This window comes from Lepidochelys olivacea (assembly GCF_965140295.1).
Source record: "Lepidochelys olivacea isolate rLepOli2 genome assembly, chromosome: 24".
NCBI lineage: Eukaryota > Metazoa > Chordata > Testudines > Cheloniidae > Lepidochelys > Lepidochelys olivacea.
Window position 1 is genome coordinate 16,198,833 of NC_140434.1, and position 144,179 is coordinate 16,343,011.

The following is a 144,179-nucleotide window of genomic DNA, read 5'->3' on the forward strand; positions in this document are numbered from 1 at the left end:
CCCTACTTATACATCCCAAAATGCCATTGGCCTTCTTGGCAACAAGGGCACACTGCTGACTCATATCCAGCTTCTCGTCCACTGTCACCCCTAGGTCCTTTTCCGCAGAACTGCTGCCTAGCCATTCGGTCCCTAGTCTGTAGCTGTGCATTGGGTTCTTCCGTCCTAAGTGCAGGACCCTGCACTTATCCTTATTGAACCTCATCAGATTCCTTTTGGCCCAATCTTCCAATTGGTCTAGGTCCTTCTGTATCCTATCCCTCCACTCCAGCGTATCTACCACTCCTCCCAGTTTAGTATCATCCGCAAATTTGCTGAGAGTGCAATCCACACCATCCTCCAGATCATTTATGAAGATATTGAATAAAACCGGCCCCAGGACCGACCCTTGGGGCACTCCACTTGATACCGGCTGCCAACTAGACATGGAACCATTGATCACTACCCGTTGAGCCCGACAATTTAGCCAGCTTTCTACCCACCTTATAGTGCATTCATCCAGCCCATACTTCCTTAACTTGCTGACAAGAATACTATGGGAGACCGTGTCAAAAGCTTTGCTAAAGTCAAGAAACAATACATCCACTGCTTTCCCTTCATCCACAGAACCAGTAATCTCATCATAAAAGGCGATTAGATTAGTCAGGCATGACTTTCCCTTGGTGAATCCATGCTGGCTGTTCCTGATCACTTTCCTCTCATGCAAGTGCTTCAGGATTGATTCTTTGAGGACCTGCTCCATGATTTTTCCAGGGACTGAGGTGAGGCTGACTGGCCTGTAGTTCCCAGGATCTTCCTTCTTCCCTTTTCCACCAGAGATCCACCAGGGGTTTTTCCCCCTTCTTCTCCCAGTCATCCCTACTCCAGGTCCAGGGGTCCCCTCACTCTCCTCCCATACAGCAGCTCAAAAGGGAAGAACCCTGTGGATTCCTGGGGCACTTCCCTGTACCACAGGTGGGGCAGGTTCTTGTCCCAGTCCTGCGGATGCTGATTCATAAAAGTCCTCAGCATGATCCTCAGTTTCCCATAAAATCTCTCCACCAGCCCGTTGGACTAAGGGTGATATGCAGAGGCCCCGGTGGGCCAGACCCCACATTTCTCCCACAAGCCCTAGAGGACTCAGTTTCCCTGGGTGTTACTGCTTTAACAAGGAGGGGGAGGATCGCCAGCCTTACTTCTCCACTGTTCCCAGCTCCACCCACAGCCCGGTCTGTGTTCATGATACGATATGAGTCTGCTCAGACTCAGCTCACCACCCCACCTCAGTGCTGTCTGTGCCTCTCAACAGCTCTCCCCTCGTAACTCCCCAATACATCCTCACAGGGCCTGCCCCATACGCCCCCTCACAGACCCCCAGTGTCCCCCCTCAGGACCTGCGCCATAAGCCTCCTCACAGCATCCCCTCCCCCCAGTGTGTCCCCACAGGACCTGCCCCATACACCTCCTCACAGCCCCCCCCCAAGCGTGTCCCCTCAGGACCTGCCCCATACACCTCCTCACAGCATCCCCCCCCCAAGCGTGTCCCCTCAGGACCTCCCCCAAACACTTCCTCACAGCCCCCTCCAAGCATGTCCCCTCAGGACCTGCGCCATACACCTCCTCACAGTGCCCCTCTAAGTGTGTCCCCACAGGACCTGCCCCATACACCTCCTCACAGCCCCCCCTCACCAGTGTCCCCCCTCAGGACCGGCCCCACAAGCGGCCTCACAGCCCCCCAGTGTGTCCTCAAAGGATGTGCCCCATACGCCTCCACACAGCCCCCCAGTATGTCCCATCAGGACCTGCCCCATACACCTCCTCACAGCCCCCCCCCCCGAAATGTGTCCCCTCAGGACCTGCCCCACACACCTCCTCACAGCGCCCCCCCCAAGTGTGTCCCCTCAGGACCTGCCCCACACACCTCCTCACAGCCCCTCCCATTCCCTCATTCTCCTCGTCCTGTCCCCCATTCTCCCTGCAGACCCTCGAGATCCCTTCCTCGCTCCTCGTGTCCCGCCCCGGGACTCCCCGTGCCGCGGATACACCAATCCCTGGCGGGCGGGCGGGCGAGGACCCCGCCGCGAGGCAGCGACCGTGGGTCTCGCGCGCCCCGTTTCTGCCCCGCCCCCTCCGCTCAGCCCGGCACGCGGCGGTAGGCAGCGCCGGCGGGGGGGGGGGCGGGAAGGGGGCGGAGCTTTGGAAAAGGCGGGAAGAACCGGGGGCGTTTGCGAGTCTGCGGGGTGGGGAGGAGACAGCGCGAGACGTGGAGAGGAAGCAACGGCGGGGGGGGGACGATGGAATGGCCTCCTGCTCCTCCCCGGACCGTTCAGTGGGCGGGGAAAGGAACAGCCCCGCCCCCTTTCAGGAAGGCTATTGGGAGGCTTAGCATGGGGGACGCATTAGAACAGACTCCTTCTGCCCCCTCCAGACGTTTCAACCCTCTCCTGTCTCCTCATGTAGCCCGGGGGGGCGCAAGGGAACAGCTCGCTTCTTCCAGCCTGGAGGGAGAAGTCGCAGGGGGAGGGGTAATGGAACAGCTGCCTCCCCACTGCTCCCCTCCCAGCCTTGGGGTGGGGGTTAAAGGACCAGCTTCCTCCCTTTAGTCCTCTCGCCACACAGCGTGGACAGAATTGGTGGGTGTCACCCCCATTGCCCTGCTCTCAGGGGGAGGGGTCACAATACCCTCTGAACCTGGGGGCTGAGGGGGTTTGAGTCCCCTTCCCGCAGCAAGGAGTGATGGGATTGGAAGGTCTTTGGTCACCAGAGAAACCCACCTCCATGACTGGACTCGGCACCAGGCCTCCATCGTCCAGGCTTCATGTCTGGCCTCTGGTAGCCTGGGGTCCACGGGGGGGCCTAAGTGTTTTGTCTCTGGCTTCAACAGCTGGACTCAACACTTGGCCTCCTTTCCCTGCCTTCGGCATCTGGACTTGATACCTGCTGTCGGTGTCTGATTTCTGTCTCAGCTTCAAACATCCGGCCGCAGCCTCTGGTCTGAACATCTGGCTGAAACATCTGCTCTCTAAGCCACCCGACTGCAGTCTGCATTTGACCTCAGCATATGCCATCGACATCTGGCACAGGTAGATCAGGTTTTTTAGGTACATTTCTTTCTTCTGCCTCTTTTTAACGAGTTCCCGGGAATACTCTGGTCTGATATTGATAATTGGCTGAGGTGGCAGCACTTTTGCAATCTCCTGCACCCTCTAATCTAACAAGAGTGAGGCATTTACATTTTCAGATTAGTGCACCCATCACCCCATTATTTACATTACAGCACTGAATAATCCTGTACCAACAAATATTTTCCACCCGCACCTGGTAGCGAGCAAAGCCTACTGCATGTCTAGAAAGTTTTTGGCCTCAGCACATGGGAGGAAAACGTGGTTGTTTGTTGTTGTCTTCCCTAAACTTTATATCAGAGTTTAGGGCATGGGTTCCCACACTTTTGACTGGGACGACCCCATTGTAATGAATTATTTCCTTTCGGGGCCCCAGATAGCATGGAGGACACCATTTTGGAGAGCGAAATGGCATCCTCAGCACAGTGTGACCTCACGTGTATGGCGCATGCGACATCACGCCTCGTAGAGGATGCCAGTTTTCTCTACCAAATGGCATCTTCCATGCTGAATGACCTCATATGTGTGGTATGTGCAAAGTCATGCTGTGTGGAGGATGGCACATTGTAGAGCAATATGGCACTCTCAATGCCTCATGATTTCGAATGTGTCATACATGTGAGGTCACGCTGTGCGGAGCAAAATGGGTTGCTGGAACTCCATCTGCTGATGGCTGGGGTCGAGACACACAGTTAGGGAACTGCTGTGGGGAAGATTGAAGGTACTTTTTAGGCCAGGGACTAATGGGCTGCTTTGTTCGATTGATTGATATGGGTGAGTTAATTCATTCTCTTTATGTGATTGTCCTGCTTGGCAGCCATCATTATGTGATTGAAAGTTGGGGCACCAGGAGCTTTTCCTTTGAGCATTTGTTTTATGGTTATTTAAATATATTTTCAGAAGTGACTTGTGATTTTGGGAGCCCAACTCAAAACACCTTGTGCAGAGCACCCAACCTGTGAAAATCAGCTCTCTTTGAAGGCTTGGGCTCCCCAGAATGGCTAGTTCCTTTTGGAAAATGTTGGCCTGATTATTAAGTTCTATAAAGGGCACTTTAAAATGCCTTGCTTATGTGAAGATACCTTGTAAGTATAAAAATCACAATTCCATGGAATGTCACCGACAATCAGCCCTTTAGGGTACAGTCTTCATTGCTGTCCAGAAAATCTAAATGAAATGGTTTGAATTGTAACTTGGATATTTTCTGACAGGGATATGCCTTAAAATGGCTGGGAATTTAGGGCCAAATATGTCACATAACCTCTAATGCTGCGTTACTGGAGCCAAAAATCATGTTGGCAAACCTGATCTAAGCCCTGCAGATGATTATTGCATCCTAATGGGTGATGTACATATTGCCATTTCTGTATGTATGCAGAACCACGAAGAAGCCTGCTGCTACCCAGTTTGTTCGAGCCATTCTTGCCCCATTGTGCCCTACGCTTACACAGAGCAGGTCTGTGCTCCTGTCTGGTGGCTGGAGTTTGAGCTAAGAGACTCTGAGCTAAAGAATCCTAAAATAGGGGATTCATAAACTGCTATATGTGGACTAACCACGAGGGGGAGCCGAGAGCCACAATGTCTACTAATGGTGGTAACAGTACCCCCATCACCAAGAGCTAAAAGCTGCCCTCGCAGCGAAAGCTCATCCCAACTTTCAGAGTTCCATTGCGGCTCAAATCCTCATATGGACCATCTCTTCTGACAAATCTCACCTGGGAAGGAGCCACTGGGGGGGACTGAACCCTGGCTAGCTACATCTGAAATCATGCCAGAGCTGAAAGGGTTATATTTGTTTGCGCAAAGTCAGTTACTGACTAATACACCTGTACGATGTCCTGCTGCTAGAGGGCACACAGCCACCCAGGGGAGGTATGGGTTACACCTTCATTTTTTTTTAAGATTTGATAGTGGACTCTAGCCTTTGTAGGCACATTTTTCGCGTGGCTTCTTGATGATTTGGGAATCTGCCCATGCAGTTCATGAATTCTGTGTGAGCTTATGAACTGTCCATCTGTATCTTTATTAGATTGCAAACTCCATTTTGAATGTGTGTGTGTGTGGGGGGGGGTCTTCTCTGTGATCTTGTCTCCATGGTAGACTGAAAGTCTAAGGTGTAATGATACAGCACTGACAGTAGAGGGTCATTAAATTGGGATGGCCCCTATTGAAATAAAGACTGGCTCCCAACCTGGGGGATCAGTTTGTCAGGGGAGTGGTCCACTGGCAATGAAATTGCCTGAGGAAACAGATCCAAGAGTCACCTGACGGGGATGGGAAGATTAGGAAGGCAGGAGTTGATCTATTTGGGGTCTTTGGCTGTTGTCACCAGTTCAAGCCGAGGGGAAGTGATGCAGGAGCCTGATGAGGCTGGGGAACCCTGCCTACCTGAAGTCGGAAGGTTCCCAAAAGATTCCCAAGGGAAGGGTGAGCCAGAGTGAGAGGCAATGTGTTTAGGATGTTTGTGGGTTTAGATATGAGCTGTTCTCTCTGTGTATTTCTTGTGCTTAAGTAAAGTGCAATAGTATTTGAGAATCCTATGCAAAGTGTCTCTCTCCATGTTACATATTTCACCTCATCATGGGCCCCCTGGGAGAGTTAAACTGGAAGGCTCCTATCTTCAGTGGGATTCTGGAGGAGGGTGAGTTTAAGCTACAGGAGAGTCAGAGGAATCAGCACTGATTCTAGCAACTGGGTGGTTGGACCCCCTGGCTGCAACTCTCAGGACGGGGTGCTAGATAGATCAGCCCCCTGGGAGTGTGCATAAGGACTCCAAGACAGAGCCAGTGTCTGGTCTCATGTGTATTCAGACTCTGGAGGCTTGAAAGACATGGAAACCAGTGTCTGGGTCCCCTCACAGCAGTCTGGTGGGGCAGTGGATCAGAGCTTTGACAGCTTCCTAACAGGTTGTTTGGAAGTGGCTGCTTCTGTGGTCACAATCCAGTCGAGTCATGAGAACGTGGAGAGGGGTTCAGGAAGAGTTGCCACTTTTATTTCTAGCAGCATTTGACATGTTAGTGGAATGAGCAAAAAGAGCAGCCCTGCTCCCATCTGCTTTGCAAAATATTGCTCTGTTGCCCTAGGTTGGGATTTTCAGACAGACCGAAGGAAATTAGGATTCTTTGCAAATCCCAGCCCCAATGTATTTTGGGGAAGAGATTTTGTGTCTCACATGAAGGATAGAAGGTGACGGTCCGGATGTAGGGAGCTGGGCTGGATGAGGCTGAGAAGCCAGTGGAAGGGGCTGAAGCCCAAAATAATTAAGAACAAATTAAACCTTCTCATGAATTTATCTGTAATCTGTGTCCTTTGAAGAAGCAAGATTGTGGTGCAGTTTATGGGTGGTTTTAATGGGAGTGGTTTCTTGTCCGATGTTCAAGCCAAAAGAGCATAACTGTTCTGGAAAGGGATCGTTTTATGGAGTGCAAGGAGGCACCTCTAGATTTTTGAGGATTATGTGCTGGAGCATCTACCCTGAAAGGAAAACTTGCCACATGTTCTCTAGCCCTGGTAGTGTAGTTCTGTAGCTCAGTTAACGGATACTCTTCCCTCCTGCTCTTCTGGATTTGTGAGCTACTCCACTATTCATTTTTCCCAGTGCTTCTGCTTCCCTGGTTTCACCACTGAGGGAGAGAGAGGAATACTGGAGAACAGTGTCTTCCCCCACCCCCCATACAGTAATCATTGCCTACAACGAGTTTAGAAATGACTCACAGTCGTGTCAGCGTTTACAGAGGAGCGAATCCTATCCCAGCCTGGAAGGAAATTTAATTTACTAAAACGTAAAAAAACAACAGTTACTGAACATTTTTTGTGCGTTTGTATTTATTTTAATTTTTGCAAAGCTCTCGCAATCCCCCAGGGCAGCTGCGGGACAGAGCTCAGTGTCCCTCCGCTCCCTGTTACATCAAAAAGCATAAAAATCAAGGACTGTCACAGTAATCAGCTAGAGGCCCATTCAGTAGGATTCATGATTTTCAGTCAGCATTTGATTGGTGGAAGAGTTGTGAGGCAGCAGCACGGGGAGCGTAATGGCAGGTGTCATCATCGAAGTCAGCCAATCCGGTTTCGCCAGCGTTTGAGTTAGTAATTCATAATTCTTAGTCCTGGGGAGAGATGGCAAATGGTCATTATGGTCCCAGTAACCCACAGGGAGTCAGACAAGAACCCTCCCGCACTCCCTGGAGGAGTTTAGTCCCTTTCTAGTCCCCTACAGCTGTGTGCGACCGCCAGCATTCCACTTCCAGTATTGTGCATTGTACAGCAGTGCCCTTTACAAACTGCGATTGATGGCACTGGATGGGGAAATGAGGGAGGAGAGGGCCAGGGGAGATTTGGGAGGGCTGGAACTGAGCTCTTGGATTTGTTAAAGGGAAAGGTAATTTTAGAAATTAAAACTTTCTTTTGGGGATTTGAGCTGCCACTGGGATTTATGCTCTGGTTATCACACACTCGTCAAATCCCTGCCACTGTGTCAGTATTTACCCACACAGAGTTTATTCTGTCTGCCACGGGAATGCTGTGTCAATGAGACAGCATTGCATTTCCCAGCATTGCATTCAATGGAGAGGGTGACAGGAGGAAAGGGGAAGAAGTCTTGCGTGCTTGAAGGGGGCAGCTCAGTGATGTTGAGAGTAGCCCTCTGCCCTGCTCCTGATCTGTGGTGCATGATCCTGGTGGTGAAGTGGCTGCTGTGAGATCAGGAAAAGTGGTTGTGGAGAGGAAGTATGTCACAAAGCCAGTGCTGCTACCCGGTAGATTCTTCCAGGTTTGGCTAATGGAAGCCCCAGAGCACCCATGGAGTTGGCGCCTATGCTCCTGAGAGTCAACAACCACACTGTTCCCCAGTTCTTTTGGGCCCCTATTCTAGGACCTCCACACCTCTGGTGATTCTCCATCCTTCTTACCTCTCTCCTCCCGCAGCCCTCAGTTCGGGTCTTCTGTGAGAGGGCTCCCCACAGTGTTCCACTCTTCAGGCCCCCTTGCCTGTGAGTCCTACCCCTACTAAGCAACATCTCCTGGGAGCCTCAGTCTAGAAACAACCCTCTGCTTCTTGGCTCAGACTGACAGGCTAAGTAGCAGAACTGCAGAAAAGGACCTGGGGATTGCAGTGGATGAGAAGCTGGATATGAGTCAGCAGTGTGCCCTTGTTGCCAAGAAGGCTGACAGGATCTTGGGCTGCATTAGTAGGAACACTGCCAGCAGATTGAGGGAAGTGATTATTCCCCTCTATTCAGCACTGGTGAGGCCACATCTGGAGGATTGCGTCCAGTTTTGGGGCCCCCACTACAGAAAGGATGTAGGCAAATTAGAGAGACTACAGCGGAGAGCAATGAAAATGATTAGGGGGCTGGGGCAGGGGATTTACGAGGAGAGGCTGAGGAAACTGGGCTTGTTTAGTCTGCAGAAGAGAAGAGTGAGCGGGGATTTGATAGCAGCCTTCAACTACCTGCAGGGGGGTTCCAAAGAGGATGGAGCTAGGCTATTCTCATTGATGGCAGATGACAGAACAAGGAGGAATGGTCTCAAGTTGCAGTGTGGGAGGTCTAGGTTGGATATTAGGAAACACTATTTCACTAGGAGGGTGGTGAAGCACTGGACTGGGTTCCGTAGGGAGGTGATGGAATCTCCATCCTTAGAGGTTCTTAAGGCCCGGCTTGACAAAGCCCTGGCTGGGATGATTTAACTGGGGATTGGTCCAGCTTTGAGTAGGGGGTTGGACTAGATGACCTTCTGAGCTCTCTTCCAACCCTAATCTTCTATGATTTTATGACTTTTGCCAGCGCAGCGATGTTGTAAGGAATCAAACTTCTTCACACCCCATACGGATCGAGCTATGCCAGCAGAAGTCCATATTGTAGACATGGCCCCAGACAGCTCTGCGATGGGAAACCGTCCCCCTATCCTTGCTTCTCAGGGCAGAGATTAACCTGGAATATGGGAGCTTCCTTTCGTGACTCTGATCCCTCAAGATAAGAAATAGAGATGATCAACGTTTTTCGTAATGAATTTTTGCAAGCAAATTGTCACTTTTTTACCAGAAAATTAATCACTTCTTTTTTTGACAAAATCAGAAATGAAAAGGTTTTTATTTTTTCATTTTTTTTCCCCCTTTCTTCTTTGATGGAGCTCTTTGAAAAATTATAAGTTTGTTTGTGGCAAATTTCCAAGAAAAATAGCATTGGAACACTATTTGCAAATAGGACTCTGGGGAATCAACAAAATTCAAAACATTTTTAGTTCTATTTTTCTTAATTTTCATTGGAAAAAAAATCTTTCTTGAGTGGCAACAGCTAATTCAGATCCTATTATTTTATATTATAGTTGGGATTTTGTTTTCCCATGTGCATTACTTTGCATTTATCAACAATGAAGTTCATCTGCCATTTTGTTGCCCAGTCACCCAGTTTTTGTGAGATCCCTTTGTAACTCTTCGCAGTCTGCTTTGGACTTACAAAACTGCTCAAGATATTTATCATCTGCAAATTTTGCCACCTCACTGTTTATCCCTTTTTCCAGATTGTTTATGAATATGGTGAGTAGTACTGGTCCAAGTACACATCCCTGCAGGATACCACTCTTGACTGAAAATTGACCATTTATTCCTGCCCTTTGTTTCCTATCTTTTAACCAGTTGCTGATCCATGAGAGGACCTTCCCTCTTCTTCCATGACATCTTACTTTGCTTAAGAACCTTCGATGAGGGAGCTTGTTAAAGACTTTCTGGAAATCTAAGTACACTATATCCACTGGATTCCCCCTTGTCCACGTGCTTGTTGACCCCCCTCAAAGAATTCTAGTAGATGGGTAAGGCATGATTGCTCTTTACAAAAACCATGTGGACTCTTCCCCCAACAAATTGTGTTCATCTAGGTGTCCGGTAATTCTGTCCTTTACTACAGTTTCAACCAGCTTGCCGGCACTCAAGTTAGGCTTACCAGCCTGTAATTACCGGGATCACCTCTCGAGTCTTTTCTAAAAATTGGTGTCACATTAGCAATGCTCCAGTCATCTGGTACAGAAGGTGATTGAAATGATAGGTTACGTACCACAGTTATTAGTTCTGCCATTTCACATTTGAGTTCCAAGAGAACACTTGAGTGAATGCCATCTGGTCCTGGTGACTTATTACTGTTTAATTTTTCAATCTGTTCCAAAAGCTCCTCTAATGATACCTCAATCTGGAACAGTTCCTCAGATTTGTCACCTAAAAAGAATGGCTCTGGTTTGGGAATCTCCCTCACGTCCTCAGCCGTGAAGACCGACGCAAAGAATTTATTTCGTTTCTCCGCAATGGCTTTATCGTCCTTGAGTGCTCCTTTAGCATCTCAATCGTCCAGTGGCACCACTGGTTGTTTAGCAGCTTCCTGCTTCTGATCTACTTCAAAACGTTTAGCTGTTACTTTTTGAGTCTTTTGTTAGTTTTTCTTCAAATTCTTTTTTGACCTTCCTAATTGTATTTTTACATTTCACTTGCCAGAGTTTATTCTCCTTTCTATTTTCCTCAGTAGTATTTAACTTCCACTTTTTAAAGGATGCCTTTTGCCTCTCAGTGCTTCTTTGACTTTGTTTCGCCATGGTGGCACTTTTAGGATTCTCTAATTATGTTTTTTAATTTGGGGGATACATTGAAGTTGAGCCTGCATTATGGTGTCTTTACAAAGTTTCCATGCAGCGTGGGGGATTTCACATTTGGCACTGTACCTTTTAATTTCTGTTTAATTGACTTTCTCATGTTTGTGTTGTTCCCCTTTCTGAAATTAAATGCAGCTATGGCGGGCTGCTGTGGTTTTTCTCCCACCCGAGGGATGTTAAATTTAATTATATTGTGCTCACGATTACCAAGCAATCCAGCTATATTCACTTCTTGGACCAGATCCTGTGATCCACTTAGTAGGAAATCAAAGATTGCCTCTCCTCTTGGGGGTCCCAGGACTAGCTTCTCCAAGAAGCAGTCATTTAAGGTGTCAAGAAACTTTATATCTGCATCCCATCCTAAGATGACATGTACCCAGTCAATATGGGGATTGTTGAAATCCCCCATCATTACTGAGTTGCTGTGTTGGTTTTGTTTTGTTTTGTTTTATAGCCTCTCTAATCTCTCTGAGCATTTCACAGTCACTATCACCATCCTGGTCAGGTGGTGGGTTGTCTATGGAATTACTATCCATAGAGATTCTATGGTACAGTTTGCTTCATTTAAGATTTTTATTTCATTTGACTCTGGTTTTTTTCACCTCTAGTGCCACTCCCCCACCAGTCCGACCGGTTCTGTCCTTCCAATCTAAAGAAATAGTATTTTTCAATTCACCTCATACAAGTACTGTCATGCAATCTCTTTCATGTGAAAGTGAAACTTTCAAAGGTAGATTTTATTTTAAAATAACTGCACTCAAAAACAAAACCATGTAAAACTTTAGAGCCTACAAATCCACTCAATCCTACTTCTTGTTCAGCCTGTTTCTAAGACAAAGAGATTTCTTTTCATTTACAGGATATGATGCTGCCCGCTTCTCACTTTCAGGTGACATTGTAAATAAGAAGAGGCATTCGCATGGCACTTTTGTAGCCGGCATTGCAAGGTATTTACGTGCTAGATATGCTAAACATTCGTATGGCCCTTCATGCTTTGGCCACCATTCCAGAGGATATGCTTCCATGCTCATGACACTTCTTCAAAAAAAAAGAAAATGCACTAATTGAATTTCTGACTGAATTCCTTGTGCAAGATTGTATGTCTCCTGCTCTGTGTTCTACCCGCATTCTGCCACATATATTTCACATTATAGCAGTCTAGGATGATGACCCAGCACAAGTTAAAGAGGTACGGATTGGATGAATGGACTATAAGGTGGATAGAAAGCTGGCTAGATAGTCGGGCTCAACGGGTAGTGATCAACGGCTGGATGTCTAGTTGGCAGCCGGTATCAAGAACACTTTCGCTGCAGATTTGACAAAATGCAAAGAAGGTACCAATGTGAGGTTTCTAAAGATAGCTACAGCACTCAACCCAAGGCTTAAGAATCAGAAGTGCCTTCCAAAATCTGAGAGGGACAAGGTGTGGAACATGTTGCTCTTTTAAGACTTCTGACAACACTCCAATGTGGAAACTACAGAACCCGAACCAAAGTAATTTGACAGCAAAGTAATTTTGAGTACTCACCAGAGGAAAACGTTTTCCAGCTGGATGTTTTCGAAACACCTGTAAGGAAACAGAACAGGATCAAGAAACTCCTTCTCCAATATCATTTCAAGGTTGTTGATTCCTCACAATGGCAATGGCGTTACCAACAAGCTCTACGCTAGGAACGCTTTGCCAGTACAGTTCTCCCAGTACACTCGTGTGCTTTTGCTGGTATAGCATATTCTCCTCGAAAGGGAAATGAGGCCATGTCTACACTACAGAGCATATGCCTGCATAGTCCCTAGAGTACAGGCTGCATATGCTGACTTAAGGACTTGTTCCGACATAATAAGACCACTTCCCCACTTGATGTTCAGTAAGCTGAGAGACTCACCCTTCTGTCGGTCTAGTTGCCTCTATCCTGGGGATTTTTCAGCATAGCGTTTTTCACACTGCTAGCTGATATAGAGACACTGGCCGAACACTGAAGTGTACACCAGGCCCAGCAATACCAGCAAAAGCAGTTTTGCTGGTTATAACTGCAGTTACAATAGTCAGGCCTGACCAACCTGATTGCCTTCTATGATGAGATAACTGGCTCTCTGGATATGGGGAAAGCAGTGGACATGACATATCTTGACTTTAGCAAAGCTTTTGCTACGGTCTCCCACAGTATTCTTGCTAGCAAGTTAAAGAGGTACGGATAGGATGAATGGACTATAAGGTGGATAGAAAGCTGGCTAGATAGTCGGGCTCAACGGGTAGTGATCAAGGGCTGGATGTCTAGTTGGCAGCCGGCATCAAGCAGAGTGTCCCAGGGGCCGGTCCTGGGGCTTGTTTTGTTCAATGTCTTTATTAATGATCTGGATGATGGGATGGATTGCACCCTCCGCAAGTTCAGAGATGACACGAAGGTGCGGGGAGAGGTAGATATGCTGGAGGGTAGGGATAGGGTCCAGAGGGACCTAGACAAATTGGAGGATTGTGCCAAAAGAAATCTGATGAGGTTCAACAAGGACCAGTGCAGAGTCCTGCACTTAGGACGGAAGAATCCCATGCACTGCTACTGCCTGGGGACTGACAGGCTAAGTAGCAGTTCTGCAGAAAAGGACCTGGGGATTGCAGTGGATGAGAAGCTGGATATGAGTCAGCAGTGTGCCCTTGTTGCCAAGAAGGCTGACAGGATCTTGGGCTGCATTAGTAGGAACACTGCCAGCAGATTGAGGGAAGTGATTATTCCCCTCTATTCAGCACTGGTGAGGCCACATCTGGAGGATTGCGTCCAGTTTTGGGGCCCCCACTACAGAAAGGATGTAGGCAAATTAGAGAGACTACAGCGGAGAGCAATGAAAATGATTAGGGGGCTGGGGCAGGGAATTTACGAGGAGAGGCTGAGGGAACTGGGCTTGTTTAGTCTGCAGAAGAGAAGAGTGAGCGGGGATTTGATAGCAGCCTTCAACTACCTGCAGGGGGGTTCCAAAGAGGATGGAGCTCGGCTATTCTCATTGATGGCAGACGACAGAACAAGGAGGAATGGTCTCAAGTTGCAGTGGGGGAGGTCTAGGTTGGATATTAGGAAACACTATTTCACTAGGAGGGTGGTGAAGCACTGGACTGGGTTCCGTAGGGAGGTGGTGGAATCTCCATCCTTAGAGGTTCTTAAGGCCCGGCTTGACAAAGCCCTGGCTGGGATGATTTAACTGGGGATTGGTCCAGCTTTGAGTAGGGGGTTGGACTAGATGACCTTCTGAGGTCTCTTCCAACCCTAATCTTCTATGATTTTATGACTTTTGCCAGCGCAGCGATGTCGTAAGGAATCAAACTTCTTCACACCCCATACGGATCGAGCTATGCCATCAGAAGTCCATATTGTAGACATGGCCCCAGACAGCTCTGCGATGGGAAACCGTCCCCCTATCCTTGCTTCTCAGAGCGGAGATTAACCTGGAATATGGGAGCTTCCTTTCGTGACTCTGATCCCTCAAGATAAGAAATAGAGATGATCAACATTTTTCGTAATGAATTTTTGCAAGCAAATTGTCACTTTTTTACCAGAAAATTAATCACTTCTTTTTTTGACAAAATCAGAAATGAAAAGGTTTTCATTTTTTCATTTTTCCCCCCTTTCTTCTTTGATGGAGCTCTTTGAAAAATTATAAGTTTGTTTGTGGCAAATTTCCAAGAAAAATAGCATTGGAACACTATTTGCAAATAGGACTCTGGGGAATCAACAAAATTCAAAACATTTTTAGTTCTATTTTTCATAATTTTCATTGGAAAAAAAATCTTTCTTGAGTGGCAACAGCTAATTCAGATCCTATTATTTTATATTATAGTTGGGATTTTGTTTTCCCATGTGCATTACTTTGCATTTATCAACAATGAAGTTCATCTGCCATTTTGTTGCCCAGTCACCCAGTTTTTGTGAGATCCCTTTGTAACTCTTCGCAGTCTGCTTTGGACTTACAAAACTGCTCAAGATATTTATCATCTGCAAATTTTGCCACCTCACTGTTTATCCCTTTTTCCAGATTGTTTATGAATATGGTGAGTAGTACTGGTCCAAGTAAACATCCCTGCAGGATACCACTCTTGACTGAAAATTGACCATTTATTCCTGCCCTTTGTTTCCTATCTTTTAACCAGTTGCTGATCCATGAGAGGACCTTCCCTCTTCTCCCATGACATCTTACTTTGCTTAAGAACCTTCGATGAGGGAGCTTGTCAAAGACTTTCTGGAAATCTAAGTACACTATATCCACTGGATTCCCCCTTGTCCACGTGCTTGTTGACCCCCCTCAAAGAATTCTAGTAGATGGGTAAGGCATGATTGCTCTTTACAAAAACCATGTGGACTCTTCCCCCAACAAATTGTGTTCATCTAGGTGTCCGGTAATTCTGTCCTTTACTACAGTTTCAACCAGCTTGCCGGCACTCAAGTTAGGCTTACCAGCCTGTAATTACCGGGATCACCTCTCGAGTCTTTTTTAAAAATTGGTGTCACATTAGCAATGCTCCAGTCATCTGGTACAGAAGGTGATTGAAATGATAGGTTACGTACCACAGTTATTAGTTCTGCAATTTCACATTTGAGTTCCACGAGAACACTTGAGTGAATGCCATCTGGTCCTGGGGACTTATTACTCTTTAATTTTTCAATCTGTTCCAAAAGCTCCTCTAATGATACCTCAATCTGGGACAGTTCCTCAGATTTGTCACCTAAAAAGAATGGCTCTGGTTTGGGAATCTCCCTCACATCCTCAGCCGTGAAGACCGACGCAAAGAATTTATTTCGTTTCTCCGCAATGGCTTTATCGTCCTTGAGTGCTCCTTTAGCATCTCAATCGTCCAGTGGCACCACCAGTTGTTTAGCAGCTTCCTGCTTCTGATCTACTTCAAAACATTTTGCTCTTACTTTTTGAGTCTTTTGTTAGTTTTTCTTCAAATTCTTTTTTGACCTTCCTAATTGTATTTTTACATTTCACTTGCCAGAGTTTATTCTCCTTTCTACTTTCCTCTGTAGGATTTAACTTCCACTTTTTAAAGGATGCCTTTTGCCTCTCAGTGCTTCTTTGACTTTGGTTCGCCATGGTGGCACTTTTAGAATTCTCTAATTATGTTTTTTAATTTGAATTACATTGAAGTTGAGCCTGCATTATGGTGTCTTTACAAAGTTTCCATGCAGCTTGGGGGGATTTCACATTTGGCACTGTACCTTTTAATTTCTGTTTAATTAACTTCCTCATTTTGGTGTTGTTCCCCTTTCTGAAATTAAATGCAGCTATGGTGGGCTGCTGTGGTTTTTCTCCCACCCAAGGGATGTTTCATTTAATTATATTATGCTCGTGATTACCAAGCAATCCAACTATATTCACTTCTTGGACCAGATCCTGTGATCCACCTAGTACTAAATCAAAGATTGCCTCTCCTCTTGGGGGTCCCAGGACTAGCTTCTCCAAGAAGCAGTTGTTTAAGGTGTCAAGAAACTTTATATCTGCATCCCGTCCTAAGATGACATGTACCCAGTCAATATGGGGATTGTTAAAATCCCCCATCTTTATTGAGTTGTTGTCTTGTTTTTGTTTTGTTTTGTTTTATAGCCTCTCTAATCTCTCTGAGCATTTCACAGTCACTATCACCATCCTGGTCAGGTGGTGGGTTGTCTATGTGTGACGATGTGACTCAGCAGGGAGGGGGGAGTGTTGACCTGGGAATGTGCCCTGGGGATGGGAGACCTGAGAGCCTGTCCCCTGAGCCAGGAGGGGGAGGGGGAGGTAACACCTCTGTCCAGGAATGTGAACAGAGGCTGCAGCAGGGAACCTGCTGGGTGGGTTTAGTTTCAGTTTGGGGCTGGGTGGAGGAACACAGGGAACCCCAGGGCTGGGGTCTAAGCTCCCTGCTCCCCCAGAGGGACGTGATTGAGGGGTCCTGGTTGTACCCACAAGCTCTGTTTTGGACTGTGTTCCTGTTGTCCAATAAACCTTCTGTTTTACTGGCTGGCTGAGAGTCTCAGTGGATCCCAGGAAGAGGGGTGCAGGGCCTGGACTCCCCCACACTCCGTGACAACTGGTGGTAGCGGTGGGATCTACTGCACCCCGTGAACGGCGCTTCCTGCAGTAAGTGACTGGGGAGCAGTAAAAGGAAGGGGAATTGACGGGGACCAGGCGTGCTGAAGATCCAGAGAGAGACGGTTTCGGGGGGCGGTTAACCCCTGGGAATGTGTGACCAGAGAGAAAGACTTTTGCAGTAACAGGGTCCCCCGGGGGATTGCAGCGAGCGGTCCCAGGGGCGGAGGAGTCTGGAGCTCGACCCTGGAAAGAGTCGGTGACCTCAAGAAGGACTGGCACACGAGGGGCTTTTCCTGGAAACCGTGGGAAGCTGCCCGGCCTGCGAGTGGCCAGCAGGGAGATGTACGCTAAACGCCTTAAGAGCGACCTGGTGGAGCTGTGCAGGCAGAGGGGGCTGCGCATCGGGAGGTCCACCAAGGAACAGCTGATTGCCCAGCTGGAGGAGAGGGATCACTTGGATGACCCGATCCCTGTCCCTGAGGGAAGCTGCCCGGGGGACGCAGCGTGGGCCCTGGGGCCTGACCGGGCTGGGAGGGGTCAGACTGCTGCCGAGGACATCCCGAGACCCTTCCTACCTATGTCTGGGGGAGGGGTTGGGGGAAGCCCAGCGAATACCGAGGGCACCCTGACCCCGGCACCCAGCAGGGGATCCTCCCAGCGGAGCTCCCCATCCCTGGAGCGGAGGCGGCTGGAATGGGAGAGGGAGATGAAAATGAGGGAGCTGGAGGATCATGAAAAACAACGTCAACATGAGGAGAAACAACGTCAACATGAGCAGGAGGAGAAGGAGAAACAACGTCAACATGAGCAGGAGGAGAAGGAGAGGGAGCGTCAGGAGAAGGACAGGGAGCGTCAGGAGAAGGAGAAACAAAGACAGCATGAACTGGAGCTGGCCAGGCTGAGAAGCAGTGGGGCCCCGGCTGCGGTGAGTGCGGGGGGACCCAAGACTGCAAGGAACTTTGATAAGTGCTTCCTGGCCCAGCGGAAGGAGGGGGAGGACATAGATAGCTTCCTGACGGCCTTTGAGAATGCCTGCGAGCTGCACAGGGTTGACCCTGCGGACAGGCTCCAGTTTCTCAGCCCCTTACTGGACCCCAAAGCCGTGGAGGTGTACAGCCGGATGACAGGGCAGGAGGCAGGGGACTATGAACTGTTCAAACAGGCCCTGCTCCGTGAGTTTGGGCTGACCCCCGAGATGTACCGGAGAAGGTTCCGGAGTCAGCGTAAAACGCCTGAGGTCACCTACCTACAACTGGCCAACCGGATGCAGGGGTATGCCCGCAAGTGGACAGCTGGGGCCCGAGCTAAAGAGGACCTGCTTGACCTAATCGTACTGGAGCAACTGTATGATCAGTGCCCGTCCAGCCTGAGGCTGTGGCTGGTGGACAAAAAGCTCGAGAACCCCCAGCACGCAGGGCAGCTGGCCGACGAGTTTGTGAACAGTCGGTCAGGGGGTAGCCGGGAGGAGTCCCAAAAGAACAGGCCCCCCCCGATGCAGAGAGAGGGTCACCAGGGGGCCTCCCAGCGGGGAAATAGGGAGAACCCCCTCCCAAGGGGAACGCCTAGCGTCGGGCCCCTCCGACCTGCTCGAGGGGACCAACGTGACCTGAGCTGCTATCACTGTGGCCAGAGAGGCCACGTACGGTCCCAGTGCCCCGGGCTCAGGGACAAACTGAGCAGACCCAACCTACCCAGGGTTAACTGGGTAGGGACCCAGCTGGACGAGGGGCAGACGACCCAGGAAAGGGGGCCTACCAGTTTACCACCGGCCCCGGAGGGAAGAGTACCCCAGGCCAGCTCCACCAGAGGGCTGGAGGCTCTGGACTCAGGGTGCTCAGTTTACAGGGTGGGCGCGGGGCTGTCCCTCCGGAGAGAGTGCCTTGTTCCCCTGGAGGTTGATGGGAGGAAGGTCAATGGATACTGGGATATGGGCGCGGAGGTGACGCTGGCCCGGCCCGAGGTGGTGGCCCCAGATCGGGTGGTGCCCAACACCTATCTGACCCTGACAGGGGTGGGCGGGACCCCATTTAAGGTGCCCGTGGCAAGGGTACACCTGAAATGGGGGGCCAAGGAGGGCCCCAAGGATGTGGGGGTACACCACCATTTGCCCACTGAGGTTTTGATGGGGGGAGACCTAGAGGACTGGCCAAGCAAGCCCCAGGCCGCCCTGGTTGTGACGCGTAGCCAGAGCCGGCGAGGGGCACTGCGCCCTGACCTTGGGGAGGGTATCACACCGGAGGCGCAGGACCCTACCCTGGGGGGGAGGGAGCGCCGAGGGGCACGGCTCAGAGAGGTGGAGGCCTCAGACCCGGCCAATGAGAGGGAACCGGGCCCCGTCCCTTCCCCAGCCGCTGAGTTCCAGGCCGAGTTGAGGAAAGATCCCTCCTTGCGGAAGCTCAGGGACCTGGCCGACCTCAGGGTGGGACGGACCATGAGGAGAGGCTGCCAGGAGAGGTTCCTGTGGGAGAAGGGGTTCCTGTACCGAGAATGGGCTCCCACAAGGGAAGTAGAGTCCTGTGGGATCAGGAGGCAGCTGGTGGTCCCCCAGAAGTATCGCCGCAGGCTCCTGTACCTGGCCCATGACATCCCCCTCGCAGGGCACCAGGGAATCCGGCGCACCCGGCAGAGGTTGCTACAGAACTTTTACTGGCCCGGGGTCTTTACCACGGTCCGGCAGTATTGCCGATCCTGTGACCCCTGTCAGAGGGTGGGGAAGGCCCGGGACAAGGGGAAAGCGGCTTTGAGACCTTTGCCCATCATAGAGGAGCCTTTCCAGAAGGTGGCCATGGACATCGTGGGGCCTCTCAGCAGGACGACCCGGTCGGGGAAGAAATACATTCTGGTGGTGGTAGATTTTGCCACCCGCTACCCCGAGGCAGTGCCCTTAGCTTCCATTGAAGCCGACACCGTGGCCGATGCGCTCCTGACCATTTTCAGCCGAGTGGGGTTCCCCAAGGAAGTCTTGACAGACCAAGGCTCCAACTTCATGTCGGCCCTGCTCCGGTGCTTGTGGGAGAAATGTGGGGTCCGGCACGACTGGGCCTCAGCTTATCACCCCCAGTCCAATGGGCTGGTGGAGAGGTTTAACGGGACGCTAAAGATGATGCTGAAAACCTTTATGAACCAGCACCCGCAGGACTGGGACAAGTACTTACCTCACCTGCTGTTCGCGTACAGGGAGGTGCCCCAGGAGTCTACCAGATTTTCGCCTTTCGAACTGTTATATGGCAGGAGGGTGAGGGGCCCCCTGGACCTGATGAGAGACGAGTGGGAGGGGAAGGCCACTCCCGATGGAGAGTCAGTGGTGGAGTATGTCCTGATCTTCCGAGAGAGACTGGCTGAACTCATGGGCCTGGCCAGGGAGAATCTGGCCAGAGCCCAGAAGAAGCAGAAGGTCTGGTATGACCGCACAGCACGGGCCCGTGCCTACGCCACCGGGGATCAGGTGATGGTTCTCATCCCCGTGAGAAAGAACAAACTACAGGCCGCCTGGGAGGGCCCTTTCAAGGTCGTCAAGCAGCTCAATGAGGTAAACTATGTGGTGGAGCTGTCGAACCGGGCGCACCACCGCCGGGTGTACCATGTGAATATGATGAAGCCATATTATGCCAGGGGGAATGTGGTGTTGGCCGTGTGTGGACAGTGGGAAGAGCAGGGAGATGACCCTTTAGTAGATCTATTCCCTGGGACCAGAGCTGGTTTCCCCCTGGAAACAATTCCCCTCTCGGATCAGCTAACCCCTGCCCAGCAAGTTGAGGTCAGGGAGGTGCTGCATCCGTACCGACAGCTGTTTTCCAACCAGCCTGGACGCACTAATCTGACTGTCCACCGGGTGCAGACAGGGTCGCACCCGCCGATAAGATGCTCCCCCTTCCGAGTCACAGGGAAAACTGCTCAGGACCTGGAAAGAGAGGTCCGGGACATGCTGGCTTTGGGGGTGATCCAGCCATCTGCCAGCCCTTGGGCCTCGCCGGTGGTGCTGGTCCCCAAAAAGGACGGGTCGGTCTGGTTCTGTGTGGACTATCGGAAGCTCAATGCCATCACTGTATCTGATGCCTACCCCATGCCCAGGCCTGACGAGCTCTTAGACAAGCTGGGAGGAGCTCGGTACCTCACCACCATGGACCTTACAAAGGGCTACTGGCAAGTGCCGCTGGATGCAGATGCCCGACTGAAATCGGCCTTTATCACCCCTCTGGGGCTCTATGAGTTCCTGACCCTGCCTTTCGGCCTCAAGGGAGCGCCGGCCACCTTCCAGCGCCTAGTGGACCAGCTCCTGAGGGGGATGGAGAGTTTTGCCGTGGCGTATATTGATGACATCTGTGTCTTTAGCCAGACCTGGGAGGACCACGTGTCCCAGGTTAGACAAGTGCTGGACCGACTCCAGGGGGCTGGGCTGACTGTAAAAGCGGAGAAGTGCAAGGTGGGGATGGCGGAAGTATCTTACCTGGGCCATCGGGTGGGGAGCGGCCGCCTAAAGCCGGAACCAGCCAAGGTGGAGGTGATCAGAGACTGGCCCGCTCCCCACACCAAAAAGCAGGTCCAAGCCTTTATTGGGATGGCAGGATACTACCGAAGATTTGTGCCCCACTTTAGCGCCATCGCCACCCCCATCACGGAGCTATGCAAGAAGGGGAAGCCAGACAAGGTGGTCTGGACCGGGCAGTGCCAGGAGGCTTTCCGGGCGCTGAAGAAGGCTCTGGTCAGTGGCCCAGTTCTGGCAAACCCAGACTTTGACAAGCCCTTTGTGGTGTTCACCGACGCCTCCGACACGGGACTGGGGGCGGTGTTAATGCAGGAGGATGAAAAGGGGGAGAGACACCCCATCGTGTACCTGAGCAAGAAGTTGCTACCCCGGGAGCAACACTACACGGCCATCGAGAAGGAGTGCCTGGCCATGGTGTGGGCCCTCAAGAAACTAGAGCCCTATCTCTTCGGACGACACTTCACCGTCTACACCGACCACTCTCCCCTGACCTGGCTGCACCAGATGAAAGGAGCCAACACCAAGCTCCTGAGATGGAGCCTGCTCCTGCAGGATTACGACATGGACGTGGTCCACGTGAAGGGAAGTGCCAACCTGATAGCGGACGCGCTGTCCCAGAGAGGGGGCCCTGAACTTCCCCAGGTCACTGGTCACAGTGACCCCGCTCAGTTCAGTCTCGAAGGGGGGAGAGATGTGACGATGTGACTCAGCAGGGAGGGGGGAGTGTTGACCTGGGAATGTGCCCTGGGGATGGGAGACCTGAGAGCCTGTCCCCTGAGCCAGGAGGGGGAGGGGGAGGTAACACCTCTGCCCAGGAATGTGAACAGAGGCTGCAGCAGGGAACCGGCTGGGTGGGTTTAGTTTCAGTTTGGGGCTGGGTGGAGGAACACAGGGAACCCCAGGGCTGGGGTCTAAGCTCCCTGCTCCCCCAGAGGGACGTGATTGAGGGGTCCTGGTTGTACCCACAAGCTCTGTTTTGGACTGTGTTCCTGTTGTCCAATAAACCTTCTGTTTTACTGGCTGGCTGAGAGTCTCAGTGGATCCCAGGAAGAGGGGTGCAGGGCCTGGACTCCCCCACACTCCGTGACACGATGGAATTACTATCCATAGAGATTCTATGGTACAGTTGCCTTCATTTAAGATTTTTATTTCATTTGACGCTGTTTTTTTTCACCTCTAGTGCCACTCCCCCACCAGTCCGACCTGTTCTGTCCTTCCAATCTAAAGAAATAGTATTTTTCAATTCACCTCATACAAGTACTGTCATGCAATCTCTTTCATGTGAAAGTGAAACTTTCAAAGGTAGATTTTATTTTAAAATAACTGCACTCAAAAACAAAACCATGTAAAACTTTCGAGCCTACAACTCCACTCAATCCTACTTCTTGTTCAGCCAATTTCTAAGACAAAGAAGTTTGTTTTCATTTACAGGAGATAATGCTGCCCGCTTCTCACTTTCAGGTGACATTGTAAATAAGAAGAGGCATTCACATGGCACTTTTGTAGCCGGCATTGCAAGGTATTTACGTGCCAGATATGCTAAACATTCGTATGGCCCTTCATGCTTTGGCCACCATTCCAGAGGATATGATTCCATGCTCGTGACACTTCTTCAAAAAAAAAGAAAATGCACTAATTGAATTTCTGACTGAACTCCTTGTGCGAGATTGTATGTCTCTGTGTTTTACCCGCATTCTGCCATATATATTTCATGTTATAGCAGTCTCGGATGACGACTCAGCACACGTTGTTCATTTCAAGAACACTTTCGCTGCAGATTTGACAAAATGCAAAGAACGTACCAATGTGAGATTTCTAAAGATAGCTACAGCACTCAACCCAAGGCTTAAGAATCTGAAGTGCCTTCCAAAATCTGAGAGGGACAAGGTGTGGAACATGTTGCTCTTTTAAGACTTCTGACAACACTCCAATGTGGAAACTACTGAACCGGAACCACCCAAAAGGAAAATCAACCTTCTGTTGGTGGCATCTGATTCAGGTGATGAAAATGAACATGTGTTAGTCTGCACATTGCTTTGGATCATTATCGAGCAGCACCAGACAGCAAAGTAATTTTGAGTACTCACCAGAGGATAACCTACAGGGGGATGTTCTGGAAACACCTGTAAGGAAATAGAGCAGGATCAAGAAACTCCTTCTCCAATATTATTTCAAGGTTGGTGATTCCTCACAATGGCAATAGCATTACCAGAAAGCTCTACACTAGGAACGCTTTGCCAGTACAGTTCTACCAGTACACTCGTGTGCTTTTGCTGGTATAGCATATTCTCCTCGAAAGGGAAATGAGGCCATGTCTACACTACAGAGCCTATGCCTGCATAGGCCCTTGAGTAGATGCTGCATATGATGACATAAACTTTTTCACACCCCATACAGATGGAGCTATGCCAGCAGAAGTCTGTATTTTAGACATGGCCCCAGAGAGCTCTGCGAAGGGAAACAGCCCCACATCCTTGCTTCACAGGGGTGAGATTAACCTCCTGAATCTGAATATGGGAGCTTCCTTTCTTGACTCTGACCACTCAAGATAAGAATTAGAGCTGGTCAAAAATTTTCCTAATGAATTTTTGTTTAAAAAAAAAAATTCTCAAACTTTTTCCAGAAAATTGATTAATACTTTTAAGAAAATCAGAAATGAAAGCTTTTTGCATTTTTTCATTTACTTTCCCCCATTTTTTTCTTCTTTTCTGGAGCTCTTTGAAAAATTATAAATGTGTAAATTTCAAAGAAAAATAGCATTTCAACTCTATTTGGAAATTGGACCCTGGGGAATCAAATAACAAAATTCCAAACTTGTTTTGTAAAAAGAAAAGGAATACTTGTGGCACCTTAGAGACTAACAAATTTATTAGAGCATAAGCTGTCGTGAGCTACAGCTCACTTCATCAGACGCATACAGTGGAAAATACAGTTGCTAGATTTTATATACACAGTGAACGTGAAACAATGGGTGTTACCATACACACTGTAACGAGAGTGATCAGGGAAGGTGAGATGTTACCAGCAAGAGAGAAAAAAAAACTTTTGTAGTGATAATCAAGGTGTAAGGTCATGTCTGCATTACACTGCATTGCCCCTGCGGAACATTCTGTGCACGCCAACAGAAGGTCTTTTTCCGCCAATATAGGCACTCCACCTCCCCGATGGATGTTCGGTATGCTGATAGACTCACCCTTCTCTTGGTCTAGTTCCGTCTATACGGGGGATTCTCCAGGAAAATAGCTGAGTTGCCCAAGAGGGGTGATTTTTCCACACAGCTAGTTGATATAGCTGCGCTGGCAGAACTTTATAGTGTAGACCAGGCCCAGCAATACCAGCAAAAGCCCAGTTGTGCTGATTACAACTGCAGCTACAGTAGGGAGAGGCTTTTGCCAGCACAGCCGTGTCAGTCAGGAATCAAACCTCTTCACACCCCATTCTATAGAGCTGTGCCAGCAGAAGTGTGTATTTCAGACATGGCCCCAGACAGCTGTGGGATAGAAGACATCCCCTCTACACTTCCTTCTCAGTACTCAGATTGACCCCCAGAATCTGGAATTTGGGAACTCCCTTTCTTCAGTCTGACTTTTCAAGATAAGTATTAGAGCTGGTTCAATTTTTTCAAAGTGAATATTTGTTATAAAATTGTCATTTTTTTTCCAGAGAACAAATTCATTGTTTGATAGAATCAAAAATGAAAAAGTTTGACATTTTTTCATTTACTTCCCCCTCCCCCCGCTTCTTTCTTTTTTACTGGAGCTACTTGAAAAATTATAGAAACTTTTTGGGATTTTTCAATGAAAAATTACATTTCAACTCTATTTCCAAAAATGGATCTTGGGAATCAAATGACACAACTCAGAACTTTTTTGTTTTAGTTTTCATTTATTTCAATAATGTTTTAAAATGCTCGAGCCCGCAAAGAATGAGACCTCCTGAATCACTGACCACTGCTGCACTTGTTGGCCTAAATGTGGAAGGACATGGCAGAGTAAACTGTTGTCAGTCAGTGAGAGCCTCTCTCTGTCTTCTGCACACAAAACACTTTTAACCATACATGTACACATCAAGTCTGAAATTTGGAACAAAAGCTGCTTTTGAGATATCTGAGCACAATAACATCTAGACAGTTTTCTTAATATGTGATGAAAACCCTTCAGCCTCCTCCCCACCCCCGCTGTTACTCAGGATCTTTCTACACTTAAAACGCTACAGCAACACCGTGCAGCGCTAAATTTGCACACTGAAGCACTTCAGTATAAACACTCGCTACCGTGACGGGAGGGGTTCTCCTGTCGCTATAGTTAATCCACATTCCCATGGAGCAGTACCTAGGTTGAGTGTAAAATTCTTCCGGCTAGCTAGCACTGTCTGCAATGAGGATTAGGTCGGGATAGCTGCTACTTTCAGGGGTGTGGATTTTTCATGCTCATGAGAGACATCATGCATCATGCTCATGAGAGACAGAGATATCAATGTGAGTATTCAGGATAGATGGGGCCTCAGACAATTCAAGCTCAGCTACAGGGAATGCCAAGAGATCATCACAGAACAATTCACCATTGGGTAGAGAGAAAAAGGAGACATTTATGTTACTATATCACAGAGAAAATCATCTTTCTAATATAAAGTATTAATCCTAGTAGTACTTTCACTTTTACCAGCAGAGCTTCTACCGGCAAAGCACTGCTTCCCTTTCGGTAAAGGGTGGAGATGGGGGTAAAGGCAGCCATGATTTGGAGCTTAATGTTGGTTTCTGTTTGTTTCTTCCGATTATGAAATCCGCTTTCAGGCTGGGGAGGTTTAGCAGCTCCATTGATACCATGAGTCGTCTATGACGTTACAAGCCTGATTGCGCAAACCCAACACCTTGTTTGTTAAAGAGACCAATGGCCTTTGTCAATGAGGAACGGTCAGAGTTGATTTACCTCCCGGTGTAATATGGCTATATACTCTCCCTAGAGTTTCTGAACATAGTTTTTATGGTGTGGATGGGGTCTGTAATCATAAGTACATAAGAATGGCCATCCTGAGTCAGACCAAAGGTCTATCCAGCCCAGTATCCCATCTACCAACAGTGGCCAATGCCAGGTTCCCCAGAGGGAGTGAACCTAACAGGCAATGATCAAGTGATCTCTCCCCGGCCATCCATCTCCACCCTCTGACAAACAGAGGCTAGGGACACCATTCCTTACCCATACTGGCTAATAGCCATTAATGGACTTAACCTCCATGAATTTATCCAGTTCTCTTTTAAACCCTCTCATAGTCCTAGCCTTCACAACCTCCTCAGGCAGGGAGTTCCACAGGTTGACTGTGTGCTGTGTGAAGAACAACTTCCTTTTATTTGTTTTAAATCTGCTGCCCATTAATTTCATTTGGTGGCCCCTAGTTCTTATATTATGGGAACAAGTAAATAACTTTTCCTTATTCACTTTCTCTAAACCACTCATGATTTTATAGATCTCTATCATATCCCCCCTTAGTCTCCTCTTTTCCAAGCTGAAAAGTCCTAGCGTCTTTAATCTCTCCTCCTATGGGACCCGTTCTAAACCCCTAATCATTTTAGTTGCCCTTCTCTGAACCTTTTCCAATGCCAGTATATCTTTTCTGAGATGAGGAGACAACATCTGTATGCGGTATTCAAGATATTCTCCGTCTTATTCTCTATGCCTTTTTTAATGATTTGTTTGCTTTTTTGACTGCTGCTGCACACTGCATGGATGTCTTCAGAGAACTATCCACAATGACTCCAAGATCTTTTTCCTGATTAGTTGTAGCTAAATTAGCCCCCATCATATTGTATGTATAGTTGGGGTTATTTTTTCCAATATGCATTACTTTACATTTATCCACATTAAATTTCATTTGCCATTTTGTTGCCCAATCACTTAGTTTGGTGAGATCTTTTTAAAGTTCTTCACAGTCTGCTTTGGTCTTAACTATCTTGAGCAGTTTAGTATCATCTGCAAACTTTGCCACCTCATTGTTTACCCCTTTCTCCAGATCATTTATGAATAAATTGAATAGGATTGGTCCTAGGACTGACCCTTGGGGAACACCACTAGTTACCCCTCTCCATTCTGAAAATTTACCATTTATTCCTACCCTTTGTTCCCTGTCTTTTAACCAGTTCTCAATCCATGAGAGGATCTTCCCTCTTATCCCATGACAACTTAATTTACATAAGAGCCTTTGGGGAGGGACCTTGTCAAAGGCTTTCTGAAAATCTAAGTACACTGTGTCCACTGGATCCCCCTTGTCTACATGTTTGTTGACCCCTTCAAAGAACTCTAAGGCCTGGGCTGCACTGGGGGCGGGGGTTCGAACTAAGATACACAACTTCCGCTACGCTATTTGCGTAGCTGAAGTCAAAGTATCTTAGTTTGAGTTACCTGGCCGTCCTCACAGTAGCAAGTCGACTGCGACAGCTCCCCCGTCGACTCCGCTTACTCCTCCTGCCGAGGTGGAGTACAGGCGTCGATTCAGGGATCTATTTATCGCGTCTAGACGTGATTTATCGCGTCTAGACGTGATTTATCGCGTCCCCGATAGATCGATCACTACCCGCCGAGCCGGTGGGTAGTGAAGACGTGCCCTAAAAGGTTAGTAAGACACTATTTCCCTTCACAGAAACCATGTTGACTTTTGCCCAACCATTTATGTTCTTCTATGTGTCTGGACACTTTTACTTTTTACAATTGTTTCAACTAATTTGCCCAGTACTGACGATAGACTAACCGGTGTGTAATTGCTGGGATCACCTCTAGAGCTCTTCTTAAATAGTGGCATTACATTAGCTAGCTTTCAGTCATTGGGTACAGAAGCTGATTTAAAGGACAGGTTCCAAACCCTAGTTAATAGTTCCGCAATTTCACATTGGAGTTCTTTCAGAACTCTTGGGTGAATGCCATCTGGTCCTGGTGACTTGTTACTGTTAAGTTTATCAACTAATTCCAAAACCTCCTCTAGTGACACTTCAGTCTGTGACAATTTCTCAGATTTGTCACCTGCAAAAGATGGCTCAGGTTTGAGAATCTTCCAAACATCCTCAGCTGTGAAGACTAAAGCAAAGCATTCATTTAGTTTCTCTGCAATGACTTTATTGTCTTTAAGTTTGTCTGCGGAAAAGGACCTAGGGGTGACAGTGGACGAGAAGCTGGATATGAGTCAGCAGTGTGCCCTTGTTGCCAAGAAGGCCAATGGCATTTTGGGATGTATAAGTAGGGGCATAGCGAGCAGATCGAGGGACGTGATCGTTCCCCTCTATTCGACATTGGTGAGGCCTCATCTGGAGTACTGTGTCCAGTTTTGGGCCCCACACTTCAAGAAGGATGTGGATAAATTGGAGAGAGTCCAGCGAAGGGCAACAAAAATGATTAGGGGACTGGAACACATGAGTTATGAGGAGAGGCTGAGGGAGCTGGGATTGTTTAGCCTGCAGAAGAGAAGAATGAGGGGGGATTTGATAGCTGCTTTCAACTACCTGAAAGGGGGTTCCAAAGAGGATGGCTCTAGACTGTTCTCAATGGTAGCAGATGACAGAACGAGGAGTAATGGTCTCAAGTTGCAGTGGGGGAGGTTTAGATTGGATATTAGGAAAAACTTTTTCACTAAGAGGGTGGTGAAACACTGGAATGCGTTACCTAGAGAGGTGGTAGAATCTCCTTCCTTAGAGGTTTTTAAGGTCAGGCTTGACAAAGCCCTGGCTGGGATGATTTAACTGGGAATTGGTCCTGCTTTGAGCAGGGGGTTGGACTAGATGACCTTCTGGGGTCCCTTCCAACCCTGATATTCTATGATTCTATGATTCTAAGTGCTCCTTTTGTATCTCAATCGTCCAGGGGTCCCACTGGTTGTTTAGCAGGCTTCCTGCTTCTGATGTACTTAAAAAACATTTTGTTCTTACCTTTTGAGTTTTTGGCTAGTTGTTCTTCAAACTCCTTTTTGGCTTTTCTTATTACATTTTTACACTTAATTTGGCATAGTTTATGCTCCTTTCTATTTACCTCACTAGGATTTGCCTTCCACTTTTTAAAAGATGCCTTTTTATCTCTCACTGCTTCTTCTACATGGTTGTTAAACCACAGAGGCTCTTTTTTAGTTCTTTTACTGTGTTTTTTAATTTGGATTTACATTTAAGTTGGGCCTCTATTATGGTGTCTTTGAAAAGTGTCCATGCAGCTTGCAGGGATTTCACTCTATTCACTGAACCTTTTAATTTCTGTTTAACTAACCCCCTCATTTTTGAATAGTTCCCTTTTCTGAAATTTCAGGTTTCAGAGTAACAGCCGTGTTAGTCTGTATTCGCAAAAAGAAAAGGAGGACTTGGGGCACCTTAGAGACTAACCAATTTATTTGAGCATGAGTTTTCGTGAGCTACAGCTTATGCTCAAATAAATTGGTTAGTCTCCAAGGTGCCACAAGTCCTCCTTTTCTTTTTTCTGAAATTAAATGCCATAGTGTTGGGCTCTTGACGTGTTCTTCCCACCACAGGAATGTTAAATGTTAGTGGATTATGGTCACTGTTTCCAAGCGGTCCTGTTATAGTTCCCTCTTGGACCAGATCCTGCGCCCCACTCAGGACTAGATCGAGAGTTGCCTCTCCCCTGGTGGGTTCCTGTACCAGCTGCTCCAAGAAGCCGCCATTTAAAGGATCGAGAAATTTTGTCTCTGCATTTCGTCCTGAGGTGACATGGACCCAGTCAACATGGGGATAATTGAAATCCCCCACTATTAGTGAGTTCTTTGTTTTGGCAGCCTCTCTAATCTCCCTTAGCATTTCATCATCACTATCGCTGTCCTGGTCAGGTGGTCGATAATAGATCCCTACTGTTATATTCTTATTAGAGCCTGGAATTACTATCCAGAGAGATTCTATGGAACATGTGGATTCATTTAAGATTTTTACTTCATTTGATTCTACATTTTCTCCCCCCCCCCGCCCCCGCACGACCTGTTCTGTCCTTCCAATATATATTGTACCCCGGAATGATTGTGTCCCATTGATTGTCCTCATTCCACCAATTTTCCGTGATGCCTATTATGTAAATATCCTCCTTTAACACGAGGCCTTCTAGTTCACCCATCTTATTATTTAGACTTCTAGCATTTGTGTACAAGCACTTTAAAAACTTGTCACTGTTTATTTGTCTGCCCTTTTCTGATGTGTCAGATTCTTTTTTATGTGACTGTTTCTCATCTGATCTGGCCCCTACTTTATCCTCTTCCATCCTCTCCTCCCGACTAAAACCTAGAGAATCTCTATCAATAGACCCTCCTGTAAGAGAAGTCTCTGTCCGATCCACGTGCTCCTCTGCAGCAATCAACTTTCCCCCCGCCCCCATCTCTTAACATTAAAAAGGTTGCAGAGCAATTTTTAAACTAAGTGCCAGCCGTCTGGATCCACCTTGGTTTAGGTGGAACCCATCCTTCCTGTATAGGCTCCCCCCTATCCCAAAAGTTTCCCCAGTTCCTAATAAATCTAAACCCTGCCTCTCTACACCGTCATCTCATCCACGCATTGAGACTCTGAAGCTCTGCCTGCCTACCTGGCCCTGCACGTGGAAGCATTTCTGAGAATGCCACCATAGAGGTCCTGGATTTCAGTCTCTTTCCTACCAGCCTAAATTTGGCCTCCAGGACGTCTCTCCTCCCCTTCCCTGTGTCACTGGTACCTACATGTACCACGACCACTGGCTCCTCCCCAGCACTGCACATAAGTCTGTCTAGATGCCTCGAGAGAAATCATAGCTGGCCCTATGACCACCACCTGAAACTCCAGATTCTGAACATGATGGGAAGCCAGATGAATAAAAGAGAGACTAGGATTGCCAGGGATCTCTCACTTCATAGATTTGCTAACCCTAACCGTGAAGGGAATGGGCTTCCGCCATTTAATCTGGCCTCTGTCTGTTAAAAGTATCAGGCTAATAGAACAGACTCTTGAAGCAAAAGGAACTTGCAGTACTCACAGGCAGAGCATCACTGACGCGGCTCACCCCTGCCCTGCCTCCAATGGAGCGACCTCGGTTTAGCCTGGACCATGAACTCCAACACAGGAATGTTGATTTACATCCATTTGGAATCTGGCCCGTTGACTCCAATGAAGCTACGGATAAGTTACACCAGAAGGGGATCTGGCCCTGCTGACTTTACTGGAGCAATGGTTGATTTACCCCTGTTGTTCTGTCTCCACTTACTTTGATAGAGCAACACTAATTTACACCAGCTTGGGATCTGCTCCCTTGTAGAGATGAGGCCATGTACGGGATTGCCCATGGTGACACTATGATCTGCAGTCTCTCGGATGCAGAATGACAGAATTCCCCGTATATCACAGCTCCCAGTATGTACGACTCCACCTGGGAAGTGATTATAATGAACAGAGCCCACAGTAACCCAGCAAATTGTCTACTTTTATAATGGGAGACTTGAAACTGCAAAGAACGCTTGGATTGACACTTACATGCCCCCATGGGACTTGGAAGTCCATTGCTTTGTGTTTTGCACCAGTCTTTGAACATGTGTCCAGGATACTCCAGTTGACTCTGAATCTCAGGGTTCGGGCTTGCGAAGAGGTACTGAGATAATATGACAGCCTGACAATAAAGTAAATCTAGAGTACTCACCAAAACAGCTTCTTCAAATGGAGTCTCGACATCCTGTAAGGAGATAGTTAGGAGTTATTTCACCCTGTTCTTTCTCCAGTATCATTTCAATGTAGCTGATTCCTCACAATGGCAATAGCTTTCCCAGGTCAGTTCTACACAAGGAGCGCTTGGCCAGTGTGGCTCTACTGGTAGACGAGTGGGCTTTTGCCAGTATAGCATGTCCCCCCCAAAGCCAAATAAGGTCATGTCTGCATTACGCTGCATTGCCCTATGGAACATGCTGTGCACGCCAACAGAAGGTCTTTTTCTGCCAATATCAGCACTCCACCTCCCCGATGGATGTTCGGTATGCTGACAGAATCACCTTCTCTTGGTCTAGTTCCGTCTATACGGGGGATTCTCCAGGAAAATAGCCATGTTGCCCAAGAGGGGTGATTTTTGCACACAGCTCGTTGATATAGCTGCACTGGCAGAACTTTATAGTGTAGACCAGGCTCAACCATACCAGCAAAAGCCCAGTTGTGCTGATTACAACTGCAGCTACAGTAGGGAGAGGCTTTTGCCAGCACAGCCGTGTCAGTCAGGAATCAAACCTCCTCACACCCCATACTATAGAGCTGTGCCAGCAGAAGTGTGTATTTCAGACATGGCCCCAGACAGCTCTGCGATGGGAAACAGCCCTCCTACACTTCCTTCTCAGTACTCAGATTGACCCCCAGAATCTGGAATTTGGGAACTAACTCCCTTTCTTGAGTCTGACTTTTCAAGATAAGAATTAGAGCTGGTTAAATGTTTCAAAATGAGTTTTTGTAAAAATATTGACAGGTTTCAGAGTAACAGCCGTGTTAGTCTGTATTCGCAAAAAGAAAAGGAGTACTTGAGGCACCTTAGAGACTAACCAATTTATTTTAACTCCCTTTCTTGAGTCTGACTTTTCACGATAAGAATTAGAGCTGGTTAAATGTTTCAAAATGAATTTTTGTAAAAATATTGTCATTTTGTTTTGCAAAATCAGAAATGAAAAGAATGTGTGTTTTTTTTATTTATTCCCCCCCCCCTTCATCTTTTCTGGAGCTGTTTGAAAAATTATAAGTGTGTTTTGGGGACATTTCAAAGAAAAATAGCATTTCAAATCTATTTGCAAAAATGGGTCTGAGGAATCAAAGAACAAACCTCAAAACTTTTTTTCTTTTTCTTTTTCATTATTTTTATGGAAAAATTGGGGGAAAAGGTGGCTAGAAAATTATGTAATAGAACTCATGCCTTTTTTTCTTTTTAGTTTTCATTATTTTCGTTGAAAAAAATCAGAAAAAAACAGAAGAAACAAATTTTTCCATCAAATTTTTCTTTTAAAAAAATCATTTTTAGTTAAAAATAAAATAGATTAGTGACAAATTTCAAGTAGTTCTACATTTTTCTCCTTTCAAAAATGACTGAGCATCCTGTTTGTTGTTTTCAAAAAATATAGAACGTGGAGGGAAGAGTTGATTGCACAGCTGAAACTGTTCAGCACTTTTGGGAATCAAGTCCAAATCGTCAGTGATTGCGCCCCCAAAGAATGAGATCTGCAGGTTTTGCTAACTGTGTGAGGGAAATGGCATGATAAGCTATTGTCAATTGGTGAGGGCCTCTCTATATCTCCGGCACACAAACCTCTTAGAACCATATGTACACACTGAAGCTGAAGATTGGAACAATAGTTGCTTTTGTAATATCTAAGCACAATAATGGATCCAAAACATTTTCTGAATAAGCAAGGAAATCCCTCTAATCTTCTCCCCTCACTACACCGAGACAATTCCAACTCAGCTACAGGGAATGCTAAGATACTGTCCCTGAGCAATTCACCTTTGGACAGAGAGGAAAGGGGAGACATTTCAGATCGTATTTCACAGAGAAAATCATCATTATAATAGAAAGGTCCAACTTATGACATTCTCCTAAGCAAAGTAGGGAAATATGATCTAGGTGAAATTGGTATAATGTGTGTGCACAACTGGTTGAAAGGCTGGGTAACGGTGGTTCTCTGTCAAGCTGGGTGGACGTATCTAGTGGCGTTCTGCAGTGGTCACTCCTGGGTCTGATACTGTTCCATATTTTCATTAATGACTTGGATAATGGGGTGGAGAACACACTTATAAAATGTGCAGATGATACCAAGCTGGGAGGAGTTGCAAGCAGAGGGTTAGAATTCAAAACAACCTTAACATATTGGAGAATTGGACCAAAAGCATCTAGATGAAATTCAATAGACAAGTGCAAAGTACTTCTCTTAGGAAAGAAAAAAACAAATGTACAGCTACAAAAGAGGGAATAACTGGCTAGGTGGTAATACCCGGAAAAGGATCAGGTGGTTATTGTGAGTCACAAATTGAATATGAGTCAACATGTGATACAGATGTAAAAGAGGCTATTATCATTCTGGGATATATTAACAGGAGTGGTGCATGTAAGACACAGGAAGTAATTGTTCCATTGTGCTCAGCACTGGGGAGGCTTCTGTTGGAGCCGTGTTTTCAGTTCTGGGCGCTACACTTTAGGAAAGATGTAAACAAATCGGAGAGTCCAGAGGAAAGCAACAAAAATGGTAAAAGGTTTCGAAAATGTGGCCTGTGAGGAGAGGTTAAAAAATGGGGCATGTTTAGTATTGAGACAAGAGGACTGAGGAGGGGGACCTGATAACAGTCTTCAAATATATTAAGGGTTGTTCTAAAGAGGACTGTGATCAACTGTTCTCTGTGTCCACTGAAGATAGGGCAAAAAGTAGGGGGCTTAATTGCAGCAAGGGAGATTTTGACTCGATATTAAAAAGAACTTTCTAACTCTAAGGGTAATTAAACTCTTGAGTAGGCTTGTGGAATCCCCATCATTGCACGTTTTTAAGAAAACTTTGGACACCACCTGTCAGGGATGGTTTAGGTTTCTTGGTTCTGCCTCAGTGCAGGGAGCTGGACATGATGACTTCTTGCGGTCCCTTCCAGCTCTACCTTTCTATTATTTTACAAAAGTCATCGTTATGACAAATAGTATGTCACTCCTAGCAGTGCTTTCATTGTTACCAGCAGCACTCCTATGGGCAGAGAGATGCTTCCCTTGGGCAAAGGACAGAGATGAGGGGAATGGCAGCCATGATCTGGACTTCCATCATCGCTTCCGTTCAGCTCTTCCAGATGAGCAAGTCCCCATTGTGGCTGGGGAGTTTAGCAGCTGTATTTATCCCCTGTGTCATATCTGACACTACAAGCCTGATTGCTCCAACCCAATCCCTGGATTGTCAAAGAGATCAATAGTCTTCATTAAACTAAAAAGGTCAGGACCATCGTATTAGTCCTTCTGCAATATGGCTGTATGATGTCCCTAGAGTTTCTGATTACAGCCTTTGTGGTGTGGAAAGGGGCTGTAACCAAAGCATCCTCTGTTATTTTCAAACATTTTAGAGAATGGGGTGGGGAGTCGGGGAGGGGGGTTCTTTGCACAGCCCAGGATGTTCAGCACTTTTGGGAATCAAGATCAAGTCATCTCTGCTTGAGCCTCTAAAGAATGAGACCCCACCCCCAGCCCATATCGATGACCACTGGGCCACAAGTTGGCCAAATGTGTGGTGGAAATGGCATAGTAAGCTAATGTCAATCAGTGAGGACCTCTCTATTTCTCCAGCACGCAAACCACTTTGAACCATATGTACACATTGAATCTGAACTTTGGAACAAAATGCGCTTTGGGGATATCGAAGCATAATAACAGATCTAAAGAATTTTCCAAATAAGTGAGGAAAACCCTTTAATCTTCTCCCCCCATTACTGTACTCGGCCAATTCAAACTCAGCACAGTGCTAAGACACTGTCCAAGAACAATTCACCTTTGGGCAGAGAGGAAAGTGGAGCCATTTCAGATCCCATTTCACAGAGAAAACCAGCATTATAATAGAAAGTATTATACTGCTCGTAGTGATCGCATCCTTACCTGTGCGCTGACCTGATGCGCGCTGCTTCTCTTTGGGGAAAGGATGGTGACGAGGAGAATGGCAGCCACAATCTGGAGCTTCATCTTGGCTGCTGAAAGATTCTTCCAGGTCCTGATATCCCCAGTGTGCAGCTCGAGGGTTTAGCATCTATATTTATACCATGTGTGGTACGTGACATTACAAGCTTGATTGCCCAAACTCCATGCCCGCATTGTCAAGGAGACCAATCACCTTTATCAATAAGGAAAGGTCAGACAGCTCATTTATCACCAAAACTCACCCTGTGGAATCTGATTTCTGCTTCCAAAGGCCAGGATCCAACTTCAGCTGGAAAAATAAACTGTTGTTCTCCCTAAACTTATCAAAGTGACTTATCTTTTCCTTTCTGGCATGGAGAGGCAGAACCTGCTTTATCTTTCTAATCTGCCCCAATCCCCATGCCCACCGTTTCTGCTAACTAATCAACTAGCCCATCCCTAGCCCTGCAGCCTCTCAGTTTCCCCTGCGCTCTACGGGCTGTTCCCTTGAAGGGGCCACGAGCCTGATCTTACCCTACTCTCTCAAGCGCAGTATCTTGCGCCACTGGTTCTGCCCAGTGGAACCAACAAGTCTCTCTTTACCCTCCCATGATTGCCCAGACTTTGCAGCCTGCAACTCCTGCCACTTTATTGTCTCGTTCAGGTCATGAACATTTCTTCTTTCCCTCTGCGAAAGGTCTGCCCCCCACAGTAGAGATGTGTCTACCGTAGGTGAAGATATGTCCGCCCACAGCTGAAGTATCTCCCAATCTTTCATATCCTTAACCTTCCAACCTCCCTGCAAGGACAGGAAGTGCTATTGTCCCTGTCTTACAGATGGGAAACTGAGGCACAGAAGGACTCAATAACGTAATCAAGGTCACACAGGAGTCTGTGGCACCACAGGGGATTGAGCTGTCGTGTCCTGAGTCCTAAGCTAATGCTCTAACCACTGGGCGACCCTCCTTCCATAACCTGAGTCCCAAAAGCCACCCCTGGAGGCAGGAATGTAGCAAGTAATAAAATCAGAGGCGCTCCCAAGTGTAAGGGGACTGTTGCCCCCTTACTAACATTCAGTGGGGGTGTTTTAGTTGCTAGCTGCCAGTACTAAAAAGGGGGAAGGTTGGATGGGGAATCAGGACCCTGAGACTGACAGCCCCCAGGAACAATGGGGAGAGGCCAATGCTCCAGATCAGCCTGAATGACAGGGCGAGCAGGCTAATCAGGGAGTCAGAAGGCCAAGGAGGTCCCGTCCTCGTCCTCCATGTGAGCTGGATTTGCCTGGGTCAGACAGAGTGGGGCCGAGCTAAGGAGAAAGCAGGGGCCCAAGCTAAGCTGGGGAGCAGAGCTGGGCCAGATCCAGAGGGACCTGAAAAGCAGCCCAGAGAGAGCAGCCCCTGTCCTGGGAGCAGAGCTGCAGCAACCAGAGCCCGAGGGGCCAGAGAAGCAGCCCAGGGAGCTGGAGGCAGCAGCAGCCGTGCAGAGGCCGAGCGGTGGAGCTGGGGCTGGAGCAGTCCGGAGCCGGGTGCGTGAGCAGCTGGGGAGAGCGAGGGGGACCCTGGGCAGTGGGCCCAGCACAGGGAGACGCCTCAGCCAAGAGGCTCTGCAGGCCAGGCTTGGATCGTAACCCCGCCAGGGCGGGGGCGACACTGGGCAGAAGGGTCCTACCACTTAGAGCCTGAGAGCGTGTGGCCACCACCAGAGCAAGTGTCCAACCCACAGCATCCCTGCTGCACAGCCAGGGCCTGAGAAGAAGGCCTGGGACTTACGAGGAACAGACTGTGAACTGCCCTGACGTTCCAGAGACACTGTTTGTGATTTTCCCTGCCACAGAGCAGGCTGATGTGTTTCCTTTAACCTTTCCCATTCTTCCTTACTCTTTTTAAAATTAATTGTTGATTAAATAACTTGTATTTGCTTTAAGTTGTATGTAATGGTCAGTAGGTCAGAGAAGTGCCCAGTGCAGAGAGAGTACCCCGGAGTGGGGACACCCTAGCCCCTGTCCTAGGTGACCAGAGCAGGGTTGGGGGTCGAGCCCCCCAGGAATCCTGGGCCCAGCCTTGTTGGGGTTACAAGGACTCTGCCAGACAGGAGAGTGGAAGGGGAGTCCTCAAGGGCAGGGAGGCCACTGGGTAAAGGAAGTGGGCGTGAGGACTCGGATCCTTTCGCTAGCCCACTTCACCGGGGTCGTGCAGAAGCCAGGAAAGTTCCCCACAAGAGCGGGACTATTTCCCCGCTTACATAAGCATGCTCAGACTTTATGTACAGCAAAGACATCAGTGGAGTATGCTTCCATTGGGTGTACTCAGCTACTGGTTTACTGGCTGACAATAGTGTAGCAAGAGAAGGCTGAGAGTTATCCAAGTCTTCCCGTCCCAAGTAATGCTCCCCTGAACTTCTCTCCCGCAGCCATGGCTCTCAGGTCGTCCTCCTCAGAGATGTCCGCCATTCTTGGCCCCCGCTAGCAAATCGCAAATGGCTTTCTGGAGGAAAGGAATGGCAAGACTGGATTAGACCCAAGAGCCATTTCCTCCAGTATCCCATCTCCGGCACTGGCCAGCACCCACTGCTTCCAAGGAAGGTGTAAGAACCCCAATGTGGGAGAATCTGCCCCCATGAAAGTCTCATCCTTATCCCTAAGCAGGAGGTTTCATAACCCTTCCAAAATTAGGATAATGCAACATAAACCTGATTTGAATGGAAGAAGAGCCTGCACACAGGGGTTTTCATCGTTGAACTAACTCAGATTAAACTCCCACAAAATTGGTCAAATAATGTATCTTTCTTGTATAAACAAGACCTGAGAATCTGGGCCTCTGTTTTCTCTCTCTCCGCCCACAACCGGGACCCAATCCTAGAACAACAAAGAACTTCTATTGAGGCCGCTCTTTGCCTCGCTGGACACCCCACTTTTCACCTGTCACCGGTAGCATTGCTATGTTGGCACAGCTCTTTCATGCAAGAGCTCTTCTGAAAACACAGCCACACCTGACAGCCTGTTCTCCCTGTCTGCCCTTGTTCACCTCTGGCAGGCACCGATCTCATGCTGATAAGAGCCATGGGTTCTGCTTCCTCCTCTTAATGACTGACTGTTCCCATTCTTAAAACCCCATGAACTGTCCAGTGGACAAACAATAGGAGCCTGTTTAGAGTCTGACCGGGCATCACCTCAGAACAAGAGCTTTAGCCGTTTGCTGTTCAGAGACGGTGATGTAACAAGGACAGTCCACGTCAGCAGCCAGAAAGGACATTTCTTCGCATGGGTCACTCACTCTAAAATACCTTGCTGTAGGAGGTTCTCAGGATCACTCCTGCTGATTCCCCACTGGACTTCTCTCCAGATTCTAGCAGGCTGTGCAGCTCCGGGTACTCTAGGGTTTGAGGTACACAACTGAACCCCAAGTCCTGGCCTTTTCAGTCCTTACCTGGTTATTCCCTGTGGATCTGTGTGGCACAGCGCTGGGTGGTATTACCAAGTAGCCCGGGGAAACCCTATAGGAATTCCCATAGGAGATGAGATTACTATAATTATTTATCATATGTCGTATGGTAGCGACTAGGGGGCAGATAATAGGACACTGTTGTGTCAGGCACTGAACAGTCACGGAGCCCAGTGTTAACCTGCAATTTAACCCTGCAGTGAAGATGCACCTTAAGGTCCTTTTGAGCCTAATGGCGACATAAAGATGCCTTAAACTCACACCCATTTTAAGGCCTTTAGACAGGAAGCATGATCCAGTGGTTAGGGCCCAAACCCAGGGGTTGAATTCCTTGCTCTGCTACAGAGCTCTTGTGTGACCTTGGGCGAATCACAGAGGGTCTCTTTGCCAGTTGCAAAATGAGGGTAGCAGCACTTTGGTAGCTCCTGGGGAAGTCTTCAAGAGAAATTCATCAATGATTGTGACCTTCCCAGCTATTAGGCTCTCAGGGGCCACAGAAGTGCTGAAGAGAGACAGAGCAGTGTAAAGTGAGTCGGCTGAAGCAGTGCTACAGACTGGTTGGTGGATATTTGTTTCGATTTAGCAGTGGTGTGTTTCAGTTCAGCTGGTCAATTTAGGACAGAGGTCCCCAATCTGTGGGACATGCCCCACTCGTGGGGCGCAGAGGAAGATTAAGGGGGCACTCCTGGGGCACAGGCCAGCCCCCATGTGGGGTGGGAATAGGGCGCCTAGTCCCACCCTGACTGCCAGCCACACACCCAGGGATCCGCTACTAGCCGCCGGGCCCACACGCGGGGTCCCAGCTGGTGGCCCCACACCCGGGCATCTGCTCTCAGCCCCGCGTCTGGGGATCCACCCCCGACCCAGCTGTGACCCCAGCCTCGGCCCCTTACCCCTGTCCACGTCCCCCCTCCCCGAGCTGCGACCCCGTTCCCAGCAGGCAGGGGGGGGCGTAGACAGAGTAAGGGGGGGTGCAAGGTAAAAATTTTGAGGACCACTGATTTAGGATAACGCAACATAAGCCTGATTTCAATGGAAAGAAGAGCCTCCACACAGGGGTTTTCATGGTTGAACTAACTCCGATTAAAATCCCACAAAATTGGTCAAATAATGTATCTTTCTTGTATAAACAAGGCCTGAGAATCTGGGCCTCTGTTTTCTCTCTCTCCGCCCACAACCGGGACCCAATCCTAGAACAACAAAGAGCTTCTAATGAGGCCGCTCTTTGCCTCGCTGGACACCCCACTTTTCACCTGTCGCCGGCAGCATTGCTATGTTGGCACAGCTCTTTCATGCAAGAGCTCTTCTGAAAACACAGCCACACCTGACAGCCTGTTCTTCCTGTCTGCCCTTGTTCACCTCTGGCAGGCATCAATCTCATGCTGATAAGAGCCATGGGTTCTGCTTCCTCCTCTTAATGACTGACTGTTCCCATTCTTAAAACCCCATGAACTGTCCAGTGGACAAACAATAGGAGCCTGTTTAGAGTCTGACCGGGCGTCACCTCAGAACAAGAGCTTTAGCCGTTTGCTGTTCAGAGACGGTGATATAACAAGGACAGTCCACGTCAGCAGCCAGAAAGGACATTTCTTCGCATGGGTCACTCACTCTAAAATACCTTGCTGTAGGAGGTTCTCAGGATCACTCCTGCTGATTCCCCACTGGACTTCTCTCCAGATTCTAGCAGGCTGTGCAGCTCCTGGTACTCTAGCGCTTCAGGTACGCGACTGAACCCCAAGTCCCGGCCTTTTCAGTCCTTACCTGGTTATTCCCTGTGGATCTGTGTGGCATAGAGCTGGGTGGTATCACTAAGTAGCCCAGGGAAAGCATGTAGGAATTCCCATACCGGATCAGATTATGATTATTATTTATCATCTCTATTATGGTCGTGACTAGGAGGCAGATGAGATGAGGACCCTATTGTGCCAGGTGGTAGACACACAAATAGTGAGAGACAGTCCCAGCCCCAGCTGAGATCACGGCCCTGTGGTGCCGCATGCTGGTGGGGATGTTAGTGGAGGTGGAAGCACAAGTGGTTTGTAGCGTGAGGACACGGTCTGCTCACATCAACATAGGCACAGGCAGATGTTCCTTAGGAGGCTGGAAGGATAGACACCTCTCATAGACACCTCTCTGACCATTGGCCATTTCCAGGTGAAAACTTCTCCCCTCCCATCTCCACTTTCATTCCTATTCACTTGACTCCTGACTTCTCATTCCCCATCACCCAGCCACCACCGTCCCCACCCTCCAAGCCTCTGTCTACCCTCCTGTTTCTCCTTGCCCGGCCCCACCAGCTCCCACCTCCCTTCACATTCCCCCTCACCGGACCTTGTCTCCCCTCCCGTTCCCTCTTGCTTGACCCCACCGGCCCTCTGGTTGCCCCTTGACTGCCTCCCATCTCCCCACCTGGTCTCTAATACTCAACCCTGTCTCCCTTCCCATCCCCGTCTGCCCTCCTGTTCCCCAGTGCCTTGCCCTCCCCACTCTCCCATTCATGGCTTCATAATGTCACTGTGGCAACTACAGAAACTGCTTCCTGATAAAATACTTTTCAGAAAACATTCCATGTGTTTCTGGCTCCTATTACCATGATTTAGCTGCTAGAAATAGGACGGGTCAGCAACATGTAACCAGCCAGCTCCCTATAGACCACCATCAAGGGCTCCATAGAGCCCCAGTGAACGGGACCTATTCCCAGTACTGATCCAGCCTCCGATGTACTGAGGCAGGGTTGAGGGGTATGGTACTTTCTTATCTGTGTGCTGGTGAGATGTGAGATGTGGCTTCTAAGAGTTAATCTCTGTCCAGGGTCAGGTCCCTGACACAGTCCCTGAAGTCTACACAGACTGACTCTCCACGGGGCAGGAAGCTTTTCTTTTGTGGGTTTCTTAAAGGGAAGGAAGGGGCGTTCGCGACTGAAAGGTGCAGAAGGGTTTGGTTTTGATGGTCTCTACTGAGTGTTACAGACAGGCAGATGTCCTGCGATTGTGGACTTCTAAAGATTCCTTCAAACTCACATTTCCTCTGTTGTGTGGAATGCTGAGCCCTAGTGCCCTGCTGTAACCACTAAACACCGTATCCCTCCCAGGGTCAGAGAGAGAACCCAGGAGTCCTGTCTCCCAGGCCCCCCTGCTCTAACCCACTAGACCTCACTTCCCTCCCAGCAGGGGAATGCGCAGAAATTTAACTTTGATCGCTTTTTTGAGGGGGGCACGTTCTGTGCCCCCCCACACACAGCTGCCAGGTCCCGGGAGGAGCTCACTCTTCCCTCCTCCCCACTGCAGCCCCAGGGCTGGACAAGTTCTGTGCCCCTGACGATTATTGGGGAGGGGGAGTGCCCCTGCTTGCCCCTCCATGTGCGCTTCCTGCCTCCCACAGTTGGAAGTAGAATCCAGGAGTTACTGCTTTAACCTACTAGATTCTACACCCTGCGCAGCACTGAGAATAGGACCCAGGCGTCCTGACTCCCAGCCCTGCATTTCTCACCAGACTGAAGACTGTATATCTTTTTAAAAGATAATTTCTGATTGGTCTATAACTTATGGGCTTGATGCAGAAATGATGGGTGAGACTGGCCTGTTATGCCCGAGGCCAGACTAGATGATCCTAATAGTCCTTTCTGTCCTTAAAAGCTATGAATCTATTAACCACTAGGCCCCTCCTTCCCACCACCACTGGGAATAGAACGCAGGTGTCTTGCTTTACAGTCTCACTGCTGTAAATCACTAGATTACATTCATTAGTCCAAGAAACTCTTGCAGCTTGATACAGAAGATACAGAACTGGATTTGGATAGACAAGACTAGTTCTAATTAGACTGGTTTGAGAGTAGCAACCGTGTTAGTCTGTATCCGCAAAAAGAAAAGGAGTACTTGTGGCACCTTAGAAGCTGTTGCCGGAACCCACGGCCAGAGGCGAGCAACAGCAGGGGTTCGTTGCCCGGTGTGCATCACCCAAGAATCACAACGGGGTGGAGAAGCAGAAAAGTTTATTTGCAGCTGCAAAGAAGGTACATGGAAAATAGAATCTCAAATCCTGCACACAGAGCAGGAAGTTACACAGGCTTTTATCCATCCTTTCTTCAGCATACTTATCCAACAGCAAGCTGCCCTAAGGATCCATATAGCCAGCCAATCCAGTTCCCATCTAGTTCCCTTGTTCTCTGTACCATCTGTTAAACCATACATAAAGCTGCTTTATTCACCATTGTTCTTCCATATCCACCCTGTTTGGCCTTGTTTAGTTTCAGGCAGCCTGACTCTGCAACATAGTGTTGCAGATCCTCAGCATAACTGCTGTGAGTGCCTCCAGGCTGGGGGGCCAAGGACACTCGGGCCTAGTACGCAGAGCTGCTGTGAGTGCCTCCAGGCAGGGTGGGGGGCCCAAGGACGCTTGGGGCTAGTGCGAGGGGGCTTCATCGACACTCGTGGTCTTCCATCCCCTCGAGTTACCTAGTGGCCATGCCCAGTGTCCCCAACAGGACTAACAAATTTATTTGAGCATAAGCTTTCGTGAGCTATAGCTCCTTTCATCGGATGCATTCAGTGGAAAATACAGTGGGGAGATTTATATACACAGAGAACATGAAACAATGGGTGTTACCATACACACTGTAACGAGAGTGATCAAATAAGCTGAGCTATTATGAGCTACTTTTACGTAGAGATTGTCCAGTTTGGCCAATGTACAAGGCAGAGGGGCATTGCTGGCACATGATGGCATAGATCACATTGGTAGACACGTAGGTGAATGAGCCTCTGATAGTGTGGCTGATGTGATTAGGCCCAATGATGGTGTCCCCTGAATAGATATGTGGACACAGTTGGCAACGGGCTTTGTTGCAAGGGTAGGTTCCTGGGTTAGTGTTTCTGTCGTGTGGTGTGTGGTTGCTAGTGAGTATGTGCTTCAGGTTGGGGGGCTGTCTGTAAGCGAGAACTGGCCTGTCTCCCAAGATTTGTGAGAGTGATGGGTCGTCCTTCAGGATAGGTTGTAGATCCTTGATGATGCGCTGGAGAGGTTTTAGTTGGGGGCTGAAGGTGATGGCTCGTGGCGTTCTGTTATTTTCTTTGTTGGGCCTGTCCTGTAGTAGGTAACTTCTGGGTACTCTTCTGGCTCTGTCAATCTGTTTCTTCACTTCAGCAGGTGGGTATTGTAGTTGTAAGAACGCTTGATAGAGATCTTGTAGGTGTTTGTCTCTGTCTGAGGGGTTGGAACAAATGCGGTTGTATCATAGAGCTTGGCTGTAGACAATGGATCGTGTGGTGTGGTCTGGATGAAAGTTGGAGGCATGTAGGTAAGTATAGTGGTCAGTAGGTTTCCGGTATAGGGTGGTGTTTATGTGACCATCATTTATTAGCACCATAGTGTCCAGGAAGTGGATCTCTGGTGTGGACTGGTCCAGGCTGAGGTTGATGGTGGGATGGAAATTGTTGAAATCATGGTAGAATTCCTCAAGGGCTTCTTTTCCATGGGTCCAGATAATGAAGATGTCATCAATGTAGCACAAGTAGAGTAGGGGCATTAGGGGACGAGAGCTGAGGCAGCGTTGTTCTAAGTCAGCCATAAAAATGTTGGCATACTGTGGGGCCATGCGGGTACCCATAGCAGTGCCGCTGATTTGAACCCTAATTAGACTGTTGCACAATCATTACAAATCATACGCAGGATCCATAGGGTCAGCAGAGAAACATTCCCTATGAAGCTCTCTTGCTTAAAGGGAGATCTATTGAGAAAGAGTGCTGTGATGAAAAGGGGCCACTCCTGGGTAAAGCTGGCCTTCAATGGGTGAAAGAACGGGAAAGAACATCCTGTACCAGGGAGAGGAATTCTGAGATAGACTGGAAAGGGAAACCTCTGCAGCAGCAGTTGGCTCAGTAGCAGATATATAGGCCAAGGCCTGTTCCACCCAATTCAGGACATTTTAACCTCTGAGAAGCCTAAGGGAACTGGTAAGCCAGTAGTATGAAGATAGACAAAAGGATGGATGTGTGTCAACTGTGAACAGCAAGACCATTTAGTACAAGACTGTGAGAACTCACCTCAGCCCAATTTAGCGCAACAACGGCAAAGCTGCCTGCTGGAGGATTTGTGCGACGGGGACAGCCAGCAAAGCAGTCATGTAGAGGCACAGAGTACAATCTGGATCTCATGAGGACAATCCTGGAGAAGACTCAGCATACTAAAAGAGTTTCAGACAGCAAGACCATAGCCTGGAAGGACAAATGTGCAAGATTCTGTTCCTGTTGATTGGAAAGTTTTGCAGTGACAAGATAGGCATATAGGACACTTGATTCACTTTCTGGAGTCTGGCCCTTGACCCAGTCAGGGTGAGGAGGAGAAGGAGAAATATAAGACCTGTCTATACTTAACGAGACTGGCCAAAGCTCTTTGTGTTCAGTGGGGTTTTGTACAGAAAGATTCAGAAAAGAGTAGATTTGGGGTAGCTAGTGATTCCCTACACTCATTGAGGCAGCATTAGAAGGAATCCCTGGGAAGATATGCACCACATGGGAATAGAAAGAACACTAGAGTTGCTAGAGGTCAGTTTTATTTGCCTTAAATGACCCGAGCCGTAGAAAGGAAATGTCTGCAATCAGAACTCAATCCTCAGTCAGCGGAATTTGACCCAAACAAGAGGAGTCAACTTCATGAAGATCAACTGGAAGGGACACAAACTAGGGAAATTTCCCACCACAACATCTGTAGAGAGCACTGCAGAGGTATCTATTGGATCTCACAGAACATGGCAAGTTAGAAGCCAATTAGTCCAATTTGGCGACCATCTCCCTCACTCTGTTATTAATCCAAGGGCTGGAATATAAGGAGCCCTAGACTTTGGTTTGCTGACAAGGCAAGTGTTTGGGAAAGAATCAAGTTGCTGCTGTTCTTTCCAAGTGGTGAAGGTGACACATGCCACGTGTTATGAAGAGTGAGACCTCATCTCAGAAAGAAGATCAGAGAGCACTATGTTTGCTATGTGTGTGCTAACGTGTAAAGGCTATGTTGAAAGCTTGTATTTAAATATATGCAACAGCACCAAAGTGGGAAGGCTGTATAAGGGCTAGATTTAATACCAAATAGCTTGTGTTTAAAAAATTATTCAGAAGAATTCCAGATACTATTTGCAGGGTGTTTGCATGTGTTCAGTGTTAGTTTATAAGACATTGCACTGGACTCTCTCTCTCTCTCTCTCTCTCTCTCTCTCTAGCTGCTTGGGAACTGTTAAGACCTATGTTCAAGGTTTTACATACAAGAGCCCTGAGGTTTAACTCTGTGCAAAAGCTTGTGCTTCAACAACGGGCTCAGCTGAGGAAGTGTAAGAAAGAGGGGTGTGTAACCAAGTTACACATCCTAGTGGCGCAGCAACCCTTATCCTGTTATGTGTTGTCTTCAGATACCACCTCCCCTCTCCTTTCTCCTGTGTGATGTCACCCAGAGCCCCTGTCGTTTCCCAGGCGATTGTAGTAAACAAGTCCCTGGAGGTTCTGCTATGCCATGTGAGTAATGGCTTCCTCAGCCCCAGGCCAATTCAGTTACTCACCTCAGAGCCAAGGTACTGAATGGAAAATACAGGGGATGGTGGGAGGGACCCAGTTATTTCTGGAGCTGACTAAGAAGAGGGCATGGTAGAATAACATGCAGGCCAGAGGGCTCTTCCACTCTCAATGGAGGTGGATCATGCCCATGTTCAAGTCAGCCAAGACCTTCTCTGCCTCCCAACTCACCACTCCATCCTACATTCCTTCTGCTGTCTCTCTACCTCTCACCCCCATCACTGCCCCTCCACTCCCGTTGCTGTTCCCATGTTGGTCTCCCCTCCACACAATACTGCCTGTTCCCCGTTCCCCTCCCTGGGACTCTCACCTTGTTGTTTTGGGCAGGCATTGGAGGGAACCCAGCTGCTCCGGCCTCAGCCATCACCTCCAAGCCCAAAGGGGGAAGCGTAGGGAGCGGCCAGCAAGAATTCCTGCTCCCCCCACCACCCATCTTCAACCAGACAGCTCTGCCAAGCAACAACCCAGGGCTCATCTATAGCCTGATGGATGCCACTGTGTCCTCGCCCTCAGTGCTGGTCCAGACCCTGCCAGGGTCCTTCCCAGACATCTATGATGGAGACACCAAGAAATGGAAGGAGCATTTCCACAGCATCCAGAGGGCCTACAAGAAATTTGGCAAGGATGATGACTTGGCCATCCGGGTGCTGATGGAGGACTTCACCCTGCCATTCCCATTTACCTGGCCGGCTGAAGGTGAGGCATCCCTGCAGCCATCCTATGACCCCACCGACTGCTCCAGCTTCGACTTCTTCCTGCACCCAGGCAAACCCGTGCCTCAGATCCTGCAGCCGCTGCATGCCACCACCCAGGCCTTCTTCAAGAAGAGACGCCTGGAGCAGCTGGCCCACAGGTATACCAGCCAGGCTTCCCAGGGGCCATCGGCACAAGGAGCCACTCCCCCGATGCGGACAGAGATTGTGATGATCACCAGCCTGCCGCATGTGAGCACCTCCACCATTCCTGGAGAACCCACCTTCCTCCTAAAAGATGTCAAAGGCCTGAGGAACATCCAGCCTGCCCCTGTGGCGGTCTCCAATCCTGCCCCACCACAGCTAGGAAATCCTGGGTTCCTTACCCCAACCATTTCCCATTTAAACCTTCAGTAATGCTCCAGATGTGTCTGAACCCAAACGCGGCCCATCTGAATACTCCAGATGTTTATGAAACCTCGACACACCCCATGTGAACACTCAATAATGCTCCAGATGTTTATGAACTCCAGCACTGACCATAACACACACTGATGTTCCAGATGTTTTTGAAGCCCAGTTCTGCTCACCTGTCCACTCAGGTAAATCTACATTGCAAAAAACCAACCCCATGGCAGCGAATCACAGAGCCAAGGTCAACTGGTTTGGGCTCATGGGGCTCATGCTGCTGGGCTTAAAATAGCAGTGTAGACGTTGGATGGATGCCCAGGCTCTGAGACCCTCTCCCCTTGCTGCGTTTCCAGCCTGGCATGGAATGTCTACACTGCTATTTTTAGCCTTGTAGTGTGAGCTCCGCAAGCCCAAGTCAGTTGACACAAGCTCCGAGAGTCGCTGCTGCAACGTAGACATATCCTCAGTGATGATCCAGATGTTTGTTGTCTAGCTAGGATCTGTATGTTACAGCCTGGGTTGAAAGTTTAATAAAAATTGGCCTATCTGCTGAAGAGGGACCCTACCAGCCTACCCGTATATGGAGAGAGCATCCCGGGGCGAAGATTAGTAAAATCGAATCAACTTGGACTCATCTTTGATCTTAGAGTGAGCTCATCGGACAGAAACATAGATCCTCTTCCACACCACAGCCAGGTCTCTCGCCGTGGGAAGTCAGAGACGAGTTGTGGGAGGCTCAGTCCCGTTACCAGCAGGACAGGTGTCAACACAAGTCAGCTGTCCTTTTCACTATCACCTTCAGCACCATGGTCAGGGATTAAAATAGGCCCAGGACACTGAAGCTGCAGCATCCAGATGAAGGCTGGTCAAAAACTTGCCATCAAAAACGGTATGTCCCAAAACCGAAATATTTCCATTCTCAAATGCCACCAGGGTGCCTCATGGGAGCTGTAGTTTGGGTGACTTGTGCTTTTGGGCTAGGCCCTGGTCAGGCTCCCATGATACACCAGGGTCATACAACTGCCATGATGCATGGCTTCCCCTTGCTAAGCGAGGAGCTGGCAGTCCCTCGTGGGCGATGTCCAGATGGGGAGCCTGGTCCCCACAGCAGAGTATGAGGCACCATTTCAGAATGGAAATCCTGCAATTTTTTTTCCCCCCAAAACTCCAAATTTAATCCCATTTTCCAGCTCTAATCCAGACCTCTTCCTACTCTCCAACTGGCAGGTCCCGCTCCTCTCTGTCCCCTGCAAATCCATATCATGAGTGTGTGTATGGGGAGCTGAGCTCTCAGTCATAGGGTGGGTGAGGATGAATGCACCAAACCATTCCTAAATTCTGCCCCCCCAGCACTGGCAAACCCCACTGTGACACTTCCCGGGGATACCCAGGGCTGGGAGACACCCTGCCACCCTCTGCTCTTGCCGTGTGGGAGCCACCTGTGCTAGCCATGGGTCAGCTCCCCAACTCCACCAGCCACAGGTGACACAAGCAGTCAATCCTCAGTCTATGCAGACCCCACTGTCCCTCTGCAGGTTAGCGAGAGGTGCACTCCAGCTCCCAAGCCTGCCAAGCATCTTCAGCATGGACCCCCTTGTGCACTGGACACTCACTGTGTTTTCTCCCAAGGAACAGCACCCCGCAGCTTGCCAGTTATACCTCAGATCACCGCTCTCCTTAAACACAGCTCTTAGAGCTGCTTAGGGAGAAAGCAAGCAAACATTTATTTAACAAAGAGTAGATTTCAAATAATAGCAAGTAGGAGTAACTGGAAACAAAAAGTTACATGTAAAATAAAATCACAGCACATATCCGAGGGCCTAGGCAATTAACCAAATACTAAGGATGCCTCCCCCAAAGATCCTCACAGCGATTTACAGCCTGCTTGGCTGTGACCTTCTGTTCATAGGCAAACACACAGCTTGCTTCCTAGGAGAAGGATCCGGCCTGTCTCTTTGCAACCCCAGATATCTCAAAACAGTCCTTTGATCTTTGTTCATAAAGTGTGCGCTCCTTCTTGTAGATTTCACGGTCTCTTGTCGATGTCACAATCTTGATTAGCTGGTGGCTGTATATGAAAATAAACTTACATTCTGAGATGCACAGTGCACAATGATCAGACAGAGAGATAAGCACCTGCTGTCCCCTGCCTGAACAAAGCCTGTCTGAGGCATGTCACCACCTGGTGACCTGCCTTTGACTTCAAAAGCTTGAAGACATAATTTCCAGTATAAATACATCACTCCTTAAATTTGATCCTACATACATTACACAAAGATGATGATCACTACTGGCTCTCAGCAGACACCTTATGACATCCTTCGGTGAATTCTTCTGCATATACTTGACCCAGGGGATTCGTGTAAAAGTCCCCCATCCCCCCCGTGCCTTCTGCCAGTTGGCACAAGGAGGTTTCTGTGTCACATGTCACACAAGACTTTGGGAAGTCCTGGGCCAAATCTCATTCAGTGGGACCTGCGTTCTGTGACCCTAGTGCCCCCGTGACCCCCCACCAACACGCCTCTGCTTCTCCCTCAGCAGCCGCCTCTCCCTGAGGTATCCCAATGAATCCCTTCATGTTCCTTTCTACAACCCTTAGTCACCAGTGTCGGGATTACAGCCAGGAAAACAGAGGTTTATTAGACGACAGGAACATGGTCTAAAACAGAGCTTGTAGGTGCAGAGGACCGGACCCCTCAGCTGGGTCCATTTTGGGGGGCAGTGAGCCAGACAACCCCATCTGCCCTTCACTCCATGTCACCAGCCAGCCCCAAACTGAAACTCCCTCCAGCCCCTCCTCCCCTGGGCTTTGTTCCTTTCCCGGGCCAGGAGGTCACCGGATTCCTTTGTTCTCCAACCCTTTAGTTCTCACCTTGCGGGGGGGAAGGGCCCAGGCCATCTGTTGCCAGGAAACAGGGTGTCGGCCATTCTCTGTGTCCAGACCCCTGCACACACCTGCCCTCTAGGGCTCTGCAATGATCATACACCCTTATCCCACCCCCTAGACATTTAAGAACTGCCTAGGGGAAACTGAGCCACCCCACACTATTCAGAGGAAACATTAAGAACAGTCCCACTTGGTCACAGGGGGGTCTGTGTCTCAGTGAGGGGTGATGGGGTGAGGGTTGCTGGGGGGTCTGTGCCTCAGTGAGGGGTGATTGGGGTGGAGAGGTGGGTCGGGGGGTCTGTGTCTCACTGAGGGGTGGTTGGGGTGGGTGGTTGCTAGGGGGGTCTGTGTCTCAGGGAGCGGTGATTGGGGTGGGGGTGGCTGGGGGCTCTGTGTCTTAGTGAAGAGTGATTGGGGTGGAGAGGTGGGGGGGGTCTGTGTCTCAGTGAGGGGTGATTGGGGTGGGGTGGCTGGGGGATCTGTGTCTCAGTGAGGGGTGATTGGGCTGTGGATTGCTGGGGTATCTGTTTCTCAGTGAGGGGTCATTGGGGTGGTTGGTGTCATGGAGTATGGGGGAGTCAGGGCCCTGCACCCCCCACCCGCCACTTCCTGTGATTCACCATGACTCTCAGCCAGCCAGTAAAACAGAAGGTTTATTAGACAACAGGAACACAGTTTAAAACAGAGCTTGTAGGTACAGAGAACAGGATCCCTCAGTCAGGTCCATCTTGCGCGGTGGGGAGCCCAGACCCTGGTTCTGGGCCTCCCTCTGTTTTCCCGGCCAGCTCTAAACTGAAACCCCCTCCAGCCCCTCCTCTGGCCTTTGTCTCTTTCCTGGGCAAGGAGGCCACCTGACTCTTTGTTCTCCAACACCTTCAGTTGGCACCTTGCAGGGGAGGGGCCCAGGCCACGGCCATTCTCTGTGCGGACACCATCACACTGGCCCTCTAGGGCTCTGCAGCAATCACACCCCCTTATCCCACCACCTAGATACTTAAGAACTGCATAGGGGAAACTGAGGCCCCCACAGTATTCAGAGAAAACATTAAGAACATTCCCACTTCATCACATCTCTCTCCCCTTTGAGACCGAACTGAGCGGGGTCACTTTAGCCAGTGACCTGGGGAAGTTAGAACCCACCAACGTTCCCATGGATGCCCCAACATTTCTCCCATTGTTTGGTGGGAGTTACACCAGGCCTGTCAGGGTTCCTTCCCCACTCTGAACTCTAGGGTACAGATGTGGGGACCTGCATGAAAGACCCCCTAAGCTTATTCTTACCAGCTTTGGTTCAAAACTTCCCCAAGGTACAAACTTTGCCTTGTCCTCGAACCCTATGCTGCCACCACCAAGCGTTTTAAACAAAGAACAGGGAAAGAGACCACTTGGAGACATCTTCCCTCAAAATATCCCCCCAAGCCCTAACCCCCCTTTTCTGGGGAAGGCTTGATAAGAATCCTCACCAATTTGTACAGGTGAACACAGACCCAAACCCTTGGATCTTAAGAACAATGAAAAATCAATCAGGTTCTTTAAAGAAGAATTTTAATTAAAGAAAAGGTAAAAGAATCACCTCTGTAAAATCAGGATGGAAAATACTTTACAGGGTATTCAGATTCAAAACACAGAGGATCCCCCTCTGGGCAAAACCTTCAAGTCACAGAAAACAGGAATAAACCTCCCTCTTAACACAAGAAAAAGTCACATAAAACAAAAGATAAACTAATCCGCTTTGCCTGGTTTACCTATAGTGGTTGCAATATTGGAGACTTGGATTAGGATGGGTTGGAGAAGATGGATCTCTGTCTGGCCTCTCTCAGTTCCAAGAGAGAACAACCACGTAAACAAAGAGCACAAACAAAAGCCTTCCTTCTCCCCCCCCCCCCAACAAGATTTGAAAGTATCTTGTCCCATTAATGGTCCTTTGGGTCAGATGCCAGCCAGGTTAGTTGAGCTTCTTAACCCTTTATAGGTAACAGGGTGTTGCATCTGGCCAGGACGGATTTTATAGCACTGTATACAGAAAGGTGGTTACTCTTCCCTTTATAGTTATCATAGAATCATAGAATCATAGAATATCAGGGTTGGAAGGGACCCCAGAAGGTCATCTAGTCCAACCCCCTGCTCAAAGCAGGACCAATTCCCAGTTAAATCATCCCAGCCAGGGCTTTGTCAAGCCTGACCTTAAAAACCTCTAAGGAAGGAGATTCTACCACCTCCCTAGGTAACGCATTCCAGTGTTTCACCACCCTCTTAGTGAAAAAGTTTTTCCTAATATCCAATCTAAACCTCCCCCACTGCAACTTGAGACCATTACTCCTCGTTCTGTCATCTGCTACCATTGAGAACAGTCTAGAGCCATCCTCTTAGGAAACCCCTTTCAGGTAGTTGAAAACAGCTATCAAATCCCCCCTCATTCTTCTCTTCTGCAGGCTAAACAATCCCAGCTCCCTCAGCCTCTCCTCATAACTCATGTGTTCCAGTCCCCTAATCATTTTTGTTGCCCTTCGCTGGACTCTCTCCAATTTATCCACATCCTTCTTGTAGTGTGGGGCCCAAGGCCCTTGACAAGGCCCTTCCAGTTTCATGCCCTCCCATAGGTCGGGTGTGCTTGATGGCACTCGCAGGCCACATGTGGGAAGGTTTATGTGGCCTGTGCCCTTTTGCCACCCCAAAACTCCTGGGGTTCAAACTGAGATCGGGTCTTCTCCCAGCACTCCAGTCTGGAGGGCTGTGATTCGGGCTCTCTTGGTGTTAAGGAAAAGTTAGCACATGTGACTCCATTTTGGTTTGGGGCCCAGCATTGTCGAAAAGCAAACACATCATCCAGCAGGAGGAGTGATCCTTAGATACTGAATCCCTGTGAAAATCCTCCTCCTTGTCTCCAGCCTGCCTTGACTCCCAGTATCTGTTTTTTGTCAGTCTCTAACTCCCTATCTCTTGGCCTTTGATGTGAGGCCTCCCATCCTGAAAATAAAAGTTACTAATGCATGGCTTTAGGACCATGCTGTGTAATTAACATACTGGTTTAGCAGGAGGAATGCACCAAGCAGGGATAGGAGGTAGATAAGAAAAGGGTTTGTTTATTGGCTAAGGTTTCCGATGCACGAGGGCAACATGCTTTGCTAAAAAGTATATAACCTTTGTATAATCTGTATTCAGGGTCCCCTCCTGGCTAGCAGGGGGGCACCACGCTCAAGCGTAATAAACTTAGTGTCTTTTGGGAACTCTACAGCTGTGGACTATGTTTATGTGCCTCAGCCTAGATTCGAACTGTGCGTGACCTATCAGGTATAATTCGCAGCAGTTGTGTGCGTGTCCTCTCAGGTGTAATTCCTAACACTTGGTTAAAAGCCCCCACCTTGACCTTGGCCACCCTCTGCCCAGGTGTGTCTGTCACCAGCAGCTCAGCATCAGCCCCTTTCATTTGATGCAGCCACGTTGGGGCAGAGGGGTCAGGATACACAGCAAAGCACCGCCCAAAGAGATACGGCCACAGCTTTTTAGGGGCCTGCCCCATGGCCAGGCATTTCTTCTCTGTGGCCGCATAGTTCTGCTCCCGGGGCAGCAGCTTCTTGCTCGGGTACCCAATGGGGTGTCTCTCCCCCTCAGCATCAGCCTGCATCAGCACCGCATCCAGCCCTGCGTCAGAGGTGTCGGTGAACACTGTAAAGGCTTGGCAAAATCTGGGTTTACCAGATTTACCAGAGCCTGGATTAGAGCCTCCTTCAGCGCACAGAGAGTCCTCTGGCACTGCTCAATCCAGACCATCTCGTCTGGCTTCCCCTTCTTACACAGCTCAGTGATGGGGGCAGCTAGGGAGCTAAAGTGGGGTACAAACCTCCAGTAGTACCCCGCCATCCTGATTAAGGCCTGGACCTGTTTCTTGGTCTGGGGAATGGGCCAATCTCTGATTGTCTCCACCTTGGCCGGCTCTGCGCTTGGGCAGCTGCTCCCCACCTTGTGGCCCAGGTACAACACCTCTGCCATCCCCACCTTACACTTTCCAGCTTTCACCGGCAATCCTGCCTCCTTGAGGCAGCCCAGCACCCTCTTCACCTGGGACACGTGTTCCTCCCAGGTCTGGCTAAAGACATAGATGTCACCAATGTACGCCAAGGCCAAGTTCTCCATCCCCCTCAGTAACGGAACCACCCGGCGCTGGGAGGTGGCCGACCCTTGAGGTCGAAAGGCTGGACCAGGAACTCAAAGAGCCCCAAAGGGGTGAAAGCAGATTTCAACCTGGCATCTGGGTCCAAAGGCACCTGCCAGTCACCTTTGGTGAGATCCATAGGAGTGAGTAACGAGCCCTCCACAGCTTGTCTAGTATCTCACCAGGCCTAGGCATGGAGTAGGCATCGGACATGGTGATGGCATTAAGCTTCTGATAGTCCACCCAGAATCAGATTGACCCGTCTTTCTTGGGGACCAGCCCCACGGCTGAGGCTCATGGGCTGTTGAACAGCTGGATCACCTCTAAAGCCAACATGTCCTTGATCTCTCTCTCCAGGTTCTGGGCTGTTTTCCCAGTGACTCTGAACAGGGGACACCTGATGGGAGGATTGGCTCCCATCTCAGGGAAGAGATCCACCAGGGGTTTTTCCCCCTTCTTCTCCCAGTCATCCCTACTCCAGGTCCAGGGGTCCCCTCACTCTCCTCCCATACAGCAGCTCAAAAGGGAAGAACCCTGTGGATTCCTGGGGCACTTCCCTGTACCACAGGTGGGGCAGTTTCTTGTCCCAGTCCTGCAGATGCTGATTCATAAAAGTCCTCAGCATGATCCTCAGTTTCCCATAAAATCTCTCCACCAGCCCGTTGGACTAAGGGTGATATGCAGAGGCCCCGGTGGGCCAGACCCCACATTTCTCCCACAAGCCCTAGAGGACTCAGTTTCCCTGGGTGTTACTGCTTTAACAAGGAGGGGGAGGATCGCCAGCCTTACTTCTCCGCTGTTCCCAGCTCCACCCACAGCCCGGTCTGTGTTCATGATACGATATGAGTCTGCTCAGACTCAGCTCACCACCCCACCTCAGTGCTGTCTGTGCCTCTCAACAGCTCTCCCCTCGTAACTCCCCAATACATCCTCACAGGGCCTGCCCCATACGCCCCCTCACAGACCCCCAGTGTCCCCCCTCAGGACCTGCCCCATACGCCTCCTCACAGCCCTCCAGTGTCCCCCCTCAGGACCTGCCCCATAAGCCTCCTCACAGCGTCCCCTCCCCCCAGTGTGTCCCCACAGGACCTGCCCCATACACCTCCTCACAGCCCCCCCCCCAAGCGTGTCCTCTCAGGACCTGCCCCATACACCTCCTCACAGCATCCCCCCCCAAGCGTGTCCCCTCAGGACCTCCCCCAAACACTTCCTCACAGCCCCCTCCAAGCATGTCCCCACAGGACCTGCCCCATACACCTCCTCACAGCCCCCCCTCACCAGTGTCCCCCCTCAGGACCGGCCCCACAAGCGGCCTCACAGCCCCCCAGTGTGTCCTCAAAGGATGTGCCCCATACGCCTCCACACAGCCCCCCAGTATGTCCCCTCAGGACCTGCCCCACACACCTCCTCACAGCCCCCCCCCCGAAATGTGTCCCCTCAGGACCTACCCCACACACCTCCTCACAGCGCCCCCCCCCAAGCGTGTCCCCTCAGGACCTGCCCCACACACCTCCTCACAGCCCCTCCCATTCCCTCATTCTCCTCGTCCTGTCCCCCATTCTCCCTGCAGACCCTCGAGATCCCTTCCTCGCTCCTCGTGTCCCGCCCCGGGACTCCCCGTGCCGCGGATACACCAATCCCTGGCGGGCGGGCGGGCGGGCGAGGACCCCGCCGCGAGGCAGCGACCGTGGGTCTCGCGCGCCCCGTTTCTGCCCCGCCCCCTCCGCTCAGCCCGGCACGCGGCGGTAGGCAGCGCCGGGGGGGGGCGGGAAGGGGGCGGAGCTTTGGAAAAGTCGGGAAGAACCGGGGGCGTTTGCGAGTCTGCGGGGTGGGGAGGAGACAGCGCGAGACGTGGAGAGGAAGCAACGGCGGGGGGGGGACGATGGAACGGCCTCCTGCTCCTCCCCGGACCCTTCAGTGGGCGGGGCAAAGGAACAGCCCCGCCCCCTTTCAGGCAGCCTATTGGGAGGCTTAACATGGGGGACGCATTAGAACAGACTCCTTCTGCCCCCTCCAGACGTTTCAACCCTCTCCTGTCTCCTCATGTAGCCCGGGGGGGCGCAAGGGAACAGCTCGCTTCTTCCAGCCTGGAGGGAGAAGTCGCAGGGGGAGGGGTAATGGAACAGCTGCCTCCCCACTGCTCCCCTCCCAGCCTTGGGGTGGGGGTTAAAGGACCAGCTTCCTCCCTTTAGTCCTCTCGCCACACAGCGTGGACAGAATTGGTGGGTGTCACCCCCATTGCCCTGCTCTCAGGGGGAGGGGTCACAATACCCTCTGAACCTGGGGGCTGAGGGGGTTTGAGTCCCCTTCCCGCAGCAAGGAGTGATGGGATTGGAAGGTCTTTGGTCACCAGAGAAACCCACCTCCATGACTGGACTCGGCACCAGGCCTCCATCGTCCAGGCTTCATGTCTGGCCTCTGGTAGCCTGGGGTCCACGGGGGGGCCTAAGTGTTTTGTCTCTGGCTTCAACAGCTGGACTCAACACTTGGCCTCCTTTCCCTGCCTTCGGCATCTGGACTTGACACCTGGTGTCGGTGTCTGATTTCTGTCTCAGCTTCAAACATCCGGCCGCAGCCTCTGGTCTGAACATCTGGCTGAAACATCTGCTCTCTAAGCCACCCGACTGCAGCCTGCATTTGACCTCAGCATATGCCATCGACATCTGGCACAGGTAGATCAGGTTTTTTAGGTACATTTCTTTCTTCTGCCTCTTTTTAACGAGTTCCCGGGAATACTCTGGTCTGATATTGATAATTGGCTGAGGTGGCAGCACTTTTGCAATCTCCTGCACCCTCTAATCTAACAAGAGTGAGGCATTTACATTTTCAGATTAGTGCACCCATCACCCCATTATTTACATTACAGCACTGAATAATCCTGTACCAACAAATATTTTCCACCCGCACCTGGTAGCGAGCAAAGCCTACTGCATGTCTAGAAAGTTTTTGGCCTCAGCACATGGGAGGAAAACGTGGTTGTTTGTTGTTGTCTTCCCTAAACTTTATATCAGAGTTTAGGGCATGGGTTCCCACACTTTTGACTGGGACGACCCCATTGTAATGAATTATTTCCTTTCAGGGCCCCAGATAGCATGGAGGACACCATTTTGGAGAGCGAAATGGCATCCTCAGCACAGTGTGACCTCACGTGTATGGCGCATGCGACATCACGCCTCGTAGAGGATGCCAGCTTTCTCTACCAAATGGCATCTTCCATGCTGAATGACCTCATATGTGTGGTATGTGCAAAGTCATGCTGTGTGGAGGATGGCACATTGTAGAGCAATATGGCACTCTCAATGCCTCATGATTTCGAATGTGTCATACATGTGAGGTCACGCTGTGCGGAGCAAAATGGGTTGCTGGAACTCCATCTGCTGATGGCTGGGGTCGAGACACACAGTTAGGGAACTGCTGTGGGGAAGATTGAAGGTACTTTTTAGGCCAGGGACTAATGGGCTGCTTTGTTCGATTGATTGATATGGGTGAGTTAATTCATTCTCTTTATGTGATTGTCCTGCTTGGCAGCCATCATTATGTGATTGAAAGTTGGGGCACCAGGAGCTTTTCCTTTGAGCATTTGTTTTATGGTTATTTAAATATATTTTCAGAAGTGACTTGTGATTTTGGGAGCCCAACTCAAAACACCTTGTGCAGAGCACCCAACCTGTGAAAATCAGCTCTCTTTGAAGGCTTGGGCTCCCCAGAATGGCTAGTTCCTTTTGGAAAATGTTGGCCTGATTATTAAATTCTATAAAGGGCACTTTAAAATGCCTTGCTTATGTGAAGATACCTTGTAAGTATAAAAATCACAATTCCATGGAGTGTCACCGACAATCAGCCCTTTAGGGTACAGTCTTCATTGCTGTCCAGAAAATCTAAATGAAATGGTTTGAATTGTAACTTGGATATTTTCTGACATGGATATGCCTTAAAATGGCTGGGAATTTAGGGCCAAATATGTCACATAACCTCTAATGCTGCGTTACTGGAGCCAAAAATCATGTTGGCAAACCTGATCTAAGCCCTGCAGATGATTATTGCATCCTAATGGGTGATGTACTTATTGCCATTTCTGTATGTATGCAGAACCACGAAGAAGCCTGCTGCTACCCAGTTTGTTCGAGCCATTCTTGCCCCATTGTGCCCTACGCTTACACAGAGCAGGTCTGTGCTCCTGTCTGGTGGCTGGAGTTTGAGCTAAGAGACTCTGAGCTAAAGAATCCTAAAATAGGGGATTCATAAACTGCTATATGTGGACTAACCACGAGGGGGAGCCGAGAGCCACAATGTCTACTCATGGTGGTAACAGTACCCCCATCACCAAGAGCTAAAAGCTGCCCTCGCGGCGAAAGCTCATCCCAACTTTCAGAGTTCCATTGCGGCTCAAATCCTCATATGGACCATCTCTTCTGACAAATCTCACCTGGGAAGGAGCCACTGGGGGGGACTGAACCCTGGCTAGCTACATCTGAAATCATGCCAGAGCTGAAAGGGTTATATTTGTTTGCGCAAAGTCAGTTGCGGACTAATACACCTGTACGATGTCCTGCTGCTAGAGGGCACACAGCCACCCAGGGGAGGTATGGGTTACACCTTCATTTTTTTTTAAGATTTGATAGTGGACTCTAGCCTTTGTAGGCACATTTTTCGCGTGGCTTCTTGATGATTTGGGAATCTGCCCATGCAGTTCATGAATTCTGTGTGAGCTTATGAACTGTCCATCTGTATCTTTATTAGATTGCAAACTTCATTTTGAATGTGTGTGTGTGTGGGGGGGGTCTTCTCTGTGATCTTGTCTCCATGGTAGACTGAAAGTCCAAGGTGTAATGATACAGCACTGACAGTAGAGGGTCATTAAATTGGGATGGCCCCTATTGAAATAAAGACTGGCTCCCAACCTGGGGATCAGTTTGTCAGGGGAGTGGTCCACTGGCAATGAAATTGCCTGAGGAAACAGATCCAAGAGTCACCTGACGGGATGGGAAGATTAGGAAGGCAGGAGTTGATCTATTTGGGGTCTTTGGCTGTTGTCACCAGTTCAAGCTGAGGGGAAGTGATGCAGGAGCCTGATGAGGCAGGGGAACCCTGCCTACCTGAAGTCGGATGGTTCCGAAAGGATTCCCAAGGGAAGGGTGAGCCAGAGTGAGAGGCAATGTGTTTAGGATGTTTGTGGGTTTAGATATGAGCTGCTCTCTCTGTGTATTTCTTGTGCTTAAGTAAAGTGCAATAGTATTTGAGAATCCTATGCAAAGTGCCTCTCTCCATGTTACATATTTCACCTCATCATGGGCCCCCTGGGAGAGTTAAACTGGAAGGCTCCTATCTTCAGTGGGATTCTGGAGGAGGGTGAGTTTAAGCTACAGGAGAGTCAGAGGAATCAGCACTGATTCTAGCAACTGGGTGGTTGGACCCCCTGGCTGCAACTCTCAGGACGGGGTGCTAGATAGATCAGCACCCTGGGAGTGTGCATAAGGACCCCAAGACAGAGCCAGTGTCTGGGCTCATGTGTATTCAGACTCTGGAGGCTTGAAAGACATGGAAACCAGTGTCTGGGTCCCCTCACAGCAGTCTGGTGGGGCAGTGGATCAGAGCTTTGACAGCTTCCTAACAGGTTGTTTGGAAGTGGCTGCTTCTGTGGTCACAATCCAGTCGAGTCATGAGAACGTGGAGAGGGGTTCAGGAAGAGTTGCCACTTTTATTTCTAGCAGCATTTGACATGTTAGTGGAATGAGCAAAAAGAGCAGCCCTGCTCCCATCTGCTTTGCAAAATATTGCTCTGTTGCCCTAGGTTGGGATCTTCAGACAGACCGAAGGAAATTAGGATTCTTTGCAAATCCCAGCCCCAATGTCTTTTGGGGAAGAGATTTTGTGTCTCACATGAAGGATAGAAGGTGACAGTCCGGATATAGGGAGCTGGGCTGGATGAGGCTGAGAAGCCAGTGGAAGGGGCTAAAGCCCAAAATAATTAAGAACAAATTAAACCTTCTCATGAATTTATCTGTAATCTGTGTCCTTTGAAGAAGCAAGATTGAGGTGCAGTTTATGGGTGGTTTTAATGGGAGTGGTTTCTTGTCCGGCGTTCAAGCCAAAAGAGCGTAACTGTTCTGGAAAGGGATCGTTTTATGGAGTGCAAGGAGGCACCTCTAGATTTTTGAGGATTATGTGCTGGAGCATCTACCCTGAAAGGAAAACTTGCCACATGTTCTCTAGCCCTGGTAGTGTAGTTCTGTAGCTCAGTTAACGGATACTCTTCCCTCCTGCTCTTCTGGATTTGTGAGCCACTCCATTATTCATTTTTCCCAGTGCTGCTGCTTCCCTGGTTTCACCACTGAGGGAGAGAGAGGAATACTGGAGAACAGTGTCTTCCCCCACCCCCCATACAGTAAACATTGCCTACAAAGAGTTTAGAAATGACTCACAGTCGTGTCAGCGTTTACAGAGGAGCGAATCCTATCCCAGCCTGGAAGGAAATTTAATTTACTAAAATGTAAAAAAACCAACAGTTACTGAACATTTTTTGTGCGTTTGTATTTATTTTAATTTTTGCAAAGCTCTCGCAATCCCCCAGGGCAGCTGCGGGACAGAGCTCAGTGTCCCTCCGCTCCCTGTTACATCAAAAAGCATAAAAATCAAGGACTGTCACAGTAATCAGCTAGAGGCCCATTCAGTAGGATTCATGATTTTCAGTCAGCATTTGATTGGTGGAAGAGTTGTGAGGCAGCAGCACGGGGAGCGTAATGGCAGGTGTCATCATCGAAGTCAGCCAATCCGGTTTCGCCAGCGTTTGAGTTAGTAATTCATAATTCTTAGTCCTGGGGAGAGATGGCAAATGGTCATTATGGTCCCAGTAACCCACAGGGAATCAGACAAGAACCCTCCCGCACTCCCTGGAGGAGTTTAGTCCCTTTCTAGTCCCCTACAGCTGTGTGCGACCGCCAGCATTCCACTTCCAGTATTGTGCATTGTACAGCAGTGCCCTTTACAAACTGCGATTGATGGCACTGGATGGGGAAATGAGGGAGGAGAGGGCCAGGGGAGATTTGGGAGGGCTGGAACTGAGCTCTTGGATTTGTTAAAGGGAAGGGTAATTTTAGAAATTAAAACTTTCTTTTGGGGATTTGAGCTGCCACTGGGATTTATGCTCTGGTTATCACACACTCGTCAAATCCCTGCCACTGTGTCAGTATTTACCCACACAGAGTTTATTCTGTCTGCCACGGGAATGCTGTGTCAATGAGACAGCATTGCACTTCCTAGCATTGCATTCAATGGAGAGGGTGACAGGAGGAAAGGGGAAGAAGTCTTGCGTGCTTGAAGGGGGCAGCTCAGTGATGTTGAGAGTAGCCCTCTGCCCTGCTCCTGATCTGTGGTGCATGATCCTGGTGGTGAAGTGGCTGCTGTGAGATCAGGAAAAGTGGTTGTGGAGAGGAAGTATGTCACAAAGCCAGTGCTGCTACACGGTAGATTCTTCCAGGTTTGGCTAATGGAAGCCCCAGAGCACCCATGGAGTTGGCGCCTATGCTCCTGAGAGTCAACAACCACACTGTTCCCCAGTTCTTTTGGGCCCCTATTCTAGGGCCTCCACACCTCTGGTGATTCTCCATCCTTCTTACCTCTCTCCTCCCGCAGCCCTCAGTTCGGGTCTTCTGCGAGAGGGCTCCCCACAGTGTTCCACTCTTCAGGCCCCCTTGCCTGTGAGTCCTACCCCTACTAAGCAGCATCTCCTGGGAGCCTCAGTCTAGAAACAACTCTCTGCTTCTTGGCTCAGCCTGCCCTGATTGAGCTAGTTTGTCCCCTTTCCCTCGGGACCCCTTCACACACCGTCTGTTCAGCAGGGTTTCCCTGCTCTGGCCAGTTTTCTCCAGTGGCTGCCACCCACAGCACTAGCCGAACAGCTCTCGGAAGTTCTCTCTCTGTGCAGGTCTCTTCCCCAACATCTTCCACTGCAGCCTTCTCAGATCTCAGACAGCTCTCTCCTAGCAATTCTTAACAGCTCCCTGCATGGAGGCCAGGTGCCCTCTATCAGGACCCACTGGGAGGGACCTAACTAATTACAGGTGAACAGGACCCATTCCCTCTTACATGAACCAGTCTTAAATGAACACAGCCATCAAATGGGGAAGTTACCAAGGGACAAGATGGAATCTCCATCACTCAAAGTCTGTCAGTCAAGTCTTGGTATAAATTTTGCATAAGCATCTACGTGATTTAGGAGTCCAGGTCCCACATTCAAAATTGACGGAGGCACTTAAGAGCCTGAGTCCTGGTGAAAGTCTGGGGATATGAAGTACCGAAGTCTTCCTCACTTTTGAAAATGCAACTTACAGTCTTAACACATGGAGGCGCTGGTGAGGCTTCTGCCAGGATATCTTTCTTTGGGGTGTGCCCTAGCTCACCTAGAAATCATGGGCTAGTTGCAGGAAGGACTGGATGAAATTCCCTGGACTGTGTTCTGCAGGAGGTCAGACTAGCTGAAGAGAACGGTCCCTTCTGGCCTTAAAATGTGTGTACCTATGAATTGTGCTGGTGGTGTTCTCTGTTAACATACATTTGAGCCTGTCACTCCCCCATCCTCTCTCTAACTACCAGACAAGCAGGAAAATAATACCTCCGAAATGAAAAGGTAAAGCTTTGTTTCTGCTCGCTAGTTGTTACTCCTTGGCATGGACTGAAGGCAGCAGCTGAAACAAACAGTTTCATGCCATTGGCAGATGCCGCTGGGTGGGGGACCCTTCTGTGTCAGGGCTGGTGGGCAGCAGCAAGAGCGGGGGGCACTTTTTTCCTTTCACTGAGGTTGTACCATGAAATATACTGAGGGTGCCTCCTTTAACTCAAATGGCTCCAGTCTCCATTCCCATTATGAGAGCTGCCAAGATAACGCAAGAGATTCTCAAAGAGAGAGAACTTGAGATACTCACCACAGATCATTGCCCCAGTAAACCCTTTAGAGAGAAAATACAAGAAAGTTATTTTTTTCCAGTGACTTCCTGTGACATTGGAATGAGGGTGGTTAGCTCCTATCCCTGGCAGAAGCAGCTGTGGTGCTTGTGTCATGGCAAACTTTGTTGCTGTCCCAGAGCTGCTACTGACTTCTGGTGTAGCCCAGGGTGTTTAGCACCTTTTGAAATCGAGCCCCAGGCATCTGTACTTGAAACCCTCAACTGTGAGACCCCCTAAATGAATGACAGCTTTTCCTCCTGTTGGCCTAAATGTGTAAGGGAAATGGCATAGTAAGCTAACGTCAGTCAGTGAGGGCCTCTCTATTTCTCCGGCACACAAACTTCTTAGAACTGAATCTGTACACACCGAATCTGAGATTTGGACAAAAGTGGCTTTTAATCTATCGAAACACAATAATAGATGTAAAGAATTTTCTTAATAAGTGAGGAGAACCTTTTATCCTCCTTTCTGCTCACTCAAACAATCCAAACTCAGCTATAGGGAATGCTAAAAGTTCACCTTTGGGCAAAGAGGAAAGCGCAGACATATCCAATCCTATTTCTGAGAGAGAATCGTCATTATAATAGAGAGTATGTTACCCCTACCATTACTTTCATTGTTACCACCAGCATTTGTACGGGCCCAGCGCTGCTTCCCTTTGGGCAAGGGACGGAGATGAGGAGAATGGCAGCTATAGATTGATCTTGACCGTCCCACCAGGTTATAAAGCAACACCTGAAACTCCAGATTTTGAAACATGGGTGTGACACTCTATACCTCGGGGGAGCATCCTGTAAACCCCATATTCCTCATTTTTAGATAACTGTGATCTTGCATATAAAGCATGCCTGGTAAGGTATCAGGGGAAAGGTTATGATCTGCTGAAAGACATTGTTCTATCTAAACATGTGTAGCACGAATGCATATGAAATTATAAGAATTGTGTTGTATGGTTTTCACTAAAACATGCTGTGGGTTTGGGAGGCACCCAGATACTAGCTACACAGAGACAATGACAAGGGAGGTAACCAACACCAGGGTGGGTGCTGTTGAACAGACATCACTAGCCGTTATCCAGCAAGGGAACTACAATGCAATCACTCACCTGCATGAGGCCACACCAAGGGAATTGCTCAACCTTGGCTGGGGACTCATGACACAGGGGCCCCATGCTTGGCTTTCATAGAATCATAGAATATCAGGGTTGGGAAGGGACATCAGGAGGTCATCTAGTCCAACCCCCTGCTCAAAGCAGGACCAATCCCCAATTTTTGCCCCAGATCCCTAAATGGCCCCCTCAAGGATTGAACTCACAACCCTGGGTTTAGCAGGCCAATGCTCAAACCACTGAGCTATCCCTCCCCCCACCTATGCTGCAAGCAACAAAGACACTCATTGAAGACTTCAGCCTTCCTCTAGAACGCCGGGGGCTTGTGCCGCCTGGAGAGCACGGCGACAATCCTCGTTCACATTTTCAACCGCCATTTTTAACAGGATCTCCTGAGCTGCCGTAGGGTTATCCACCTGTCGGAAGATAGCCTCCTGCAATCTGTTGGTAAAATCCATAAAGGACTCTGATGCACCCTGACGGATACTGGCAAAGCTTTTGGTAGGCTTGCCTGAATCCGGGACCTTCCGGAAAGCATGCTGGGCGCAGGTGGATATAATGGGGAAGACGGCCTGAGGGAGTTGAGTCTGCATCTGAACGGTAGCAAACTGGCCCTCCCCTGCCAAGTGCTCATAAATGATACCTTGCTTTCTATATACCTGGGCTTGGCGTTCCCCCATCTGCCGATACTCACCAAGCCAAATAACATACTGACTGGGTGTCAGCATCATGCGTAACAGCGCCTTCCAATCTTCAGGGATCGGGGTGTACCCAGTACCTAGCCCTTCAATGAGACCACGTACATATGTGCTAGTGAGGCCGAACTCGCGAATCGCTTTCTTTACCTCTCTGATCACCGAGTAAGGCAAACTGACCCAGATTGCAACCTGGTTGCCCTGGCCATCATCCTGCCAGGTCACCGGACAAACTGAGACCAGATCAGCCAGCTCCTCCGCTGTAAGATCTGAGCGAGTCTTCGCTGCGTGAACCATTTGTTGCACCAGCGAAAGCCCCTGAGCAGACGCGGACGACCCCCCAGGGGGCCCCGGAGCATGGGGCCCCACGGGGGGATGGTGATCACACACCGGCTCCGGCCACTGTGAGATTTAACTTTCTTTCCCCCCTTTCTTCTTTGATGGAGCTCTTTGAAAAATTATAAGGTTGTCTGTGGCAAATTTCCAAGAAAAATAGCATTGGAACTCTATTTGCAAATAGGACTCTGGGGAAAAGAATGGCTCTGGTTTGGGAATCTCCCTCACGTCCTCAGCCGTGACGACCGACGCAAAGAATTTATTTCGTTTCTCCGCAATGGCTTTATCGTCCTTGAGTGCTCCTTTAGCATCTCAATCGTCCAGTGGCACCACCGGTTGTTTAGCAGCTTCCTGCTTCTGATCTACTTCAAAACATTTGGCTCTTACTTTTTGAGTCTTTTGCTAGTTGTTCTTCAAATTCTTTTTTGACCTTCCTAATTGTATTTTTACACTTCACTTGCCAGAGTTTATTCTCCTTTCCATTTTCCTCTGTAGGATTTAACTTCCACATTTAAAGGATGCCTTTTGCCTCTCAGTGCTTTTTTTACTTTGTTTAGCCATGGTGGAACTTTTAGGGTTCTCTAATTATGTTTTTTAATTTGGGGGATGTATTTAAGTTGAGCCTCCATTATGGTGTCTTTAAAAAGTTTCCATGCAGCTTGGGGGGATTTCACATTTGGCACTGTACCTTTTAATTTCTGTTTAATTGACTTCCTCATTTTTGTGTTCTTCCCCTTTCTGAAATTAAATGCAGCTATGGTGGGCTGCTGTGGTTTTTCTCCCACCCGAGGGATGTTACATTTAATTATATTATGCTCACGATTACCAAGCAATCCAGCTATATTCACTTCTTGGACCAGATCCTGGGTTCCACTTAGTACTCAATCAAAGATTGCCTCTCCTCTTGGGGGTCCCAGGACTAGCTTCTCCAAGAAGCAGTCATTTAAGGTGTCAAGAAACTGTATATCTTCATCCCGTCCTAAGATGACATGTACCCAGTCAATATGGGGATTGTTGAAATCCCCCATCATTATTGAGTTGTTTTTTTTGTTTTGTTTTGTTTTATAGCCTCTCTAATCTCTCTGAGCATTTCACAGTCACTATCACCATCCTGGTCAGGTGGTGGGTTGTCTATGAAATTACTATCCATAGAGACTCTATGGTACAGTTTGGTTCATTTAAGATTTCTATTTCATTTGACTCTGTTTTTTTCACCTCTAGTGCCACTCCCCCACCAGTCCGACCGGTTCTGTCCTTCCAATGTAAAGAAATCGTATTTTTCAATTCACCTCATACAAGTACTGTCATGCAATCTCTTTCATGTGAAAGTGAAACTTTCAAAGGTAGATTTTATTTTAAAATAACTGCACTCAAAAACAAAACCATGTAAAACTGTAGAGCATACAGTTCCACTCAATCCTACTTCTTGTTCAGCCAATTTCGAAGACAAAGAAGTTTGTTTTCATTTACAGGAGATAATGCTGCCCGCTTCTCACTTTCAGGTGACATTGTAAATAAAAAGAGGCATTCGCATGGCACTTTTGCAGCCGGCATTGCAAGGTATTTACGTGCCAGATATGCTAAACATACGTATGCCCCTTCATGCTTTGGCCACCATTCCAGAGGATATGCTTCCATGCTCGTGACACTTCTTCTTCAAAAAAAAAAGAAAATGCGCTAATTGAATTTCTGACTGAACTCCTTGTGCGAGATTGTATGTCTCTTGCTCTGTGTTTTACCCGCATTCTGCCACATATATTTCATGTTATAGCAGTCTCGGATGATGACCCAGCACATGTTGTTTATTTTAAGAACACTTTCGCTGCAGATTTGACAAAATGCAAAGAAGGTACCAATGTGAGATTTCTAAAGATAGCTACAGCACTCAACCCAAGGCTTAAGAATCAGAAGTGCCTTCCAAAATCTGAGCGGGACAAGGTGTGGAACATGTAGCTCTTTTAAGACTTCTGACAACACTCCAATGTGGAAGCGACAGAACCGGAACCACCCAAAAGGAAAATCAACCTTCTGTTGGTGGCATGTGATTCAGGTGATGAAAATGAACATGTGTTAGTCTGCACATTGCTTTGGATCATTATCAAGCAGAACCAGTCATTTGCATGGAAGCATGTCCTTTGTAATGATTATATAAAACAGGTGGACAGCAAAGTAATTTTGAGTACTCACCGGAGCAAAACCTTCTCCAGCTGGACGTTTTAGAAACACCTGTAAGGAAATAGAGCAGGATCAAGAAACTCCTTCTCCAATATCATTTCAAGGTTGTTGATTCCTCACAATGGCAATAGCGTTATCAGAAAGCTCTACACTATGAATGCTTTGCCAGTACAGTTCTACCAGTACACTCGTGTGCTTTTGCTGGTATGGCATATTCTCCTCGAAAGGGAAATGAGGCCATGTCTACACTACAGAGCCTATGCCTGCATAGTCCCTAGAGTAAGGCTGCATATGTTGACTTAAGGACTTGTTCCGACATAATAAGACCACCTCCCCACTTGATGTTCAGGAAGCTGAGAGACTCACCCTTCTGTCGGTCTAGTTGCCTCTATCCTGGGGATTTTTCAGCATAGCGTTTTTCACACTGCTGGCTGATATAGTGACACTGGCCGAACACTGAATTGTACACCAGGCCCAGCAATACCAGCAAAAGCAGTTTTGCTGGTTATAACTGCAGTTACAATAGTCAGGCCTGACCAACCTGATTGCCTTCTATGATGAGATAACTGGCTCTGTGGATATGCGGAAAGCAGTGGACATGATATATCTTGACTTTAGCAAAGCTTTTGCTACGGTCTCCCACAGTATTCTTGCTAGCAAGTTAAAGAGTTACGGATAGGATGAATGGACTATAAGGTGGATAGAAAGCTGGCTAGATAGTCGGGCTCAACAGGTAGTGATCAAAGACTGGATGTCTAGTTGGCAGCCGGTATCAAGCAGAGTGTCCCAGGGGCCGGTCCTGGGGCCTGTTTTGTTCCATGTCTTTGTTAATGATCGGGATATGGGATGGATTGCACCCTCCGCAAGTTCAGAGATGACACTAAGCTGCGGGGAGAGGTAGATATGCTGGAGGTAGGGATAGGGTCCAGAGTGACCTAGACAAATTGGAGGATTGTGCCAAAAGAAATCTGATGAGGTTCAAGAAGGACCAGTGCAGAGTCCTGCCCTTTGGACGGAAGAATCCCATGCATTGCTACTGCCTGGGGACTGACAGGCTAAGTAGCAGTTCTGCAGAAAAGGACCTGGGGATTGCAGTGGATGAGAAGCTGGCTATGAGTCAGCTGTGTGCCCTTGTTGCCCAGAAGGCTAACAGCATCTTGGGCTGCATTAGTAGGAGCATTGCCAGCAGATTGAGGGAAGTGATTATTCCCCTCTATTCAGCACTGGTGAGGCCACATCTGGAGTATTGCGTCCAGTTTTGGGGCCCCCACTACAGAAAGGATGTAGACAAATTGGAGAGACTACAGCGGAGAGCAATGAAAATGATTAGGGGGCTGGGGCAGGGGATTTAAGAGGAGAGGCTGAGGGAACTGGGCTTGTTTAGTCTGCAGAAGAGAAGAGTGAGGGGGGATTTGATAGCAGCCTTCAACTACCTGAAGGGGAGTTCCAAAGACGATGGAGCTCGGCTCTTCTCATTGATGGCAGACGGCAGAACAAGGAGGAATGGTCTCAAGTTGCAGTGGGGGAGGTCTAGGTTGGATATTAGCAAACACTTTTTCACTAGGAGGGTGGTGAAGCACTGGAATGGGCTCCCTAGGGAGGTGGTGGAATCTCCATCCTTAGAGGTTTTTAAGGCCCGGCTTGACAAAGCCCTGGGTGGGATGATTTAGTTGGGGATTGGTCCAGCTTTGAGCAGGGGGTTGGACTAGATGACCTTCTGAGGTCTCTTCCAAACCTAATCCTCTATGATTTTATGACTTTTGCCAGTGCAGCTATGTCATAAGGAATCAAACGTCTTCACACCCCATACAGATCGAGCTATGCCAGCCGAAGTCCGTATTGTAGACATGGCCCCAGACAGCTCTGCCATGGGAAACTGTCCCCCTATCCTTGCTTCTCAGGGCGGAGATTAACCTGGAATATGGGAGCTTCCTTTCGTGATTCTGATCCCTCAAGATAAGAATTAGAGATGATCAACATTTTTCGTAATGAATTTTTGCAAGCAAATTGTCACTTTTTTACCAGAAAATTAATCACTTCTTTTTTGACAAAATCAGAAATGAGAAAGTTTTCATTTTTTCATTTTCTTTCCCCCCTTTCTTCTTTGATGGAGCTCTTTGAAAAATTATAAGTTTGTTTGTGGCAAATTTCCAAGAAAAATAGCATTGGAAGACTATTTGCAAATAGGACTCTGGGGAATCAACAAAATTCAAAACATTTTTAGTTCTATTTTTCATAGTTTTCATTGGAAAAAAAATCTTTCTTGAGCGGCAACAGCTAATTTAGATCCTATCATTTTATATTATAGTTGGGATTTTGTTTTCCCATGTGCATTACTTTGCATTTATCAACAATGAAGTTCATCTGCCATTTTGTTGCCCAGTCACCCAGTTTTTGGGAGATCCCTTTGTAACTCTTCGCAGTCTGCTTTGGACTTACAAAACTGCTCAAGATATTTATCATCTGCAAATTTTGCCACCTCACTGTTTATCCCTTTTTCCAGATTGTTTATGGATATGGTGAGTAGTACTGCTCCAAGTACAGATCCCTGCAGGATACCACTCTTGACTGAAAATTGACCCTTTATTCCTACCCGTTGTTTCCTATCTTTTAACCAGTTGTTGATCCATGAGAGGACCTTCCCTCTTATCCCATGACAGCTTACTTTGCTTAAGAACTTTCGATGAGGGAGCTTGTCAAAGACTTTCTGGAAATCTAAGTACACTATATCCACTGGATTCCCCCTTGTCCACGGGCTTGTTGACCCCCCTCAAAGAATTCTAGTAGATGGGTAAGGCATGATTGCTCTTTACAAAAACCATGTGGACTCTTCCCCCAACAAATTGTGTTCATCTAGGTGTCTGGTAATTCTGTTCTTTACTACAGTTTCAACCAGCTTGCCGGCACTCAAGTTAGGCTTACCAGCCTGTAATTACCGGGATCACCTCTCGAGTTTTTTTTAAAAATTGGTGTCACGTTAGCAATGCTCCAGTCATCTGGTACAGAAGGTGATTGAAATGATAGGTTACGTACCACACTTAGTAGTTCTGCAATTTCACATTTGAGTTCCACGAGAACACTTGAGTGAATGCCATCTGGTCCTGGGGACTTATTACTCTTTAATTTTGCAATCTGTTCCAAAAGCTCCTCTAATGATACCTCAATCTGGGACAGTTCCTCAGATTTGTCACCTAAAAAGAATGGCTCTGGTTTGGGAATCTCCCTCACGTCCTCAGCCGTGACGACCGACGCAAAGAATTTATTTCGTTTCTCCGCAATGGCTTTATCGTCCTTGAGTGCTCCTTTAGCATCTCAATCGTCCAGTGGCACCACCGGTTGTTTAGCAGCTTCCTGCTTCTGATCTACTTCAAAACATTTGGCTCTTACTTTTTGAGTCTTTTGCTAGTTGTTCTTCAAATTCTTTTTTGACCTTCCTAATTGTATTTTTACACTTCACTTGCCAGAGTTTATTCTCCTTTCCATTTTCCTCTGTAGGATTTAACTTCCACATTTAAAGGATGCCTTTTGCCTCTCAGTGCTTTTTTTACTTTATTTAGCCATGGTGGAACTTTTAGGGTTCTCTAATTATGTTTTTTAATTTGGGGGATGTATTTAAGTTGAGCCTCCATTATGGTGTCTTTAAAAAGTTTCCATGCAGCTTGGGGGGATTTCACATTTGGCACTGTACCTTTTAATTTCTGTTTAATTGACTTCCTCATTTTTGTGTTCTTCCCCTTTCTGAAATTAAATGCAGCTATGGTGGGCTGCTGTGGTTTTTCTCCCACCCGAGGGATGTTACATTTAATTATATTATGCTCACGATTACCAAGCAATCCAGCTATATTCACTTCTTGGACCAGATCCTGGGTTCCACTTAGTACTCAATCAAAGATTGCCTCTCCTCTTGGGGGTCCCAGGACTAGCTTCTCCAAGAAGCAGTCATTTAAGGTGTCAAGAAACTGTATATCTTCATCCCGTCCTAAGATGACATGTACCTAGTCAATATGGGGATTGTTGAAATCCCCCATCATTATTGAGTTGTTTTTTTTGTTTTGTTTTGTTTTATAGCCTCTCTAATCTCTCTGAGCATTTCACAGTCACTATCACCATCCTGGTCAGGTGGTGGGTTGTCTATGAAATTACTATCCATAGAGACTCTATGGTACAGTTTGGTTCATTTAAGATTTCTATTTCATTTGACTCTGTTATTTTCACCTCTAGTGCCACTCCCCCACCAGTCCGACCGGTTCTGTCCTTCCAATGTAAAGAAATCGTATTTTTCAATTCACCTCATACAAGTACTGTCATGCAATCTCTTTCATGTGAAAGTGAAACTTTCAAAGGTAGATTTTATTTTAAAATAACAGCACTCAAAAACAAAACCATGTAAAACTGTAGAGCCTACAATTCCACTCAATCCTACTTCTTGTTCAGCCAATTTCGAAGACAAAGAAGTTTGTTTTCATTTACAGGAGATAATGCTGCCCGCTTCTCACTTTCAGGTGACATTGTAAATAAAAAGAGGCATTCGCATGGCACTTTTGCAGCCGGCATTGCAAGGTATTTACGTGCCAGATATGCTAAACATACGTATGCCCCTTCATGCTTTGGCCACCATTCCAGAGGATATGCTTCCATGCTCGTGACACTTCTTCTTCTTCTTCAAAAAAAAGAAAATGCGCTAATTGAATTTCTGACTGAACTCCTTGTGTGAGATTGTATGTCTCTTGCTCTGTGTTTTACCTGCATTCTGCCACATATATTTCATGTTATAGCAGTCTCGGATGATGACCCAGCACATATTGTTTATTTTAAGAACACTTTCGCTGCAGATTTGACAAAATGCAAAGAAGGTACCAATGTGAGATTTCTAAAGATAGCTACAGCACTCAACCCAAGGCTTAAGAATCAGAAGTGCCTTCCAAAATCTGAGCGGGACAAGGTGTGGAACATGTAGCTCTTTTAAGACTTCTGACAACACTCCAATGTGGAAGCTACAGAACCGGAACCACCCAAAAGGAAAATCAACCTTCTGTTGGTGGCATGTGATTCAGGTGATGAAAATGAACATGTGTTAGTCTGCACATTGCTTTGGATCATTATGGAGCAGAACCAGTCATTAGCATGGAAGCATGTCCTCTGTAATGATTATATAAAACAGGTGGACAGCAAAGTAATTTTGAGTACTCACCTGAGGAAGTCTTTCTCCAGCTGGACGTTTTAGAAACACCTGTAAGGAAATAGAGCAGGATCAAGAAACTCCTTCTCCAATATCATTTCAAGGTTGTTGATTCCTCACAATGGCAATAGCGTTATCAGAAAGCTCTACACTAGGAATGCTTTGCCAATACAGTTCTACCAGTACACTCGTGTGCTTTTGCTGGTATGGCATATTCTCCTCGAAAGGGAAATGAGGCCATGTCTACACTACAGAGCCTATGCCTGCATAGTCCCTAGAGTAAGGCTGCATATGTTGACTTAAGGACTTGTTCCGCCATAATAAGACCACCTCCCCACTTGATGTTCAGGAAGCTGAGAGACTCACCCTTGTGTCGGTCTAGTTGCCTCTATCCTGGGGATTTTTCAGCATAGCGTTTTTCACACTGCTGGCTGATATAGTGACACTGGCCGAACACTGAATTGTACACCAGGCCCAGCAATACCAGCAAAAGCAGTTTTGCTGGTTATAACTGCAGTTACAATAGTCAGGCCTGACCAACCTGATTGCCTTCTATGATGAGATAACTGGCTCTGTGGATATGCGGAAAGCAGTGGACATGATATATCTTGACTTTAGCAAAGCTTTTGCTACGGTCTCCCACAGTATTCTTGCTAGCAAGTTAAAGAGTTACGGATAGGATGAATGGACTATAAGGTGGATAGAAAGCTGGCTAGATAGTCGGGCTCAACAGGTAGTGATCAAAGACTGGATGTCTAGTTGGCAGCCGGTATCAAGCAGAGTGTCCCAGGGGCCGGTCCTGGGGCCTGTTTTGTTCCATGTCTTTGTTAATGATCGGGATATGGGATGGATTGCACCCTCCGCAAGTTCAGAGATGACACTAAGCTGCGGGGAGAGGTAGATATGCTGGAGGGTAGGGATAGGGTCCAGAGGGACCTAGACAAATTGGAGGATTCTGCCAAAAGAAATCTGATGAGGTTCAAGAAGGACCAGTGCAGAGTCCTGCCCTTTGGACGGAAGAATCCCATGCATTGCTACTGCCTGGGGACTGACAGGCTAAGTAGCAGTTCTGCAGAAAAGGACCTGGGGATTGCAGTGGATGAGAAGCTGGCTATGAGTCAGCTGTGTGCCCTTGTTGCCAAGAAGGCTAACAGCATCTTGGGCTGCATTAGTAGGAGCATTGCCAGCAGATTGAGGGAAGTGATTATTCCCCTCTATTCAGCACTGGTGAGGCCACATCTGGAGTATTGCGTCCAGTTTTGGGGCCCCCACTACAGAAAGGATGTAGACAAATTGGAGAGACTACAGCGGAGAGCAATGAAAATGATTAGGGGGCTGGGGCAGGGGATTTAAGAGGAGAGGCTGAGGGAACTGGGCTTGTTTAGTCTGCAGAAGAGAAGAGTGAGGGGGGATTTGATAGCAGCCTTCAACTACCTGAAGGGGAGTTCCAAAGACGATGGAGCTCGGCTCTTCTCATTGATGGCAGACGGCAGAACAAGGAGGAATGGTCTCAAGTTGCAGTGGGGGAGGTCTAGGTTGGATATTAGCAAACACTTTTTCACTAGGAGGGTGGTGAAGCACTGGAATGGGCTCCCTAGGGAGGTGGTGGAATCTCCATCCTTAGAGGTTTTTAAGGCCCGGCTTGACAAAGCCCTGGGTGGGATGATTTAGTTGGGGATTGGTCCAGCTTTGAGCAGGGGGTTGGACTAGATGACCTTCTGAGGTCTCTTCCAAACCTAATCCTCTATGATTTTATGACTTTTGCCAGTGCAGCTATGTCGTAAGGAATCAAACGTCTTCACACCCCATACAGATCGAGCTATGCCAGCCGAAGTCCGTATTGTAGACATGGCCCCAGACAGCTCTGCCATGGGAAACTGTCCCCCTATCCTTGCTTCTCAGGGCGGAGATTAACCTGGAATATGGGAGCTTCCTTTCGTGACTCTGATCCCTCAAGATAAGAATTAGAGATGATCAACATTTTTCGTAATGAATTTTTGCAAGCAAATTGTCACTTTTTTACCAGAAAATTAATCACTTCTTTTTTGACAAAATCAGAAATGAGAAACTTTTCATTTTTTCATTTTCTTTCCCCCCTTTCTTCTTTGATGGAGCTCTTTGAAAAATCATAAGTTTGTTTGTGGCAAATTTCCAAGAAAAATAGCATTGGAACACTATTTGCAAATAGGACTCTGGGGAATCAACAAAATTCAAAACATTTTTAGTTCTATTTTTCATAGTTTTCATTGGAAAAAAAATCTTTCTTGAGCGGCAACAGCTAATTTAGATCCTATCATTTTATATTATAGTTGGGATTTTGTTTTCCCATGTGCATTACTTTGCATTTATCAACAATGAAGTTCATCTGCCATTTTGTTGCCCAGTCACCCAGTTTTTGGGAGATCCCTTTGTAACTCTTCGCAGTCTGCTTTGGACTTACAAAACTGCTCAAGATATTTATCATCTGCAAATTTTGCCACCTCACTGTTTATCCCTTTTTCCAGATTGTTTATGAATATGGTGAGTAGTACTGGTCCAAGTACACATCCCTGCAGGATACCACTCTTGACTGAAAATTGACCCTTTATTCCTACCCGTTGTTTCCTATCTTTTAACCAGTTGCTGATCCATGAGAGGACCTTCCCTCTTATCCCATGACATCTTACTTTGCTTAAGAACCTTCGATGAGGGAGCTTGTCAAAGACTTTCTGGAAATCTAAGTACACTATATCCACTGGATTCCCCCTTGTCCACGTGCTTGTTGACCCCCCTCAAAGAATTCTAGTAGATGGGTAAGGCATGATTGCTCTTTACAAAAACCATGTGGACTCTTCCCCCAACAAATTGTGTTCATCTAGGTGTCCGGTAATTCTGTTCTTTACTACAGTTTCAACCAGCTTGCCCGGCACTCAAGTTAGGCTTACCAGCCTATAATTACCGGGATCACCTCTCGAGTCTTTTTTAAAAATTGGTGTCACGTTAGCAATGCTCCAGTCATCTGGTACAGAAGGTGATTGAAATGATAGGTTACGTACCACACTTAGTAGTTCTGCAATTTCACATTTGAGTTCCAAGAGAACACTTGAGTGAATGCCATCTGGTCCTGGGGACTTATTACTCTTTAATTTTGCAATCTGTTCCAAAAGCTCCTCTAATGATACCTCAATCTGGGACAGTTCCTCAGATTTGTCACCTAAAAAGAATGGCTCTGGTTTGGGAATCTCCCTCACGTCCTCAGCCGTGAAGACCGACGCAAAGAATTTATTTCGTTTCTCCGCAATGGCTTTATCGTCCTTGAGTGCTCCTTTAGCATCTCAATCGTCCAGTGGCACCACCGGTTGTTTAGCAGCTTCCTGCTTCTGATCTACTTCAAAACATTTGGCTCTTACTTTTTGAGTCTTTTGCTAGTTGTTCTTCAAATTCTTTTTTGACCTTCCTAATTGTATTTTTACACTTCACTTGCCAGAGTTTATTCTCCTTTCCATTTTCCTCTGTAGGATTTAACTTCCACATTTAAAGGATGCCTTTTGCCTCTCAGTGCTTTTTTTACTTTGTTTAGCCATGGTGGAACTTTTAGGGTTCTCTAATTATGTTTTTTAATTTGGGGGATGTATTTAAGTTGAGCCTCCATTATGGTGTCTTTAAAAAGTTTCCATGCAGCTTGGGGGGATTTCACATTTGGCACTGTACCTTTTAATTTCTGTTTAATTGACTTCCTCATTTTTGTGTTCTTCCCCTTTCTGAAATTAAACGCAGCTATGGTGGGCTGCTGTGGTTTTTCTCCCACCCGAGGGATGTTACATTTAATTATATTATGCTCACGATTACCAAGCAATCCAGCTATATTCACTTCTTGGACCAGATCCTGGGTTCCACTTAGTACTCAATCAAAGATTGCCTCTCCTCTTGGGGGTCCCAGGACTAGCTTCTCCAAGAAGCAGTCATTTAAGGTGTCAAGAAACTGTATATCTTCATCCCGTCCTAAGATGACATGTACCCAGTCAATATGGGGATTGTTGAAATCCCCCATCATTATTGAGTTGTTTTTTTTGTTTTGTTTTGTTTTGTTTTATAGCCTCTCTAATCTCGCTGAGAATTTCACAGTCTCTTTTACCATCCTGGTCAGGTGGTGGGTTGTCTATGGAATTACTATCCATAGAGATTCTATGGTACAGTTTGGTTCATTTAAGATTTTTATTTCATTTGCTCCTGGTTTTTTTCACATCTAGTGCCACTCCCCCACCAGTCTGACCTGTTCTGTCCTTCCAATGTAAAGAAATCGTATTTTTCAATTCACCTCATACAAGTACTGTCATGCAATCTCTTTCATGTGAAAGTGAAACTTTCAAAGGTAGATTTTATTTTAAAATAACTGCACTCAAAAACAAAACCATGTAAAACTGTAGAGCCTACAATTCCACTCAATCCTACTTCTTGTTCAGCCAATTTCGAAGACAAAGAAGTTTGTTTTCATTTACAGGAGATAATGCTGCCCGCTTCTCACTTTCAGGTGACATTGTAAATAAAAAGAGGCATTCGCATGGCACTTTTGCAGCCGGCATTGCAAGGTATTTACGTGCCAGATATGCTAAACATTCGTATGGCCCTTCATGCTTTGGCCACCATTCCAGAGGATATGCTTCCATTCTCGTGACACTTCTTCTTCAAAAAAAAAAAAAAAAAAAAAGAAAATGCGCTAATTGAATTTCTGACTGAACTCCTTGTGCGAGATTGTATGTCTCTTGCTCTGTGTTTTACCCGCATTCTGCCACATATATTTCATGTTATAGCAGTCTCGGATGATGACCCAGAACATGTTGTTTATTTTAAGAACACTTTCGCTGCAGATTTGACAAAATGCAAAGAAGGTACCAATGTGAGATTTCTAAAGATAGCTACAGCACTCAACCCAAGGCTTAAGAATCTGAAGTGCCTTCCAAAATCTGAGAGGGACAAGGTGTGGAACATGTTGCTCTTTTAAGACTTTTGACAACACTCCAATGTGGAAACTACAGAACCCGAACCACCCAAAAGGAAAATCAACCTTCTGTTGGTGGCATGTGATTCAGGTGATGAAAATGAACATGTGTTAGTCTGCACATTGCTTTGGATCATTATCGAGCAGAACCAGTCATTTGCATGGAAGCATGTCCTTTGTCATGATTATATAAAACAGGTGGACAGCAAAGTAATTTTGAGTACTCACCGGAGCAAAACCTCCTCCAGCTGGACGTTTTAGAAACACCTGTAAGGAAATAGAGCAGGATCAAGAAACTCCTTCTCCAATATCATTTCAAGGTTGTTGATTCCTCACAATGGCAATAGCGTTATCAGAAAGCTCTACACTAGGAATGCTTTGCCAGTACAGTTCTACCAGTACACTCGTGTGCTTTTGCTGGTATGGCATATTCTCCTCGAAAGGGAAATGAGGCCATGTCTACACTACAGAGCCTATGCCTGCATAGTCCCTAGAGTAAGGCTGCATATGTTTACTTAAGGACTTGTTCCGACATAATAAGACCACCTCCCCACTTGATGTTCAGGAAGCTGAGAGACTCACCCTTCTGTCGGTCTAGTTGCCTCTATCCTGGGGATTTTTCAGCATAGCGTTTTTCACACTGCTGGCTGATATAGCGACACTGGCCGAACACTGAATTGTACACCAGGCCCAGCAATACCAGCAAAAGCAGTTTTGCTGGTTATAACTGCAGTTACAATAGTCAGGCCTGACCAACCTGATTGCCTTCTATGATGAGATAACTGGCTCTGTGGATATGCGGAAAGCAGTGGACATGATATATCTTGACTTTAGCAAAGCTTTTGCTACGGTCTCCCACAGTATTCCTGCTAGCAAGTTAAAGAGTTACGGATAGGATGAATGGACTATAAGGTGGATAGAAAGCTGGCTAGATAGTCGGGCTCAACGGGTAGTGATCAACGACTGGATGTCTAGTTGGCAGCCGGTATCAAGCAGAGTGTCCCAGGGGCCGGTCCTGGGGCCTGTTTTGTTCCATGTCTTTGTTAATGATCTGGATATGGGATGGATTGCACCCTCTGCAAGTTCAGAGGTGACACTAAGCTGCGGGGAGAGGTAGATATGCTGGAGGGTAGGGATAGGGTCCAGAGTGACCTAGACAAATTGGAGGATTGTGCCAAAAGAAATCTGATGAGGTGCAACAAGGACCAGTGCAGAGTCCTGCACTTTGGACGGAAGAATCCCATGCACCGCTACTGCCTGGGGACTGACAGGCTAAGTAGCAGTTCTGCAGAAAAGGACCTGGGGATTGCAGTGGATGAGAAGCTGGCTATGAGTCAGCAGGGTGCCCTTGTTGCCAAGAAGGCTAACAGCATCTTGGGCTGCATTAGTAGGAACACTGCCAGCAGATTGAGGGAAGTGATTATTCCCCTCTATTCAGCACTGGTGAGGCCACATCTGGAGTATTGCGTCCAGTGTTGGGGCCCCCACTACAGAAAGGATGTAGACAAATTGGAGAGACTACAGTGGAGAGCAATGAAAATGATTAGGGGGCTGGGGCAGGGGATTTAAGAGGAGAGGCTGAGGGAACTGGGCTTGTTTAGTCTGCAGAAGAGAAGAGTGAGGGGGGATTTGATAGCAGCCTTCAACTACCTGAAAGGGGGTTCCAAAGAGGATGGAGCTCGGCTATTCTCATTGATGGAACACGACAGAACAAGGAGGAATGGTCTCAAGTTGCAGTGGGGGAGGTCTAGGTGGGATATTAGGAAACACTATTTCACTAGGAGGGTGGTGAAGCACTGGAATGGGCTCCCTAGGGAGGTGGTGGAATCTCCATCCTTAGAGGTTTTTAAGGCCCGGCTTGACAAAGCCCTGGCTGTGTTGGATCATACTAAAGAAGTTCTGTATTAAAATCACAAATGAGTTTGATTCCCCAGAGTTTAAATTCCAGGGTATTACTAATTAAGAGGTCTCTTGGTTTTTGGTGCTGTTTCTCTCCCTCTATGTGTGAAACTTGAAAGCTGCTAATTGTTTAGTGCATTCTAAGACACAGTCTGTTCTCAAAGCAATTCACAGAGAGAGAGACTCAAAGCAATACTCTGTAACAACAGAAACAGCACCCAGAGACTCCCCGCCCTTTTGTTGTATTAACAATTGTGATTAAAATAGAGATAGAGGATGTATGTGGATGGATGCTTGGTGTGGATAATAACTGAATGATCAGGGAGGTGCCAGGCTAAGAATCCAGTGTCCATCGGCTGAAGAAGGCGTCAAGTGGAAATAACCAGAGGACCCCCCCCCCCCGGAGGGCAGACTGGAATCCACCCAACAGCCTCAAGGATGGGAGAACCAAAGAACAAGATAACATCTTGGAGCCGTCAGGAATGTGCTATCTGCTGATTGATTCAGCAACAGCATGATGAAGCAATTCCCATAGACTGGCATAGGAAGAAATTCCTATAAAAATAGACTCTAAAAAGTGAGAACTTTGGGGTCTGATTCTGCAAACCAACTTCCAGGAGCATCAGATGAGCATCTGACAGGCCCTGCTCCCTCCTCATGTCCAGGCCACCTGGCCAGTGGCTTGGCATGAGCAACTCTAAGGCTGGTAACTATGATAACAACCTTGCAGAACCTGTGTGTGTGGGTGTGTATGTGTGTGTGTTTGTATGAATGAATGTGTGAATAAATATGAGATTGAATGGAATGTTATAGCTATAACTAACTGCTTACTATGATTCTTTCTGTATTCACAATAAATGTGGTATTTTGCCTTTTTCCCTTTAATAAGATCCTGCTGGTTTTTATTTTATTGGTATAACAGCTGGGATGATTTAGCTGGGGATTGGTCCAGCTTTGAGCAGGGGGTTGGACTAGATGACCTTCTGAGGTCTCTTCCAAACCTAATCTTCTATGATTTTATGACTTTTGCCAGTGCAGCTATGTCGTAAGGAATCAAACGTCTTCACACCCCATACAGATCGAGCTATGCCAGCCGAAGTCCGTATTGTAGACAAGGCCCCAGACAGCTCTGCCATGGGAAACCGTCCCCCTATCCTTGCTTCTCAGGGGGGAGATTAACCTGGAATATGGGAGCTCCCTTTCATGACTCTGATCCATCAAGATAAGAATTAGAGATGATCAACATTTTTCGTAATGAATTTTTGCAAGCAAATTGTCACTTTTTTACCAGAAAATTAATCACTTCTTTTTTGACAAAATCAGAAATGAAAAAGTTTTCATTTTTTCATTTTCTTTCCCCCCTTTCTTCTTTGATGGAGCTCTTTGAAAAATTATAAGTTTGTTTGTGGCAAATTTCCAAGAAAAATAGCATTGGAACTCTATTTGCAAATAGGACTCTGGGGAATCAACAAAATTCAAAACATTTTTAGTTCCATTTTTCATAATTTTCATTGGAAAAAAAATCTTTCTTGAGTGGCAACAGCTAATTTAGATCCTATCATTTTATATTATAGTTGGGATTTTGTTTTCCCATGTGCATTACTTCGCATTTATCAACAATGAAGTTCATCTGCCATTTTGTTGCCCAGTCACCCTGTTTTTGTGGGATCCCTTTGTAACTCTTCGCAGTCTGCTTTGGACTTACAAAACTGCTCAAGATATTTATCATCTGCAAATTTTGCCACCTCACTGTTTATCCCTTTTTCCAGATTGTTTATGAATATGGTGAGCAGTACTGGTCCAAGTACACATCCCTGCAGGACACCACTCTTGACTGAAAATTGACCCTTTATTCCTACCCGTTGTTTCCTATCTTTTAACCAGTTGCTGATCTATGAGAGGACCTTCCCTCTTATCCCATGACAGCTTACTTTGCTTAAGAACTTTCGATGAGGGAGTTTGTCAAAGACTTTCTGGAAATCTAAGTACACTATATCCACTGGATTCCCCCTTATCCACGTGCTTGTTGACCCCCCTCAAAGAATTCTAGTAGATGGGTAAGGCATGATTGCTCTTTACAAAAACCATGTGGACTCTTCCCCCAACAAATTGTGTTCATCTAGGTGTCTGGTAATTCTGTTCTTTACTATAGTTTCAACCAGCTTGCCGGCACTCAAGTTAGGCTCACCTCTCGAGTCTTTTTTTAAAAATTGGTGTCACGTTAGCTATCCTCCAGTCATCTGGTACAGAAGGTGATTTAAATGATAGGTTACATACCACATTTAGTAGTTCTGCAATTTCACATTTGAGTTCCACGAGAACACTTGAGTGAATGCCATCTGGTCCTGGGGACTTATTACTGTTTAATTTTGCAATCTGTTCCAAAACCTCCTCCAATGATACCTCAATCTGGGACAGTTCCTAAGATTTGTCACCTAAAAAGAATGGCTCTGGTTTGGGAATCTCCCTCACGTCCTCAGCCGTGAAGACCGACGCAAAGAATTTATTTCGTTTCTCCGCAATGGCTTTATCGTCCTTGAGTGCTCCTTTAGCATCTCAATCGTCCAGTGGCACCACTGGTTGTTTAGCAGGCTTCCTGCTTCTGATCTACTTCAAAACATTTGGCTCTTACTTTTTGAGTCTTTTGCTAGTTCTTCAAATTCTTTTTTGACCTTCCTAATTGTATTTTTACATTTCACTTGCCAGAGTTTATTCTCCTTTCTATTTTCCTCAGTAGGATTTAACTTCCACTTTTTAAAGGATGCCTTTTGCCTCTCAGTGCTTCTTTTACTTTGTTTAGCCATGGTGGCACTTTTAGGGTTCTCTAATTATGTTTTTTAATTTGGGGGATACATTTAAGTTGAGCCTCCATTATGGTGTCTTTACAAAGTTTCCATGCAGCTTGGGGGGATTTCACATTTGGCACTGTACCTTTTAATTTCTGTTTAATTAACTTCCTCATTTTTGTGTTGTTCCCCTTTCTGAAATTAAATGCAGCTATGGTGGGCTGCTGTGGTTTTTCTCCCACCAGAGGGATGTTAAATGTAATCATATTATGCTCACGATTACCAAGCAATCCAGCTATATTCACTTCTTGGACCAGATCCTGGGATCCACTTAGTACTAAATCAAAGATTGCCTCTCCTTTTGGGGGTCCCAGGACTAGCTTCTCCAAGAAGCAGTCATTTAAGGTGTCAAGAAACTTTATATCTGCATCCCGTCCTACGATGACATGAACCCAGTCAATATGGGGATTGTTGAAATCCCCCATCATTATTGAGTTGTTGTGTTGTTTTTGTTTTGTTTTATAGCCTCTCTAATCTCTCTGAGCATTTCACAGTCACTATCACCATCCTGGTCAGATGGTGGGTTGTCTATGGAATTACTATCCATAGAGACTCTATGGTACAGTTTGGTTCATTTAAGATTTTTATTTCATTTGACTCTGGTTTTTTTCACCTCTAGTGCCACTCCCCCACCTGTCCGACCTGTTCTGTCCTTCCAATGTAAAGAAATAGTATTTTTCAATTCACTTCATACAAGTACTGTCATGCAATCTCTTTCATGTGAACGTGAAATTTTCAAAGGTAGATTTTATTTTAAAATAACTGCACTCAAAAACAAAACCATGTAAAACTTTAGAGCCTACAATTCCACTCAATCCTACTTCTTGTTCAGCCAATTTCGAAGACAAAGAAGTTTGTTTTCATTTACAGGAGATAATGCTGCCCGCTTCTCACTTTCAGGTGATATTGTAAATAAGAAGAGGCATTCGCATGGCACTTTTGTAGCCGGCATTGCAAGGTATTTACGTGCCAGATATGCTAAACATTCGTATGGCCCTTCATGCCTTGGCCACCATTCCAGAGGATATGCCTCCATGCTCGTGACACTTCTTCTTCTTCAAAAAAAAATGCGCTAATTGAATTTCTGATTGAACTCCTTGTGCGAGATTGTATGTCTCTTGCTCTGTGTTTTACCTGCATTCTGCCACATATATTTCATGTTATAGCAGTCTCGGATGATGACATGTTGTTCATTTCAAGAACACTTTCGCTGCAGATTTGACAAAATGCAAAGAAGGTACCAATGTGAGATTTCTAAAGATAGCTAGAGCACTCAACCCAAGGCTTAAGAATCTGAAGTGCCTTCCAAAATCTGAGAGGGACAAGGTGTGGAACATGTTGCTCTTTTAAGACTTCTGTCATAAATATAAAGGGAAGGGTAAACCCCTTTGATATCTCTCCTGGCCAGGGGAAAGCTCCTCTCACCTGTAAAGGGTTAAGAAGCTAAAGGTAACCTCGCTGGCAGCTGACCAAAATGACCAATGAGGAGACAAGATACTTTCAAAAGCTGGGAGGAGGGAGAGAAACAAAGGGTCTGTGTGTCTATCTATATGCTGGTTTCTGCCGGGGATAGACCAGGAATGGAGTCTTAGAACTTTTAGTAAGTAATCTAGCTAGGTATGTGTTAGATTATGATTTCTTTAAATGGCTGAGAAAAGAATTGTGCTGAATAGAATAACTATTTCTGTCTGTGTATCTTTTTTGTAACTTAAGGTTTTGCCTAGAGGGGTTCTCTATGTTTTTGAATCAAATTACCCTGTAAGATATCTACCATCCTGATTTTACAGTGGGGATTTCTTCATTTCTATTTACTTCTATTTTTATTAAAAGTCTTCTTGTAAGAAAACGGAATGCTTTTTCATTGTTCTCAGATCCAAGGGTTTGGGTCTGTGGTCACCTATGCAAATTGGTGAGGCTTTTTATCCTACATTTCCCAGGAAAGGGGGGGGGTGCAAGTGTTGGGAGGATTGTTCATTGTCCTTAAGATCCAAGGGTCTGGGTCTGTAGTCACCTAGGCAAATTGGTGAGGCTTTTTACCAAACCTTGTCCAGGAAGTGGGGTGCAAGGTTTTGGGAAGTATTTTGGGGGGAAAGACGCATCCAAACAGCTCTTCCCCAGTAACCAGTATTAGTTTGGTGGTGGTAGCGGCCAATCCAAGGACGACGGGTGGAATATTTTGTACCTTGGGGAAGTTTTGACCTAAGCTGGTAAAGATAAGCTTAGGAGGTTTTTCATGCAGGTCCCCACATCTGTACCCTAGAGTTCAGAGTGGGGGAGGAACCTTGACATGGTGGCATAGTGGTGGGATTAACCTGAAATCATTTTGAGATCCAGTTGAGATTTTTTGAACTAGAAATACAGATTTTAAAAAGGATTTTTTTTCCTTTGGAAAGGAAGTCCAGAAAGCAGCTGAAACTGAAAGCAGCTTGTTTTTTCTCTGCTTTGTGGCCAAGCAGAGACAAAAGGGGATTATCTTAGTGAATTGCAGGTTTTCTTTGCCTGGAGGCAGGGTACTTAACTCCTGCAGGGAAATTCACAGTCTTCCAACCCAGAGTTTTTTTTTTTCTTTTCTTCCTAAAAGTAAATAGGGGGTGTGTGTCCTACCCATTTGCTTTTTCTTTGGGCTGGGTAAGCAGGTTTCCAAGTAGTTGGAGGTTTTTTGCTTTAATTTGGGCCCAGAGCAGAGACAAGGGAATTGTCTTTTTCTGTAGGCTGACAATCACTATCAGAGAATAGGTATTCTATTCCAGCACAGCAAAATTTTACAGCCAAGTTTTGTTTGTTTATTTCTAAACCTTGGGTGTAAAGTTAGTTAAAAACAGAGAGGTTAGAATGACAAAATCCGCAGCTCGACTACAGCTGGAATTAGCCAAATTTCAGGCTGAGGAAAAACAAAGGGAACATGAAAGACAGATAGAACTCATGCGACTGGAGAAGGAGGTACAGGAGGCTGCCCACAAGAGGGAAATGGAGGCAAGGAAGCATGTGGAGGAAGAGAAGGAAAAAGAGAGGAAGCATGTGGGGGAGGTGGAGAGGATAAAGGCCCAGCAGAATATACCAACAAACCCTAGCAATCCTTCTCCAGGTACCACTTCCCATCCCAGAAAGTTCCCCACCTACAAGGCAGGTGACGATTCTGAGGCCTTCTTAGAAAACTTCGAAAGGGCCTGCCTTGGGTACAACATCTCTACTGACCAATACATGGTAGAGCTGAGGCCGCAGCTCAGTGGACCCTTAGCTGAGGTGGCAGCTGAAATGCCTAAAGAACACATGAACAAGTATGAACTGTTTAAATCCAAGGCGAGAGTCAGAATGGGGATAACACCCAAGCAGTCTCGTCGGAGGTTCAGAGCCCTAAGGTGGAAACCAGACATGTCATTTACCCGACATGCCTACCACATTGTGAAACATTGGGATGCCTGGATATCAGGAGCAAGTGTTGAATCTCCAGTAAATTTGCCCTTCCTAATGCAAATGGAACAATTCTTAGAGGGTGTTCCTGAGGAAATAGAAAGATACATCCTAGATGGGAAACCCAAAACTGTAATCGAGGCAGGAGAGATTGGAGCCAGATGGGTGGAGGTGGCAGAGAAGAAGAAAACTGGTTGCAGTTGGAGCGGAGACCAGAAGGGACCACCCCAGACCACACCCTATTACTGGGGGCCGCCCAAAGCCCCACCTACCTCCCAAAGAACCCTCCAGACCCCTTATCGTCCCACCACCCCGTTCTCCAGCAACCCTCCTCGCCCCAGTGACCCGTCAGCTGGATGATGTTTTAAATGTAACAAGCTGGGGCATGTAAAGGCCAACTGCCCCAAGAACCCCAACAGATTACAGTTCATTGCACCGGAATCACACCAGAGGTCCACAGGCCCAGATACCTCCCAGATACACTTGAAGCGGAGGGAAACTGTGAGTGTGGGCGGGAAGAAGGTCACCGCGTGGAGGGACACCGAAGCACAAGTGTCAGCTATCCATGCTTCCTTAGTGGACCCCAATTTAATCAAACCAGAGATCCAAGTGACGATTCAACCCTTCAAGTCCAACTCTTTCAATTTGCCTACAGCCAAGTTGCCTGTCCAGTACAAGGGCTGGTCAGGAATGTGGACTTTTGCAGTCTATGATGATTATCCCATCCCCATGCTGTTGGGGGAAGACTTGGCCAATCACGTGAAGCAGGCCAAGAGGGTGGGAACGGTCACCCGCAGCCAGGCTAAACAAGCCGTGGGGCCTAGCTCTGTTCCGGAAACTTCTATCAGGGCCCGGTCAGAGGTGATGGACCCGGACCCCAGGCCAATGTCTGCAACAGCAGTAGTGGATCCAGTCCCAGAGACCCAGACGGAACCAGTCCCAGAACCGGAACCAGCCAAACAACCAACACCAGACCCCGTGCCAGCACTGAATCCAGTACTTGCAACCTCAACACCAGAGGGCCCCACCGATCCTGAACTGGCAGCAGCCGATAACCCGACACAAGAGGCTCAGCCGGAGCCTGAATCCCAACATAGTGCACCAGCGGAGAGCAGTTCACAGTCAACAGAAACAACTCCATCCCCTATATCGCTTCCAGAGGGACCAAGCCTAGGTCCACAATCCAATGAGGGACTGATGTCTCCAGCATCAAGGGAACAGTTCCAGACCGAACAGGAAGCAGATGAAAGCCTCCAAAGAGCTTGGATGGCGGCACGGAGCAACCCACCGCCTCTCAGCTCTTGTAATCGATCCAGGTTTGTTGTAGAAAGAGGACTTTTATACAAGGAAACTCTTTCTGGTGGACACCAGGAAGACTGGCATCCTCAGAGACAGTTGGTAGTTCCAACTAAATACCGGGCCAAGCTCTTGAGCTTAGCCCACGATCACCCTAGTGGCCATGCTGGGGTGAACAGGACCAAAGACCGTTTGGGGGGGTCATTCCACTGGGAGGGAATGGGCAAGGATGTTTCTACCTATGTCCAGTCTTGTGAGGTGTGCCAAAGAGTGGGAAAACCCCAAGACCAGGTCAAAGCCCCTCTCCAGCCACTCCCCATCATTGAAGTTCCATTTCAGCGAGTAGCTGTGGATATTCTGGGTCCTTTTCCAAAAAAGACACCCAGAGGAAAGCAGTACATACTGACTTTCATGGATTTTGCCACCCGATGGCCAGAAGCAGTAGCTCTAAGCAACACCAGGGCTAAAAGTGTGTGCCAGGCACTAGCAGACATTTTTGCCAGGGTAGGTTGGCCCTCCGACATCCTCACAGATGCAGGGACTAATTTCCTGGCAGGAATTATGGAAAACCTTTGGAAAGCTCATGGGGTAAATCACTTGGTTGCCACCCCTTACCACCATGAAACAAACGGCATGGTGGAGAAGTTTAATGGAACTTTGGGGGCCATGATACATAAATTCGTAAATGAGCACTCCAATGATTGGGACCTAGTGTTGCAGCAGTTGCTCTTTGCCTACAGAGCTGTACCACACCCCAGTTTAGGGTTTTCCCCATTTGAACTTGTATATGGCCGTGAGGTTAAGGGGCCATTGCAGTTGGTGAAGCAGCAATGGGAGGGATTTACACCTTCTCCAGGAACTAACATTCTGGACTTCGTAACCAACCTACAAAACACCCTCTGAACCTCTTTAGCCCTTGCTAGAGAAAACTTACAGGATGCTCAAAAAGAGCAAAAAGCCTGGTATGATAAACATGCCAGAGAGCGTTCCTTCAAAGTAGGAGACCAGGTCATGGTCTTAAAGGCGCTCCAGGCCCATAAAATGAAAGCATCGTGGGAAGGGCCATTCACGGTCCAGGAGCGCCTGGGAACTGTTAATTATCTCATAGCATTCCCCACCTCCAACCGAAAGCCTAAGGTGTACCATATTAATTCTCTTAAGCCCTTTTATTCCAGAGAATTAAAGGTTTGTCAGTTTACAGCCCAGGGAGGAGACGACGCTGAGTGGCCCGAAGGTGTCTACTACGAAGGGAAATGTGGTGGTGGTGTGGAAGAGGTGAACCTTTCCATGACCCTTGGGCGTATGCAGCGACAGCAGATCCAGGAGCTGTGCACTAGCTACGCGCCAACGTTCTCAGCCACCCCAGGACTGACTGAATGGGCATACCACTCCATTGACACAGGTAATGCTCACCCAATTAGAGTCCAACCTTACCGGGTGCCTCCTCAAGCTAAAACTGCTATAGAACGGGAGATCCAGGATATGTTACAGATGGGTGTAATCTGCCCCTCTGAAAGTGCATGGGCATCTCCAGTGGTTCTAGTTCCCAAACCAGATGGGGAAATACGTTTTTGCGTGGACTACCGTAAGCTAAATGCTGTAACTCGCCCAGACAACTATCCAATGCCACGCACAGATGAACTATTAGAGAAACTGGGACGGGCCCAGTTCATCTCTACCTTGGACTTAACCAAGGGGTACTGGCAGGTACCGCTAGATGAATCTGCCAAGGAAAGGTCAGCCTTCACCACAAATCTCGGGCTGTATGAATTTAATGTACTCCCTTTCGGGCTGCGAAATGCACCCGCCACTTTCCAAAGACTTGTAGATGGTCTCCTAGCGGGATTAGGAGAATATGCAGTCGCCTACCTTGACGATGTGGCCATATTTTCGGATTCCTGGGCAGACCACCTGGAACATCTACAAAAAGCCCTTGAGCGCATAAGGGAGGCAGGACTAACTGTTAAGGCTAAGAAGTGTCAAATAGGCCTAAACAGAGTGACTTACTTTGGACACCAGGTGGGTCAAGGAACTATCAGCCCCCTACAGGCCAAAGTGGATGCTATCCAAAAGTGGCCTGTCCCAAAGTCAAAGAAACAGGTTCAATCCTTCTTAGGCTTGGCCAGTTATTACAGACGATTTGTACTGCAATACAGCCAAATCTCTGCCCCACTGACAGACCTAACCAAAAAGAAACCGCCAAATGCTGTTCAGTGGACCGAAAAGTGTCAGAAGGCCTTTAACAAGCTTAAAGCGACACTCATGTCTGACCCTGTACTAAGGGCCCCAGACTTTGACAAACCGTTCCTAGTAACCACAGATGCGTCCGAGCGTGGTGTGGGAGCAGTTTTAATGCAGAAAGGACCTGATCAAGAATTCCACCCTGTAGTGTTTCTCAGCAAAAAACTGTCTGAGAGGGAAAGCAACTGGTCAGTCACTGAAAAAGAATGTTACGCCATTGTCTACGCTCTGGAAAAGTTACGCCCATATGTTTGGGGACGGCGTTTCCACCTGCAAACCGACCATACTGCACTGAAGTGGCTTCACACCGTCAAGGAAACTAACAAAAAACTTCTTCGGTGGAGTTTAGCTCTCCAAGATTTTGATTTCGACATCCAACACATCTCAGGAGCTTCTAACAAAGTGGCTGATGCACTCTCCAGTGAAAGTTTCCCAGAATCAACTGGTTAAAATCGTCCTTGAGATGTGGAAAATATTGTTAGTCTTTATGTACTTGGTAGTATATTTAGAGATGCATGTGTCTTATTAACTCTGTTTTTCCTAGAGCTCCAGGAAGAAATCCCAGCCAGTGTTTCACCCTAGCTGAGATTTGGGGGGCGTGTCATAAATATAAAGGGAAGGGTAAACCCCTTTGAAATCCCTCCTGGCCAGGGGAAAGCTCCTCTCACCTGTAAAGGGTTAAGAAGCTAAAGGTAACCTCGCTGGCAGCTGACCAAAATGACCAATGAGGAGACAAGATACTTTCAAAAGCTGGGAGGAGGGAGAGAAACAAAGGGTCTGTGTGTCTATCTATATGCTGGTTTCTGCCGGGGATAGACCAGGAATGGAGTCTTAGAACTTTTAGTAAGTAATCTAGCTAGGTATGTGTTAGATTATGATTTCTTTAAATGGCTGAGAAAAGAATTGTGCTGAATAGAATAACTATTTCTATCTGTGTATCTTTTTTGTAACTTAAGGTTTTGCCTAGAGGGGTTCTCTATGTTTTTGAATCTAATTACCCTGTAAGATATCTACCATCCTGATTTTACAGTGGGGATTTCTTCATTTCTATTTACTTCTATTTTTATTAAAAGTCTTCTTGTAAGAAAACGGAATGCTTTTTCATTGTTCTCAGATCCAAGGGTTTGGGTCTGTGGTCACCTATGCAAATTGGTGAGGCTTTTTATCCAAAATTTCCCAGGTAGGGGGGGTGCAAGTGTTGGGAGGATTGTTCATTGTCCTTAAGATCCAAGGGTCTGGGTCTGTAGTCACCTAGGCAAATTGGTGAGGCTTTTTACCAAACCTTGTCCAGGAAGTGGGGTGCAAGGTTTTGGGAAGTATTTTGGGGGGAAAGACGCATCCAAACAGCTCTTCCCCAGTAACCAGTATTAGTTTGGTGGTGGTAGCGGCCAATCCAAGGACGACGGGTGGAATATTTTGTACCTTGGGGAAGTTTTGACCTAAGCTGGTAAAGATAAGCTTAGGAGGTTTTTCATGCAGGTCCCCACATCCGTACCCTAGAGTTCAGAGTGGGGGAGGAACCTTGACAACTTCTGACAACACTCCAATGTGGAAACTACAGAACCCGAACCACTCAAAAGGAAAATCAACCTTCTGTTGGTGGCATGTGATTCAGGTGATGAAAATGAACATGTGTCAGTCTGCACATTGCTTTGGATCATTATCGAGCAGAACCAGTCATTAGCATGGAAGCATGTCCTCTGTAATGATTATATAAAACAGGTGGACAGCAAAGTAATTTTGAGTACTCACCGGAGCAAAACCTTCTCCAGCTGGACGTTTTGGAAACACCTGTAAGGAAATAGAGCAGGATCAAGAAACTCCTTCTCCAATATCATTTCAAGGTTGTTGATTCCTCACAATGGCAATGGCGTTACCAACAAGCTCTACACCAGGAACGCTTTGCCAGGAAAGTTCTACCAGTACACTCGTGTGCTTTTGCTGGTATAGAATATTCTCCTCGAAAGGGAAATGAGGCCATGTCTACACTACAGAGCCTATGCCTGCATAGGCCCTTGAGTAGATGCTGCATATGCTGACATAAACTTTTTCACACCCCATATAGATGGAGCTGTGCCAGCAGAAGTCTGTATTTTAGACATGGCCCCAGACAGCTCTACGAAGGGAAACAGCCCCCCATCCTTGCTTCACAGGGGTGAGATTAACCTCCTGAATCTGAATATGGGAGCTTCCTTTCTTGACTCTGACCAATCAAGATAAGAATTAGAGCTGGTCAAAAAAATTTTTCTAATGAATTTTTGTTTAAAAAAAAATTCTCAAGCTTTTTCCAGAAAATTGATTAATACTTTTAAGAAAATCAGAAATGAAATTTCTTTGCATTTTTTCATTTACTTTTCCCCCTTTTTTTCTTCTTTTCTGGAACTCTTTGAAAAATTATAAATGTGTAAATTTCAAAGAAAAATAGCATTTCAACTCTATTTGGAAATTGGACCCTGGGGAATCAAATAACAAAATTCCAAACTTGTTTTGTAAAAAGAAAAGGAATACTTGTGGACCTTAGAGACTAACAAATTTATTCGAGCATAAGCTTTCGTGAGCTACAGCTCACTTCATCAGATGCATACAATGGAAAATACAGTGGGTAGATTTTATATACACAGAGAACATGAAACAATGGGTGTTACCATACACACTGTAATGAGAGTGATCAGGGAAGGTGAGATGTTACCAGCAAGAGAGAAAAAAAAACTTTTGTAGTAATAATCAAGGTGTAAGGCCAATATAGGCACTCCACCTCCCCGATGGATGTTCGGTATGCTGATAGACTCACCCTTCTCTTGGTCTAGTTCCGTCTATACTGGGGATTCTCCAGGAAAATAGCCGTGTTGCCCAAGAGGGGTGATTTTAGCACACAGCTCGTTGATATAGCTGCGCTGGCAGAACTTTATAGTATAGACCAGGCCCAGCAATACCAGCAAAAGCCCAGTTGTGCTGATTACAACTGCAGCTACAGTAGGGAGAGGCTTTTGCCAGCACAGCCGTGTCAGTCAAGAATCAAACCTCTTCACACCCCATTCTATAGAGCTGTGCCAGCAAAAGTCTGTATTTCAGACATGGCCCCAGACAGCTGTGGGATAGAAGACATCCCCTCTACACTTCCTTCTCAGTACTCAGATTGACCCCCAGAATCTGGAATTTGGGAACTCCCTTTCTTCAGTCTGACATTTCAAGATAAGAATTAGAGCTGGTTCAATTTTTTCAAAATGAATATTTGTAATAAAATTGTCAAGACAAAGAGATTTCTTTTCATTTACAGGAGATGATGCTGCCCGCTTCTCACTTTCAGGTGACATTGTAAATAAGAAGAGGCATTCGCATGGCACTTTTGTAGCCGGCATTGCAAGGTATTTACGTGCTAGATATGCTAAACATTCGTATGCCCCTTCATGCTTTGGCCACCATTCCAGAGGATATGCTTCCATGCTCGTGACACTTCTTCAAAAAAAAAAATGCGCTAATTGAATTTCTGACTGAATTCCTTGTGCAAGATTGTATGTCTCCTGCTCTGTGTTCTACCCGCATTCTGCCACATATATTTCACATTATAGCAGTCTAGGATGATGACCCAGCACAAGTTAAAGAGGTACGGATTGGATGAATGGACTATAAGGTGGATAGAAAGCTGGCTAGATAGTCGGGCTCAACGGGTAGTGATCAACGGCTGGATGTCTAGTTGGCAGCCGGTATCAAGAACACTTTCGCTGCAGATTTGACAAAATGCAAAGAAGGTACCAATGTGAGGTTTCTAAAGATAGCTACAGCACTCAACCCAAGGCTTAAGAATCAGAAGTGCCTTCCAAAATCTGAGAGGGACAAGGTGTGGAACATGTTGCTCTTTTAAGACTTCTGACAACACTCCAATGTGGAAACTACAGAACCCGAACCAAAGTAATTTGACAGCAAAGTAATTTTGAGTACTCACCAGAGGAAAAGGTTTTCCAGCTGCATGTTTTCGAAACACCTGTAAGGAAACAGAACAGGATCAAGAAACTCCTTCTCCAATATCATTTCAAGGTTGTTGATTCCTCACAATGGCAATGGCGTTACCAACAAGCTCTACGCTAGGAACGCTTTGCCAGTACAGTTCTACCAGTACACTCGTGTGCTTTTGCTGGTATAGCATATTCTCCTTGAAAGGGAAATGAGGCCATGTCTACACTACAGAGCCTATGGCTGCATAGTCCCTAGAGTAAGGCTGCATATGTTGACTTAAGGACTTGTTCCGACATAATAAGACCACCTCCCCACTTGATGTTCAGGAAGCTGAGAGACTCACCCTTGTGTCGGTCTAGTTGCCTCTATCCTGGGGATTTTTCAGCATAGCGTTTTTCACACTGCTAGCTGATATAGAGACACTGGCCGAACACTGAAGTGTACACCAGGCCCAGCAATACCAGCAAAAGCAGTTTTGCTGGTTATAACTGCAGTTACAATAGTCAGGCCTGACCAACCTGATTGCCTTCTATGATGAGATAACTGGCTCTCTGGATATGGGGAAAACAGTGGACATGACATATCTTGACTTTAGCAAAGCTTTTGCTACGGTCTCCCACAGTATTCTTGCTAGCAAGTTAAAGAGGTACGGATAGGATGAATGGACTATGAGGTGGATAGAAAGCTGGCTAGATAGTCGGGCTCAACGGGTAGTGATCAACGGCTGGATGTCTAGTTGGCAGCCGGCATCAAGCAGAGTGTCCCAGGGGCCGGTCCTGGGGCCTGTTTTGTTCAATGTCTTTATTAATGATCTGGATGATGGGATGGATTGCACCCTCCGCAAGTTCAGAGATGACACAAAGGTGCGGGGAGAGGTAGATATGCTGGAGGGTAGGGATAGGGTCCAGAGGGACCTAGACAAATTGGAGGATTGTGCCAAAAGAAATCTGATGAGGTTCAACAAGGACCAGTGCAGAGTCCTGCACTTAGGACGGAAGAATCCCATGCACCGCTACTGCCTGGGGACTGACAGGCTAAGTAGCAGTTCTGCAGAAAAGGACCTGGGGATTGCAGGTGATGAGAAGCTGGATATGAGATGATGAGAAGCTGGATATGAGTCAGCAGTGTGCCCTTGTTGCCAAGAAGGCTGACAGGATCTTGGGCTGCATTAGTAGGAACACTGCCAGCAGATTGAGGGAAGTGATTATTCCCCTCTATTCAGCACTGGTGAGGCCACATCTGGAGGATTGCGTCCAGTTTTGGGGCCCCCACTACAGAAAGGATGTAGGCAAATTAGAGAGACTACAGCGGAGAGCAATGAAAATGATTAGGGGGCTGGGGCAGGGGATTTACGAGGAGAGGCTGAGGGAACTGGGCTTGTTTAGTCTGCAGAAGAGAAGAGTGAGCGGGGATTTTATAGCAGCCTTCAACTACCTGCAGGGGGGTTCCAAAGAGGATGGAGCTCAGCTATTCTCATTGATGGTAGAAGACGACAGAACAAGGAGGAATGGTCTCAAGTTGCAGTGGGGGAGGTCTAGGTTGGATATTAGGAAACACTATTTCACTAGGAGGGTGGTGAAGCACTGGACTGGGTTCCGTAGGGAGGTGGTGGAATCTCCATCCTTAGAGGTTCTTAAGGCCCAGCTTGACAAAGCCCTGGCTGGGATGATTTAACTGGGGATTGGTCCAGCTTTGAGTAGGGGGTTGGACCAGATGACCTTCTGAGGTCTCTTCCAACCCTAATCTTCTATGATTTTATGACTTTTGCCAGTGCAGCTATGTCGTAAGGAATCAAACTTCTTCACACCCCATACGGATCGAGCTATGCCAGCCGAAGTCCATATTGTAGACATGGCCCCAGACAGCTCTGCGATGGGAAACCGTCCCCCTATCCTTGCTTCTCAGGGCGGAGATTAACCTGGAATATGGGAGCTTCCTTTCGTGACTCTGATCCCTCAAGATAAGAAATAGAGATGATCAACATTTTTCGTAATGAATTTTTGCAAGCAAATTGTCACTTTTTTACCAGAAAATTAATCACTTCTTTTTTTGACAAAATCAGAAATGAAAAGGTTTTCATTTTTTCATTTTTCCCCCCTTTTTTCTTTGATGGAGCTCTTTGAAAAATTATAAGTTTGTTTGTGGCAAATTTCCAAGAAAAATAGCATTGGAACACTATTTGCAAATAGGACTCTGGGGAATCAACAAAATTCAAAACATTTTTAGTTCTATTTTTCATAATTTTCATTGGAAAAAAAATCTTTCTTGAGTGGCAACAGCTAATTCAGATCCTATTATTTTATATTATAGTTGGGATTTTGTTTTCCCATGTGCATTACTTCGCATTTATCAATAATGAAGTTCATCTGCCATTTTGTTGCCCAGTCACCCAGTTTTTGTGAGATCCCTTTGTAACTCTTCGCAGTCTGCTTTGGACTTACAAAACTGCTCAAGATATTTATCATCTGCAAATTTTGCCACCTCACTGTTTGATCACTGCGGACTATGTGGCTCTAGGAAGAAGAATAAAGGAGTTGGAGGCGCAAGTGGTGTTCTCGTCCATCCTCCCCGTGGAAGGAAAAGGCCTAGGTAGGGAGCGTCGAATCGTGGAAGTCAACGAATGGCTACGCAGATGGTGTCGGAGAGAAGGCTTTGGTTTCTTTGACCATGGGATGGTGTTCCATGAAGGAGGAGTGCTGGGTAGAGACGGGCTCCATCTTACGAAGAGAGGGAAGAGCATCTTTGCCAGCAGGCTGGCTAACCTAGTGAGGAGGGCTTTAAACTAGGTTCACCGGGGGAAGGAGACCAAAGCCCTGAGGTAAGTGGGAAAGCGGGATACCGGGAGGAAGCACAGGCAGGAATGTCTGTGAGGGGAGGGCTCCTGCCTCATACTGGCAATGAGGGGCGATCAACAGGTTATCTCAAGTGCTTATATACAAATGCACAAAGCCTTGGAAACAAGCAGGGAGAACTGGAGGTCCTGGTGATGTCAAGGAACTATGACGTGATCGGAATAACAGAGACTTGGTGGGATAACTCATATGACTGGAGTACTGTCATGGATGGTTATAAACTGTTCAGGAAGGACAGGCAGGGCAGAAAAGGTGGGGGAGTAGCACTGTATGTAAGGGAGCAGTATGACTGCTCAGAGCTCCGGTACGAAACTGCAGAAAAACCTGAGTGTCTCTGGATTAAGTTTAGAAGTGTGTGCAACAAGAGTGATGTAGTGGTGGGAGTCTGCTATAGACCACCGGACCAGGGGGATGAGGTGGATGAGGCTTTCTTCCGGCAGCTCACGGAAGCTACTAGATCGCATGCCCTGATTCTCATGGGTGACTTTAATTTTCCTGATATCTGCTGGGAGAGCAATACAGCGGTGCATAGACAATCCAGGAAGTTTTTGGAAAGCGTAGGGGACAATTTCCTGGCGCAAGTGCTAGAGGAGCCAACTAGGGGGGGTGCTTTTCTTGACCTGCTGCTCACAAACCGGGTAGAATTAGTGGGGGAAGCAAAAGTGGATGGGAATCTGGGAGGCAGTGACCATGAGTTGGTTGAGTTCAGGATCCTGACGCAGGGAACAAAGGTAAGCAGCAGGATACGGACCCTGGACTTCAGGAAAGCAGACTTCGACTCCCTCAGGGAACGGATGGCCAGGATCCCCTGGGGGACTAACTTGAAGGGGAAAGGAGTCCAGGAGAGCTGGCTGTATTTCAAGGAATCCCTGTTGAGGTTACAGGGACAAACCATCCCGATGAGTCGAAAGAATAGTAAATATGGCAGGCGACCAACTTGGCTTAATGGTGAAATCCTAGCGGATCTTAAACATAAAAAAGAAGCTTACAAGAAGTGGAAGGTTGGACATATGACCAGGGAAGAGTATAAAAATATTGCTCGGGCATGTAGGAATGTTATCAGGAGGGCCAAATCGCACCTGGAGCTGCAGCTAGCCAGAGATGTCAAGAGTAACAAGAAGGGTTTCTTCAGGTATGTTGGCAACAAGAAGAAAGCCAAGGAATGTGTGGGCCCCTTACTGAATGAGGGAGGCAACCTAGTGACAGAGGATGTGGAAAAAGCTAATGTACTCAATGCTTTTTTTGCCTCTGTTTTCACTAACAAGGTCAGCTCCCAGACTGCTGCGCTGGGCATCACAAAATGCGGAAGAGATGGCCAGCCCTCTGTGGAGATAGAGGCGGTTAGGGACTATTTAGAAAAGCTGGACGTGCACAAGTCCATGGGGCCGGACGAGTTGCATCCGAGAGTGCTGAAGGAATTGGCGGCTGTGATTGCAGAGCCACTGGCCATTATCTTTGAAAACTCGTGGCGAACCGGGGAAGTCCCGGATGACTGGAAAAAGGCTAATGTAGTGCCAATCTTTAAAAAAGGGAAGAAGGAAGATCCTGGGAACTACAGGCCAGTCAGCCTCACCTCAGTCCCTGGAAAAATCATGGAGCAGGTCCTCAAAGAATCAATCCTGAAGCACTTGCATGAGAGGAAAGTGATCAGGAACAGCCAGCATGGATTCACCAAGGGAAGGTCATGCCTGACTAATCTAATCACCTTTTATGATGAGATTACTGGTTCTGTGGATGAAGGGAAAGCAGTGGATGTATTGTTTCTTGACTTTAGCAAAGCTTTTGACACGGTCTCCCATAGTATTCTTGTCAGCAAGTTAAGGAAGTATGGGCTGGATGAATGCGCTATAAGGTGGGTAGAAAGCTGGCTAAATTGTCGGGCTCAACGGGTAGTGATCAATGGCTCCATGTCTAGTTGGCAGCCGGTATCAAGTGGAGTGCCCCAAGGGTCGGTCCTGGGGCCGGTTTTATTCAATATCTTCATAAATGATCTGGAGGATGGTGTGGATTGCACTCTCAGCAAATTTGCGGATGATACTAAACTGGGAGGAGTGGTAGATACGCTGGAGGGGAGGGATAGGATACAGAAGGACCTAGACCAATTGGAAGATTGGGCCAAAAGGAATCTGATGAGGTTCAATAAGGATAAGTGCAGGGTCCTGCACTTAGGACGGAAGAACCCAATGCACAGCTACAGACTAGGGACCGAATGGCTAGGCAGCAGTTCTGCAGAAACGGACCTAGGGGTGACAGTGGACGAGAAGCTGGATATGAGTCAGCAGTGTGCCCTTGTTGCCAAGAAGGCCAATGGCATTTTGGGATGTATAAGTAGGGGCATAGCGAGCAGATCGAGGGACGTGATCGTTCCCCTCTATTCGACATTGGTGAGGCCTCATCTGGAGTACTGTGTCCAGTTTTGGGCCCCACACTTCAAGAAGGATGTGGATAAATTGGAGAGAGTCCAGCGAAGGGCAACAAAAATGATTAGGGGACTGGAACACATGACTTATGAGGAGAGGCTGAGGGAGCTGGGATTGTTTAGCCTGCAGAAGAGAAGAATGAGGGGGGATTTGATAGCTGCTTTCAACTACCTGAAAGGGGGTTCCAAAGAGGATGGCTCTAGACTGTTCTCAATGGTAGCAGATGACAGAACGAGGAGTAATGGTCTCAAGTTGCAGTGGGGGAGGTTTAGATTGAATATTAGGAAAAACTTTTTCACTAAGAGGGTGGTGAAACACTGGAATGCGTTACCTAGGGAGGTGGTAGAATCTCCTTCCTTAGAGGTTTTTAAGGTCAGGCTTGACAAAGCCCTGGCTGGATGATTTAACTGGGAATTGGTCCTGCTTTGAGCAGGGGGTTGGACTAGATGACCTTCTGGGGTCCCTTCCAACCCTGATATTCTATGATTCTATGATTCTATGATCCCTTTTTCCAGATTGTTTATGAATATGGTGAGTAGTACTGGTCCAAGTACACATCCCTGCAGGATACCACTCTTGACTGAAAATTGACCATTTATTCCTGCCCTTTGTTTCCTATCTTTTAACCAGTTGCTGATCCATGAGAGGACCTTCCCTCTTCTCCCATGACATCTTACTTTGCTTAAGAACCTTCGATGAGGGAGCTTGTTAAAGACTTTCTGGAAATCTAAGTACACTATATCCACTGGATTCCCCCTTGTCCACGTGCTTGTTGACCCCCCTCAAAGAATTCTAGTAGATGGGTAAGGCATGATTGCTCTTTACAAAAACCATGTGGACTCTTCCCCCAACAAATTGTGTTCATCTAGGTGTCCGGTAATTCTGTCCTTTACTACGGTTTCAACCAGCTTGCCCGGCACTCAAGTTAGGCTTACCAGCCTGTAATTGCCGGGATCACCTCTCGAGTCTTTTTTAAAAATTGGCGTCACGTTAGCTACCCTCCAGTCATCTTGTACAGAAGGTGATTGAAATGATAGGTTACGTACCACAGTTATTAGTTCTGCAATTTCACATTTGAGTTCTAAGAGAACACTTGAGTGAATGCCATCTGGTCCTGGTGACTTATTACTCTTTAATTTTTCAATCTGTTCCAAAAGCTCCTCTAATGATACCTCAATCTGGGACAGTTCCTCAGATTTGTCACCTAAAAAGAATGGCTCTGGTTTGGGAATCTCCCTCACATCCTCAGCCGTGAAGACCGACGCAAAGAATTTATTTCGTTTCTCCGCAATGGCTTTATCGTCCTTGAGTGCTCCTTTAGCATCTCAATCGTCCAGTGGCACCACCGGTTGTTTAGCAGCTTCCTGCTTCTGATCTACTTCAAAACGTTTAGCTGTTACTTTTTGAGTCTTTTGTTAGTTGTTCTTCAAATTCTTTTTTGACCTTCCTAATTGTATTTTTACATTTCACTTGCCAGAGTTTATTCTCCTTTCTATTTTCCTCAGTAGTATTTAACTTCCACTTTTTAAAGGATGCCTTTTGCCTCTCAGTGCTTCTTTGACTTTGTTTCGCCATGGTGGCACTTTTAGGATTCTCTAATTATGTTTTTTAATTTGGGGGATACATTGAAGTTGAGCCTGCATTATGGTGTCTTTACAAAGTTTCCATGCAGCGTGGGGGATTTTCTAGTGCCACTCCCTCACCAGTCCGACCTGTTCTGTCCTTCCAATCTAAAGAAATAGTATTTTTCAATTCACCTCATGCAAGTACTGTCATGCAATCTCTTTCATGTGAAAGTGAAACTTTCAAAGGTAGATTTTATTTTAAAATAACTGCACTCAAAAACAAAACCATGTAAAACTTTCGAGCCTACAACTCCACTCAATCCTACTTCTTGTTCAGCCAATTTCTAAGACAAAGAAGTTTGTTTTCATTTACAGGAGATAATGCTGCCTGCTTCTCACTTTCAGGTGACATTGTAAATAAGAAGAGGCCCTTCGTATGGCCCTTCATGCTTTGGCCACCATTCCAGAGGATATGATTCCATGCTCGTGACACTTCTTCAAAAAAAAAGAAAATGCACTAATTGAATTTCTGACTGAACTCCTTGTGCGAGATTGTATGTCTCTTTGTTTTACCCGCATTCTGCCATATATATTTCATGTTATAGCAGTCTCGGATGACGACTCAGCACACGTTGTTCATTTCAAGAACACTTTCGCTGCAGATTTGACAAAATGCAAAGAAGGTACCAATGTGAGAATCTGGAATTTGGGAACTCCCTTTCTTCAGTCTGACTTTTCAAGATAAGTATTAGATCTGGTTCAATTTTTTCAAAGTGAATATTTGTTATAAAATTGTCATTTTTTTTCCAGAGAACAAATTCATTGTTTGATAGAATCAAAAATGAAAAAGTTTGACATTTTTTCATTTACTTCCCCCTCCCCCCGCTTCTTTCTTTTTTACTGGAGCTACTTGAAAAATTATAGAAACTTTTTGGGATTTTTCAATGAAAAACTACATTTCAACTCTATTTCCAAAAATGGATCTTGGGAATCAAATGACACAACTCAGAACTTTTTTGTTTTAGTTTTCATTTATTTCAATAATGTTTCAAAATGCTCGAGCCCGCAAAGAATGAGACCTCCTGAATCACTGACCACTGCTGCACTTGTTGGCCTAAATGTGGAAGGACATGGCAGAGTAAACTGTTGTCAGTCAGTGAGAGCCTCTCTCTGTCTTCTGCACACAAACCACTTTTAACCATACATGTACACATCAAGTCTGAAATTTGGAACAAAAGCTGCTTTTGAGATATCTGAGCACAATAACATCTAGACAGTTTTCTTAATATGTGATGAAAACCCTTCAGCCTCCTCCCCGCCCTGCTGTTACTCAGGATCTTTCTACACTTAAAACGCTACAGCAACACCGTGCAGCGCTAAATTTGCACACTGAAGCACTTCAGTGTAAACACTCGCTACCGTGACGGGAGGGGTTCTCCTGTCGCTATAGTTAATCCACATTCCCATGGAGCAGTACCTAGGTTGAGTGTAAAATTCTTCCGGCTAGCTAGCACTGTCTGCAATGAGGATTTGGTCGGGATAGCTGCTACTATCAGGGGTGTGGATTTTTCATGCTCATGAGAGACATCATGCATCATGCTCATGAGAGACAGAGATATCAATGTGAGTATTCAGGATAGATGGGGCCTCAGACAATTCAAGCTCAGCTACAGGGAATGCCAAGAGATCATCACAGAACAATTCACCATTGGGTAGAGAGAAAAAGGAGACATTTATGTTAATATATCACAGAGAAAATCATCTTTCTAATATAAAGTATTAATCCTAGTAGTACTTTCACTTTTACCAGCAGAGCTTCTACCGGCAAAGCACTGCTTCCCTTTCGGTAAAGGGTGGAGATGGGGGTAAAGGCAGCCATGATTTGGAGCTTAATGTTGGTTTCTGTTTGTTTCTTCCGATTATGAAATCCGCTTTCAGGCTGGGGAGGTTTAGCAGCTCCATTGATACCATGAGTCGTCTATGACGTTACAAGCCTGATTGCGCAAACCCAACACCTTGTTTGTTAAAGAGACCAATGGCCTTTGTCAATGAGGAACGGTCAGAGTTGATTTACCTCCCGGTGTAATATGGCTATATACTCTCCCTAGAGTTTCTGAACATAGTTTTTATGGTGTGGATGGGGTCTATAATCATAAGTACATAAGAATGGCCATCCTGAGTCAGACCAAAGGTCTATCCAGCCCAGTATCCCATCTACCAACAGTGGCCAATGCCAGGTTCCCCAGAGGGAGTGAACCTAACAGGCAATGATCAAGTGATCTCTCCCCGGCCATCCATCTCCACCCTCTGACAAACAGAGGCTAGGGACACCATTCCTTACCCATACTGGCTAATAGCCATTAATGGACTTAACCTCTATGAATTTATCCAGTTCTCTTTTAAACCCTCTCATAGTCCTAGCCTTCACAACCTCCTCAGGCAGGGAGTTCCACAGGTTGACTGTGTGCTGTGTGAAGAACAACTTCCTTTTATTTGTTTTAAATCTGCTGCCCATTAATTTCATATGGTGGCCCCTAGTTCTTATATTATGGGAACAAGTAAATAACTTTTCTTTATTCACTTTCTCCAAACCACTCATGATTTTATAGATCTCTATCATATCCCCCCTTAGTCTCCTCTTTTCCAAGCTGAAAAGTCCTAGCGTCTTTAATCTCTCCTCCTATGGGACCCGTTCTAAACCCCTAATCATTTTAGTTGCCCTTCTCTGAACCTTTTCCAATGCCAGTATATCTTTTCTGAGATGAGGAGACAACATCTGTATGCGGTATTCAAGATATTCTCCGTCTTATTCTCTATGCCTTTTTTAATGATTTGTTTGCTTTTTTGACTGCTGCTGCACACTGCATGGATGTCTTCAGAGAACTATCCACAATGACTCCAAGATCTTTTTCCTGATTAGTTGTAGCTAAATTAGCCCCCATCATATTGTATGTATAGTTGGGGTTATTTTTTCCAATATGCATTACTTTACATTTATCCACATTAAATTTCATTTGCCATTTTGTTGCCCAATCACTTAGTTTGGTGAGATCTTTTTAAAGTTCTTCACAGTCTGCTTTGGTCTTAACTATCTTGAGCAGTTTAGTATCATCTGCAAACTTTGCCACCTCATTGTTTACCCCTTTCTCCAGATCATTTATGAATAAATTGAATAGGATTGGTCCTAGGACTGACCCTTGGGGAACACCACTAGTTACCCCTCTCCATTCTGAAAATTTACCATTTATTCCTACCCTTTGTTCCCTGTCTTTTAACCAGTTCTCAATCCATGAGAGGATCTTCCCTCTTATCCCATGACAACTTAATTTACATAAGAGCCTTTGGGGAGGGACCTTGTCAAAGGCTTTCTGAAAATCTAAGTACACTGTGTCCACTGGATCCCCCTTGTCTACATGTTTGTTGACCCCTTCAAAGAACTCTAAGGCCTGGGCTGCACTGGGGGCGGGGGTTCGAACTAAGATACACAACTTCCGCTACGCTATTTGCGTAGCTGAAGTCAAAGTATCTTAGTTTGAGTTACCTGGCCGTCCTCACAGTGGCAAGTCGACCGCGACAGCTCCCCCGTCGACTCCGCTTACTCCTCCTGCCGAGGTGGAGTACAGGCGTCGATTCAGGGATCTATTTATCGCGTCTAGACGTGATTTATCGCGTCTAGACGTGATTTATCGCGTCCCCGATAGATCGATCACTACCCGCCGAGCCGGTGGGTAGTGAAGACGTGCCCTAAAAGGTTAGTAAGACACTATTTCCCTTCACAGAAACCATGTTGACTTTTGCCCAACCATTTATGTTCTTCTATGTGTCTGGACACTTTTACTTTTTACAATTGTTTCAACTAATTTGCCCAGTACTGACGATAGACTAACCGGTGTGTAATTGCTGGGATCACCTCTAGAGCTCTTCTTAAATAGTGGCATTACATTAGCTATCCTCCAGTCATTGGGTACAGAAGCTGATTTAAAGGACAGGTTCCAAACCCTAGTTAATAGTTCCGCAATTTCACATTGGAGTTCTTTCAGAACTCTTGGGTGAATGCCATCTGGTCCTGGTGACTTGTTACTGTTAAGTTTATCAATTAATTCCAAAACCTCCTCTAGTGACACTTCAGTCTGTGACAATTTCTCAGATTTGTCACCTGCAAAAGATGGCTCAGGTTTGAGAATCTTCCAAACATCCTCAGCCGTGAAGACTAAAGCAAAGCATTCATTTAGTTTCTCTGCAATGACTTTATTGTCTTTAAGTTTGTCTGCGGAAAAGGACCTAGGGGTGACAGTGGACGAGAAGCTGGATATGAGTCAGCAGTGTGCCCTTGTTGCCAAGAAGGCCAATGGCATTTTGGGATGTATAAGTAGGGGCATAGCGAGCAGATCGAGGGACGTGATCGTCCCCCTCTATTCGACATTGGTGAGGCCTCATCTGGAGTACTGTGTCCAGTTTTGGGCCCCACACTTCAAGAAGGATGTGGATAAATTGGAGAGAGTCCAGCGAAGGGCAACAAAAATGATTAGGGGACTGGAACACATGAGTTATGAGGAGAGGCTGAGGAAGCTGGGATTGTTTAGCCTGCAGAAGAGAAGAATGAGGGGGGATTTGATAGCTGCTTTCAACTACCTGAAAGGGGGTTCCAAAGAGGATGGCTCTAGACTGTTCTCAATGGTAGCAGATGACAGAACGAGGAGTAATGGTCTCAAGTTGCAGTGGGGGAGGTTTAGATTGGATATTAGGAAAAACTTTTTCACTAAGAGGGTGGTGAAACACTGGAATGCGTTACCTAGGGAGGTGGTAGAATTTCCTTCCTTAGAGGTTTTTAAGGTCAGGCTTGACAAAGCCCTGGCTGGGATGATTTAACTGGGAATTGGTCCTGCTTTGAGCAGGGGGTTGGACTAGATACCTCCTGAGGTCCCTTCCAACCCTGATATTCTATGATTCTATGATTCTATGATTCTAAGTGCTCCTTTTGTATCTCAATCGTCCAGGGGTCCCACTGGTTGTTTAGCAGGCTTCCTGCTTCTGATGTACTTAAAAAACATTTTGTTCTTACCTTTTGAGTTTTTGGCTAGTTGTTCTTCAAACTCCTTTTTGGCTTTTCTTATTACATTTTTACACTTAATTTGGCAGAGTTTATGCTCCTTTCTATTTACCTCACTAGGATTTGCCTTCCACTTTTTAAAAGATGCCTTTTTATCTCTCACTGCTTCTTCTACATGGTTGTTAAGCCACAGAGGCTCTTTTTTAGTTCTTTTACTGTGTTTTTTAATTTGGATTTACATTTAAGTTGGGCCTCTATTATGGTGTCTTTGAAAAGTGTCCATGCAGCTTGCAGGGATTTCACTCTATTCACTGAACCTTTTAATTTCTGTTTAACTAACCCCCTCATTTTTGAATAGTTCCCTTTTCTGAAATTTCAGGTTTCAGAGTAACAGCCGTGTTAGTCTGTATTCGCAAAAAGAAAAGGAGGACTTGGGGCACCTTAGAGACTAACCAATTTATTTGAGCATGAGCTTTCGTGAGCTACAGCTTATGCTCAAATAAATTGGTTAGTCTCCAAGGTGCCCCAAGTCCTCCTTTTCTTTTTTCTGAAATTAAATGCCATAGTGTTGGGCTCTTGACGTGTTCTTCCCACCACAGGAATGTTAAATGTTAGTGGATTATGGTCACTGTTTCCAAGCGGTCCTGTTATAGTTCCCTCTTGGACCAGATCCTGCGCCCCACTCAGGACTAGATCGAGAGTTGCCTCTCCCCTGGTGGGTTCCTGTACCAGCTGCTCCAAGAAGCCGCCATTTAAAGGATCGAGAAATTTTGTCTCTGCATTTCGTCCTGAGGTGACATGGACCCAGTCAACATGGGGATAATTGAAATCCCCCACTATTAGTGAGTTCTTTGTTTTGGCAGCCTCTCTAATCTCCCTTAGCATTTCATCATCACTATCGCTGTCCTGGTCAGGTGGTCGATAATAGATCCCTACTGTTATATTCTTATTAGAGCCTGGAATTACTATCCAGAGAGATTCTATGGAACATGTGGATTCATTTAAGATTTTTACTTCATTTGATTCTACATTTTCTCCCCCCCCCCACCCCCGCACGACCTGTTCTGTCCTTCCAATATATATTGTACCCCGGAATGATTGTGTCCCATTGATTGTCCTCATTCCACCAATTTTCCGTGATGCCTATTATGTAAATATCCTCCTTTAACACGAGGCACTCTAGTTCACCCATCTTATTATTTAGACTTCTAGCATTTGTGTACAAGCACTTTAAAAACTTGTCACTGTTTATTTGTCTGCCCTTTTCTGATGTGTCAGATTCTTTTTTATGTGACTGTTTCTCATCTGATCTGGCCCCTACTTTATCCTCTTCCATCCTCTCCTCCCGACTAAAACCTAGAGAATCTCTATCAATAGACCCTCCTGTAAGAGAAGTCTCTGTCCGATCCACGTGCTCCTCTGCAGCAATCGGCTTTCCCCCCGCCCCCATCTCTTAACATTAAAAAGGTTGCAGAGCAATTTTTAAACTAAGTGCCAGCCGTCTGGATCCACCTTGGTTTAGGTGGAACCCATCCTTCCTGTATAGGCTCCCCCCTATCCCAAAAGTTTCCCCAGTTCCTAATAAATCTAAACCCTGCCTCTCTACACCGTCATCTCATCCACGCATTGAGACTCTGAAGCTCTGCCTGCCTACCTGGCCCTGCACGTGGAAGCATTTCTGAGAATGCCACCATAGAGGTCCTGGATTTCAGTCTCTTTCCTACCAGCCTAAATTTGCCCTCCAGGACGTCTCTCCTCCCCTTCCCTGTGTCACTGGTATCTACATGTACCACGACCACTGGCTCCTCCCCAGCACTGCACATAAGTCTGTCTAGATGCCTCGAGAGAAATCATAGCTGGCCCTATGACCACCACCTGAAACTCCAGATTCTGAACATGATGGGAAGCCAGATGAATAAAAGAGAGACTAGGATTGCCAGGGATCTCTCACTTCATAGATTTGCTAACCCTAACCGTGAAGGGAATGGGCTTCCGCCATTTAATCTGGCCTCTGTCTGTTAAAAGTATCAGGCTAATAGAACAGACTCTTGAAGCAAAAGGAACTTGCAGTACTCACAGGCAGAGCATCACTGACACGGCTCACCCCTGCCCTGCCTCCAATGGAGCGACCTCGGTTTAGCCTGGACCATGAACTCCAACACAGGAATGTTGATTTACATCCATTTGGAATCTGGCCCGTTGACTCCAATGAAGCTACGGATAAGTTACACCAGAAGGGGATCTGGCCCTGCTGACTTTACTGGAGCAATGGTTGATTTACCCCTGTTGTTCTGTCTCCACTTACTTTGATAGAGCAACACTAATTTACACCAGCTTGGGATCTGCTCCCTTGTAGAGATGAGGCCATGTACGGGATTGCCCATGGTGACACTATGATCTGCAGTCTCTCGGATGCAGAATGACAGAATTCTCCGTATATCACAGCTCCCAGTATGTATGACTCCACCTGGGAAGTGATTATAATGAACAGAGCCCACAGTAACCCAGCAAATTGTCTACTTTTATGCTGGGAGACTTGAACCTGCAAAGAACACTTGGATTGACACTTACATGCCCCATGGGACTTGGAAGTCCATTGCTTTGTGTTTTGCACCAGTCTTTGAACATGTGTCCAGGATACTCCAGTTGACTCTGAATCTCAGGGTTCGGGCTTGCGAAGAGGTACTGAGATAATATGACAGCCTGACAATAAAGTAAATCTAGAGTACTCACCGAAACAGCTTCTTCAAATGGAGTCTCGACATCCTGTAAGGAGATAGTTAGGAGTTATTTCACCCTGCTCTTTCTCCATGATCATTTCAATGTAGCTGATTCCTCACAATGGCAATAGCTTTCCCAGGTCAGTTCTACACAAGGAGCGCTTGGCCAGTGTGGCTCTAGCGGTAGACTAGTGGGCTTTTGCCAGTATAGCATGTTCCCCCCAAAGCCAAATAAGGTCATGTCTGCATTACGCTGCATTGCCCCGATGGAACATGCTGTGCACGCCAACAGAAGGTCTTTTTCTGCCAATATCAGCACTCCACCTCCCCGATGGATGTTCGGTATGCTGACAGAATCACCTTCTCTTGGTCTAGTTCCGTCTATACGGGGGATTCTCCAGGAAAATAGCCGTGTTGCCCAAGAGGGGTGATTTTTGCACACAGCTCGTTGATATAGCTGCACTGGCAGAACTTTATAGTGTAGACCAGGCTCAACCATACCAGCAAAAGCCCAGTTGTGCTGATTACAACTGCAGCTACAGTAGGGAGAGGCTTTTGCCAGCACAGCCGTGTCAGTCAGGAATCAAACCTCCTCACACCCCATACTATAGAGCTGTGCCAGCAGAAGTGTGTATTTCAGACATGGCCCCAGACAGCTCTGCGATGGGAAACAGCCCTCCTACACTTCCTTCTCAGTACTCAGATTGACCCCCAGAATCTGGAATTTGAGAACTAAGTCCCTTTCTTGAGTCTGACTTTTCACTATAAGAATTAGAGCTGGTTAAATGTTTCAAAATGAATTTTTGTAAAAATATTGTCATTTTGTTTTGCAAAATCAGAAATGAAAAGAATTTGTGGTTTTTTTATTTATTCCCCCCCCCCTTCATCTTTTCTGGAGCTGTTTGAAAAATTATAAGTGTGTTTTGGGGACATTTCAAAGAAAAATAGCATTTCAAATCTATTTGCAAAAATGGGTCTGAGGAATCAAAGAACAAACCTGAAAACTTTTTTTCTTTTTCTTTTTCATTATTTTTATGGAAAAATTGGGGGAAAAGGTGGCTAGAAAATTATGTAATAGAACTCATGCCTTTTTTTCTTTTTAGTTTTCATTATTTTCGTTGAAAAAAACAGAAGAAACAAATTTTTCCATCAAATTTTTCTTTTAAAAAAAATCATTTTTAGTTAAAAATAAAATAGATTAGTGACAAATTTCAAGTAGTTCTACATTTTTCTCCTTTCAAAAATGACTGAGCATCCTGTTTGTTGTTTTCAAAAAATATAGAACGTGGAGGGAAGGGTTGATTGCACAGCTGAAACTGTTCAGCACTTTTGGGAATCAAGTCCAAATCGTCAGTGATTGCGCCCCCAAAGAATGAGATCTGCAGGTTTTGCTAACTGTGTGAGGGAAATGGCATGATAAGCTATTGTCAATTGGTGAGGGCCTCTCTATATCTCCGGCACACAAACCTCTTAGAACCATATGTAAACACTGAAGCTGAAGATTGGAACAATAGTTGCTTTTGTAATATCTAAGCACAATAATGGATCCAAAACATTTTCTGAATAAGCAAGGAAATCCCTCTAATCTTCTCCCCTCACTACACCGAGATAATTCCAACTCAGCTACAGGGAATGCTAAGATACTGTCCCTGAGCAATTCACCTTTGGACAGAGAGGAAAGGGGAGACATTTCAGATCGTATTTCACAGAGAAAATCATCATTATAATAGAAAGGTCCAACTTATGACATTCTCCTAAGCAAAGTAGGGAAATATGATCTAGGTGAAATTGGTATAATGTGTGTGCACAACTGGTTGAAAGGCTGGGTAACGGTGGTTCTCTGTCAAGCTGGGTGGACGTATCTAGTGGCGTTCTGCAGTGGTCACTCCTGGGTCTGATACTATTCCATATTTTCATTAATGACTTGGATAATGGGGTGGAGAACACACTTATAAAATGTGCAGATGATACCAAGCTGGGAGGAGTTGCAAGCAGAGGGTTAGAATTCAAAATAACCTTAACATATTGGAGAATTGGACCAAAAGCATCTAGATGAAATTCAATAGACAAGTGCAAAGTACTTCTCTTAGGAAAGAAAAAAACAAATGTACAGCTACAAAAGAGGGAATAACTGGCTAGGTGGTAATACCCGGAAAAGGATCAGGTGGTTATTGTGAGTCACAAATTGAATATGAGTCAACATGTGATACAGATGTAAAAGAGGCTATTATCATTCTGGGATATATTAACAGGAGTGGTGAATGTAAGACACAGGAAGTAATTGTTCCATTGTGCTCCGCACTGGGGAGGCTTCTGTTGGAGCCGTGTTTTCAGTTCTGGGCGCTACACTTTAGGAAAGATGTAAACAAATCGGAGAGTCCAGAGGAAAGCAACAAAAATGGTAAAAGGTTTCGAAAATGTGGCCTGTGAGGAGAGGTTAAAAAATGGGGCATGTTTAGTATTGAGACAAGAGGACTGAGGAGGGGGACCTGATAACAGTCTTCAAATATATTAAGGGTTGTTCTAAAGAGGACTGTGATCAACTGTTCTCTGTGTCCACTGAAGATAGGGCAAAAAGTAGGGGGCTTAATTGCAGCAAGGGAGATTTTGACTCGATATTAAAAAGAACTTTCTAACTCTAAGGGTAATTAAACTCTTGAGTAGGCTTGTGGAATCCCCATCATTGCACGTTTTTAAGAAAACTTTGGACACCACCTGTCAGGGATGGTTTAGGTTTCTTGGTTCTGCCTCAGTGCAGGGAGCTGGACATGATGACTTCTTGCGGTGCCTTCCAGCTCTACGTTTCTATTATTTTACAAAAGTCATCGTTATGACAAATAGTATGTCACTCCTAGCAGTGCTTTCATTGTTACCAGCAGCACTCCTATGGGCAGAGAGCTGCTTCCCTTGGGCAAAGGACAGAGATGAGCGGAATGGCAGCCATGATCTGGACTTCCATCATCACTTCCGTACAGCTCTTCCAGATGAGCAAGTCCCCATTGTGGCTGGGGAGTTTAGCAGCTGTATTTATCCCCTGTGTCATATCTGACACTACAAGCCTGATTGCTCCAACCCAATCCCTGGATTGTCAAAGAGATCAATAGTCTTCATTAAACTAAAAAGGTCAGGACCATCGTATTAGTCCTTCTGCAATATGGCTGTATGATGTCCCTAGAGTTTCTGATTACAGCCTTTGTGGTGTGGAAAGGGGCTGTAACCAAAGCATCCTCTGTTATTTTCAAACATTTTAGAGAATGGGGTGGGGAGTCGGGGAGGGGGGTTCTTTGCACAGCCCAGGATGTTCAGCACTTTTGGGAATCAAGATCAAGTCATCTCTGCTTGAGCCTCTAAAGAATGAGACCCCACCCCCAGCCCATATCGCTGACCACTGGGCCACAAGTTGGCCAAATGTGTGGTGGAAATGGCATAGTAAGCTAATGTCAATCAGTGAGGACCTCTCTATTTCTCCAGCACGCAAACCACTTTGAACCATATGTACACATTGAATCTGAACTTTGGAACAAAATGCGCTTTGGGGATATCGAAGCATAATAACAGATCTAAAGAATTTTCCAAATAAGTGAGGAAAACCCTTTAATCTTCTCCCCCCATTACTGTACTCGGCCAATTCAAACTCAGCACAGTGCTAAGACACTGTCCAAGAACAATTCACCTTTGGGCAGAGAGGAAAGTGGAGCCATTTCAGATCCCATTTCACAGAGAAAACCAGCATTATAATAGAAAGTATTATACTGCTCGTAGTGATCGCATCCTTACCTGTGCGCTGACCTGATGCGCGCTGCTTCTCTTTGGGGAAAGGATGGTGACGAGGAGAATGGCAGCCACAATCTGGAGCTTCATCTTGGCTGCTGAAAGATTCTTCCAGGTCCTGATATCCCCAGTGTGCAGCTCGAGGGTTTAGCATCTATATTTATACCATGTGTGGTACGTGACATTACAAGCTTGATTGCCCAAACTCCATGCCCGCATTGTCAAGGAGACCAATCACCTTTATCAATAAGGAAAGGTCAGACAGCTCATTTATCACCAAAACTCACCCTGTGGAATCTGATTTCTGCTTCCAAAGGCCAGGATCCAACTTCAGCTGGAAAAATAAACTGTTGTTCTCCCTAAACTTATCAAAGTGACTTATCTTTTCCTTTCTGGCATGGAGAGGCAGAACCTGCTTTATCTTTCTAATCTGCCCCAATCCCCATGCCCACCGTTTCTGCTAACTAATCAACTAGCCCATCCCTAGCCCTGCAGCCTCTCAGTTTCCCCTGCGCTCTACGGGCTGTTCCCTTGAAGGGGCCACGAGCCTGATCTTACCCTACTCTCTCAAGCGCAGTATCTTGCGCCACTGGTTCTGCCCAGTGGAACCAACAAGTCTCTCTTTACCCTCCCATGATTGCCCAGACTTTGCAGCCTGCAACTCCTGCCACTTTATTGTCTCGTTCAGGTCATGAACATTTCTTCTTTCCCTCTGCGAAAGGTCTGCCCCCCACAGTAGAGATGTGTCTACCGTAGGTGAAGATATGTCCGCCCACAGCTGAAGTATCTCCCAATCTTTCATATCCTTAACCTTCCAACCTCCCTGCAAGGACAGGAAGTGCTATTGTCCCTGTCTTACAGATGGGAAACTGAGGCACAGAAGGACTCAATAACGTAATCAAGGTCACACAGGAGTCTGTGGCACCACAGGGGATTGAGCTGTCGTGTCCTGAGTCCTAAGCTAATGCTCTAACCACTGGGCGACCCTCCTTCCATAACCTGAGTCCCAAAAGCCACCCCTGGAGGCAGGAATGTAGCAAGTAATAAAATCAGAGGCGCTCCCAAGTGTAAGGGGACTGTTGCCCCCTTACTAACATTCAGTGGGGGTGTTTTAGTTGCTAGCTGCCAGTACTAAAAAGGGGGAAGGTTGGATGGGGAATCAGGACCCTGAGACTGACAGCCCCCAGGAACAATGGGGAGAGGCCAATGCTCCAGATCAGCCTGAATGACAGGGCGAGCAGGCTAATCAGGGAGTCAGAAGGCCAAGGAGGTCCCGTCCTCGTCCTCCATGTGAGCTGGATTTGCCTGGGTCAGACAGAGTGGGGCCGAGCTAAGGAGAAAGCAGGGGCCCAAGCTAAGCTGGGGAGCAGAGCTGGGCCAGATCCAGAGGGACCTGAAAAGCAGCCCAGAGAGAGCAGACCCTGTCCTGGGAGCAGAGCTGCAGCAACCAGAGCCCGAGGGGCCAAAGAAGCAGCCCAGGGAGCTGGAGGCAGCAGCAGCCGTGCAGAGGCCGAGCGGTGGAGCTGGGTCTGGAGCCGTCCGGAGCCGGGTGCGTGAGCAGCTGGGGAGAGCGAGGGGGACCCTGGGCAGTGGGCCCAGCACAGGGAGACGCCTCAGCCAAGAGGCTCTGCAGGCCAGGCTTGGATCGTAACCCCGCCAGGGCGGGGGCGACACTGGGCAGAAGGGTCCTACCACTTAGAGCCTCAGAGCGTGTGGCCACCACCAGAGCAAGTGTCCAACCCACAGCATCCCTGCTGCACAGCCAGGGCCTGAGAAGAAGGCCTGGGACTTACGAGGAACAGACTGTGAACTGCCCTGACGTTCCAGAGACACTGTTTGTGATGTTCCCTGCCACAGAGCAGGGTGATGTGTTTCCTTTAACCTTTCCCATTCTTCCTTACTCTTTTTAAAATTAATTGTTGATTAAATAACTTGTATTTGCTTTAAGTTGTATGTAATGGTCAGTAGGTCAGAGAAGTGCCCAGTGCAGAGAGAGTACCCCGGAGTGGGGACACCCTAGCCCCTGTCCTAGGTGACCAGAGCAGGGTTGGGGGTCGAGCCCCCCAGGAATCCTGGGCCCAGCCTTGTTGGGGTTACAAGGACTCTGCCAGACAGGAGAGTGGAAGGGGAGTCCTCAAGGGCAGGGAGGCCACTGGGTAAAGGAAGTGGGCGTGAGGACTCGGATCCTTTCGCTAGCCCGTGCAGAAGCCAGGAAAGTTCCCCACAAGAGCGGGACTATTTCCCCGCTTACATAAGCATGCTCAGACTTTATGTACAGCAAAGACATCAGTGGAGTATGCTTCCATTGGGTGTACTCAGCTACTGGTTTACTGGCTGACAATAGTGTAGCAAGAGAAGGCTGAGAGTTATCCAAGTCTTCCCGTCCCAAGTAATGCTCCCCTGAACTTCTCTCCCGCAGCCATGGCTCTCAGGTCGTCCTCCTCAGAGATGTCCGCCATTCTTGGCCCCCGCTAGCAAATCGCAAATGGCTTTCTGGAGGAAAGGAATGGCAAGACTGGATTAGACCCAAGAGCCATTTCCTCCAGTATCCCATCTCCGGCACTGGCCAGCACCCACTGCTTCCAAGGAAGGTGTAAGAACCCCAATGTGGGAGAATCTGCCCCCATGAAAGTCTCATCCTTATCCCTAAGCAGGAGGTTTCATAACCCTTCCAAAATTAGGATAATGCAACATAAACCTGATTTGAATGGAAGAAGAGCCTGCACACAGGGGTTTTCATGGTTGAACTAACTCAGATTAAACTCCCACAAAATTGGTCAAATAATGTATCTTTCTTGTATAAACAAGACCTGAGAATCTGGGCCTCTGTTTCTCTCTCTCCGCCCACAACCGGGACCCAATCCTAGAACAACAAAGAACTTCTATTGAGGCCGCTCTTTGCCTCGCTGGACACCCCACTTTTCACCTGTCACCGGTAGCATTGCTATGTTGGCACAGCTCTTTCATGCAAGAGCTCTTCTGAAAACACAGCCACACCTGACAGCCTGTTCTCCCTGTCTGCCCTTGTTCACCTCTGGCAGGCACCGATCTCATGCTGATAAGAGCCATGGGTTCTGCTTCCTCCTCTTAATGACTGACTGTTCCCATTCTTAAAACCCCATGAACTGTCCAGTGGACAAACAATAGGAGCCTGTTTAGAGTCTGACCGGGCATCACCTCAGAACAAGAGCTTTAGCCGTTTGCTGTTCAGAGACGGTGATGTAACAAGGACAGTCCACGTCAGCAGCCAGAAAGGACATTTCTTCGCATGGGTCACTCACTCTAAAATACCTTGCTGTAGGAGGTTCTCAGGATCACTCCTGCTGATTCCCCACTGGACTTCTCTCCAGATTCTAGCAGGCTGTGCAGCTCCGGGTACTCTAGGGTTTGAGGTACACAACTGAACCCCAAGTCCTGGCCTTTTCAGTCCTTACCTGGTTATTCCCTGTGGATCTGTGTGGCATAGAGCTGGGTGGTATCACTAAGTAGCCCAGGGAAAGCATGTAGGAATTCCCATACCGGATCAGATTATGATTATTATTTATCATCTCTATTATGGTCGTGACTAGGAGGCAGATGAGATGAGGACCCTATTGTGCCAGGTGGTAGACACACAAATAGTGAGAGACAGTCCCAGCCCCAGCTGAGATCACGGCCCTGTGGTGCCGCATGCTGGTGGGGATGTTAGTGGAGGTGCAAGCACAAGTGGTTTGTAGCGTGAGGACACGGTCTGCTCACATCAACATAGGCACAGGCAGATGTTCCTTGGGAGGCTGGAAGGATAGACACCTCTCATAGACACCTCTCTGACCATTGGCCATTTCCAGGTGAAAACTTCTCCCCTCCCATCTCCACTTTCATTCCTGTTCACTTGACTCCTGACTTCTCATTCCCCATCACCCAGCCACCACCGTCCCCACCCTCCAAGCCTCTGTCTACCCTCCTGTTTCTCCTTGCCCGGCCCCACCAGCTCCCACCTCCCTTCACATTCCCCCTCACCGGACCTTGTCTCCCCTCCCGTTCCCTCTTGCTTGACCCCACCGGCCCTCTGGTTGCCCCTTGACTGCCTCCCATCTCCCCACCTGGTCTCTAATACCCAACCCTGTCTCCCTTCCCATCCCCGTCTGCCCTCCTGTTCCCCAGTGCCTTGCCCTCCCCACTCTCCCATTCATGGCTTCATAATGTCACTGTGGCAACTACAGAAACTGCTTCCTGAAAAAATACTTTTCAGAAAACATTCCTTGTGTTTCTGGCTCCTATTACCATGTTTTAGCTGCTAGAAATAGGACGTGTCAGCAACATGTAACCAGCCAGCTCCCTATAGACCACTATCAAGGGCTCCATAGAGCCCCAGTGAACGGGACCTATTCCCAGTACTGATCCAGCCTCCGATGTACTGAGGCAGGGTTGAGGGGTATGGTACTTTCTTACCTGCATGTTGGTGAGATGTGGCTTCTAAGAGTTAATCTCTGTCCAGGGTCAGGTCCCTGACACAGTCCCTGAAGTCTACACAGACTGACTCTCCACGGGGCAGGAAGCTTTTCTTTTGTGGGTTTCTTAAAGGGAAGGAAGGGGCGTTCGCGACTGAAAGGTGCAGAAGGGTTTGGTTTTGATGGTCTCTACTGAGTGTTACAGACAGGCAGATGTCCTGCGATTGTGCACTTCTAAAGATTCCTTCAAACTCACATTTCCTCTGTTGTGTGGAATGCTGAGCCCTAGTGCCCTGCTCTAACCACTAAACACCGTATCCCTCCCAGGGTCAGAGAGAGAACCCAGGAGTCCTGTCTCCCAGGCCCCCCTGCTCTAACCCACTAGACCTCACTTCCCTCCCAGCAGGGGAATGCTCAGAAATTTAACTTTGATCGCTTTTTTGAGGGGGGCACGTTCTGTGCCCCCCACACACAGCTGCCCAGGTCCCGGGAGGAGCTCACTCTTCCCTCCTCCCCACTGCAGCCCCAGGGCTGGACAAGTTCTGTGCCCCTGACGATTATTGGGGAGGGGGAGTGCCCCTGCTTGCCCCTCCATGTGCGCTTCCTGCCTCCCACAGTTGGAAGTAGAATCCAGGAGTTACTGCTTTAACCTACTAGATTCTACACCCTGCGCAGCACTGAGAATAGGACCCAGGCGTCCTGACTCCCAGCCCTGCATTTCTCACCAGACTGAAGACTGTATATCTTTTTAAAAGATAATTTCTGATTGGTCTATAACTTATGGGCTTGATGCAGAAATGATGGGTGAGACTGGCCTGTTATGCCCGAGGCCAGACTAGATGATCCTAATAGTCCTTTCTGTCCTTAAAAGCTATGAATCTATTAACCACTAGGCCCCTCCTTCCCACCACCACTGGGAATAGAACGCAGGTGTCTTGCTTTACAGTCTCACTGCTGTAAGTCACTAGATAACATTCATTAGTCCAAGAAACTCTTGCAGCTTGATACAGAAGATACAGAACTGGATTTGGATAGACAAGACTAGTTCTAATTAGACTGGTTTGAGAGTAGCAACCGTGTTAGTCTGTATCCGCAAAAAGAAAAGGAGTACTTGTGGCACCTTAGAAGCTGTTGCCGGAACCCAGGGCCAGAGGCGAGCAACAGCAGGGGTTCGTTGCCCGGTGTGCATCACCCAAGAATCACAACGGGGTGGAGAAGCAGAAAAGTTTATTTGCAGCTGCAAAGAAGGTACATGGAAAATAGAATCTCAAATCCTGCACACAGAGCAGGAAGTTACACAGGCTTTTATCCATCCTTTCTTCAGCATACTTATCCAACAGCAAGCTGCCCTAAGGATCCATATAGCCAGCCAATCCAGTTCCCATCTAGTTCCCTTGTTCTCTGTACCATCTGTTAAACCATACATAAAGCTGCTTTATTCACCATTGTTCTTCCATATCCACCCTGTTTGGCCTTGTTTAGTTTCAGGCAGCCTGACTCTGCAACATATTGTTGCAGATCCTCAGCATAACTGCTGTGAGTGCCTCCAGGCTGGGGGGCCAAGGACACTCGGGCCTAGTACGCAGAGCTGCTGTGAGTGCCTCCAGGCGGGGGGGGGGGGGGGCAAGGACGCTTGGGGCTAGTGCGAGGGGGCTTCATCGACACTCGTGGTCTTCCATCCCCTCGAGTTACCTAGTGGCCATGCCCAGTGTCCCCAACAGGACTAACAAATTTATTTGAGCATAAGCTTTCGTGAGCTATAGCTCCTTTCATCGGATGCATTCAGTGAAAATACAGTGGGGAGATTTATATACACAGAGAACATGAAACAATGGGTGTTACCATACACACTGTAACGAGAGTGATCAAATAAGCTGAGCTATTATGAGCTACCTTTACGTAGAGATTGTCCAGTTTGGCCAATGTACAAGGCAGAGGGGCATTGCTGGCACATGATGGCATAGATCACATTGGTAGACACGTAGGTGAATGAGCCTCTGATAGTGTGGCTGATGTGATTAGGCCCAATGATGGTGTCCCCTGAATAGATATGTGGACACAGTTGGCAACGGGCTTTGTTGCAAGGGTAGGTTCCTGGGTTAGTGTTTCTGTCGTGTGGTGTGTGGTTGCTAGTGAGTATGTGCTTCAGGTTGGGGGGCTGTCTGTAAGCGAGAACTGGCCTGTCTCCCAAGATTTGTGAGAGTGATGGGTCGTCCTTCAGGATAGGTTGTAGATCCTTGATGATGCGCTGGAGAGGTTTTAGTTGGGGGCTGAAGGTGATGGCTCGTGGCGTTCTGTTATTTTCTTTGTTGGGCCTGTCCTGTAGTAGGTAACTTCTGGGTACTCTTCTGGCTCTGTCAATCTGTTTCTTCACTTCAGCAGGTGGGTATTGTAGTTGTAAGAACGCTTGATAGAGATCTTGTAGGTGTTTGTCTCTGTCTGAGGGGTTGGAACAAATGCGGTTGTATCATAGAGCTTGGCTGTAGACAATGGATCGTGTGGTGTGGTCTGGATGAAAGTTGGAGGCATGTAGGTAAGTATAGTGGTCAGTAGGTTTCCGGTATAGGGTGGTGTTTATGTGACCATCATTTATTAGCACCATAGTGTCCAGGAAGTGGATCTCTGGTGTGGACTGGTCCAGGCTGAGGTTGATGGTGGGATGGAAATTGTTGAAATCATGGTAGAATTCCTCAAGGGCTTCTTTTCCATGGGTCCAGATAATGAAGATGTCATCAATGTAGCACAAGTAGAGTAGGGGCATTAGGGGATGAGAGCTGAGGCAGCGTTGTTCTAAGTCAGCCATAAAAATGTTGGCATACTGTGGGGCCATGCGGGTACCCATAGCAGTGCCGCTGATTTGAACCCTAATTAGACTGTTGCACAATCATTACAAATCATACGCAGGATCCATAGGGTCAGCAGAGAAACATTCCCTATGAAGCTCTCTTGCTTAAAGGGAGATCTATTGAGAAAGAGTGCTGTGATGAAAAGGGGCCACTCCTGGGTAAAGCTGGCCTTCAATGGGTGAAAGAACGGGAAAGAACATCCTGTACCAGGGAGAGGAATTCTGAGATAGACTGGAAAGGGAAACCTCTGCAGCAGCAGTTGGCTCAGTAGCAGATATATAGGCCAAGGCCTGTTCCACCCAATTCAGGACATTTTAACCTCTGAGAAGCCTAAGGGAACTGGTAAGCCAGTAGTATGAAGATAGACAAAAGGATGGATGTGTGTCAACTGTGGACAGCAAGACCATTTAGTACAAGACTGTGAGAACTCACCTCAGCCCAATTTAGCGCAACAACGGCAAAGCTGCCTGCTGGAGGATTTGCGCGACGGGGACAGCCAGCAAAGCAGTCATGTAGAGGCACAGAGTACAATCTGGATCTCATGAGGACAATCCTGGAGAAGACTCAGCATACTAAAAGAGTTTCAGACAGCAAGACCATAGCCTGGAAGGACAAATGTGCAAGATTCTGTTCCTGTTGATTGGAAAGTTTTGCAGTGACAAGATAGGCATATAGGACATTTGATTCACTTTCTGGAGTCTGGCCCTTGACCCAGTCAGGGTGAGGAGGAGAAGGAGAAATATAAGACCTGTCTATACTTAACGAGACTGGCCAAAGCTCTTTGTGTTCAGTGGGGTTTTGTACAGAAAGATTCAGAAAAGAGTAGATTTGGGGTAGCTAGTGATTCCCTACACTCATTGAGGCAGCATTAGAAGGAATCCCTGGGAAGATATGCACCACATGGGAATAGAAAGAATACTAGAGTTGCTAGAGGTCAGTTTTATTTGCCTTAAATGACCCGAGCCGTAGAAAGGAAATGTCTGCAATCAGAACTCAATCCTCAGTCAGCGGAATTTGACCCAAACAAGAGGAGTCAACTTCATGAAGATCAACTGGAAGGGACACAAACTAGGGAAATTTCCCACCACAACATCTGTAGAGAGCACTGCAGAGGTATCTATTGGATCTCACAGAACATGGCAAGTTAGAAGCCAATTAGTCCAATTTGGCGACCATCTCCCTCACTCTGTTATTAATCCAAGGGCTGGAATATAAGGAGCCCTAGACTTTGGTTTGCTGACAAGGCAAGTGTTTGGGAAAGAATCAAGTTGCTGCTGTTCTTTCCAAGTGGTGAAGGTGACACATGCCACGTGTTATGAAGACTGAGACCTCATCTCAGAAAGAAGATCAGAGAGCACTATGTTTGCTATGTGTGTGCTAACGTGTAAAGGCTATGTTGAAAGCTTGTATTTAAATATATGCAACAGCACCAAAGTGGGAACACTGTATAAGGGCTAGATTTAATACCAAATAGCTTGTGTTTAAAAAATTATTCAGAAGAATTCCAGATACTATTTGCAGGGTGTTTGCATGTGTTCAGTGTTAATTTATAAGACATTGCACTGGACTCTCTCTCTCTCTCTCTCTCTCTCTCTCTCTCTCTAGCTGCTTGGGAACTGTTAAGACCTATGTTCAAGGTTTTACATACAAGAGCCCTGAGGTTTAACTCTGTGCAAAAGCTTGTGCTTCAACAACGGGCTCAGCTGAGGAAGTGTAAGAAAGAGGGGTGTGTAACCAAGTTACACATCCTAGTGGCGCAGCAACCCTTATCCTGTTATGTGTTGTCTTCAGATACCACCTCCCCTCTCCTTTCTCCTGTGTGATGTCACCCAGAGCCCCTGTTGTTTCCCAGGCGATTGTAGTAAACAAGTCCCTGGAGGTTCTGCTATGCCATGTGAGTAATGGCTTCCTCAGCCCCAGGCCAATTCAGTTACTCACCTCAGAGCCAAGGTACTGAATGGAAAATACAGGGGATGGTGGGAGGGACCCAGTTATTTCTGGAGCTGACTAAGAAGAGGGCATGGTAGAATAACATGCAGGCCAGAGGGCTCTTCCACTCTCAATGGAGGTGGATCATGCCCATGTTCAAGTCAGCCAAGACCTTCTCTGCCTCCCAACTCACCACTCCATCCTACATTCCTTCTGCTGTCTCTCTACCTCTCACCCCCATCACTGCCCCTCCACTCCCGTTGCTGTTCCCATGTTGGTCTCCCCTCCACACAATACTGCCTGTTCCCCGTTCCCCTCCCTGGGACTCTCACCTTGTTGTTTTGGGCAGGCATTGGAGGGAACCCAGCTGCTCCGGCCTCAGCCATCACCTCCAAGCCCAAAGGAGGAAGCGTAGGGAGCGGCCAGCAAGAATTCCTGCTCCCCCCACCACCCATCTTCAACCAGACAGCTCTGCCAAGCAACAACCCAGGGCTCATCTATAGCCTGATGGATGCCACTGTGTCCTCGCCCTCAGTGCTGGTCCAGACCCTGCCAGGGTCCTTCCCAGACATCTATGATGGAGACACCAAGAAATGGAAGGAGCATTTCCACAGCATCCAGAGGGCCTACAAGGAATTTGGCAAGGATGATGACTTGGCCATCCGGGTGCTGATGGAGGACTTCACCCTGCCATTCCCATTTACCTGGCCGGCTGAAGGTGAGGCATCCCTGCAGCCATCCTATGACCCCACCGACTGCTCCAGCTTCGACTTCTTCCTGCACCCAGGCAAACCCGTGCCTCAGATCCTGCAGCCGCTGCATGCCACCACCCAGGCCTTCTTCAAGAAGAGACGCCTGGAGCAGCTGGCCCACAGCTATACCAGCCAGGCTTCCCAGGGGCCATCGGCACAAGGAGCCACTCCCCCGATGCGGACAGAGATTGTGATGATCACCAGCCTGCCGCATGTGAGCACCTCCACCATTCCTGGAGAACCCACCTTCCTCCTAAAAGATGTCAAAGGCCTGAGGAACATCCAGCCTGCCCCTGTGGCGGTCTCCAATCCTGCCCCACCACAGCTAGGAAATCCTGGGTTCCTTACCCCAACCATTTCCCATTTAAACCTTCAGTAATGCTCCAGATGTGTCTGAACCCAAACGCGGCCCATCTGAATACTCCAGATGTTTATGAAACCTCGACACACCCCATGTGAACACTCAATAATGCTCCAGATGTTTATGAACTCCAGCACTGACCATAACACACACTGATGTTCCAGATGTTTTTGAAGCCCAGTTCTGCTCACCTGTCCACTCAGGTAAATCTACATTGCAAAAAACCAACCCCATGGCAGCGAATCACAGAGCCAAGGTCAACTGGTTTGGGCTCATGGGGCTCATGCTGCTGGGCTTAAAATAGCAGTGTAGACGTTGGCACCCAGGATGGAGCCCAGGCTCTGAGACCCTCTCCCCTTGCTGCGTTTCCAGCCTGGCATGGAACGTCTACACTGCTATTTTTAGCCTTGTAGTGTGAGCTCCGCAAGCCCAAGTCAGTTGACACAAGCTCCGAGAGTCGCTGCTGCAACGTAGACATATCCTCAGTGATGATCCAGATGTTTGTTGTCTAGCTAGGATCTGTATGTTACAGCCTGGGTTGAAAGTTTAATAAAAATCGGCCTATCTGCTGAAGAGGGACCCTACCAGCCTACCCTGTATATGGAGAGAGCATCCCGGGGCGAAGATTAGTAAAATCGAATCAACTTGGACTCATCTTTGATCTTAGAGTGAGCTCATCGGACAGAAACATAGATCCTCTTCCACACCACAGCCAGGTCTCTCGCCGTGGGAAGTCAGAGACGAGTTGTGGGAGGCTCAGTCCCGTTACCAGCAGGACAGGTGTCAACACAAGTCAGCTGTCCTTTTCACTATCACCTTCAGCACCATGGTCAGGGATTAAAATAGGCCCAGGACACTGAAGCTGCAGCATCCAGATGAAGGCTGGTCAAAAACTTGCCATCAAAAACGGTATGTCCCAAAACCGAAATATTTCCATTCTCAAATGCCACCAGGGTGCCTCATGGGAGCTGTAGTTTGGGTGACTTGTGCTTTTGGGCTAGGCCCTGGTCAGGCTCCCATGATACACCAGGGTCATACAACTGCCATGATGCATGGCTTCCCCTTGCTAAGCGAGGAGCTGGCAGTCCCTCGTGGGCGATGTCCAGATGGGGAGCCTGGTCCCCACAGCAGAGTATGAGGCACCATTTCAGAATGGAAATCCTGCAATTTTTTTTCCCCCCAAAACTCCAAATTTAATCCCATTTTCCAGCTCTAATCCAGACCTCTTCCTACTCTCCAACTGGCAGGTCCCGCTCCTCTCTGTCCCCTGCAAATCCATATCATGAGTGTGTGTATGGGGAGCTGAGCTCTCAGTCATAGGGTGGGTGAGGATGAATGCACCAAACCATTCCTAAATTCTGCCCCCCCAGCACTGGCAAACCCCACTGTGACACTTCCCGGGGATACCCAGGGCTGGGAGACACCCTGCCACCCTTTGCTCTTGCCGTGTGGGAGCCACCTGTGCTAGCCATGGGTCAGCTCCCCAACTCCACCAGCCACAGGTGACACAAGCAGTCAATCCTCAGTCTATGCAGACCCCACTGTCCCTCTGCAGGTTAGCGAGAGGTGCACTCCAGCTCCCAAGCCTGCCAAGCATCTTCAGCATGGACCCCCTTGTGCACTGGACACTCACTGTGTTTTCTCCCAAGGAACAGCACCCCGCAGCTTGCCAGTTATACCTCAGATCACCGCTCTCCTTAAACACAGCTCTTAGAGCTGCTTAGGGAGAAAGCAAGCAAACATTTATTTAACAAAGAGTAGATTTCAAATAATAGCAAGTAGGAGTAACTGGAAACAAAAAGTTACATGTAAAATAAAATCACAGCACATATCCGAGGGCCTAGGCAATTAACCAAATACTAAGGGTGCCTCCCCCAAAGATCCTCACAGCGATTTACAGCCTGCTTGGCTGTGACCTTCTGTTCATAGGCAAACACACAGCTTGCTTCCTAGGAGAAGGATCCGGCCTGTCTCTTTGCAACCCCAGATATCTCAAAACAGTCCTTTGATCTTTGTTCATAAAGTGTGCGCTCCTTCTTGTAGATTTCACAGTCTCTTGTCGATGTCACAATCTTGATTAGCTGGTGGCTGTATATGAAAATAAACTTACATTCTGAGATGCACAGTGCACAATGATCAGACAGAGAGATAAGCACCTGCTGTCCCCTGCCTGAACAAAGCCTGTCTGAGGCATGTCACCACCTGGTGACCTGCCTTTGACTTCAAAAGCTTGAAGACATAATTTCCAGTATAAATACATCACTCCTTAAATTTGATCCTACATACATTACACAAAGATGATGATCACTACTGGCTCTCAGCAGACACCTTATGACATCCTTCGGTGAATTCTTCTGCATATAGTTGACCCAGGGGATTCGTGTAAAAGTCCCCCATCCCCCCCGTGCCTTCTGCCAGTTGGCACAAGGAGGTTTCTGTGTCACATGTCACACAAGACTTTGGGAAGTCCTGGGCCAAATCTCATTCAGTGGGACCTGCGTTCTGTGAACCTAGTGCCCCCGTGACCCCCCACCAACACGCCTCTGCTTCTCCCTCAGCAGCCGCCTCTCCCTGAGGTATCCCAATGAATCCCTTCATGTTCCTTTCTACAACCCTTAGTCACCAGTGTCGGGATTACAGCCAGGAAAACAGAGGTTTATTAGACGACAGGAACATGGTCTAAAACAGAGCTTGTAGGTGCAGAGGACCGGACCCCTCAGCTGGGTCCATTTTGGGGGGCAGTGAGCCAGACAACCCCATCTGCCCTTCACTCCATGTCACCAGCCAGCCCCAAACTGAAACTCCCTCCAGCCCCTCCTCCCCTGGGCTTTGTTCCTTTCCCGGGCCAGGAGGTCACCGGATTCCTTTGTTCTCCAACCCTTTAGTTCTCACCTTGCGGGGGGGAAGGGCCCAGGCCATCTGTTGCCAGGAAACAGGGTGTCGGCCATTCTCTGTGTCCAGACCCCTGCACACACCTGCCCTCTAGGGCTCTGCAATGATCATACACCCTTATCCCATCCCCTAGACATTTAAGAACTGCCTAGGGGAAACTGAGCCACCCCACACTATTCAGAGGAAACATTAAGAACAGTCCCACTTGGTCACAGGGGGGTCTGTGTCTCAGTGAGGGGTGATGGGGTGAGGGTTGCTGGGGGGTCTGTGCCTCAGTGAGGGGTGATTGGGGTGGAGAGGTGGGTCGGGGGGTCTGTGTCTCACTGAGGGGTGGTTGGGGTGGGTGGTTGCTAGGGGGGTCTGTGTCTCAGGGAGCGGTGATTGGGGTGGGGGTGGCTGGGGGCTCTGTGTCTTAGTGAAGAGTGATTGGGGTGGAGAGGTGGGGGGGTCTGTGTCTCAGTGAGGGGTGATTGGGGTGGGGTGGCTGGGGGATCTGTGTCTCAGTGAGGGGTGATTGGGCTGTGGATTGCTGGGGTATCTGTTTCTCAGTGAGGGGTCATTGGGGTGGTTGGTGTCATGGAGTATGGGGGAGTCAGGGCCCTGCACCCCCCACCCGCCACTTCCTGCGATTCACCATGACTCTCAGCCAGCCAGTAAAACAGAAGGTTTATTAGACAACAGGAACACAGTTTAAAACAGAGCTTGTAGGTACAGAGAACAGGATCCCTCAGTCAGGTCCATCTTGCGCGGTGGGGAGCCCAGACCCTGGTTCTGGGCCTCCCTCTGTTTTCCCGGCCAGCTCTAAACTGAAACCCCCTCCAGCCCCTCCTCTGGCCTTTGTCTCTTTCCTGGACAAGGAGGCCACCTGACTCTTTGTTCTCCAACACCTTCAGTTGGCACCTTGCAGGGGAGGGGCCCAGGCCACGGCCATTCTCTGTGCGGACACCATCACACTGGCCCTCTAGGGCTCTGCAGCAATCACACCCCCTTATCCCACCACCTAGATACTTAAGAACTGCATAGGGGAAACTGAGGCCCCCACAGTATTCAGAGAAAACATTAAGAACATTCCCACTTCATCACATCTCTCTCCCCTTTTGAGACCGAACTGAGCGGGGTCACTTTAGCCAGTGACCTGGGGAAGTTAGAACCCACCAACGTTCCCATGGATGCCCCAACATTTCTCCCATTGTTTGGTGGGAGTTACACCAGGCCTGTCAGGGTTCCTTCCCCACTCTGAACTCTAGGGTACAGATGTGGGGACCTGCATGAAAGACCCCCTAAGCTTATTCTTACCAGCTTTGGTTCAAAACTTCCCCAAGGTACAAACTTTGCCTTGTCCTCGAACCCTATGCTGCCACCACCAAGCGTTTTAAACAAAGAACAGGGAAAGAGACCACTTGGAGACATCTTCCCTCAAAATATCCCCCCAAGCCCTAACCCCCCTTTTCTGGGGAAGGCTTGATAAGAATCCTCACCAATTTGTACAGGTGAACACAGACCCAAACCCTTGGATCTTAAGAACAATGAAAAATCAATCAGGTTCTTTAAAGAAGAATTTTAATTAAAGAAAAGGTAAAAGAATCACCTCTGTAAAATCAGGATGGAAAATACTTTACAGGGTATTCAGATTCAAAACACAGAGGATCCCCCTCTGGGCAAAACCTTCAAGTCACAGAAAACAGGAATAAACCTCCCTCTTAACACAAGAAAAAGTCACATAAAACAAAAGATAAACTAATCCGCTTTGCCTGGTTTACCTATAGTGGTTGCAATATTGGAGACTTGGATTAGGATGGGTTGGAGAAGATGGATCTCTGTCTGGCCTCTCTCAGTTCCAAGAGAGAACAACCACGTAAACAAAGAGCACAAACAAAAGCCTTCCTTCTCCCCCCCCCCCCCGCAACAAGATTTGAAAGTATCTTGTCCCATTAATGGTCCTTTGGGTCAGATGCCAGCCAGGTTAGTTGAGCTTCTTAACCCTTTATAGGTAACAGGGTGTTGCATCTGGCCAGGACGGATTTTATAGCACTGTATACAGAAAGGTGGTTACTCTTCCCTTTATAGTTATGACAAGGCCCTTCCAGTTTCATGCCCTCCCGTAGGTCGGGTGTGCTTGATGGCACTCGCAGGCCACATGTGGGAAGGTTTATGTGGCCTGTGCCCTTTTGCCACCCCAAAACTCCTGGGGTTCAAACTGAGATCGGGTCTTCTCCCAGCACTCCAGTCTGGAGGGCTGTGATTCGGGCTCTCTTGGTGTTAAGGAAAAGTTAGCACATGTGACTCCATTTTGGTTTGGGGCCCAGCATTGTCGAAAAGCAAACACATCATCCAGCAGGAGGAGTGATCCTTAGATACTGAATCCCTGTGAAAATCCTCCTCCTTGTCTCCAGCCTGCCTTGACTCCCAGTATCTGTTTTTTGTCAGTCTCTAACTCCCTATCTCTTGGCCTTTGATGTGAGGCCTCCCATCCTGAAAATAAAAGTTACTAATGCATGGCTTTAGGACCATGCTGTGTAATTAACATACTGGTTTAGCAGGAGGAATGCACCAAGCAGGGATAGGAGGTAGATAAGAAAAGGGTTTGTTTATTGGCTAAGGTTTCCGATGCACGAGGGCAACATGCTTTGCTAAAAAGTATATAACCTTTGTATAATCTGTATTCAGGGTCCCCTCCTGGCTAGCAGGGGGGCACCACGCTCAAGCGTAATAAACTTAGTGTCTTTTGGGAACTCTACAGCTGTGGACTATGTTTATGTGCCTCAGCCTAGATTCGAACTGTGCGTGACCTATCAGGTATAATTCGCAGCAGTTGTGTGCGTGTCCTCTCAGGTGTAATTCCTAACACTTGGTTAAAAGCCCCCACCTTGACCTTGGCCACCCTCTGCCCAGGTGTGTCTGTCACCAGCAGCTCAGCATCAGCCCCTTTCATTTGATGCAGCCACGTTGGGGCAGAGGGGTCAGGATACACAGCAAAGCACCGCCCAAAGAGATACGGCCACAGCTTTTTAGGGGCCTGCCCCATGGCCAGGCATTTCTTCTCTGTGGCCGCATAGTTCTGCTCCCGGGGCAGCAGCTTCTTGCTCGGGTACCCAATGGGGTGTCTCTCCCCCTCAGCATCGGCCTGCATCAGCACCGCATCCAGCCCTGCGTCAGAGGTGTCGGTGAACACTGTAAAGGCTTGGCAAAATCTGGGTTTACCAGATTTACCAGAGCCTGGATTAGAGCCTCCTTCAGCGCACAGAGAGTCCTCTGGCACTGCTCAATCCAGACCATCTCGTCTGGCTTCCCCTTCTTACACAGCTCAGTGATGGGGGCAGCTAGGGAGCTAAAGTGGGGTACAAACCTCCAGTAGTACCCCGCCATCCTGATTAAGGCCTGGACCTGTTTCTTGGTCTGGGGAATGGGCCAATCTCTGATTGTCTCCACCTTGGCCGGCTCTGCGCTTGGGCAGCTGCTCCCCACCTTGTGGCCCAGGTACAACACCTCTGCCATCCCCACCTTACACTTTCCAGCTTTCACCGGCAGTCCTGCCTCCTTGAGGCAGCCCAGCACCCTCTTCACCTGGGACACGTGTTCCTCCCAGGTCTGGCTAAAGACATAGATGTCACCAATGTACGCCAAGGCCAAGTTCTCCATCCCCCTCAGTAACGGAACCACCCGGCGCTGGGAGGTGGCCGACCCTTGAGGTCGAAAGGCTGGACCAGGAACTCAAAGAGCCCCAAAGGGGTGAAAGCAGATTTCAACCTGGCATCTGGGTCCAAAGGCACCTGCCAGTCACCTTTGGTGAGATCCATAGGAGTGAGTAACGAGCCCTCCACAGCTTGTCTAGTATCTCACCAGGCCTAGGCATGGAGTAGGCATCGGACATGGTGATGGCATTAAGCTTCTGATAGTCCACCCAGAATCAGATTGACCCGTCTTTCTTGGGGACCAGCCCCACGGCTGAGGCTCATGGGCTGTTGAACAGCTGGATCACCTCTAAAGCCAGCATGTCCTTGACCTCTCTCTCCAGGTTCTGGGCTGTTTTCCCAGTGACTCTGAACAGGGGACACCTGATGGGAGGATTGGCTCCCATCTCAGGGAAGAGATCCACCAGGGGTTTTTCCCCCTTCTTCTCCCAGTCATCCCTACTCCAGGTCCAGGGGTCCCCTCACTCTCCTCCCATACAGCAGCTCAAAAGGGAAGAACCCTGTGGATTCCTGGGGCACTTCCCTGTACCACAGGTGGGGCAGGTTCTTGTCCCAGTCCTGCGGATGCTGATTCATAAAAGTCCTCAGCATGATCCTCAGTTTCCCATAAAATCTCTCCACCAGCCCGTTGGACTAAGGGTGATATGCAGAGGCCCCGGTGGGCCAGACCCCACATTTCTCCCACAAGCCCTAGAGGACTCAGTTTCCCTGGGTGTTACTGCTTTAACAAGGAGGGGGAGGATCGCCAGCCTTACTTCTCCACTGTTCCCAGCTCCACCCACAGCCCGGTCTGTGTTCATGATACGATATGAGTCTGCTCAGACTCAGCTCACCACCCCACCTCAGTGCTGTCTGTGCCTCTCAACAGCTCTCCCCTCGTAACTCCTCAATACATCCTCACAGGGCCTGCCCCATACGCCCCCTCACAGACCCCCAGTGTCCCCCCTCAGGACCTGCCCCATACGCCTCCTCACAGCCCTCCAGTGTCCCCCCTCAGGACCTGCCCCATAAGCCTCCTCACAGCGTCCCCTCCCCCCAGTGTGTCCCCACAGGACCTGCCCCATACACCTCCTCACAGCCCCCCCCCAAGCGTGTCCCCTCAGGACCTCCCCCAAACACTTCCTCACAGCCCCCTCCAAGCATGTCCCCTCAGGACCTGCGCCATACACCTCCTCACAGTGCCCCTCTAAGTGTGTCCCCTCAGGACTAGCCTCATACACCTCCTCACAGCCCCCCCTCACCAGTGTCCCCCCTCAGGACCGGCCCCACAAGCGGCCTCACAGCCCCCCAGTGTGTCCTCAAAGGATGTGCCCCATACGCCTCCACACAGCCCCCCAGTATGTCCCATCAGGAGCTGCCCCACACACCTCCTCACAGCGCCCCCCCCAAGCGTGTCCCCTCAGGACCTGCCCCACACACCTCCTCACAGCCCCTCCCATTCCCTCATTCTCCTCGTCCTGTCCCCCATTCTCCCTGCAGACCCTCGAGATCCCTTCCTCGCTCCTCGTGTCCCGCCCCGGGACTCCCCGTGCCGCGGATACACCAATCCCTGGCGGGCGGGCGGGCGAGGACCCCGCCGCGAGGCAGTGACCGTGGGTCTCGCGCGCCCCGTTTCTGCCCCGCCCCCTCCGCTCAGCCCGGCACGCGGCGGTAGGCAGCGCCGGGGGGGGGCGGGAAGGGGGCGGAGCTTTGGAAAAGGCGGGAAGAACCGGGGGCGTTCGCGAGTCTGCGGGGTGGGGAGGAGACAGCGCGAGACGTGGAGAGGAAGCAACGGCGGGGGGGGGACGATGGAACGGCCTCCTGCTCCTCCCCGGACCCTTCAGTGGGCGGGGCAAAGGAACAGCCCCGCCCCCTTTCAGGCAGCCTATTGGGAGGCTTAGCATGGGGGACGCATTAGAACAGACTCCTTCTGCGCCCTCCAGACGTTTCAACCCTCTCCTGTCTCCTCATGTAGCCCGGGGGGGCGCAAGGGAACAGCTCGCTTCTTCCAGCCTGGAGGGAGAAGTCGCAGGGGGAGGGGCAATGGAACCGCTGCCTCCCCACTGCTCCCCTCCCAGCCTTGGGGTGGGGGTTAAAGGACCAGCTTCCTCCCTTTAGTCCTCTCGCCACACAGCGTGGACAGAATTGGTGGGTGTCACCCCCATTGCCCTGCTCTCAGGGGGAGGGGTCACAATACCCTCTGAACCTGGGGGCTGAGGGGGTTTGAGTCCCCTTCCCGCAGCAAGGAGTGATGGGATTGGAAGGTCTTTGGTCACCAGAGAAACCCACCTCCATGACTGGACTCGGCACCAGGCCTCCATCGTCCAGGCTTCATGTCTGGCCTCTGGTAGCCTGGGGTCCATGGGGGGGCCTAAGTGTTTTGTCTCTGGCTTCAACAGCTGGACTCAACACTTGGCCTCCTTTCCCTGCCTTCGGCATCTGGACTTGACACCTGGTGTCGGTGTCTGATTTCTGTCTCAGCTTCAAACATCCGGCCGCAGCCTCTGGTCTGAACATCTGGCTGAAACATCTGCTCTCTAAGCCACCCGACTGCAGCCTGCATTTGACCTCAGCATATGCCATCGACATCTGGCACAGGTAGATCAGGTTTTTTAGGTACATTTCTTTCTTCTGCCTCTTTTTAACGAGTTCCCGGGAATACTCTGGTCTGATATTGATAATTGGCTGAGGTGGCAGCACTTTTGCAATCTCCTGCACCCTCTAATCTAACAAGAGTGAGGCATTTACATTTTCAGATTAGTGCACCCATCACCCCATTATTTACATTACAGCACTGAATAATCCTGTACCAACAAATATTTTCCACCCGCACCTGGTAGCGAGCAAAGCCTACTGCATGTTTAGAAAGTTTTTGGCCTCAGCACATGGGAGGAAAACGTGGTTGTTTGTTGTTGTCTTCCCTAAACTTTATATCAGAGTTTAGGGCTTGGGTTCCCACACTTTTGACTGGGACGACCCCATTGTAATGAATTATTTCCTTTCAGGGCCCCAGATAGCATGGAGGACACCATTTTGGAGAGCGAAATGGCATCCTCAGCACAGTGTGACCTCACGTGTATGGCGCATGCGACATCACGCCTCGTAGAGGATGCCAGTTTTCTCTACCAAATGGCATCTTCCATGCTGAATGACCTCATATGTGTGGTATGTGCAAAGTCATGCTGTGTGGAGGATGGCACATTGTAGAGCAATATGGCACTCTCAATGCCTCATGATTTCGAATGTGTCATACATGTGAGGTCACGCTGTGCGGAGCAAAATGGGTTGCTGGAACTCCATCTGCTGATGGCTGGGGTCGAGACACACAGTTAGGGAACTGCTGTGGGGAAGATTGAAGGTACTTTTTAGGCCAGGGACTAATGGGCTGCTTTGTTCGATTGATTGATATGGGTGAGTTAATTCATTCTCTTTATGTGATTGTCCTGCTTGGCAGCCATCATTATGTGATTGAAAGTTGGGGCACCAGGAGCTTTTCCTTTGAGCATTTGTTTTATGATTATTTAAATATATTTTCAGAAGTGACTTGTGATTTTGGGAGCCCAATTCAAAACACCTTGTGCAGAGCACCCAACCTGTGAAAATCAGCTCTCTTTGAAGGCTTGGGCTCCCCAGAATGGCTAGTTCCTTTTGGAAAATGTTGGCCTGATTATTAAGTTCTATAAAGGGCACTTTAAAATGCCTTGCTTATGTGAAGATACCTTGTAAGTATAAAAATCACAATTCCATGGAGTGTCACCGACAATCAGCCCTTTAGGGTACAGTCTTCATTGCTGTCCAGAAAATCTAAATGAAATGGTTTGAATTGTAACTTGGATATTTTCTGACATGGATATGCCTTAAAATGGCTGGGAATTTAGGGCCAAATATGTCACATAACCTCTAATGCTGCGTTACTGGAGCCAAAAATCATGTTGGCAAACCTGATCTAAGCCCTGCAGATGATTATTGCATCCTAATGGGTGATGTACTTATTGCCATTTCTGTATGTATGCAGAACCACGAAGAAGCCTGCTGCTACCCAGTTTGTTCGAGCCATTCTTGCCCCATTGTGCCCTACGCTTACACAGAGCAGGTCTGTGCTCCTGTCTGGTGGCTGGAGTTTGAGCTAAGAGACTCTGAGCTAAAGAATCCTAAAATAGGGGATTCATAAACTGCTATATGTGGACTAACCACGAGGGGGAGCCGAGAGCCACAATGTCTACTCATGGTGGTAACAGTACCCCCATCACCAAGAGCTAAAAGCTGCCCTAGCAGCGAAAGCTCATCCCAACTTTCAGAGTTCCATTGCGGCTCAAATCCTCATATGGACCATCTCTTCTGACAAATCTCACCTGGGAAGGAGCCACTGGGGGGGACTGAACCCTGGCTAGCTACATCTGAAATCATGCCAGAGCTGAAAGGGTTATATTTGTTTGCGCAAAGTCAGTTGCGGACTAATACACCTGTACGATGTCCTGCTGCTAGAGGGCACACAGCCACCCAGGGGAGGTATGGGTTACACCTTCATTTTTTTTTAAGATTTGATAGTGGACTCTAGCCTTTGTAGGCACATTTTTCGCGTGGCTTCTTGATGATTTGGGAAGTGCCCATGCAGTTCATGAATTCTGTGTGAGCTTATGAACTGTCCATCAGTATCTTTATTAGATTGCAAACTCCATTTTGAATGTGTGTGTGTGTGGGGGGGTCTTCTCTGTGATCTTGTCTCCATGGTAGACTGAAAGTCCAAGGTGTAATGATACAGCACTGACAGTAGAGGGTCATTAAATTGGGATGGCCCCTATTGAAATAAAGACTGGCTCCCAACCTGGGGATCAGTTTGTCAGGGGAGTGGTCCACTGGCAATGAAATTGCCTGAGGAAACAGATCCAAGAGTCACCTGACGGGATGGGAAGATTAGGAAGGCAGGAGTTGATCTATTTGGGGTCTTTGGCTGTTGTCACCAGTTCAAGCTGAGGGGAAGTGATGCAGGAGCCTGATGAGGCAGGGGAACCCTGCCTACCTGAAGTCGGATGGTTCCCAAAGGATTCCCAAGGGAAGGGTGAGCCAGAGTGAGAGGCAATGTGTTTAGGATGTTTGTGGGTTTAGATATGAGCTGCTCTCTCTGTGTATTTCTTGTGCTTAAGTAAAGTGCAATAGTATTTGAGAATCCTATGCAAAGTGCCTCTCTCCATGTTATATATTTCACCTCATCATGGGCCCCCTGGGAGAGTTAAACTGGAAGGCTCCTATCTTCAGTGGGATTCTGGAGGAGGGTGAGTTTAAGCTACAGGAGAGTCAGAGGAATCAGCACTGATTCTAGCAACTGGGTGGTTGGACCCCCTGGCTGCAACTCTCAGGAGGGGGTGCTAGATAGATCAGCACCCTGGGAGTGTGCATAAGGACCCCAAGACAGAGCCAGTGTCTGGTCTCATGTGTATTCAGGCTCTGGAGGCTTGAAAGACATGGAAACCAGTGTCTGGGTCCCCTCACAGCAGTCTGGTGGGGCAGTGGATCAGAGCTTTGACAGCTTCCTAACAGGTTGTTTGGAAGTGGCTGCTTCTGTGGTCACAATCCAGTTGAGTCATGAGAACGTGGAGAGGGGTTCAGGAAGAGTTGCCACTTTTATTTCTAGCAGCATTTGACATGTTAGTGGAATGAGCAAAAAGAGCAGCCCTGCTCCCATCTGCTTTGCAAAATATTGCTCTGTTGCCCTAGGTTGGGATCTTCAGACAGACCGAAGGAAATTAGGATTCTTTGCAAATCCCAGCCCCAATGTCTTTTGGGGAAGAGATTTTGTGTCTCACATGAAGGATAGAAGGTGACAGTCCGGATATAGGGAGCTGGGCTGGATGAGGCTGAGAAGCCAGTGGAAGGGGCTAAAGCCCAAAATAATTAAGAACAAATTAAACCTTCTCATGAATTTATCTGTAATCTGTGTCCTTTGAAGAAGCAAGACTGAGGTGCAGTTTATGGGTGGTTTTAATGGGAGTGGTTTCTTGTCCGGCGTTCAAGCCAAAAGAGCGTAACTGTTCTGGAAAGGGATCATTTTATGGAGTGCAAGGAGGCACCTCTAGATTTTTGAGGATTATGTGCTGGAGCATCTACCCTGAAAGGAAAACTTGCCACATGTTCTCTAGCCCTGGTAGTGTAGTTCTGTAGCTCAGTTAACGGATACTCTTCCCTCCTGCTCTTCTGGATTTGTGAGCCACTCCATTATTCATTTTTCCCAGTGCTGCTGCTTCCCTGGTTTCACCACTGAGGGAGAGAGAGGAATACTGGAGAACAGTGTCTTCCCCCACCCCCCATACAGTAATCATTGCCTACAAAGAGTTTAGAAATGACTCACAGTCGTGTCAGCGTTTACAGAGGAGCGAATCCTATCCCAGCCTGGAAGGAAATTTAATTTACTAAAATGTAAAAAAACCAACAGTTACTGAACATTTTTTGTGCGTTTGTATTTATTTTAATTTTTGCAAAGCTCTCGCAATCCCCCAGGGCAGCTGCGGGACAGAGCTCAGTGTCCCTCCGCTCCCTGTTACATCAAAAAGCATAAAAATCAAGGACTGTCACAGTAATCAGCTAGAGGCCCATTCAGTAGGATTCATGATTTTCAGTCAGCATTTGATTGGTGGAAGAGTTGTGAGGCAGCAGCACGGGGAGCGTAATGGCAGGTGTCATCATCGAAGTCAGCCAATCCGGTTTCGCCAGCGTTTGAGTTAGTAATTCATAATTCTTAGTCCTGGGGAGAGATGGCAAATGGTCATTATGGTCCCAGTAACCCACAGGGAATCAGACAAGAACCCTCCCGCACTCCCTGGAGGAGTTTAGTCCCTTTCTAGTCCCCTACAGCTGTGTGCGACCGCCAGCATTCCACTTCCAGTATTGTGCATTGTACAGCAGTGCCCTTTACAAACTGCGATTGATGGCACTGGATGGGGAAATGAGGGAGGAGAGGGCCAGGGGAGATTTGGGAGGGCTGGAACTGAGCTCTTGGATTTGTTAAAGGGAAGGGTAATTTTAGAAATTAAAACTTTCTTTTGGGGATTTGAGCTGCCACTGGGATTTATGCTCTGGTTATCACACACTCGTCAAATCCCTGCCACTGTGTCAGTATTTACCCACATAGAGTTTATTCTGTCTGCCACGGGAATGCTGTGTCAATGAGACAGCATTGCACTTCCTAGCATTGCATTCAATGGAGAGGGTGACAGGAGGAAAGGGGAAGAAGTCTTGCGTGCTTGAAGGGGGCAGCTCAGTGATGTTGAGAGTAGCCCTCTGCCCTGCTCCTGATCTGTGGTGCATGATCCTGGTGGTGAAGTGGCTGCTGTGAGATCAGGAAAAGTGGTTGTGGAGAGGAAGTATGTCACAAAGCCAGTGCTGCTACACGGTAGATTCTTCCAGGTTTGGCTAATGGAAGCCCCAGAGCACCCATGGAGTTGGCGCCTATGCTCCTGAGAGTCAACAACCACACTGTTCCCCAGTTCTTTTGGGCCCCTATTCTAGGGCCTCCACACCTCTGGTGATTCTCCATCCTTCTTACCTCTCTCCTCCCGCAGCCCTCAGTTCGGGTCTTCTGCGAGAGGGCTCCCCACAGTGTTCCACTCTTCAGGCCCCCTTGCCTGTGAGTCCTACCCCTGCTAAGCAGCATCTCCTGGGAGCCTCAGTCTAGAAACAACTCTCTGCTTCTTGGCTCAGCCTGCCCTGATTGAGCTAGTTTGTCCCCTTTCCCTCGGGACCCCTGCACACACCGTCTGTTCAGCAGGGTTTCCCTGCTCTGGCCAGTTTTCTCCAGTGGCTGCCACCCACAGCACTAGCCGAACAGCTCTCGGAACTTCTCTCTCTGCACAGGTTTCTTCCCCAACATCTTCCACTGCAGCCTTCTCAGATCTCAGACAGCTCTCTCCTAGCAATTCTTAACAGCTCCCTGCATGGAGGCCAGGTGCCCTCTATCAGGACCCACTGGGAGGGACCTAACTAATTACAGGTGAACAGGACCCATTCCCTCTTACATGAACCAGTCTTAAATGAACACAGCCATCAAATGGGGAAGTTACCAAGGGACAAGATGGAATCTCCATCACTCAAAGTCTGTCAGTCAAGTCTTGGTATAAATTTTGCATAAGCATCTACGTGATTTAGGAGTCCAGGTCCCACATTCAAAATTGACGGAGGCACTTAAGAGCCTGAGTCCTGGTGAAAGTCTGGGGATATGAAGTACCGAAGTCTTCCTCACTTTTGAAAATGCAACTTACAGTCTTAACACATGGAGGCGCTGGTGAGGCTTCTGCCAGGATATCTTTCTTTGGGGTGTGCCCTAGCTCACCTAGAAATCATGGGCTAGTTGCAGGAAGGACTGGATGAAATTCCCTGGACTGTGTTCTGCAGGAGGTCAGACTAGCTGAAGAGAACGGTCCCTTCTGGCCTTAAAATGTGTGAACCTATGAATTGTGCTGGTGGTGTTCTCTGTTAACATACATTTGAGCCTGTCACTCCCCCATCCTCTCTCTAACTACCAGACAAGCAGGAAAATAATACCTCCGAAATGAAAAGGTAAAGCTTTGTTTCTGCTCGCTAGTTGTTACTCCTTGGCATGGACTGAAGGCAGCAGCTGAAACAAACAGTTTCATGCCATTGGCAGATGCCGCTGGGTGGGGGACCCTTCTGTGTCAGGGCTGGTGGGCAGCAGCAAGAGCAGGGGGCACTTTTTTCCTTTCACTGAGGTTGTACCGTGAAATATACTGAGGGTGCCTCCTTTAACTCAAATGGCTCCAGTCTCCATTCCCATTATGAGAGCTGCCAAGATAACGCAAGAGATTCTCAAAGAGAGAGAACTTGAGATACTCACCACAGATCATTGCCCCAGTAAACCCTTTAGGGAGAAAATACAAGAAAGTTTTTTTTTCCAGTGACTTCCTGTGACATTGGAATGAGGGTGGTTAGCTCCTATCCCTGGCAGAAGCAGCTGTGGTGCTTGTGTCATGGCAAACTTTGTTGCTGTCCCAGAGCTGCTACTGACTTCTGGTGTAGCCCAGGGTGTTTAGCACCTTTTGAAATCGAGCCCCAGGCATCTGTACTTGAAACCCTCAACTGTGAGACCCCCTAAATGAATGACAGCTTTTCCTCCTGTTGGCCTAAATGTGTAAGGGAAATGGCATAGTAAGCTAACGTCAGTCAGTGAGGGCCTCTCTATTTCTCCGGCACACAAACTTCTTAGAACCGAATCTGTACACACCGAATCTGAGATTTGGACAAAAGTGGCTTTTAATCTATCGAAACACAATAATAGATGTAAAGAATTTTCTTAATAAGTGAGGAGAACCTTTTATCCTCCTTTCTGCTCACTCAAACAATCCAAACTCAGCTATAGGGAATGCTAAAAGTTCACCTTTGGGCAAAGAGGAAAGCGCAGACATATCCAATCCTATTTCTGAGAGAGAATCGTCATTATAATAGAGAGTATGTTACCCCTACCATTACTTTCATTGTTACCACCAGCATTTGTACGGGCCCAGCGCTGCTTCCCTTTGGGCAAGGGACGGAGACGAGGAGAATGGCAGCTATAGATTGATCTTGACCGTCCCACCAGGTTATAAAGCAACACCTGAAACTCCAGATTTTGAAACATGGGTGTGACACTCTATACCTTGGGGGAGCATCCTGTAAACCCCATATTCCTCATTTTTAGATAACTGTGATCTTGCATATAAAGCATGCCTGGTAAGGTATCGGGGAAAGGTTATGATCTGCTGAAAGACATTGTTCTATCTAAACATGTGTAGCACAAATGCATATGAAATTATAAGAATTGTGTTGTATGGTTTTCACTAAAACATGCTGTGGGTTTGGGAGGCACCCAGATACTAGCTACACAGAGACAATGACAGGGGAGGTAACCAACACCAGGGTGGGTGCTGTTGAACAGACATCACTAGCCGTTATCCAGCAAGGGAACTACAATGCAATCACTCACCTGCATGAGGCCACACCAAGGGAATTGCTCAACCTTGGCTGGGGACTCATGACACAGGGGCCCCATGCTTGGCTTTCATAGAATCATAGAATATCAGGGTTGGGAAGGGACATCAGGAGGTCATCTAGTCCAACCCCCTGCTCAAAGCAGGACCAATCCCCAATTTTTGCCCCAGATCCCTAAATGGCCCCCTCAAGGATTGAACTCACAACCCTGGGTTTAGCAGGCCAATGCTCAAACCACTGAGCTATCCCTCCCCCCACCTATGCTGCAAGCAACAAAGACACTCATTGAAGACTTCAGCCTTCCTCTAGAACGCCGGGGGCTTGTGCCGCCTGGAGAGCACGGCGGCAATCCTCGTTCACATTTTCAACCGCCATTTTTAACAGGATCTCCTGAGCTGCCGTAGGGTTATCCACCTGTCGGAAGATAGCCTCCTGCAATCTGTTGGTAAAATCCATAAAGGACTCTGATGCACCCTGACGGATACTGGCAAAGCTTTTGGTAGGCTTGCCTGAATCCGGGACCTTCCGGAAAGCATGCTGGGCGCAGGTGGATATAATGGGGAAGACGGCCTGAGGGAGTTGAGTCTGCATCTGAACGGTAGCAAACTGGCCCTCCCCTGCCAAGTGCTCATAAATGATACCTTGCTTTCTATATACCTGGGCTTGGCGTTCCCCCATCTGCCGATACTCACCAAGCCAAATAACATACTGACTGGGCGTCAGCATCATGCGTAACAGCGCCTTCCAATCTTCAGGGATCGGGGTGTACCCAGTACCTAGCCCTTCAATGAGACCACGTACATATGTGCTAGTGAGGCCGAACTCGCGAATCGCTTTCTTTACCTCTCTGATCACCGAGTAAGGCAAACTGACCCAGATTGCAACCTGGTTGCCCTGGCCATCATCCTGCCAGGTCACCGGACAAACTGAGACCAGATCAGCCAGCTCCTCCGCTGTAAGATCTGAGCGAGTCTTCGCTGCGTGAACCATTTGTTGCACCAGCGAAAGCCCCTGAGCAGACGCGGACGACCCCCCAGGGGGCCCCGGAGCATGGGGCCCCACGGGGGGATGGTGATCACACACCGGCTCCGGCCACTGTGAGATTTAACTTTCTTTCCCCCCTTTCTTCTTTGATGGAGCTCTTTGAAAAATTATAAGGTTGTCTGTGGCAAATTTCCAAGAAAAATAGCATTGGAACTCTATTTGCAAATAGGACTCTGGGGAATCAACAAAATTCAAAACATTTTTAGTTCTATTTTTCGTAATTTTCATTGGAAAAAAAATCTTTCTTGAGCGGGAACAGCTAATTTAGATCCTATCATTTTATATTATAGTTGGGATTTTGTTTTCCCATGTGCATTACTTTGCATTTATCAACAATGAAGTTCATCTGCCATTTTGTTGCCCAGTCACCCAGTTTTTGGGAGATCCCTTTGTAACTCTTCGCAGTCTGCTTTGGACTTACAAAACTGCTCAAGATATTTATCATCTGCAAATTTTGCCACCTCACTGTTTATCCCATTTTCCAGATTGTTTATGAATATGGTGAGTAGTACTGCTCCAAGTACAGATCCCTGCAGGACACCACTCTTGACTGAAAATTGACCCTTTATTCCTACCCGTTGTTTCGTATCTTTTAACCAGTTGCTGATCCATGAGAGGACCTTCCCTCTTATCCCATGACAGTTTACTTTGCTTAAGAACTTTCGATGAGGGAGCTTGTCAAAGACTTTCTGGAAATCTAAGTACACTATATCCACTGGATTCCCCTTGTCCACGGGCTTGTTGACCCCCCTCAAAGAATTCTAGTAGATGGGTAAGGCATGATTGCTCTTTACAAAAACCATGTGGACTCTTCCCCCAACAAATTGTGTTCATCTAGGTGTCTGGTAATTCTGTTCTTTACTATAGTTTCAACCAGCTTGCCGGCACTCAAGTTAGGCTTACCAGCCTGTAATTACCGGGATCACCTCTCGAGTTTTTTTTAAAAATTGGTGTTACGTTAGCAATGCTCCAGTCATCTGGTACAGAAGGTGATTGAAATGATAGGTTACGTACCACACTTTGTAGTTTTGCAATTTCACATTTGAGTTCCACGAGAACACTTGAGTGAATGCCATCTGGTCCTGGGGACTTATTACTCTTTAATTTTGCAATCTGTTCCAAAACCTCCTCCAATGATACCTCAATCTGGGACAGTTCCTCAGATTTGTCACCTAAAAAGAATGGCTCTGGTTTGGGAATCTCCCTCACGTCCTCAGCCGTGAAGACCGACGCAAAGAATTTATTTCGTTTCTCCGCAATGGCTTTATCGTCCTTGAGTGCTCCTTTAGCATCTCAATCGTCCAGTGGCACCACTGGTTGTTTAGCAGCTTCCTGCTTCTGATCTACTTCAAAACATTTGGCTCTTACTTTTTGAGTCTTTTGCTAGTTGTTCTTCAAATTCTTTTTTGACCTTCCTAATTGTATTTTTACACTTCACTTGCCAGAGTTTATTCTCCTTTCCATTTTCCTCTGTAGGATTTAACTTCCACATTTAAAGGATGCCTTTTGCCTCTCAGTGCTTTTTTTACTTTGTTTAGCCATGGTGGAACTTTTAGGGTTCTCTAATTATGTTTTTTAATTTGGGGGATGTATTTAAGTTGAGCCTCCATTATGGTGTCTTTAAAAAGTTTCCATGCAGCTTGGGGGGATTTCACATTTGGCACTGTACCTTTTAATTTCTGTTTAATTGACTTCCTCATTTTTGTGTTCTTCCCCTTTCTGAAATTAAATGCAGCTATGGTGGGCTGCTGTGGTTTTTCTCCCACCCGAGGGATGTTACATTTAATTATATTATGCTCACGATTACCAAGCAATCCAGCTATATTCACTTCTTGGACCAGATCCTGGGTTCCACTTAGTACTCAATCAAAGATTGCCTCTCCTCTTGGGGGTCCCAGGACTAGCTTCTCCAAGAAGCAGTCATTTAAGGTGTCAAGAAACTGTATATCTTCATCCCGTCCTAAGATGACATGTACCCAGTCAATATGGGGATTGTTGAAATCCCCCATCATTATTGAGTTGTTTTTTTTGTTTTGTTTTGTTTTATAGCCTCTCTAATCTCTCTGAGCATTTCACAGTCACTATCACCATCCTGGTCAGGTGGTGGGTTGTCTATGAAATTACTATCCATAGAGACTCTGGTACAGTTTGGTTCATTTAAGATTTCTATTTCATTTGACTCTGTTATTTTCACCTCTAGTGCCACTCCCCCACCAGTCCGACCGGTTCTGTCCTTCCAATGTAAAGAAATCGTATTTTTCAATTCACCTCATACAAGTACTGTCATGCAATCTCTTTCATGTGAAAGTGAAACTTTCAAAGGTAGATTTTATTTTAAAATAACTGCACTCAAAAACAAAACCATGTAAAACTGTAGAGCCTACAATTCCACTCAATCCTACTTCTTGTTCAGCCAATTTCGAAGACAAAGAAGTTTGTTTTCATTTACAGGAGATAATGCTGCCCGCTTCTCACTTTCAGGTGACATTGTAAATAAAAAGAGGCATTCGCATGGCACTTTTGCAGCCGGCATTGCAAGGTATTTACGTGCCAGATATGCTAAACATACGTGTGCCCCTTCATGCTTTGGCCACCATTCCAGAGGATATGCTTCCATGCTCGTGACACTTCTTCTTCTTCTTCAAAAAAAAGAAAATGCGCTAATTGAATTTCTGACTGAACTCCTTGTGCGAGATTGTATGTCTCTTGCTCTGTGTTTTACCCGCATTCTGCCACATATATTTCATGTTATAGCAGTCTCGGATGATGACCCAGCACATGTTGTTTATTTTAAGAACACTTTCGCTGCAGATTTGACAAAATGCAAAGAAGGTACCAATGTGAGATTTCTAAAGATAGCTACAGCACTCAACCCAAGGCTTAAGAATCAGAAGTGCCTTCCAAAATCTGAGCGGGACAATGTGTGGAACATGTAGCTCTTTTAAGACTTCTGACAACACTCCAATGTGGAAGCTACAGAACCGGAACCACCCAAAAGGAAAATCAACCTTCTGTTGGTGGCATGTGATTCAGGTGATGAAAATGAACATGTGTTAGTCTGCACATTGCTTTGGATCATTATGGAGCAGAACCAGTCATTAGCATGGAAGCATGTCCTCTGTAATGATTATATAAAACAGGTGGACAGCAAAGTAATTTTGAGTACTCACCTGAGGAAGTCTTTCTCCAGCTGGACGTTTTAGAAACACCTGTAAGGAAATAGAGCAGGATCAAGAAACTCCTTCTCCAATATCATTTCAAGGTTGTTGATTCCTCACAATGGCAATAGCGTTATCAGAAAGCTCTACACTAGGAATGCTTTGCCAGTACAGTTCTACCAGTACACTCGTGTGCTTTTGCTGGTATGGCATATTCTCCTCGAAAGGGAAATGAGGCCATGTCTACACTACAGAGCCTATGCCTGCATAGTCCCTAGAGTAAGGCTGCATATGTTGACTTAAGGACTTGTTCCGCCATAATAAGACCACCTCCCCACTTGATGTTCAGGAAGCTGAGAGACTCACCCTTCTGTCGGTCTAGTTGCCTCTATCCTGGGGATTTTTCAGCATAGCGTTTTTCACACTGCTGGCTGATATAGTGACACTGGCCGAACACTGAATTGTACACCAGGCCCAGCAATACCAGCAAAAGCAGTTTTGCTGGTTATAACTGCAGTTACAATAGTCAGGCCTGACCAACCTGATTGCCTTCTATGATGAGATAACTGGCTCTGTGGATATGCGGAAAGCAGTGGACATGATATATCTTGACTTTAGCAAAGCTTTTGCTACGGTCTCCCACAGTATTCTTGCTAGCAAGTTAAAGAGT

General features: G+C 47.5%; 1 protein-coding gene and 1 long non-coding RNA gene across 2 annotated transcripts; both read right to left on the bottom strand.

Moving 5' to 3' along the window:
- Positions 1 to 6,922: 6,922 nt before the first annotated feature.
- LOC311512811 lies at positions 6,923 to 23,403 on the bottom strand. Its single transcript, XR_014709572.1, has 3 exons — positions 23,367 to 23,403; positions 12,265 to 12,303; positions 6,923 to 7,207 (listed from the first exon to the last, which is right to left on the bottom strand). It is a non-coding gene; the product is annotated as an uncharacterized lncRNA (long non-coding RNA).
- A 38,139-nt stretch (positions 23,404 to 61,542) lies between these two features.
- Positions 61,543 to 112,672, bottom strand: LOC311512789 (uncharacterized protein). The gene is made up of 9 exons (XM_084614158.1): positions 112,458 to 112,672; positions 108,694 to 108,726; positions 94,063 to 94,101; positions 91,872 to 91,910; positions 78,655 to 78,693; positions 73,461 to 73,499; positions 68,282 to 68,320; positions 63,934 to 63,957; positions 61,543 to 61,827 (listed from the first exon to the last, which is right to left on the bottom strand). Exons 1-8 carry the CDS (start codon positions 112,539 to 112,541, stop codon positions 63,940 to 63,942), a joined length of 330 nt encoding a protein of 109 aa, XP_084470284.1. The 5' UTR covers positions 112,542 to 112,672; the 3' UTR covers positions 61,543 to 61,827; positions 63,934 to 63,939.
- Positions 112,673 to 144,179: the final 31,507 nt, after the last annotated feature.

Coding starts and splice junctions, on each gene's coding strand:
- LOC311512789 (XM_084614158.1), bottom strand. CDS start 112,541: ATGAAGCTCCAGATTGTGGCTGCCATTCTCCTCGTCACCATCCTTTCC. Junction 94,102..108,693: donor CATTTGAAGAAGCTGTTTCG/GTGAGTACTCTA, acceptor GTTTCCTTACAG/GTGTTTCGAAAACATGCAGC. Junction 68,321..73,460: donor CTGGAGAAAGACTTCCTCAG/GTGAGTACTCAA, acceptor ATTTCCTTACAG/GTGTTTCTAAAACGTCCAGC.